At 41.4% G+C, this 142,267-nt stretch overlaps 10 protein-coding genes and 8 long non-coding RNA genes across 22 annotated transcripts; 14 read left to right on the top strand and 4 right to left on the bottom strand.

Moving 5' to 3' along the window:
* Positions 1-2,251: 2,251 nt before the first annotated feature.
* LOC124015414 (interferon kappa-like) lies at positions 2,252-3,460 on the top strand. The gene is made up of 5 exons (XM_046330582.1): positions 2,252-2,395; positions 2,615-2,686; positions 2,775-2,924; positions 3,051-3,140; positions 3,289-3,460. The coding sequence occupies exons 1-5, from the start codon at positions 2,252-2,254 to the stop codon at positions 3,385-3,387; spliced, it is 555 nt and encodes a 184-aa protein (XP_046186538.1). The 3' UTR covers positions 3,388-3,460.
* A 30,363-nt stretch (positions 3,461-33,823) lies between these two features.
* Positions 33,824-45,834, top strand: LOC124015040 (globoside alpha-1,3-N-acetylgalactosaminyltransferase 1-like). Its single transcript, XM_046329906.1, has 8 exons — positions 33,824-33,921; positions 34,012-34,084; positions 37,346-37,384; positions 37,534-37,569; positions 42,989-43,042; positions 43,404-43,436; positions 43,664-43,798; positions 44,199-45,834. The coding sequence occupies exons 2-8, from the start codon at positions 34,017-34,019 to the stop codon at positions 44,887-44,889; spliced, it is 1,056 nt and encodes a 351-aa protein (XP_046185862.1). The 5' UTR covers positions 33,824-33,921; positions 34,012-34,016; the 3' UTR covers positions 44,890-45,834.
* Positions 45,835-64,973: 19,139 nt separating this feature from the next.
* On the bottom strand, positions 64,974-72,777 carry LOC124016359 (interferon a3-like). Of its 2 annotated transcripts, XM_046331921.1 has the most exons (6): positions 72,374-72,777; positions 72,112-72,199; positions 71,741-71,815; positions 71,447-71,602; positions 67,202-67,279; positions 64,974-65,307 (listed from the first exon to the last, which is right to left on the bottom strand). In XM_046331921.1, exons 2-6 carry the CDS (start codon positions 72,196-72,198, stop codon positions 65,218-65,220), a joined length of 486 nt encoding a protein of 161 aa, XP_046187877.1. In that variant the 5' UTR covers position 72,199; positions 72,374-72,777; the 3' UTR covers positions 64,974-65,217. The 2 variants fall into 2 exon arrangements, with proteins under 2 accessions (XP_046187877.1, XP_046187876.1); XM_046331920.1 differs by lacking the exon at positions 72,374-72,777 and having other exon boundaries at positions 72,112-72,246.
* A 1,811-nt stretch (positions 72,778-74,588) lies between these two features.
* LOC124015338 (interferon a3-like) lies at positions 74,589-76,294 on the top strand. The gene is made up of 6 exons (XM_046330522.1): positions 74,589-74,663; positions 74,834-74,995; positions 75,153-75,224; positions 75,690-75,842; positions 75,995-76,090; positions 76,208-76,294. The coding sequence occupies exons 1-6, from the start codon at positions 74,589-74,591 to the stop codon at positions 76,292-76,294; spliced, it is 645 nt and encodes a 214-aa protein (XP_046186478.1).
* Positions 76,295-92,218: 15,924 nt separating this feature from the next.
* LOC124016231 (interferon beta-like) lies at positions 92,219-93,498 on the top strand. The gene is made up of 5 exons (XM_046331788.1): positions 92,219-92,354; positions 92,451-92,537; positions 92,669-92,818; positions 93,070-93,159; positions 93,264-93,498. Exons 1-5 carry the CDS (start codon positions 92,229-92,231, stop codon positions 93,369-93,371), a joined length of 561 nt encoding a protein of 186 aa, XP_046187744.1. The 5' UTR covers positions 92,219-92,228; the 3' UTR covers positions 93,372-93,498.
* Positions 93,499-94,625: 1,127 nt separating this feature from the next.
* On the top strand, positions 94,626-97,973 carry LOC124016239. The gene is made up of 4 exons (XR_006835323.1): positions 94,626-94,649; positions 97,200-97,277; positions 97,428-97,574; positions 97,721-97,973. It is a non-coding gene; the product is annotated as an uncharacterized LOC124016239 (long non-coding RNA).
* Positions 97,974-99,733: 1,760 nt separating this feature from the next.
* LOC124016237 (interferon alpha-1-like) lies at positions 99,734-100,874 on the top strand. Its single transcript, XM_046331793.1, has 6 exons — positions 99,734-99,859; positions 99,955-100,041; positions 100,173-100,322; positions 100,408-100,476; positions 100,639-100,662; positions 100,767-100,874. Exons 1-6 carry the CDS (start codon positions 99,734-99,736, stop codon positions 100,872-100,874), a joined length of 564 nt encoding a protein of 187 aa, XP_046187749.1.
* A 1,244-nt stretch (positions 100,875-102,118) lies between these two features.
* Positions 102,119-105,254, top strand: LOC124016241. 2 transcript variants are annotated; one of them, XR_006835326.1, is made up of 4 exons: positions 102,119-102,142; positions 104,675-104,752; positions 104,903-105,049; positions 105,197-105,254. It is a non-coding gene; the product is annotated as an uncharacterized LOC124016241 (long non-coding RNA). The 2 variants fall into 2 exon arrangements; XR_006835327.1 differs by lacking the exon at positions 102,119-102,142 and adding an exon at positions 103,706-103,813.
* A 1,958-nt stretch (positions 105,255-107,212) lies between these two features.
* Positions 107,213-108,502, top strand: LOC124016233 (interferon beta-like). The gene is made up of 5 exons (XM_046331790.1): positions 107,213-107,338; positions 107,435-107,521; positions 107,653-107,802; positions 108,054-108,143; positions 108,248-108,502. The coding sequence occupies exons 1-5, from the start codon at positions 107,213-107,215 to the stop codon at positions 108,353-108,355; spliced, it is 561 nt and encodes a 186-aa protein (XP_046187746.1). The 3' UTR covers positions 108,356-108,502.
* Positions 108,503-112,700: 4,198 nt separating this feature from the next.
* Positions 112,701-115,895, top strand: LOC124016240. 2 transcript variants are annotated; one of them, XR_006835324.1, is made up of 4 exons: positions 112,701-112,724; positions 115,277-115,354; positions 115,505-115,651; positions 115,799-115,895. It is a non-coding gene; the product is annotated as an uncharacterized LOC124016240 (long non-coding RNA). The 2 variants fall into 2 exon arrangements; XR_006835325.1 differs by lacking the exon at positions 112,701-112,724 and adding an exon at positions 114,308-114,415.
* On the bottom strand, positions 114,012-116,068 carry LOC124016246. Its single transcript, XR_006835331.1, has 3 exons — positions 115,970-116,068; positions 115,777-115,861; positions 114,012-114,417 (listed from the first exon to the last, which is right to left on the bottom strand). It is a non-coding gene; the product is annotated as an uncharacterized LOC124016246 (long non-coding RNA).
* A 1,735-nt stretch (positions 116,069-117,803) lies between these two features.
* On the top strand, positions 117,804-119,077 carry LOC124016232 (interferon beta-like). The gene is made up of 5 exons (XM_046331789.1): positions 117,804-117,939; positions 118,036-118,122; positions 118,254-118,403; positions 118,655-118,744; positions 118,849-119,077. Exons 1-5 carry the CDS (start codon positions 117,814-117,816, stop codon positions 118,954-118,956), a joined length of 561 nt encoding a protein of 186 aa, XP_046187745.1. The 5' UTR covers positions 117,804-117,813; the 3' UTR covers positions 118,957-119,077.
* Positions 119,078-120,202: 1,125 nt separating this feature from the next.
* Positions 120,203-123,872, top strand: LOC124016238. Of its 2 annotated transcripts, none has more exons than XR_006835321.1 (4): positions 120,203-120,226; positions 122,779-122,856; positions 123,007-123,153; positions 123,300-123,872. It is a non-coding gene; the product is annotated as an uncharacterized LOC124016238 (long non-coding RNA). The 2 variants fall into 2 exon arrangements; XR_006835322.1 differs by lacking the exon at positions 120,203-120,226 and adding an exon at positions 121,810-121,917.
* On the bottom strand, positions 121,514-123,668 carry LOC124016245. Its single transcript, XR_006835330.1, has 3 exons — positions 123,471-123,668; positions 123,278-123,362; positions 121,514-121,919 (listed from the first exon to the last, which is right to left on the bottom strand). It is a non-coding gene; the product is annotated as an uncharacterized LOC124016245 (long non-coding RNA).
* A 1,443-nt stretch (positions 123,873-125,315) lies between the features above and the next one.
* On the top strand, positions 125,316-126,584 carry LOC124016235 (interferon beta-like). Its single transcript, XM_046331791.1, has 5 exons — positions 125,316-125,441; positions 125,537-125,623; positions 125,755-125,904; positions 126,156-126,245; positions 126,350-126,584. The coding sequence occupies exons 1-5, from the start codon at positions 125,316-125,318 to the stop codon at positions 126,455-126,457; spliced, it is 561 nt and encodes a 186-aa protein (XP_046187747.1). The 3' UTR covers positions 126,458-126,584.
* Positions 126,585-129,005: 2,421 nt separating this feature from the next.
* On the bottom strand, positions 129,006-131,159 carry LOC124016244. The gene is made up of 3 exons (XR_006835329.1): positions 130,962-131,159; positions 130,769-130,853; positions 129,006-129,411 (listed from the first exon to the last, which is right to left on the bottom strand). It is a non-coding gene; the product is annotated as an uncharacterized LOC124016244 (long non-coding RNA).
* Positions 130,330-131,363, top strand: LOC124016243. The gene is made up of 3 exons (XR_006835328.1): positions 130,330-130,347; positions 130,498-130,644; positions 130,791-131,363. It is a non-coding gene; the product is annotated as an uncharacterized LOC124016243 (long non-coding RNA).
* Positions 131,364-132,798: 1,435 nt separating this feature from the next.
* LOC124016236 (interferon beta-like) lies at positions 132,799-134,067 on the top strand. The gene is made up of 5 exons (XM_046331792.1): positions 132,799-132,924; positions 133,020-133,106; positions 133,238-133,387; positions 133,639-133,728; positions 133,833-134,067. Exons 1-5 carry the CDS (start codon positions 132,799-132,801, stop codon positions 133,938-133,940), a joined length of 561 nt encoding a protein of 186 aa, XP_046187748.1. The 3' UTR covers positions 133,941-134,067.
* The last annotated feature ends 8,200 nt before the right edge of the window (positions 134,068-142,267 follow it).

Raw genomic sequence — 142,267 nt, 5'->3', positions numbered from 1 at the left:
TAAGGTCAGGACGTGACACCCTGATTCAGATGACCATCCTACCCATGCTAGATTACGGAGACATAATTTATAGATCGGCAGATAAGGGTCCTCTCGAGCGGCCAGATGTCCTTTACCATTCGGCCATCAGATTTGCTGCAGCTAGCAACTGGAACGAGCTGCAACAAACACTCAAACTAGACAGTACATTTTTTTGATGACCAATTTTTCCCACGAAGGACCTCCTTCCTGTTCAAGTGAGCACAGCACAACAAGTTGAGTCCAAAAATGTCTGGTATGCTGCTGCATAAATGATGTAATTTCACAGTAGAACAAAATAACTCCCACCAAATTCTACTACATTCCAGAATTTGAGAACTGAACCATATCCATGATTCATATGCCATAGACGTAGGACATTGCCGACATGAGTCAGTTTCCTTTTAAAAGGCAATAATGGAGAATGCACTTAATTTTGTAAAAACATCCTGCCAATGTCAGGGAAAAAGAGTAAATCCTTCATTACAATGAGTCCACAGAAATGTGGATAGGGGGGAAGGGGTTTCAGAATGGCCTGCACAATGACATTGTAATGGGTTACAGTACCTGTACTGCCCTGAAAGCAAACATAACTAAAACCAGTATCTGCCATATCTGACCAAAATAAGACAGTATTGTACTTTCAACCAGGTGAATGAGAAGAGATGACGTAGCCAACAGATGAGTTCATGATTACATATTGCTTATACAGGCAATAAGCATGTAATAATGTGGTAGAGTGAGCTAGCTTGTAAGCGTTTCACTGCACTTTCTATACATTCTGTAAACTGTGTATGTGAAAATTACAATTTAATCTCCCAATGTATTCAACTTGTATTTTATAACACACAGTTGAGAATGACATTCAAGCGATTAATACAGCAATTTAAGTATTCTAAGCATCCATATCTTTTCTTTTCTAGCACTAACTACTATAGTATATGTCCTCATACATCCTCTCTAAAACGCAAGAGCACCAAAGGGGGGAAGAGTTCCCCCTGCTGGCCTGTTGACATCACTTCAAGCAGATCAGAAAATGTCTTTATTTATGGGGTTGTCTCAATCAGTTACACTCTTACACTCTTATGACAGACAGAGTTCTTAGAAAATAGCGAGTATTGTAGATTATAAAATGCCGTTTTAGACAGTTAAATTTTTTGTGGACTAAAGCCATTAAAAGATCCTGTTGGTATGAATCGTATTTATAGTAAGGTTTCGTTTATTGTCATGCTGTAGAACATTGGCAGCTAAGCGCTGAATTGCAAATAAACGAATAACTACATAAATAAATCAATCATGTGAAATCTTGTGATATATTCCTAAAAACTGTAACGTTCTACCTGCTGGGATAGATGACGAAATGCAATGGTTTGTAAAAACCTGCTTGTTTTCGAAAACGAAAGCGATTTGTGGTTTGTATTCATCGATGGCATCATCTCCCGAGACAGAGGCTGTCCCACGTTCATGGCTAGAAGGGTTCCTAATTGTCAAAGTATTATTTATTTATTTGCATTTTTGCTTAACCCTAAACCGTTTTCCTAAACTTAACCTAATTTTCCCAACATGCTTCGTTAATCATTACATTTGATCTAGCTGTAAATAAGAAATTAGGTCCAAAATAAATCGTTTTAATTACCTTTTTTATATTCCAATGTTAATTTGTTTTAAAGCGAAATAATGAAATGACATGGAGTACATTAAGATACGTGTCGAGTCCAACTATTGTGTTCTTTTAACAGAGTAGCTATACGATTAGTTACACTTTCCATCCCTTGGGAGAGAGGATATAAAAAGTATGCCTTTAAATGCTTATACTGTAGGCTATCATGCCTACTGAATAAAGGTCAAATGTAACAAAACATACATAGGCTACTGTATTTAAAAAATAAATTGCAGTGAAGAGCAATGTGTGCCTGCCATTACATTCTTCTCTGTTTTGATGATGTACTGGTTCAAAGAAGTATTTACATAGCCAATGATTTGAGCAGCATTCTTGCGCACACCTGCACACAGAAGACCAGAGCGCAGCATTTCGTCAACAGCTCTGCAAGGTGAATAAATGGAATGTACAATTCTCTTTCAGTTTCCTCGCTTGAAATGTCCTCTTTTTTTCCCCCGTAGGGAATTACATATTACCTCATCCATTGTTTTTCAATGAGGGAGACTATAAAGCTAAGGCACGTAGCCCAATGTTGAGAAGTAGTGTTCAGGGATTTATCAACTGACTGAACACATGGCTACTCTTAACGTGTCCTTTGTGGTACATCTTCTGTGTATATTTGTTCTTAACCCGGTTGTGTATGCCAAATGCAGTGACCGAAACAGGCAAATATATTATCTTTCTCGAACTCGCCAGACCCTCAATGATCTTGCCATGGTATGTAAATGTCTTTAACCTATTACACATTGAGCATATAGGCAGGAGACGTATATGGCAGAGACGTATGTGGAAATATGCCTCTGAATATAGGCTGTAGCATATATAGTGTGCGATCACAAGTTATTTATTCTAGCTGCAAAGTAGATTATTGGAGCTTCATTCATTCATATATTCATTTGTTTTATTGAGATATGGTGTCTTTTGTGTGCGGTATAGGAGAGGAGACAAATGGGCTGTATCAAAGAGGCGGAAAGGATAATGGCCCAACGTCCAACGCTTTCAATAGAGGTGATGCTCAGGAGATCATGAGTGGCTACAATTTTAGTGTTTGTCTAGTTCAATTGTATGTTTACACGGAGTATTATTGTGATTACAGGAGGGGGAAAAGCATTGGACACTGAAACTTGCGTTTCAACTAGCCAGCGAGCTCTTCCAACAAAACCTAACACTTGTGAAATGGAATACCTTCAAAATCAGGGAGCTCCAAGACCTTCTTGCTCGACAAAATATGACCTATTCAGAATGTGTACGTTCCGAATGTTTAAGTTGTATACTCTAGCTTTTAAACAATTATTATTATTGTTATTATTATTATTATTCATGTAATCTCATTGATATTTATATTAATGTTGTTTGTTGTTTACTAATTCAGGTCAGAGACATGAGTGTGCGTCTAAACCTTCCAATTGAAAATATGGTTAAGAACTACTTCAAACAGCTGGACGACTTTCTTTTACATGAGGTAAAACATCTCATACGTTGCATTTTTTTTGTCAATTGTGTTTCAAACGTAAACTATTAAGAGGGGTGGAGTGGGCCTAGCCTATACCTATGATGTATGACGTATTATTTTCACCTAAAACATATTTGTTTCACGTTTTTTCTTTCAGCGTTTCAGCTCCTGCTCATGGGAGGTCGTGAGAGCTGAAATGGGGAGCATCCTAAGGGATTTTTACAAGAAATCAAAAATGTCAAGAAAACACGCGTGAGAGTAGCATTACTTGTAGTTCAATTCTGCGTCAAAAAAATATTCTGTTTAATTTATTAATTATTCCACTGTAAAAGCGTTATATATTTATGTTATTTATCCGCGTTGCAAATAATTGCCATGTACGCTATAATATTTAAATAAAAAAGACAAACACGCTTTATTTTGGGTTAAGTTGTGGTAGCAATTTTTTTACAATTGTGTGGTCGGATGCAACCAATGAGTTTTTCCTTGAAATGTTATCCTATATATATTTTTTTTAAATCCTCCTGACAATTGCATACTGTATCAACATCATCTTCGATGGAAAACAAACTCCTTTACAATACTCTGAATTCCTGAACTCCAGCCATATTTCCCTGCACTTTAAGACATTATCATATCACTGTAAAACATGGTTGAGTTGTATAGTTATTCATAATATTAAGTACATATACATATACATATATATACTGGATATCATGCAACATAATTGACGGAATGTTGCGTTATTGTCTTCTGTGTGCAGGTGAGCGCAATGCTGCACAAATGGTAGGCTATGTAAATACTTGTTTGAACCAATCCATGATCGAAACAGATAATAATATAATGGCAGGGACACAGTGTTCTTCACGCAATGTATTTTTAATACAGTAGCCTATGTATTTTTTTTTAAAGTTAAATTTGACCTTTATTAAGTAGCATTTCAAGGTGTAACGGATGTGAAATGGCTAGCTAGTTAGCGGTGTTCGCGCTAAATAGCGTTGCTCTGAGACCTTGAAGTAGTGGTTCCCCTTGCTCTGCAAGGGTCGCGGCTTTTGTGGAGCGATTGGGTAACGATGCTTTGTGTGTGTCAGTTGTTAATGTGTGCAGAGGGTCCCTGGTTAGCGCCCGGGTATGGGCGAGGGGACGGTCTAAAGTTATACTGTTACAAAGGTATAGTTTTTATATCCTCTCTCCCAAGGGATGGAAAGTGTAACTAATTGTATGGCTCCTCTGTTACAGAAAGAAAAATATGATGATAATAGTTTGACTCGACACAGGATCGAGATGTATGACTTGCAGCCTAAATGGCATTATTTCGTTGTAAAACAAATTGACATTGGCATATGAAAAGGTAATTCAAACGATTTCTTGGGGACCTGATTTCTTATTAATAGCTAGATACAATGTTATTATTAACGTAGCAAGTTAGGAGAATTAGGTTCAGTTTAGGAAAAGAAAAATGCAAAACATTTTATAATAGTATGACAATTAGGAAACATTCTAGCCATGAAAGTGGGACAGCCTCTGTCACGGGGGATGATGACATCGTTGAATAAACCACAAATCGCTTTCACTTCCGAAAACAACCGTTGTTTTTTTTATACATACGACAGCATTTTGTGATCTATAGGTAGACAATAACACGTTCTCATATGGTTTTGAACATAATTTGTATATATATTTTTCACATTTCACATTATTAATTTGTTTATGTAATTATTTGTTTATTAATTTAAATGAACAGAACTCAGCGCTTAGCTGGCAATGTTGTACACCATGACAATAAACGAAACCTTACTATAAACACGATTCATACCAACTGGATTTTTTTATTTTACCTTTATTTTACTAGGCAAGTCAGTTAAGAACAAATTCTTATTTTCAATGGGTTAACTGCCTGTTCAGGGGCAGAGCGACATATTTTGTACCTTGTCAGCTCAGGGATTTGAACTTGCAACCTTTCGGTTACTAGTCCAATGCTCTAAACACTAGGCTACCCTGGCGCCTTTGATTGGCTATAGGCCCCAAAAACCGTATCTGTCTAATGCTGCATTATATTCTACAATACTCGCCATTCTCTAAGAATTTCGCCTGTCATATTTCAGTAAGAGTGTTATCTGATTGAGACATCCCCATAAACAAAGAAATGCTCTGATCTGCTTGAAGTGATGTCAACAGGCCAGCAGGGGGCATTATTACCCCTTTAGGTGCTCTTGTGAGGACCACAGTTTAGAGAGGATGGATGCTTAAAATTAACGTATGAGGACATATACATAGTAGTTAGTGCTAGCCAAGAGAAAATATGGATGCTTAGAATTGATCATTTACAGTATTAAACGCTTAAATACCATTCTCAACCAGGTGCTTTAAAATATATTTTCAATACATTGGGAGATTAAATCAAATCAAATTGTACTTGTCACACACAGTGAACATCATGTATAACAAGTGCAGTGAAATACTTGTATGCTAGGCTAGCTCAGTCAACATTATTATTACATGCTTATTGCCTGTGTAAGCAATATGTAATAATGAACTTGTCTGTTGCCTAAGTCATCCATCCTCATTATCCAGGCCATCCAGACTGATAAATAGCCATCACTAGCACAGAGAGGCTGCTGCCTACATACAGACTTGAAATCATTGGCCACTTTAATAAATATTACGTTAGCCACCTCCTCCTCCAGTCCGGTGTTGCTCCTTAGCTGCCCCCCACCCCCCCCCCCCCCCCCTTCTGCTGGTACCATGCTGTGGTTACCAGATGATTAGTTCACTAAAGTTGTTGTTTTTAGTTAGGCTATGGAATACATTTCATTTCGCAGTATTTCATACACCGTAACTGTCCACCAGAGGGTAGGGTAGCAGAATTTCTCATTTTAGTGTGAATCCCGCTAAAATCTAATGCTCTAAATCAAAACATCACCTTGGACCTTGGTTAAATAAGTAGTGACACATCACAAACATTATGGAAAATATTTATTTCAAGAAAATAACATAAAAGTAATTATAAAACAATTATAATATACTAATACTATTGTGGTATACTCTTTGACATATTTATTCATTCTCCCCCCAGTAATCAACTTGCTAAATTGGTAGGCTACAGAATACAGAATGAAATATAAGATAGGACATTTTTAACATGTTCTTATAACTTAAAAACTATCCATGGTGACCCTGGCCATGACCCCACTCCCTGCAGGTGTTTCAGGAGGAGTTGGTATATGCAAGAAACACATTTCCATTACACATTTGTACAAGAAACACCCACAGGTGACAAATATAAGCACACCCCCGAATTATTGTTATTATTATTATTATGCCTTTACCTAATCTTAATCCAATCAACCTCAGTAAAACTATACCTATACCTAAAGTTAACCTTAACCTAACCCTCATTCCTAAACCTAACCATAACCATAACTTTAATATATTTATTTTACCGCTTTGACTAAATTAAGTTTTTCTTCTTCCGGTTGAATATCCACTTCCTGGTTTTATACATTGGGACAAACTTCAGCATAGTTTTTAATGACCCCTGTGAAGCGAATGACTTGGCCTTGAAGTCCTGGATATTGCATATTTCCCATCACCTAAAGAATAACCACCTTACCAGTCTGGTGTTAAGCGTAGGCTACCTCTTGTATAGATGTTCTATCTGGACACTGTGGCCAATAACAAAGCAGCAACTGCTTTTGGATACTTTATGGGTGGAGTCGGCAGAAATGCATGGCCTTCTAGGTAAATATTGATATAGTAGAATGAAAAAAAATAATGACTTGTAATTATGCATATTCATCCTAACCACTAATGTATTGTAACGTCTTGTGAGGAGATACTTTCTGTATAAAAACCCTTGACATCTTCCTCATCAAACCTCCTCAAATTTGCTCTCTGGGCTGTATTGACGTGTCCTGAAAAGGACATTTTAGTTTGAAGGGTCATAACTCAGTTATTGTTTTCATATCTACAAAAAATAAGCTATTTTCTTTACTTTCAGAGAGCGAGCTGATCAAGGGGTCGAAAACGTAGATATGGCCAGATGTTCACTGTCCGAGGAACAGGCAGTGGAAGCTATTTTGCTTGCAAAAGTGTCCATAACCAGATGTAATTAAACTGTTCTGTGTTCTTTTTCTCTCTTCCTCTCTGTCTGTCTCGTTGTACATGGAACCTGTCTCACATGCATTAATTAAAAAACATTCAAAGATGTCAGCTGCTAATTTGAAGATTTACGCCACATAAACACTCAGCCATTTTCGCTGGATTATCAACCCCTGTAGCTGCAAAGTCATGATTTCCCTGGGGGTTAGCCTTGCAATAACCAAGTGGTGAGAAACATAGCCCTCTATATTTAAATGTTTCAGGTACACTCCGATAGGTGTCTGCGTCACATACAGTCAGTAACCACTCACAGGGGCACACACAACTTGCATTTCTATAACCTCGAACCCACCTCAGTGTTCACTAATCACGGAGGAAGACCACAGGACCACAACATTTTGTTTCTCTCTGTTAGAGCGGAACGCTTATGGAGAGATGTTTGGAGTGCTGTGACATGTCAGTACTACAACTTGCTGCACAGTTTGGAGGAAGAAGGTTACCTTGACCTGCCAGATTCCATCCACCTCTTCTGTGTGGGATAAGTGTTCCTATCTCGTCTGCGGGCAGATCTGCAGCATTCCACAGAGAGTGGGAATATTCATCCTTTAAGTACAAAAGGTGAACCTGACACCTGTGGCATATCGGAATGCTCCAAACAACTGTGTCTGAGCCAGACTATTGACACAGAATTCCACACTATGCAGAGGTACAGTATGTGCTAATATGATAAAAGTCAAGACACTGGGCTGCTTGTACAAAAGCCTGGGAGAACAAAATGTAATGAATGACTTAATTGTCATGAAGAGAAGGGCTGATGTTGTTAGTTTTAGATAGACTGACCTGTAATAGTTGCACTACTACATAAAATATATTAACATTAATAGAACTACTGCCCCAACCACCTTGCTATAAGCTAAACACATACAGTATTCCATCAACAATTTATGCAGTGAATCAAACATGACATTGATGCACATTTCTATGACATAAAAGGACCACTAATCTGACTGATTGTCAGTCCTTTTTGGGAAGATTTTTTGGTAGGATTGATTTGATGGTTTTCATCAGTACAGCATGACACCATACTGCTATGGTTAATGATGGTAGAGTAAAATACAGATACCCACTTTTCTGGAGAGACCATGTTCCATACTCTGCTCCTGACCATGGGCTTACTCGGGCTGTATGAGTAGAAAAACATATTAAGAAGACTTGCTTCAGCTGTACAGAACAATTTTGTTGTGTTAGTCAAAGGAATTTACGAGTTTAAATTGTTTGAGTCTAGTGTTGACATTTTGAGGCTAGTGTAGTAGTGAGTGTATTATAAATAGTAGTGGGAGAGTAGCTATTACTGACTGTATCCCAGTAGTAGTAAATCAAATCAAATTTTATTTGTCACATATACATGGTTAGCAGATGTTAATTAATGCGAGTGTAGCGAAATGCTTGTGCTTCTAGTTCCGACAATGCAGTAATAACCAATGAGTAATCTAACCTAACAATTCCACAACTACACCATATACACACAAGTGTAAAGGAATAAATAATATGTACATAAAGGTATATGAATGAGTGATGGTACAGAACGGCATAGGCAAGATGCAGTAGATGGTATAGAGTACAGTATATACATATGAGATGAGTAATGTAGGGTATATAAACATAAAGTGGCATAGTTTAAAGTGGCTAGTGATACATGTATTACATAAAGATGGCAAGATGCAGTAGATGCAGCAGTTTAAATGAGTACAGTATATACATATACATATGAGATGAGTAATGTAGGGTATGTAAACATTATATTAAGTGGCATTGTTTAAAGTGGCTAGTGATACATTTTTACATCAATTCCCTTATCAAAGTGGCTGGAGCTGAGTCAGTATGCTCAATGTTAGTGGTGGCTGTTTAACAGTCTGATGGCCTTGCGATAGAAGCTGTTTTTCAGTCTCTCGGTCCCTGCTTTGATGCACCTGTACTGACCTCGCCTTCTGGATGACAGCGGGGTGAACAGGCAGTGGCTCGGGTGGTTGTTGTCCTTGATGATCTTTATGGCCTTCCTGTGACATCGGGTGGTGTAGGTGTCCTGGAGGGCAGGTAGTTTGCCCCCGGTGATAAATTGTGCAGACCTCACTACCCTCTGGAGAGCCTTAAGGTTGTGGGTGGAGCAGTTGCAATACCAGGCGGTGCTACAGCCCGATATGATGCTCTCGATTGTGCATCTGTAGACGTTTGTGAATGCTTTTGGTGACAAGCCAAATTTCTTCAGCCTCCTGAGGTTGAAGAGGCGCTGCTGCGCCTTCTTCACAACGCTGTCTGTGTGGGTGGACCTATTCCGTTTGTCCGTGATGTGTACGCTGAGTAACTTAAAACTTACTACCCTCTCCACTACTGTCCCATCAATGTGGATAGGGGGGTGCTCCCTCTGCTGTTTCCTGAAGTCCACAATAATCTCCTTTGTTTTGTTGACGTTGAGTGTGAGTGTGAGGGTATTTTCCTGACACCACACTCCGAGGGCCCTCACCTCCTCCCTGTAGGCCGTCTTGTCGTTGTTGGTAATCAAGCATACCACTTTAGCGTCGTCCGCAAACTTGATTGAGTCGGAGGCGTGCATGTCCACACAGTCGTGGGTGAACAGGGAGTACAGGAGAGGGCTCAGAACGCACCCTTGTGTGGCCCCAGTGTTGAGGATCAGCTGGGTGGAGATGTTGTTACCTACCCTCACCACTTGTTACCTACCCTCATTAGCTGTGTTTGAAGTAGGCATAATAGTTACTATAGCCAGTTAGGCTACTCTTGGTGCGTTCTACAATCCTGCTGAGTTTCATCAAATTTGACCAATAGCGGAGAGGAAGAAGCAAAGCGAGCTGAGAAAACAGAGGCTCGAGTCCGCCCCAAAAATGTGTAGCATGAAAATACAGCAACAAGCAGACAAAGTGGAGATTGTTTTGTCAAGAGGTCAATAAGAGTGTCAAATTTGGTCAAAGTGAAATTGAATTGCTAATTTGGAGAGCTCTGAGGTACCACAAAGCATGAGACAAAAAAAAAAAAAAAAATCACCTTTATAATAAAGCATTGCATAACATATCTTCACATTTGAGTAGTGGCATAGAGCAGTAGAGTTGAGGCACTTACACAAGTTGCACACATGGGAAGTTGTTTTGTAGCCTAGGGTCCTGGGAAAAAAATTGGCCTTGTATAAAAGCATCTCATGCAATTCTGCATCATTTTACATGACTGCAGACTTTGGCAGAATTGTTTTTAATACAGCACAAGTGATCGAAATGACAAACTACTTTGACGCTGAAACTGAGAATAATCTGAGATCAATACAAACATCCTTGTCTTGAATCCATCAATAGGCTAAACCCAGGTGTGGGAGGACACATATTGTTGGCTGCAGCTGCGCATTATTAGGTGAGTCAGTGAAACTGGAAATAATTTTTATGACTATAAAAACTCGCCGGTGCTGGCCGATGCGTTGACGTCACATTTATCTCTTGTTTTCTGTGAAACAATATTTGGAAGTTGAGTACAATGTGTTTCTGCAAGAGAAAACAACTTGCAAAGTAAATAAGTTTCAGTGGCAAGGTCAACAAAAGGGAAATTATCACTTTTCAACCTCATTTGTCCTCTAGCAGCTCTCCAATGTCAACATAATGTCACATCATGTCTTATAAAAAAAGATATGTGGTATAAATTAAACTGGAATCTGATGTTACAATAATGTTCATCGTGTGATTTTAAACAAATATCAGCATATAGGCCTATATTATTCACTTTGTAATGAGCATTGAACACTTTTCTGCTGCCCAAAACATTTGAAAGATTCAAGTAGTGCTGATCAAATGGTTGAGGGCAGGTGATGACGAGTATTTGTGTTAACAGTTAGTGATTGTACCAGTTTAACTGGTTTTATAGTTATGATGATCAAGGTTGAGGTTGGCCACCAGAAATGTCACAAAGAATGCACAAGTCACACAGATCATATCTGATATCACACTCACAGTAAGAAAAAACTTGGCTAGGGAGTGTGCGGTGGGAGATTAAATAAATAAACTAAGTAGCTTGGCACAGAGTTAATTTGTTTAATCTCCCACACTTGTGACACTTAGACTTATACGCCACGTTAAATCAGATCAGCGTTTATCTATCATATACACTGGATACAGCATAAACTGTTTTAAAAAATGATGTGCTTTTTCTACGATTAAAACAATTGAAGGAACTGTTTGCAACAGTTTTTTGAGTATTTCAAACATGAGGTATTTTTCTGTATGATAAACTTATGCTTTTCGTGTTTCACAAACAATATTATATTAGGTGCAAACTACTTACAGCATCTCAGAAATGGGCTAGATCTAACAATTTCATAATTTACAGAACTTTTGTTTAAAATTGGATCTCAATTTCTTTTGGATGATTTATTCAAAAGTATTTGTTTGATGCAACACCTACATGGGAATGTTTAAAAGTAACACACATCAGAAGAACTTTGAAACTTCACTTTTATTGCTTACTTTTTTTATTTGAAGTACAATGTGTTTCTGCAAGAGAAAACAACTTGCAAAGTAAATAAGTTTCAGTGGGAAAGTCAACAAAAGGGAAATGATCACCTTTCAACCTCATTTGTCCTCTAGCAGCTCTCCAATGTCAACATAATGTCACGTCATGTCTTGTCTTGTAAAAAATATATGTGGTTATAGGCCTATATTATTCACTTTGTAATGAGCATTGAACACTTTTCTGCTGCCCAAAACATTTGAAAGATTCAAGTAGTGCTGATTCAAAAACAATGCACACTGACTTAACAGAAGAAAATCAGTAAACACTGAACATCACATCTGACTAAAGTCTTAGGTCGCCTTGGCAAATGCACCTTCACAATTTTACACTTGCCATTTAGGCCAGGGTTTCCCCCCAAAAAAACACCCTATCCATTTTTAAAGTATATTTCAGTTATTTGGGATTGCTTAGCTTGTGTTGTGGAAAGAACAGCTGCTTTCCCCAGTAAAATGGACTCTTTACAACATTATTAAATGTTGTTGTTCCTTGTTTTAGCAAGGTGCTGCAGCAAAAAAGTATCATGAAATATATGCAACCGGTCAATGGCTTACCAAAACAAAAATAGAACACACTGACTTGACTACAGAAATATCAGTAAAAGTTAACACAGAACAACATACTGATACAGTCCATGATTTGAGTCCTCGGTTGGCTTGGTAAAAGCTGCACGTTCAATGTTTTATCCTTGCCATTTAGGCCAGCATTTTCCAAACACCAGAGTGTACTACTGGGCCTTGGCTTAACTTCACTAGGGTAGGGGGCAGCATTCAGAATTTTGGATGAAAAGCATGCCCAAATTAAACTGGCTGCTACTCAGTCCCAGAATATAGGATATGCATATATATAGAAACCACTGTAATCTTTCCAAAACTGTTAAAATAATGTCTGTGAGTATAACACAACTCATATGGCAGGCGAACACCTGAGGAAAATCCAACCAGGAAGTACGATTATTTTGAAAGGCTGTTTTTCCATTGAAAGCCTATCCACCATACACAGACTTTAGGACCCATTTCACAAGCTCTGCGCCTTCCTCTACATGTGACCAGTCTTTAGGCATTGTTTCAGGCTTTTACTCTGAAAAATTAGGGAGATACAGCACTTTCAATCAGTAGCCAGTGGAAATTTCCATTCATCAGCCATGCGTCTGATCGTGAACGCGCCTTTCTTGTTTCTCCTTTCCTATTGACAAAGCTTTTGTCCGGTTGAAATATTATTGATTATTTATGACAAAAACAACCGGTGGGTTGATTTTAAACATCGTTTGGCATGTTTCTACTAACTTTTATTGTACTTTTTAAAAACTTTTCGTCCTGTAGTTAGTGCACGCGCCTTCTGCATTCGGATTACTGGACATAATGCGCAAACAAAATGAGGTTTTTGCTCATAAAGAGAGACATTATCGAACAAAACAAACATTTATTGTCGAACATGGAGACCTGGGAGTGCCACCAGATGAAGATCATCAAAGGTATGTAATTAATTGTAATGCTATTTCTGACTTTTGTGAAACTCCTTGGCTGGAAAATGGCTGTATCTGTGGCTAGCTAACATAATCGCAAAGTGTGCTTTCACCGTAAAGCGTTTTTAAAATCTGAGACAGCTGTTGCATTAAGGAGAAGTTTATCTATATTTCCATGAAAACACTTGTATAGTTTATCAATGTTTATGATGAGTATTTCTGTCATTTTATGTGGCTCTCTGCATTTTCACTGGATGTTTGTTTGAGACAATGCATTTCTGACCACAACGCGCCTGTAATGGTTTTCTTCATCTGAACGAGAGGCGGACCAAAGCGCAGCGTGGTTGTTTTGATTCATGCTTTAATAAATCACTTCACATGAACAAACTAACAAAAACAAGAAATGTGAAAACTCAAAACAGTCCTATCTGGTGCAAACACAGAGACACGAACAATCACCCACAAACACACAGTGACACCCAGGCTACCTAAGTATGATTCTCAATCAGAGACAACTAATGACACCTGCCTCTGATTGAGAACCATACTAGGCCGAAACATAGAAATACCCAAATCATAGAAAACAAACATAGACTGCCCACCCAACTCACGCCCTGACCATACTAACTAAATACAAAACACAGGAAATAAAGGTCAGTACGTGACAGTACCCCCCCCCCAAAGGTGCGGACTCCAGCCGCAAAACCTTGACCTATAGGCGAGGGTCTGGGTGGGCGTCTGTCCGCGGTGGCGGCTCTGGCGCGGGAAGCGGACCCCACTTCACAATTGTCTTAGTCCGCCTTATTGTCCGCCTCCGTGGCTTTCTCACCATGGCCACCCTTATCAATGACCCCACTGGACAGAGGGGCAGCTCTGAACAGAGGGGCAGAAGCTCTGGACAGAGGGGCAGAAGCTCTTGACAGAGGGGCAGAAGCTATGGACAGAGGGGCTCTGGCGCCGGACAGGCGGGAGACTCCGGCAGCAGCGCCGGACAGGCGGGAGACTCCGGCAGCAGCGCCGGACAGGGGGAAGTCTCCGGCAGCAGCGCCGGACAGGCGGGAGACTCCGGCAGCAGCGCCGGACAGGCGGGAGACTCCGGCAGCAGCGCAGGACAGGCGGGACCACCTGCAGGGAGGAGACAGAGAGACAGCCTGGTGCGTGAGGCTGCCACAGGAACCACCAGGCTGGGGAGACCTTCAGGAGGCTTGGTGTTAGGAGGAGCCTGAAGGACCGGGCTGTGGGGGAGCACTGGAGCTCTGGTGCGCAACCTTGGCACCACTTCCCCAGGCTGGACAACTACTCTAGCCCGGACCCTCCAGAGTGCAGGCACAGGTTGAACCGGGCTGTGGGTAAGCACGGGAGATCTAGTGCTTACTACACGCACCTCTCCCTTAGGCTCCACTCCCACATTTGCCCGGCACGAGCGGAGCGCAGGCAGAGGACGCACTGCACCCTCCCAGCGCCCCGGAGACACAGCACGCAGAGCCGGCGCAGGATAACCTGGACCAAAACTGTGTGCCGGCGACCAGACCCGCTGAGCAGGCACCATACGCCCTGGCTCAATGCCCACACTCGCATGGCACTTTCGGGGGGCTGCCCTATAGCGCACCGGGCTATGGGCACGCACTGGCGACACCGGGCGCTTAACCGCATAACACGGTGCCTGACCAGTAATGCGCTGCTTATAATAAGCACGAGGCGTGAGCTCAGGTCTGCTACCTGGCTTAGTACCACACCTCGTCTGCCCCCCCAAAAAATGTTTTGGGGGGGCTGCCTCTCGTACCTGTCGCACTGCCGTGCTGCCTCCTCATATCGCCGGCTCCTCTCTCCGGCTGCCTCTGCTCTACTAGCTGCCTCCACCTGTTCCCATGGAAGGCGATCCTTTCCCGCCAGTATCTCCTCCCAGGTGTAGCAACCCTTGCCGTCCAATACATCCTCCCATGTCCATTCCTCCTGTGATGCTGGCCGCTGTTGTTGCTGCTGCTGCTGCTGTCGTCGCTGCTGTTTCCCACGCCGCTTGGTCCGAGTTGGGTGGGTGATTCTGTAATGGTTTTCTTCATCTGAACGAGAGGCGGACCAAAGCGCAGCATGGTTGTTTTGATTCATGCTTTAATAAATCACTTCACATGAACAAACTAACAAAAACAAGAAATGTGAAAACTCAAAACAGTCCTATCTGGTGCAAACACAGAGACACGAACAATCACCCACAAACACACAGTGACACCCAGGCTACCTAAGTATGATTCTCAATCAGAGACAACTAATGACACCTGCCTCTGATTGAGAACCATACTAGGCCGAAACATAGAAATACCCAAATCATAGAAAAACAAACATAGACTGCCCACCCAACTCACGCCCTGACCATACTAACTAAATACAAAACACAGGAAATAAAGGTCAGAACGTGACAGCGCCAATGTAAACTCAGATTTTTGGATATAAATATGAACTTTACCGAACAAAACATACATGCATTGTGTAACATGAAGTCCTACGAGTGTCATCTGATGAAGATCATCAAAGGTTAGTGATTCATTTTATGTATATTTCTGCTTTTTGTGAATCCTCTCTTTGGCTGGAAAAATGGCTGTGTTATTCAGTGAATAGGCACTCACCTAACATAATCGTTTGATTTTCTTTCGTAGTAAAGCCTTTTTGAAATCGGACACCGTGGCTGGATTTACAACAAGTGTATCTTTCAAATGGTGTAAAATACATGTATGTTTGAGGAATGTTATGAGGAATGTGATTTCTGTTGTTTTGAATTTGGCGCCCTGCAGTTTCACTGGCTGTTGACGAGGTGGGATGCTACACGTACCCTACAGAGGTTAACAAAAATCCCCATGTCACGACTTCCGCCGAAGTCGACTCCTCTTCTTGTTCGGGCGGTGTTCGGCGATCGACGTCACCGACTTTCTAGCCATCGTCGCTCCATTTCTCATATATCCATTTGTTTTGCCTTGTTCCATACACAGCTGGTTTCCATTCCATAATCACTGCATGTATTTTAGTCCTCTGTTCCCCTCCATGTCTTTGTGTGGAATTGTTTTTTTGTTATGTGGATATTGTCAGGCGCCATACTTTTGTTATGTTCCGTGTTTTTGGCACGTTTATGTCTTCATGTGTTTTTATGTGCCGGAATGAAAGTGCGCCTGTTATCTACACTCTGTTCTCCTGCACCTGACTTCGGCTCTCGTACACACCCGTAACAGAATTACACACCCAACCATGGAGTCAGCAGGAGCAGGTACCCCGGTTAGAGGAGTCGAGGAGCGCGTCCAGGAACATTCTGCTATATACATCATCTTGGTGCCATGATGGATCGCGTTGTCCAGTCTATGGACCGCTGGGAGAGACAGGGAATCTCCCCAGTGCCTCGACCAGCGCAACCGGGGTTACCTCTACCCGTCCCGTCCGGAGCCAGTCCCAGTGGGATATGTCTCTCCCTTCCCAGGGAGTATGATGGGACGGCAGCGCAGTGCCAGGGATTGCTGTTACAACTGGATCTCTACCTGGCCACTGTGCACCCAGCTCCCTAGGGAAGGGAGAAAGTGTCTGCCCTCGTCACATGCCTGTCGGGGAGAGCTCTGGAGTGGGCAAACGGCAAAGGGAGACGTTGCGTTGGACCACTTCGAGGAGTTCACCCGTCGCTTCCAGGCCATCTTTGACCATCCGCACGAAGGTAGCGTGGCGGGGGAACGGCTCTTCCATTTGAGGAAGGGGACGAGGAGCCGCCGGAGCAGGCTGGAACGACTGGTCCCTCAACGACCACTATCGGTTTCTATCCATCCGGTTGGATAACCTGCTGGTCATCCACGGACGTCCAGAGGGGGCTCTGTCAGGGCCATCTTCCAGCACCCCCACTCCGGTGCCCATGGAGTTTGGAGGGGCTTCGCGTAGGGAGACTGGAGGAGGAGCCAACATGTGCACTATCTGTTGCCGCAGAGGGCACAATGCCGGTCGGTGCCGTGTCGGTTCCTCTGGGAGTCGAGGCAACAGGCAGGGCACTCTGGCGTCACCCCAGGTGAGTCTGCACCACACTCATCCAAAGTCCTCTGTTGACCACCTGTTTGTACTAGTCGATTCAGGCGGAGATGAGATTTTTATTGACAGAGCATTAGCCCTTAGTTTAGGGATCCCCATTATTCCTGTAGTTAGACCTTTTCCGGTTCACGCTCTGGATAGTCAACCTTTAGGTTCTGGGCAAATCAGGGAAGCCACGGAGACGCAGAGGGGGTCACAAGGAGAAAATCAGTTTCTTCCTCATTGACTGTCCTGCGTTTCCCGTGATACTAGGTCTTCCCTCATCATAACCACACTATTTCCTGGCAACAGAGGGCTCTCACGGGGTGGTCTCGAGAGTGCTCGGGGAGGTGTGTAGGGGTTTTCATTGGTGCTACCACTGTGGAAAGTCCAGACCAGGTCTCCACCGTGCGTATCCCCCCCAGAATATGCCAATTTGGCTCTCGCCTACTGTAAAAAGAAGGCGAATCAATTACCACCTCATCGACGTGTGTCAGGATTTGGCCAGGGTTGTTCCGGTTTTTGGTCACTAGATGCCCCCATTGTGCTTTTTGACCTTTTGTTTTCCCTTGATCCCCATTGTTATTTGCACCTGTTCCTCGTTTCCCCTGATTGTATTTAAACCCTTAGTTTTCCTCAGTTCTTTGCTCTGTGTTTGTATGTTAGCACCCAGCTCTAGTATTCTGTGAACTCTTGTTGATCCCGGTGGATTCTCTTGTGGAATTCTGTTTTTTGTTCTTGTTTATTTAATTTTGAGTATCTTTTGAGGCTTTTTATGCTATACCTACCACCTTGTGGATTTACCTTTTTGTCTTGGAGGATTACCTTTGTTCTTGTGGAATTCCTTTTGAGGTTGTGGAGTTACATGTTTTCCTGAAGGACTTCACTTTTTTACTTCATTAAATACACCGTCTCAATTACTGCTGTGTCTGCCTCATCTTCTGGGTTCTGCCGACTATTCGTGGCTCAGTTGGTTAAGTGACTGTTTCTCACTCTGGAGACCCGGGTTCGTAACCGGGTCCTGACAACGTGGGAATTGTGCGATAAATCTCCTGGCAGACGCTGTGCTTCCCAGGAGTCACGTATATCCCCTGTCGCAAGCGGAGATGGTGGTTATGGAGACATATGTCTCTGAATCTCTGCGTCATTCGGTCCTCCACTTCATCCGCCTCCTCAAGTTTATTTTTTGTGAAGAAGGATGGAGGTCTACACCCGTGCAATGACTACTGAGGTCTCAATCAAATCACGGTGAGGTACAAATACCCGCTACCTCTTATCGCCAATGAGATTGAGTCAATGCATCTTCATGAAACTGGATCTTCGGAGTGCGTATAACCTGGTACGTATCCGGGAGGGAGACGAGTGGAAGACAGCGTTTAGTACCACCTCAGGGCATTATGAATACTTAGTCATGCCATACAAGTTGATGAATGCTCCATCAGTTTTCCAATCCTTGTAGACAAGATTGTCAGGGACCTGCATGGGCAGGGTGTAGTGTATATCGATGACATTCTGATATACTCCGCTACATGCGCCGAGCATGTGTCCTTGGTACGCAAGGTACTAGGATGACTGTTGGAGCATGACCTGTACGTCAAGGCCGAGAAATGCCTGTTCTTTCAGCAGGTCGTCTCCTTCCTAGGGTATCGCATTTCCACATCAGGGGTGGAGATGGAGAGTGACCGCATTGCAGACGTGCGTAATTGGCCGACTCCCATCACGGTAAAGGAGGTGCAGCGATTTTTAGGGTTTAGCCCAGACATGGGCAAACTACGGCCCGCGGGCCACATACGGCCCGTTAGGCTTTTTAATCCGGCCCGCTGAACTTGTCCAAATTATAGTAAAAACCTCATTTTTTCCCCTTTCCCTGCAATGCCCACGTTTCCCCAATAGATGGCGCACTCAAAACACATTGACCGTTGTTGGAGTGGCGCGTATTTCTCTTTATTTCACTTTAATTTTCACTTCGTTTCACATCACCATTAAGCCCTTCTGTGAAAATGAGCGGACCAAAGAGAAGGAAAGTGGACAGCGAATGCCGAGTGTTTAATAAGGAGTGGACAACAAAATACTTCTTCACTGAAGTCCGATCAACGGCTGTATGTCTGCTATGCCAAGAAGCTGTTGCGGTTTTCAAAGAGTACAATATCAGCCGTCACTTTGCCACGAAGCATGCAAACTATGCTAGCAAGCAGTCAACACAAGAACGGGCGGCTACTGCTCAGAGGTTGGCAGCTAATTTACAGAGTCAACAGAACTTTTTTCACCGACAAACTGCAATTCAAGAGTCAAGTACCAAGGCAAGTTATTTGCTGGCATTCAAATTAGCAAAGGCTAGCAAGCCTTTCTCCGAAGGCGAGTTTTTGAAAGAGTGCATGGTAGAGACAGCAGGTCTCTTGTGTCCGGAGAGCAAAGCCAAGTTTGAAAAAATCAGTTTAGCACGCAGGACAGTGACTAGCCGCGTGGAACTGATTGACGAAGATATAGTCAGCGAGTTAAACAAAAAGGCGGAGTCCTTTAAGTTATATTCACTAGCACTGGATGAAAGTAACGACATAAAAGACACTGCTCAGCTCCTAATTTTTAAGATAACGGAGGAGCTTTTGAGCATGGAATCACTGAAAGGGAAAACGCGAGGAGAGGACTTATATGAACAGGTGTCTGCTGTCATCGAGAGAATGAAGCTACCTTGGAGTAAACTTGCCAATGTCACCACGGATGGATCGCCAAATTTAACTGGAAAAAACATCGGGCTGCTGAAAAGAATCCAGGATAAAGTGAAAGAAGAAAACCCTGACCAGGATGTTATTTTACTTCACTGCATCATTCATCAGGAGTCTCTGTGTAAGTCTATATTGCAGCTTAATCACGTCGTGGATCCAGTTGTAAAACTTGTTAACTTCATACGAGCAAGGGGACTTAATCATCGTCAGTTCATTACGTTCCTGGAAGAAACTAATGCGGATCACCAGGACCTACTTTACCACTCTCGCATCCGCTGGTTAAGTTTGGGGAAAGTGTTTCAACGAGTCTGGGAGCTCAAAGACGAGATTCGCTCATTTTTTAATTTAATGGGGAAATCCGAAGAATTCCCCGAGCTGAGCGACACAAACTGGCTTTGTGACTTTGCGTTTGCTGTGGACATATTTTCACACATGAATGAGCTGAACGTGAAGCTACAGGGGAAAGATCAGTTTGCGCACGACATGTACACAAATGTGAGAGCCTTCAAATCCAAGCTGGTTTTATTCTCCAGGCAAATGTCAAACAAATCTTTCGCACATTTCCCCACACTAGCCGTGCAGAAAGAGGCCGCCCGAAATTTTACTAAATTTTACTAAGTTTTACTACTAGTTTTACTAAAACCATTTATCTGGGGTTTTGGCCAGGTGGCTGCTCCCATTACCTCACTACTGAAGAGGGGTCCCGTACGGTTGCAGTGGTCGGCTGGGGTGGACAGGGCTTTTGGGCAGCTAAGAGCTCTTTTTACTTCGGGTCCCATGCTGGCCCATCCGAATCCCTCTTTTTATTGTACCGGCTGTATGGCACAGAGGAGCGGCCCATGGATCAGACTCCCATACTCTCGGCCTCTTGCCTGGTAGCACCGGTCATGTGGGAGCTGGACGCGGACATTGAGCAGGGTGTTGTGTACAGAGTCCGCTCCCCTCCGGTGTCCTGTCGGGCGTATGTATGTTCCGTCTGCTGTCCGTGACCAGTTGATCTATTGGGCCCATACATCACCCTCCTCTGGTCATCCGACTGGGAAGTCCTGGTGGCCCACCTTGGCTAAGGACGTGAGGGTTTATGTTTCCTCCTGCTCAGTGTGTGCCCAGTGTAAGGCTCCGAGACACCTGCCCAGAGGTAAGCTACACCTCTTACCCACTCCACAATGACCTTGGTCACACCTGTCTTTGGATTTTTTAACCGATCTACCTCTTTCACAGGGAAACACTACGATCCTGGTTGTTGTGGATTGTTTCTCTAAGTCCTGTCTACTCCTCCCTCTGCCAGGTCTTCCTACGGTGCTACAGACTGCGGAAGCCCTGATTACTCATATCTTTCGGCACTACGGAGTGCCTGAGGATATATTGTCTGATCGGGGTCCCCAGTTCACGTCGAGAGTGTCTGGGGTTCTTGGTCAGCCTTACCCCGGGTTTTCACCCCGAGAATAACGGGCAGGTAGAGAGAGTCAACCAGGATGTGGGCAGGTTTCTGCGGTCCTATTGCCAGGACCGGCCGGGGGAGTGGGCGGCGTTCGTCCCCGAGGCCAGGTGTCTGTGTGCCGCTGGAGCCGCGCGTCAAGGGGGGGGATACTGTCACGACTTCCGCCAAAGTCGGCTCCTCTCCTTGTTCGGGCGGCGTTCAGCGATCGACGTCACCGGCTTTCTAGCCATCGCCGCTCCATTTCTCATATATCCATTTGTTTTGTCTTGTTCCATACACACCTGGTTCCAATTCCGTTATCACTGCATGTATTTAGTCCTCTGTTCCCCTCCAAGTCTTTGTGTGTAATTCTTTTTTGTTATGTGGATATTGTCATACTTTTGTTATGTTCCGTGTTTTTGGCACTTTTATGTTTTTATGTGCTGTCATTTTTGGACCGGAATTAAAGTGTGCCTGTTTACTACACTCTGCTCTCCTGCACCTGAGGCATTAGTTAATGATGTTCTTGCTGAACATTTTTGTTTTTGTCAGTCCTGGGGAATTCTCCTCCGTTACTTTCTCGGTTGGAGATGGGCTAAGCTTCACCTCCCATACACACCCCTAACACCCCAAGCACATGGGGTTGGGTAGATGATTTTGGGAACCCCCAATTTAGGCGAGTAACTTGGTCCTCAGAGTACGAAACTTAATGGGAGGCTTCAATGTATTGATTTCCAAAGTAGACTTTCTGGAACATCTCAAAGGTTTTTTTCATTTTATCTTAGGTTTAAATCAATAGATGAGGCCCATAAGCAAGATACATGCCTGTGCAACAATGGGAATACCAGCCAGGACCTCGGCTCCTTCAATGCAGATTCTATGCTCTGGATCCTGATGCAGATCACTCACTGTTGAAGGATTTTTATCAATAATGACTAAATAAGGTATACATTTGGCATAGAGTTATAACTAACAGAGTTATATGCCGTCTGTTGAAGAATATGTTTGTTCATAGGCCAAGAGGAAGGGTTAACAGACAACTTGTGATCACAGTGAAACTAACAACAGGAAATATGTCTGGTCCCCAACCAGGGAGGGGAGAAACTGCGCAGTAGATTGTGTAACATGTGGTAGCATAAGACAAGCAATATGTATGTTTTGGTATAGAATTGATAAGCAGCTTCATCATTGTCCAAGAGGAGCGACGCTATGTGTGATATATAAACTAATGTACATGTGTGTGCTGCCATCCTGTTAGAAGGTAACAGATTATTTTATTACAATGGTTAAATTGGATTTTCATTGTGTTCAATGGTGTTATTTGCCCCTAGTGGATGTTTCTGGTACTTAGAAAGACTACGCAAAAAGGAAGTAGAGAATTTGTTCTGCACGCATAGAAGCAGCTACAAACAACGCTACGGTACAGGTCTTTCAATGTAGTTATTTCTTGTCACGCTTCAGCCTTGGTAAATATTTGTTTGTAAGTTCGATTCAAGCATTTAGCTAATGATGATAATCTTGCTATTGATAGAGTTGCTTACATATCAATGTTGGTTGCATTTACTCACAAATTGCAATACCTTTAATGTATGTCGTTAGCTGTATTACTTTCCTCGTGCGTCATGCAAAGAATTGTAAAATATACAATACTGTAGTTGTGTTACTGTTTCTAGTGTAATATGCTTTGTTATTCTACATAGATGATTGCACATTATTAGAGTAATGAAAGGAGCCAATTACCATATGAGTAACAATTAGCTATATGGTTTGGCATCATGCCAGATGCATGGTACCTTAGCACGTGCTTTGTATTTATGCAACTTCAAATGTATAATGTACAGCTACAGTATGTCGGTGTGAATTGAATACTAAAGTATATTATTTTCTGTATTTTGCAGTCTCACAAACAAACGTTTTCAATATATTCATTCAAGAAAAGTCACGCCTTGTGAGTTTTATTGAAGACTTAGTTGTTAGCTATCTGTCTAGTTTTGCATGGGAACGCAACTCAAGGGCAGAATAATGTGATTATGTTCAGAGCTCTCGAGAATAAACGCTATTGGCTAATTTTGATGGCTGGTCTCTGTCCATTTTATGCAAATATGAACCTTACAAATTCTTAGAAATGGACAGAGTGTTTTGAGCAGTTAGTGGAAAGAGCAGTTAGAACCATTGTGGGAAAGGATTGGTTTGCTGTGAGCAGGGCCTGGGAACCAACGGGGAATGATGGGAACGTTATACAATGGAGCGCGGGACCTGGGGAGCCCTTCAAAGCAAAAGTAACAGAATTATGTGCTAACCTAGCGGAACATTACCACCGACACGCCAACTTCTCTAAAGTAACTGAATGTAGACAGGGAGAAAGTGAGACAGACAGTCAGTTCCTAGATCGTTTAAAAGATGTATTCAATGCCAACAGTGGTACGCCAGAACCAGCCCCCGGGGGAGATCAAAATACCCCTTATCATCAACAACTAAAAATAGCCTTTTTAACCGGAATGCTCGTCGAAGTCAGTAAGGAGGTGAAAAAGAACTTGGGGATTGGCAACCCTAGCGGAGGTAAAAAAAGATATGATGTCCACCATGAACAACACAGACAGAAAGATGAGTTCCTAATGGCAATGCTATAAGTCAGAGCCACGGGAGGTAAAGACAGAGAGAACAGGACTAGGTCAGACAGAAAGGGAATGTCAGAGGAAGGGAGAAAGGGGGTGCTAAAATGTTACAATTGTAATAAAAACTGACATTTCGCCAGGGAATGCGAGGCTCCATGTGGACATTGTAAAAGGGCATCAGTGCCGCGATTGTAAACAGAAACCAGAGGGAAAGGGGGCTAAAAAAGGAAAAGGGAGAGAGGCGCCCAAAGCCTGACTCAGGCAGTGACGATGATGAATCCTGACTAGAAACTGATAATGCTAAAATAGTCAGGAAGGAGATAATCGACTGGTACGGCGAACATGACAGTGACTGTATTGATGACAATTTAGACCTTGATATGTTGGATGAGATGGACTCTGAGACTGAGGTCTTTGAATTAGCAACAGTAGACCTTGCTCTCGCTCAGGAAGAGAAACCCTTTTTGACACTTTACAATCATGGGAAAAATAATCACATTTCTGAATGATCCAGAAATGTATGTAGGACAGCTACAGTGGGGAGAACAAGTATTTGATACACTGTCGATTTTGCAGGTTTTCCCACTTACAAAGCATGTAGAGGTCTGTAATTTTTATCATAGGTACACTTCAACTGTGCGAGATGGAATCTAAAACAAAAATCCATAAAATCACAATGTATGATTTTTAAGTAATTCATTTGAAGCCTTCCTGTTCTCCACAGGCTTGAGCGGTCACGACAACGCAGACGAAAATTCCAAATAGTATCCGTAATGTCCACAGAAACATGTCAAACGTTTTTTATCATCAATCCTCAGGTTGTACATAAAATATATAAACGATAATATATCAACCGGCACTGTCATTTTCAGTAGGAGAGGGAGAGACAATGGCTGCCCAAGCTGTTGAGCAAGCAAAACTCATGCAAACACCAGACGCTATGTTATCTTTCTCGCTCATTTTTCAAAATAAAAGCCTGAAACTATGTCTAAAGACTGTTGACACCTTGTGGAAGCGATAGGAAATGGAATCTGGTTGATATCCCTTTAAATGGAGCGAAAGCAGGCTATGGAACATGGAGCTTTCAAAATAGAAGCCACTTCATGGTTTGATTTTCCTCAGGTTTTCGCCTGCGATATCAGTTCTGTTATACTCACAGACAATATTTTGACAGTTTTATAAACTTTAGAGTGTTTTCCAAAAGTTCCATAACAGTCAGTAGAAACATGTCAAATGATGTACTGAATCAATCTTTAGAATGTTATATCTTACAGTTTTGGAAACTTTAGAGTGTTTTCTATCCTAATCTGTCAATTATATGCATATTCTAGCACATGGGCCTGAGAAATAGGCCATTTACATTGGGAACGTTATTTTTCCAAACAGAAAAATTTGTGCCCCCTAGCTGAAAGAGGTTAACCCTCGCAAGGCTGCCAGACCAGAAAGCATCACTAGCCACGTCCTCAGGTTTACGGACATATTAAATCTCTCCCTATCCCAGTCTGCTGTCCCCACCTCAAGATGTATTCCCTGGCCACGCACACCTCTAATTCAATCATCAAGTTTGCAGATGACACAAAAGATGTATGCCTGATTACCAACAATGACTAGACAGCCTACAGGAAGGAGGTGAGGGCCATGAATGAGTGGTTCCAGGAAATTAACCTCTCCCTCAACGTCAACAAAATGAAGGAGCCAATTGTGGACCTCAGGAGAGGGAGCACATCCAAATCGACAGGGCCTCAGCGGAGAAGGTGAAAAGAGGTTAACCCTCGCAAGGCTGCCAAACCAGAAAGCATCACTAGACACGTCCTCAGAGCATGTGCAGAACAGCTTGCAGGAGGGTTTACGGACATATTACATCTCTCCCTATCCCAGTCTGCTGTCCCCACCTCAAGATGTCCACCATTGTTCCTGTATCCAAGAAAGCAAAAGTAACCAAACTATGACTATCGCCCCATGACACTCACTTCTGTCATCATGAAGTGCTTTGAGAGGCTAATTAAGGATCATGTCACCCGCACCTTACCTGACACCCTAGACCCACTTCAATTTGCATATTGCCCCAATAGATCCACAGACGATGCAATTGAAATCGCACTGCACACTTCCCTATCCCATCTGGAGAAGAGGAATACCTATGTAAGGATGGTGTTTATTGACTTACAGCTCAGCATTTAACACCATATTACCCTCCAAGCTCATCATTAAGTTTGAGCTATAGGTCTGAACCCTGCCCTGTTCAACTGGGACCTGGACTTCCTGACGTGCCGCACCCAGGTGGTGAAGGTAGGAATCAACACCTTCACTATGCTGATCCTCAACACAAGGGCCCTACAAGGGTGCACACTGAGCTTGCTCCTGTATTCCCTGGCCACGCACACCTCTAATTCAATCATCGAGTTTGCAGATGACACAACAGATGTATGCCTGATTACCAACAATGACTAGGCAGCCTACAGGAAGGAGGTGAGGGCCATGAATGAGTGGTTCCAGGAAAATAACCTCTCCCTCAACGTCAACAAAACGAAGGAGCCAATTGTGGACCTCAGGAAACAGCAGAGGAAGCACATCCAAATCGACAGGGCCTCAGTGGAGAAGGTGAATAGCTTCAAGTTCCTTGGGCATACACATCAGTGATAATCTGAAATGGTCCACCCACACAGACAGTGTGATGAAGAAGGTGCAACAGCACCTTTTCAACCTCAGGAGACTGAATACATTTGGCTTGGCCCCTAAGACCCTCAAACTTTTACAGATCCACCATTGAAAGCATCCTGTCGGGTTTTATCACCGCCTGGTACAAATGGCTGATTCCACACAGCACTACTGAGGGAATGATGTTGTTACCTTACTGGAAAGCCATGCTTTTCTACAGACTGCAGGAAGGAACCAAGGGCAGTTGATGCTTTGTTGTTGGTTACTGCACCAAGGTAAATGATCTATAGGATATCATTATGAAACTGATCGTGTACTACAAAAAAATAACACGTATACAAAAATAGCTGTGCTGTTTGTATCATTCAAACCTATTTTGAATAGAATGCATTGGATTATCCACATTGAGTCAGACAAATATGACCAACTTCAAATACCATGGGAGATCAATCGGTTGCCTTTCTTGAGAAGCAGTCTATGCCACCAAATATCTGTTGAAAGACCGTTTTGGATAGTTTTGTATACAGTACTTGCGAAATCAGCCATTTTCTTTTTTTTTTTCTTTTTTTTTCTGTTTCAAATATTTTTATTAAACACACACAAGAATGGTGTATAGGTATACATGACAGATATACAATTCTTATCTAAACATAAAAGAGCATACAGGAACAACAAGACCCAGAGTTCTGGGTGCAGAACAAATAATACAAAACACGACATACAAAACAAGGACACGTAGAAAGAAAGAGGGAAGATGTCCCCCCTATCCCCCCCCATCCCCTATTCCCCCCATCCCCTATTTCCCCCCCCTCCCAACTGCTCGGGTGGTAGGGCCAGCACACGCTGCCCAAAGGTAGATTAAAACTTTACAATTGAGAGTGCGTTAATAAGTACAAATTCACAGCGCCGACTCGTCCAAGTAGGAGAGGAAAGGCTGCCAGATTTTATCAAATGTTGATAATTTATTGTTCAGAATATATCTAATTCTTTCTAAGTGTACAGTGTTTGCCAATTCACTGAGCCATAATTTGGTAGAGGGCGCTTCCCTCCTTTTCCAAAACAACAAGATTAGTTTTTTTGCCGAGATGAGACCATACGAGATTAGTTGTTTTTGGGGGTTGGTTAATCCGTTTAGGGACTCAGATACTCCCAGGATTATCAGAAGCGGGTATGGATCTATTGAAGTCTCCAAAACTTCAGAGAGGATCCTAAAAATTCCACACCAATAACCATGCAAGCTAGAGCATATGGCAAAGCAGTGGAGTAGTGTACCCTGCGTAGCCTGCCATTTATCACATGTAGGGGATGTGTCAGGAAATATCCTATGCAGTTTAGTTTTGGAATAGTGTAATCTGTGTAATACCTTGAATTGTATGAGACGATGTCTGGAATTAATGGAGCATGTGTGGATATACTCCAAGCTCTCTTCCCAGTCTGCCACTGAGATGTCAGTCCCTAGTTCTTCCTCCCATTTTGCCTTGATGGCATCAGTAGAAGGTGTGCTAACAGATTGAAAAGCATCATGTAGACGCGATATCAGTTTATCTGAGGTGGGGCATATTTTTATGCATCCGTCAAACATGGAAGGTTTAGCATTCCCAAATGTTGGGAGGTGTTTTCTAACGTAGTCTCTAATTTGTAGGTATCTGAAAAAATTACTTCTGGGAAGATTATAAGTTTCCCTCAGCAGCTCAAAGGAAGCAAAGGTCCCTTCTATGTATAAATCCCCTATGGTGCTTATCCCCAACTCTCCCCATCGCTCAAAGGTGTTATCAAGGTTAGAAGGGGAAAAGGAGGGATTCCTGGCGACAGGGAGCATGAATGATATTGGTCTGAGCTCAAAGTGGACTTTAATTTGCTTCCAGATTCGGACTGTGCTATGTATTATAGGATTGTTACAATAAAGTGACATCTCCAGATTGACAGGCGACAAAATCACAGCGCCAATAGAGAAGGGGTGACACTCCTCACGCTCCATACTAAGCCAGCTGGGTGCCGGGAGTACGTCATCCAACAGAAACGTAACAATGCGGAGGTTAGCGGCCCAGTAATAAAATATAACATTTGGGAGAGACAATCCTCCTCCCATCTTGGATTTACAGAGGTGTTTTTTACCTATCCTGTGTGTTTTATAATCCCAGATGAAAGGATTGATAATTGAGTCCAGTTGTTTATGAAAGGATTTAGGTATGAATACTGGGATGTTCTGATATAGGTAGAGCAGTTGTGGGAGGAAGACCATTTTAATGGCATTGATTCTTCCGAGCAGAGAAATTGGGAGAGTTCTCCAAAATAGTATGTTTGCTTTGAGTTTTTGTATCAGAGAGGGGAAATTCTCTTTAAATAGTAAGGAGTATTGTTTGGTAACTACAATTCCTAGATAGGTAAATTTTTCTGGAGATAACTTAAATGGGAGGTGTTCCAGCCAGGAGGTATTTTGCGACCGTATGGGCATTAATTCACTCTTGTTCCAATTTATTCTATATCCCGAGAAGGTACCAAACAAATTGATCACATCAAGAATAGCTGGGATACTAGCCTGGGGTTCTGTTACATATAGGAGGATGTCATCTGCGTATAGGAAGATCTTATTTAGAGTATCTTTAGTATTATAGCCGTGTATTGCTGCATGAGATCTAATCGTCTGAGCGAGCGGTTCGATAATTAGGGCGAAGGGCATAGGTGACAGCGCACAACCCTGCCTTGTCCCCCTGTTGAGGTTAAATCGGGGTGACAATGATTGGTTAGTGAGTATTCTGGCACAGGGGTTCCTATATAAAAGCTGGATCCAATTTATGAACCTATCTCCAATATTACATTTCTGTAGGACCTTGAATAGATAGGGCCACTCAACTTGGTCAAAGGCCTTTTCGGCGTCAAGAGATATGACGGCAAGGTCCACGTTGGGTAACCTCTGAGAATACATAATATTGAAGAGGCGCCTGAGATTGAAGAATGAGTTTCTGTTAGGGATAAATCCGGTCTGATCCGAATGGACCAATTTGCCAATTAAAGTGCTAAGCCTGTTAGCCAGAGTTTTTGCTAAAATATTTTGGTCTGTATTAAGGAGAGATATTGGTCTGTATGACCCTACCTCTTCTGGATCTTTACCCTTCTTATGTATAACTGTAATGAACGCTTCGTCCAAAGTAGAAGGGAGAGCTCCATCCTCATTGGCCTGAATCAACATTTTGTGCAGATAGGGGGAGAGCATGTTGCTGAATGTTTTATAGAATTCACCAGGGTATCCATCTGGGCCCGGGGTCTTGCCACTCTTTAGAGATTTAATTGTTTCTCGGATTTCATCAAGAGATATTTCCTTATTCAGGAAGTTAGAATCTTCCTGGTTCAGGGCAGGATTAGGATCCGGGTTAGGATCCGCTTTAGATGTATATAGAGTCTCATAAAACTGCCGGAATCTGTCATTGATGTCTTTGGGGGAAGAGAGTAATTCCACAGATGCAGATTTAACCCTGTGAATCATTCGGTCACTCACATTTTTTCGAAGTTGTCTGGCGAGTAATTTGTGTGGTTTGTCACCAAACTCAAAATATTTTTGCTTGGCATAGAGAAAAGATTTAGCAATTTTAGCTGAGAGAATCTGATTATATTCAAATTTTAAAGAGGTAATTTTTTTATGTTTCTCCATAGATGGGTGGTTAGCATTCTCCCTATCCAGTAAGTGAATTTGTCCCTCTAGTTCTTCCAGTTTTCCTCTGTTTTGCCTATTCCTGGCAGCCTGAAAGGAGATGATACAGCCTCTCAGATAAGCCTTCAGTGTTTCCCACAATAATGCTGGGGAGGTCTCTGTGTTGTCGTTGGTATCAAAGAAAAATTTAATTTGGTCTTTAAGATATTCACAGAATGTTGGTTCTGTGAGGAGCTGAGGATTCAACCTCCAGACCCTCTCATTTGGTACAATGTCACCCAATCTCAGGGGGAAGGTGAGTGGACTGTGGTCCGAGATTATAATATCATGATACCTCACATTACAGGTATAGGGGAGTAGTCTAGCATCCAACAAAAAGTAGTCAATTCGAGTGTAAACCTTGTGAACATGAGAGTAAAAGGAGTATTCCCTACCCGTAGGGTTAGCGATCCTTCATATATCAAATAAGTTTGAATTTTTTATGTAGGTATTCAAGAATTCGCTTGAATAGGAGGTAGGGGTTTGCCGGGTAGAGGATCTATCCAAATATTGGTCTAGTACACAGTTAAGGTCCCCTCCAATGACCAGGTTAGTATGGGAGATATCTGGAATCAGGACAAGGACTCTTTTGAAAAAAGAGGGGTTGTCAATGTTTGACCCATAGATATTTAGTAGAGTTACTGAGGTAGAGTGGATTTCTCCTATTGCGATCACATACCGACCCTCTTTATCCGCAATAGTGGTTTTATGTAGAAAGGGAATTCCTTTCCGTACCAGAATCGCTGTGCCTCTCGTTTTGGCAGAGAAGTTAGAGTGATACACTTGCCCCACCCACCTACACTTAAGTCTGCTATGAGAGTTATTCTTCAAATGGGTTTCTTGTAAAAATATAATATCAGACGAGAGTGCTTTCAAGTGGGCTAGGACCTTGCCCCTCTTAATTGGTTCGTTTAAACCCTTGACATTCCATGAAGTGAATGTAAGCCCCACCCTCCTCTCGTTTGTAGTTCCTATGGTGGCCTGCATACCATGTAACTTGATAAAAAGGTAAGAAAGCGCACCAAACCATCACGATCAGCATATGTAGCACCTACACCCGAGCAGTATCCAACCCACCCCTCCCCCCCCCTGCAAGCACCTTTACTTCCCACCCTGTTCCCCTAATTTCCACAACACTTACCCCCCCCCCATCAACCCACATTTAACAGGCATGTACAAACAGGAGAGAAAAAAAAGGAAAAATAAAAATAATAAACACATTGTCTGGCCGATGCCAAAAAAGCACGGCGTGACCTCGAACAAGAGGTAAAACAAAAATAAAATACCAACTATACGTTCACCTCTCACTATCCTAGAACTTCTACTAACATATGAACTGAGGAGGCTCCCATGAGGTAAGTGTTCAGTTAGCATCTAATAAACCTAAACCAAGGGTAGTGGGTTCGATTCCCCGGGACCACCCATACGTAGAATGTATGCACACATGACTGTAAGTCGCTTTGGATAAAAGCGTCTGCTAAATGGCATATATAAGGCAGAACGGTACAAAACATCAACTTGCTAACCAGGCATCTGCCCCCTCCCAACCATCACCCCCAGTCCCCTGCAAGCAATAAATAAATGGTATGGTAGTAAGAGTGATGTAAGGATTGTAAAATAAATAACAAAACAAAAGTGGGGGAATATAAGTATATCCGTCCGAAGGTGTCAGTGATCAAACCTGGAAGTAAAAAATATGCATCGCTGAGCACAGCCGGGATGAAAGTGAATTTAACGTTAAATGAGAGCTCTGACCGCCATCCATTGGTCTGCTCAGCGTCTTACATGCTCGGTAGCCCTTGTTGAGCCCGTTTAATACGTTTTCACCCAATATGGTATAGTATGGATTCGAGTCCATGAGCAGACCCTAACACGCACTAACAAGGCACTCTAACCTGTACGGGGGATTGGTGTATATCCCCGGATAAACATCTCTGCGTCCAAAACCGAGGAGAGCCAAATCTTCTCACCGGAAGGCGGGGTAATTCTTAGTCTTGCAGGGAAGAGTAAGGATGGGCGAAGATGGAGTTTGTAGAGTTTGGTCATGACATCTCTGTAGTCGGCGCGATGCTTTGCCACATCGGGCGCATAATCCTCATAGACACGGAATGGATGCCCTTTATGTGACAGGTTGCCCCTCATTCGAGCTTCACGCAGGATAAGATCCTTGGTCTTGAAACTGTGACAACAGATTATTACTGGGCGAGGACGTTGGCCCGGTCCAGGCACTGGGACAAGGGAGCGATGTGCGCGGTCCAGCTGGGGATCCGAATCCAAAACATCCGATCCCATTGCATCCTTCAATAGCTTGGCGAAGAAGTCGGTAGGGTGAGAGCCCGCCTCTATCCCCTCTGCCAGACCAACAACGTGAAGGTTATTACGTCTGGATCGGCCCTCCAGGTCCACCACTTTCACAGAAAGCCTCTACACAGTATCCTGCAATGACGAGCATAGTTTCTCTAACTCGTCGATCCTACCAGCGTTGAATTCAGAAGCTTTCTCAAGGTCCACAATACTCTGGCCATGCATCCTCAGCTATAGCAACATGTAGCTCCCCCAAAGCACGGGTAATTTCTATAAGTGTCACGTTGTTGCATGTGCCTCCCGCCATGTCTGTCTCGTTGTTTAGTGGGGAGTAGGCCTCCGCTGTGGATTTATTGTCCTTTGGTCGCTTATTACTCGGCATTTTCATATAAAAAGTTACAATCTTGTATTAGAAAGAAACGTTTGTTGTAAAAAGTGCCATAAAGTAGGTTAAATTAGATTATTTTGCAAAAAAGTTGCAGGAGCCTCTCACGCACAGCCGTTCACTCCAACATGCTAGCTCCGCCCTCCAAATCAGCCATTTTCCAGTGAAATATACAGAGCCAGCATTGTATGGGCTACGAGTTATATGACTCAATGTGTAGAGTCTCCTCCAGGAATTTACGACCTGGGACAACAGAACCTGGGTGTAGGAGGGAGAGAGAGGGGGATGCCACGCTCTATACCCAGAAAGGGCCACGTCGTGACACTGTATTCCTGCCTTCTGCGTTGGACAGTTTGTGTTGAGATGCCGAGCAGTTGGGCAATGCAAGGTACAGGCAGATCCATTTAAATCAGCTGTCGAAGGTGCTGTTCTGAAAGAAAAAAACATATATTTTTAAATTTTACCTTTATTTAACCAGGCAAGTCAGTTAAGAACACATTCTTATTTTCAATGACGGCCTGGGAACAGTGGGTTAACTGCCTGTTCAGGGGCAGAACGACAGATTTGTACCTTGTCAGCTCGGGGGTTTGAACTCGCAACCTTCCGGTTACTAGTCCAACGCTCTAACCACTAGGCTATTACATTGAATGCGCCAATGGAGGGGTGAGAGGAACATGGTGATTTGGGAATCAGACAAAGAGAAAGAAAATAGGAAGTAACCCAAGGAGTAAGCTCCTCCCTTATAATAGGCTACACGAAATACACACACACACACATTTTGCGTGTCACACCAGTTTAAACTGATATCAAACATCTTTAACTTGGTCCCAAATCCTGACAAGGTTTGATTTACTGATGAAAGATTTATCCACTATCATACTTTTGGCCAGTATTAATAGGATCAACTAAATATTTTCGTTACTCTATTTCAGGAACAATGCGTTTTAGTACACACTTTAAGCCGTATGTTCTGCTTCTCGTTGTTGGAATCTTCTTGCTTATTGGGTATGTAAACCGATTTGACTTCTAGTTTATTTATTTTTCTGGGATTAAATTAAATTGTGATATTTTCATATTATTTTCTATGAGTGATGTAATTTTTCTTTCTTGTATATGAGTATTTTCTCATTTGTTAATTAACATTTTTTTGGGATTGCTACATGTTTCCATAAGTGTTATTTCATAGTGTTGATGTCTTCACTATTATTCTACAATGTAGAAAATAAAGAAAAATCCTTGAATGAGTAGGTTTCCCACGTCCGAAGCTACATCCAAAATCGCTAGACGGTTCCAATTGGATCCTTGTGGGAAAAACCTAATTAATTTCACATGTGATCAAGTTAATGTGGTAACATGTGACAACATGTTAAAGCAACATGAAACGATACATACATGTGACATGAGGATGCAACATTTCAATATGTGATTCCAGGAAACTACAAGTGACAACATTTGAAAGTTTTTCAGATGTGAAAATGCAATTCCACATTTGAGAGTTAGATTAAATCAGTAATTCACGCAGACACGGTGGCATAGAAAGAATATCGGAAGGCCGTGAAATAAGAGGTCGTGAGTTAAAATTCCAGATGGGGACATGTTGAATAATAATTCATGTATAAACATACATCATGTAATCCTGTATGTCAAATATGTAAGTGGAAAACACTGCGGCTATTTTGTGATCTTCAGGGTATATTCTATTCTAAACGTTTGTTTGCAGGGCATCATGTGAACATTTGAATCAACATGTGAAAGGTTATGTGATCACTTGAAATATCATATTTCGTGTTCCAAACCCACATAGTTTAACATGATATCACGTGAAGTAATTTGGTTGTTTTTTTGTAAGGTGAGAATCGCTGTTTGCATCACCGAACAAGAAACTATTATATCCAGTTTTTAGATGCTACACCCAATACCCAAATCAAATACAGGCTGTGCTCTCACTTTGCGCACACGTCTGTCTTTGTTTCACACCAGTTCACACCTGTTTGTCTAGATAATCAGTTTTCACATTTACAACACAGCCACGAGGCAAACCTCCCTCTTACCCAGGGGTTATACATGGCCAACACACAGTTAGTCACGGTTCAATATGTTGCCACTCAGTGAGCAACAAACCCTGCCGACTCCTGTCAAATGTCTAACTGGCATACTACTCCAGCTTTTCTTGTTTAACAACAACAGGTACAAACAGGTTCTTATTTTGGGTTGAATGGAAACATGTAGAATTCACAGACATGTATGAACGTCACAATTGTTTCCCCTCCACAATAGTCAATGCAAGCTGAATGACTAAGGCTTTCTTTTGAGCCTGGTCAAAAAGGAAAACAAAGGCCACACAATGATTTAACATACAAAACGAACAAACGCATAGGTTCTGTTGCAGGGTTGAAGGAAGCACTAACTGAACAGTCATTGAACTTCTCAAGATGTAATCAAACTATTCAATACATGAACTATGTATCTTGGGACACTACTACATCACATATCCCTCTCCGAGTGGTATAGAATAAAGACAACGGCTCTCTGAAGCCACATGGAATTAATATCATCAGTACAGCATTTTTATTGCGTCAGCAAAAAAATTGTACGCTTTTGCCTGCGTGTTTATACCACTACATACTATGGTGTTCATGGTATATTAATAGCTGGACACACACATGCAGCATGAATGTGGCTTTGGCCATACCAAATCCAAGGTAATGTAAAGATAGGATTTATACTAATTTACACACTACACAATGCAATAAGATACGCAAAGGAGATTGAGATTATCAGGAAATTGGTTTGCCAAAACAAACTTGCTTTAAACACCAAGAAAACCAAAGTTATGATGGTCTGTTCAACTAGGAAAAGGCCAAAACAGCATGGGATACAATTAAGCATGGGAGGAGTACAAATTCAAGAAGTGGCAGAAACCAAACTACTGGGAGTGCAGCTAGATAACTGCTTATCATGGTCGTCTCAAATAACTAATCTATGTAAAAAATATATATATATATATTAAAACAGCATGCATAATCAGAAGGATAGCTAAATATTTACCAGGGAAAATCCTTCAGCAAATAACACAGGCATTGGTTGAGAGTCAAGTGAACTACTGTTCGGTGGTCTGGGGAAATGCATCATCTAGTGAAGTTAGGAGGCTGCAGAATGCACAGAATAAAGCAGCAAGGATTGTTTTAAGGCGGAGATATGGTTCTTCTGTTGCAGTCATGCGCAGTGTTCTTGGTTGGTCATCAATCGACAAGATAATTGAAAAAAACATGCTTATCTTATTTTATAATATACATCATTTAAAACGGCCAAGTTCTATTCACAATGGTATTCAGTTGGTAAGAGACAGACAGTCCGTAAATACTAGGAATAGATTGTCCACCATCTACGCGTTATCCAGACAGAAAAAAAGAAATGGGCAAAATAACATTTCGATTTAGAGCAATAAAGAAATGGAATAAATTAACTGAGCAAACTAGAAACCTTTCGATATATAAGGTTACACATTATTTAAAAACAATTTAAATATAGTATATAGAAATGTTGTGGGACTATAGTAGATGAAGAATCAATATTTTTTTAGATTGAGTATTTATTGGGTCACTATGCTAATGTATTATGTATATTTGTAATAGTGTGTTATATGTGAAAGTGTGTTTGTATTATAAATTGTATTTTAATGTTAAGGACTCTTGGAAGATTAGTCCAAATGGGGACTAAAAGAGATCCTAATAAAATAAAATCAGTACAGCATTTTTATTGCATTAGCAAAAAAATTGTACGCTTTAAAATTGTCCGCTCACATGTGAATCGTTGCGTTATTCAAGTGTGCAACATTATGTGCAATATGGTTTCATTAAAAAGCTCCTGTATACTTTCAATATCTTGCCTACGTGTTTATACCACTACATACTATGGTGTTCATGGTATATTAATAGCTGGACACACACATGCAGCATGAATGTGGCTTTGGCCACACCAAATCCAAGGTAATGTAAAGATAGTATAAATCCTAATTTACACACTACACAATGCAATAAGATACGCAAATGTATGCGGTCCGGTAATACTATGCAGTATTGTCATTTTGCAAAGCTAATTGCGGCTTTGGGTTGTGTACTTACGTAAGGGTATGAATTACGTTTAAAATACAAGTGGCAAATCTGATGTCGAAGAAAGCCAGCGGCGGAAACACATTTTGTTTGTGTAAAAATGTCATAAATGTTTTCATGACAGACTTACCAGATTCTCTTTTGCCTCCCAAAGGTATGTCTACTTCAGCTTATTCTCTGAAAGGCTCAACCGGTAAGATCAAGTTCTGTTAATCTATTACGGTTGAATGAGGCTATAATGTGATATGAAAGTTGCAATATTTTCTGATTCATATTAACAGAGTTTGGTTTGAGGTTTGATTTAAGAGGAACGTTATTTTACGGTTTCATTGTTTCCAACAGAGATATCCCAGTTGATGAGGACGTGAAGAGCAGCAGGTTAGTTGAGATAAACAAAGACATTCCCCCAACAAGTCATGGTACTTCGTACTTTTAAAGTTAGGATGTTTGGATTTGAATTATTTTGTTCTGTCACAAGATAAGCCATTCAGTTGCGTTAAACAACACAACATGGAATGTTCTATTCTCAGCCAGGCCCATCTTTCGAAAGAAAACGCAATTTAATCTCTATTTGAGCTAAATAAGTAGTTTGTTGTGAACACAAGAAAATCCTAACAATTCACATAAAGAGTGCCACAGACAGGGAAAACAATCTCAATGTTATATCATAAAGAGATAACAGTTAGTCACCCTGGTTGAAATGGCTGCTACTTAGAAACACTATTACAGTAAATGAATAGACGACTATCACTGCTATTAACATGCCTCCAATATAATCGCATAGTTTTCGTAGACCCACCGCGGACCTTTGTCAAATAAATATCTATGTGAAAAGGTGTCCCGTGGTCTGTTTTGTCAACAAACACGTATTCCCGAACACTGCTAGTAACCAATGTAGGTCGTCATCTTAAATACGATTTTGTTCTGAACTGACTTGCCTAGTTAAACAAAGGTAGTACATTTTTTTTAAACAGATGATCCCGATCATTTAGGTTGCCTAGTAAATGGTGTCTGTCTGGGACTCGTTTCCCTGTTTACTACTCAAATATATTTTAATTATTAAGTCAAATAATAAACTAATCTGCAATACACTGGTCTCAAATATATTAGCATAACTAGGCTACACAGAACAACGGTGGACCCATTGTGGAATTATAGGCTTTTAATTTATTACAACGTGTCCCAGTCCAAAGTGCCTTGCTCTGCTCACTGGGGCGTGGCTTAAGGAGTGCTCTTTGAAATAAGCGCTCGTATCGCCTTATCCAGGGGATCGACTTCTCTCACCACACTGTCAGTGTCAATTATGCTTATACTCTGAATTTTGTTGACTTTGTGTGAAGAACAGAAATAGGACAGCACTCCGGTAAATATACTTAAATGTACATATTTTTATGGTCACGCATACAATTCGGGTATGAGCCCTTCTTCAGCGTTTAAGGCAATGTTAGTCGATGTTACATCAACAATACCACACACAGGTGGGAATAATTATGAATTCTCTGTCACTTATGGCCCAATCAAGAGATCCCAGCAGAGGGAGCTGTGAGGGAAACATGAAACTCGAATAAAAATATATAAACACAGCAGACTATGCAATATGTCTCTCTTTGGAGATGTACTGTAATTGATCACTTTGTGAAGAGTAAAGATGATAGGCTATACAACACTTGTTTGGATAATGTGTTAATTTATGATCAAAAGTATGTGGACACCAACTCGAACATCTCATTCCAAAATCATGGGCATTAATATAGAGTTGGTCCCCCCACATTGCTGCTATAACAGACTGCACTCTTCTGGGAAGGATTTGGAGATCCTAATAAAATACCAAAATACCAAAAAAATACCACTAGAAACATTGGAACATTGCTGTGGGAACTTGCTTCCATTCAGTCACAAGAGCAGTGAGGTCGGACACTGATGGCAGTGAGGTTGGGCACTGATGTTGGGCGATTATGCCTGGCTCGCAGTCGGGGTTCCAATTCATCAAAAAGGTGTTCAGTGGGGTTCAGGTCAGGGCATTGTGCAGGCCAGTCAAGTTCTTCCACACTGATCTCAACAAAACATTTCTGTATGGACCTCGCTTAGTGCACAAGGGCATTGTCATGCTGAAACAGGAAAGGGCCTTCCACAAACTGTTGCCACAAAGTTGCCTCCAGAAAGTATTCAGACCCCTTGATTTTTTTCACAAAAAAATGGTTACAGCCTTATTCAAAAATCGATTCAATCTGTAATTTTTTTCTCATCAATCTACACACAATACCCAATATTGACAAAGCAAAAACAGGTTATTAGAAACTGAGATGGGTCAATCGTCCAGAATGACAACCATCTTCACTGAGGAACTCCAGAGCTCTGTTAGAGTGATCATCGGGTTCTTGGTCACCTCCCTGACCAAGGCCCTTATCCCCCGATTGCTGTTTGGCCAGGCGGCCAGCTCTAGGAAGAGTCTTGTTGGTTCCAAACTTCTTCCATTTAAGAATGATGGGGGCCACTGTGTTCTTGGGGGCCTTCAATGCTGCAGACATTTTTTGGTACCCTTCCCCAGATCTGAGCCTCAACACAATCCTGTCTCGGAGCTCTAAGGACAATTCCTTCGACCTCATGGCTTGGTTTTGCTGTGACATGCACTGTCAACTGTGGAGACCTTAATTAGATAGGTGTGTGCCTTTCCAAATCATGTCCAATCAATTGAATATTCCATAGGTGGACTCCAATCAAGCTGTAGAATCAGGATGCACCTGTGCTCAATTTGGAGTCTCATAGTAAAGGGTCTGACGACTTATGTAAAGGTATTTCTGTTATTGTTTTTTTCGTTTTCTTTGCAAATATGTCTAAACACCCGTTTTTGCTTTTTCATTATTGTGTATTGTTTGTAGATTGCTGAGGATTGTTTTTTATTTAATACATTTTATAATAAAACCGTAATATAGCAAATAGTCAAGGGATCTGATTACTTTTCGAAGGAATTGTATGCTATAGCGTTTAAGATTTCCCTTCACTGAAACTAAGGGGCCTAGCACAAACTGCCCCAGACCAATATTCTTCCTCCAACATACTTTGTAGTTGGCATTCGCCAAACCAAGATTATTTTGTCGGACTGCCAGATGGTGAAGCATGATTCATCACTCCAGAGTTATTTATATATTCCTATGTTATTTTACCAGGTAAGTTGACTGAGAACACATTCTCATTTGCAGCAAAAACCTAGGGAATAGTTACAGGGGAGAGGACGGGGATGAATGAGCCAATTGTAAACTGGGGATTATTAGGTGACCGTGATGGTTTGAGGGCCAGATTGGGAATTTAGCCAGGACACCAGGGTTAACACCCCTACTCTTACAATAAGTGCTATGGGATCTTTAATGACCTCAGAGAGTCAGGACACCCGTTTAACATCCCATCCAAAAGACAGCACCCAATCACTGCCCTGGGGTATTGGGATATTTTTTAAGCCAGAGGAAAGGGCACCTCCTACTGGGCTTCCAACACAACTTCCAGCAGCACCTGGTCTCCCATCCAGGGACTGACCAGGACCAACCCTACTTAGCTTCAGAAGCAAGCCTGCAGTGCTATGCAGGGTGGTATGCTGCTGGCTATAAGTCCAATGGCGGCAAGCTTTACATCACACCAGCCGATGCTTGGCATTGCGCATGTTGATCTTAGGCTTGTGTCCGGCTGCTCGGCCATGGAAACACATTTCATGAAGCTCCTGACAAAAAGTTATTGTGCTGACATTGCTTCTAGATGCAGTTTGGAACTCAGTAGTGAGTGTTGCAACCTAGGACAGACATTTTTTACACGCTTCAGCACTTGGCAGTCCCATTCTGTGAGCTTGTGTGGCCTACCACTTCGCAGCTGAGCCGTGGTTAATCCTAGACATTTTCACTTCACAATAACAGCACTTACAGTTGACCGGGGCAGTTCTAGCGAGGCAGAAATGTGATGAACTGACTTGCTGGAGAGGTGGCATCCTATGACAGTGCCACATTGAAAGTCACTGAGCTCTTCGGCAAGGCCATTCTACCAGAAGTGTTTGTCTATGGAGATTGCATGGCTGTGTGCTCGATTTTATACACCTGTCAGAAACTGGTGTGGCTGACATAGCCGAATCCACTAATTTGAAGGGGTGTCCACATAATTTTGTAGACTATATATATATTGTATATATATTATAATATCGTATCTCAGAATCATTGCAATGTGGTTAACATTAAAAATCTAAATTCAAATTATTCAAATCTTAAAGATCAAATTCAACCAGAGAGCGCCCTTAGATCATGATCAGACTTCTTCCATTTAAGAATGATGGAGGCCACTGTGTTTTTGGGGACCTTCAATGCTGCAGAAATGTTTTGGTAACCTTCCCCAGATCTGTGCCTCGACACAATCCTGTCTCGGAGGATGATTCATGGAAACAGGATGCACTTGAGCTCAATATCGAGTCTCATATCAAAGGGTCTGAATACTTACGTAAATAAGGTATTTAAATAAATAAGTTTTTTATGTTAAATACATTTGCAAAAATGTCTAAAAATCTAATTTCGCTTTGTCATTATTGGGTATTGTTTGTAGATTGCTGACAAATTTGATTTATTTGATCCATTTTAGAATAAGGCTGTAACGTAACAAAATGTGGGAAAAGTCAAGGGGTCTGAATACCTTCCGAAGGTGCTGTACATACCGGGGGATGCTAATCACGAGGACACATTATTCTGTCTCACGATTCCCAAGCTTGCAACAGCACAGGGGGCATTCAGTGTGCTGCGTGGCTGTATTGTCGAAAAACAGATTCCATGGGATCGAATGTTGGGTTGAAGACTTTTGCACGGATATCGCTCCAACTATGGTGGGACGGCGGGCAGGCCCCCTTCCCTCGGCTGTGCATGTTTCTAACAGAAAACAGCATGAGTAAGTGTCCCACACGAGTGATGACTCCTCACCTCCAATGCTTGGAAAATCACGTTGGGACCTACTTCCCTATCTGTTTGACTGTGATCTGTTAAATCAAACAGCTGATCGAGCTGTCATGTGAAGAAATGCTGCAGAAAACGCATTCACATGTCATTATGGAGGAGTTTTGGTACCTGACTCAAAGAGAATACCCTGCTGTCTTCCTCTGATCATTAAAACTCATGGTAGCCTTCACCAGCTCTTGTCTGTGTGAAGCTGGATTTAGTGCTCTCATCTGCATTGAAACCAAATAACGATGGTTTTAACAGCAGGGATGAGGTGACAGCAGGAATGAGGTGCGTACTGTCGACCACGCCTCCTGACTTTGAGAAGCTCCGACGTGACGTGCATCAAGCACACCCATCTCATCAGTGGTGGTGAGATAAGAGACAATATGTCAGACTAATTTGCAATTGAGTATCACAAAGCCACAGTAAAAGTGTGTGAAGGTGAGTTGAGAAGACAATCAGAAATACTGTTAGAATGTTTTTCAAATAAATAAGTAAACATTGGCTGTCAATTCCATACTTTTTTTCACATGGTTGGGGTTGTGAGAATTTTCCAATATCAAAATGGGGTCGTGGGCCAAAATGGTTTGGGAACCCCTGCACTAATAGCTACTATCCCGCTACTATATATAATACAGTCGCTACTACACTAGCCTCGAATTGTCAACACTAGCTTCTAACATTTGAAACTTCTAAACTCTTTCCACTAACATAAAAATACTTCTGGACAGCTGAAGCAAGTCACACAATTTTTCTTAATGAAAAAGTACACTTTCTAGTTTTTATCGTCTTCATTGTGTATGTTTTCTTCTTACTGTGTTTTTCTACTCATACAGCCTGAGTAAGCCCATGGTCAGGAGCAGAGTATGGAACATGGTCTCTCCAGAAAAGTGGGTATCTGTATTTTACTCTACCATCATTAACCATAGCAGTATGGTGTCATGCTGTACTGATGAAAACCATCAAATCAATCCTACCAAAAAATCTTCCCAAAAAGGACTGACAATCAGTCAGATTAGTGGTCCTTTTATGTCATAGAAATGTGCATCAATGTCATGTTTGATTCACTGCATAAATTGTTGATGGAATACTGTATGTGTTTAGCTTATAGCAAAGTGGTTTGGGCAGTAGTTCTATTAATGTATATGTTATGTAGTAGTGCAACTATTACAGGTCAGTCTATCTAAAACTACCAACATCAGCCCATCTCTACATTACAATTAAGTAATTCATTACATTTTGTTCTCCCAGGCTTTTGTACAAGCAGCCCAGTGTCTTGGTGGGGTAAGCAGCATTTTTACCTTATGTTAAAGTCATATTAGCTGATGTAATGTAAGTGTCTGACACATCAGTGTGGGGACCTTTTGATATATTAGGTAGGCCACACCTGACATTAGTGTCAGACACATCAAGGTCCTTTAATTGCCAGTACTATAGTGAAATATTGAGATCTTAACATGGCTCTGGTCAGTACAACACAGTCAGGCAGGACCTTTGTTCTGTTTCTCTAGACGTACTGATGTGGTGACAGTGACCCCATGGTTGGCATCCATCATCTGGGAAGGCACCTTTGACCCTGTGCTCGTTGACAACATCTACAAGCCCATGAACCTCACCATAGCAACCACAGTGTTTGCAGTTGGAAAGTGAGTAGCCTACAACTTTTGCCAGATATTCAAAAGGGAAGTTAAATTATAAATACTTTTTCAACACTGCAACTATAAGTAAATAAGTACCTGGTGGCAGGTAATTAAATATTGTGGTGTAATCATGATTCATGCCTTGGAACATTGTTAATTAATTAATACATTAATAATTGTACTTCTTGGTGTATTATCTGCTAGACTGTATACTGGTCAGAAAGTGGTAGAATGTCCTATGAGAATGATGATGCAGTTAAGGGGATACCTAGTCAGTTGACCAACTGAATGCATTCAACCGAAATGTGTCTTCCACATTTAACCCAACCCCTCTGATACAGAGAAGTGTTGTATCATTGAGCAAGGCCCAAATCCTTATGTTATGTATGTCTTTAAATACTGACAGATATGTCAGCTTTCTCCGAGATTTTCTGGAGACAGCGGAGATGCACTTCATGGTCGGCTTCAACGTGCGCTACTATGTTTTCACTGATCGTCCCCACGATGTTCCTTCGGTGAACCTAACTCAGGGGAGACATTTAAGTGTGATCCAGGTCCCAGGTTCAAACCGCTGGCAGGAGATATCAGCCCGGAGGATGGAGATCATCCAGACCACCATTGAAAGTCAGATCCGAAGGGAGGCCGACTACATCTTCTGTCTGGACGTGGACAGCAAGTTCCACGCTCGCTGGGGGGCCGAGTCTCTTGGAAGACTGGTTGCTGTGATACACCCAGGCTACTATGATCAGACCCGTGCCAACTTCCCATACGAACGGCGTCCAGCCTCGATGGCCTACATCCCCATGGATGAGGGAGACTACTACTATGGTGGGGCTATGATTGGAGGGTTCGTGGAGGATGTGTACACACTTACAACGGTATGTCGGAACCGGTTTGCGGTGGATGCTGGGAATTCCATCGAGGCTGCCTGGCAGGAGGAGAGCCACCTCAACAGGTACCTGCTCTATAACAAGCCCAGCAAGGTGTTGTCTCCTGAGTACCTGTGGCAGGACTTCAAGGCCAAACCCAAAGAGGTCAAAGTCATTCGCTTTTCAGGGGTCATTAAAAACTATGCTGAAGTTCGTCCCAATGTATAAAAAGAGGAAGTGGATATTTGACCAGCAGAAAAAAACTAAATTCAGTCTTAGCGGTATAAATTCATTGTGGTTATGGTTATGTTTAGGTTTAGGAACAAGGGTTAGGTTAGGGTTGCGTTCGGGTATAATTTTGTTGAGTTACGTTTGTGGGTTGCGGTTCGGGAAAGGCATAATAATACAAAAAAAATTGGGGGATACTGAAATTTGACCTGCTACAAACGTGGATGTTTTTTAGAATTAGGCTGTAATGTAACAAAATGGGGAAAAGGTGAAGGAGTCTGAACACTTTCCAAATGCACTGTATTGAAATGTTTGTTGAAGATGAAAGGAGGAGCTTTATTATATTTTCACCTTTATTTAACTAGGCAAGTCCATTAAGAACAAATTCATATTTTCAATGACAGCCTAGGAACAGTGGGTTAACTGCCTGTTCAGGTGAAGAATGACAGATTTGTACCTTGTCAGCTCTGGGATTTGAACTTGCAACCTTCTGGTTACTAGTCCAACACTTTAAACACTAGGCTACCCTGCCACCCCTATCACAGCCACAAATGAGAAGTTGTTTGAATGATTCATATTACAAACATGTAGGACATTGCAACAAATGAGTCACACTTATCAGAACAGTTTCTCATCTTTGAGCTCCCCTGTAACAACGATTATGACCAACAAACAAATGGTTTAGTTGTGGAGAGATGCAGAAATAGGGAATACATATCATCTAGGTACAAGCAATGTTCCCTCTAAGCTGAGCACAGCTCCCCTCGGACTGCCAGCAGAAGAAATATCAGCCTGCGGAGAGAACGCAAGACTAAGGCCCATACTCTACAGAGACTGGTGCGCCATAACCAATCAGAGCTGCAGTTGGCCTATATGCATATAGCCATTGCCATATATGGATCTGTGCCATGCAATTTAATAAACTGGACTGTGTTTATATCATGAGTGGTCTCGAGTAAATGCTCTTGTTTTGATATCAAAGTGACAGCTGCATGTAGTCACCTGTGTACATTTTTTCATATTCTTTGCTAGTTATTGAGTTATTAGCCCAGTTATATCTCATGTCTAGTCAACAATGGGGAAGTGGTTGCTTCCTACAAGAGCAGAAATATGTGTATTTCTTGCCATCTTTGAAAAGCCAGTGAGGTAAAGAGCTTTTTTTATGTCTCAAAGGGGCAGTGTTATATTTTGTGACAGTCTTGAATAAGATAAGTAGCAAATAGGCAGAGGGTAGCATAATTTGTCTGTTTCTCTCTAATAATTGTATGGAAATAATAAAGCATTTTATTTTGTAAAGCGGTTTCTTGCATCAAACAACAACATTTTCAGTCACCTTGTCTGAAGGACAACTTGATAAACATTAAAGTCAAGCCCTGTGTAACGGTTCTTGTGTCGAAGGAGAGGCGGACCAAAATGCAGCGCTTAACCAAAACAACAAAGTGAAAACCCGAAAACAGTCCTGTGTGGTACAAACACTAACACAGGGAACAATCACCCACAAAACCCAACACAAAACAGGCTACCTAAATATGGTTCCCAATCAGAGACAATGACTAACACACACCTGCCTCTGATTGAGAACCATATCAGGCCAAACACAGAAACAGACAAACTAGACACACAACATAGAATGCCCACTCAGATCACACCCTGACCAAACAAAACATAGAAACATACAAAGCAAACTATGGTCAGGGTGTGACACCCTGCATGTTTCTTTCAAAAGTCTCATGGAATGTATGCCTGCATTGAACACCACACTTTTGCTGCTACTGACAGAACATTCATTTCCATATTAAAATGTTGTGGGTTGCACTCTGGTAGGCCTACAATATGATCAAAAAGACACAGCAGCCTACTGTTAAAACTATAACTGAAAGCAGGGTACAGCCTCAGTGTTCACAGTAAACTCGTGCCAGAAGTTGCACCGAATTTCCACAATGTTCCAGTTTGCACTCAGCAGACCTGAAATTTGCTCAATGCCGAAAAACATTAGCGGGAACATTGGGTACAAGCAATGTGGCAAAATGACTCCAAAATGCCTATCAGAAGGCAAAGTGGAGCAAAGTCTAGATATAGCTTGCTAATACCTATCCACTTTATTTCAGATGTATATGAGGTGCCTTGGAATTAGGAGAGGCTTATGTCTGGATTGGACCATTGCCTTTATAAACAGTATTATCCACAACAGGAAGTCTTCAAGACTAGGTGAAGGAAGGTCTCAAGTTTTCGGGAATGGCAATAATTTGGGTTCACTCACAAGATCTTCCAATGAAAACAAAGAAAAACAAAAGACAAATCCCTTTTAGAAGGCAATATGGAGGATGGGCTTCATTGTGTAAAAACATCTTGACAATGTCAGGGCAAAAGGGTAAATCATTCATTTACAATGAGCCCATAGAAAATTGGATGGGGGAAGGGGATTCAGAATAGCATGCACTATCACATTGTACTGGGTGACATGTACTGCCCTGAAAGCAGACAGAACTGGAAACAGGCGTATTTCTTCCATTGTCGCACCCTGATGTATTTCACCTGTATTTATGCTTGTCTCCACCCCCACCAGGTGTTTCCCATATTTCCCCATTATCACCTTGGTAATTCCACCTGCGATTTCTGTTTGTCTGTTACCAGTTCGTCTTGTCTTGTCTTACCAGCGTGTTTTCCTGGTTTCCAGTAGTAGACCTGCACTTTGCCTGCTCTCCGTGTTATAATAAATGATTTGTGTCTGCATCTGGGTAACATCCTGAGTCGTGATAGCCATATTTGACCAAAATCAGACAGCATTGTACTTTTAAACAGGTGAATGAGGAGAGATTTGATGTAGCCAACTGTTAGAGGAAATTATAGTTGAGATGATTAATTATGTATACATTATTGATTAGAACCATTTATTCTAATACTATTATGTTATGGTATGAAAAGTAAAAGTTATTGGTTAAGCTGTTACTGAAAATGTAAGCAGAACAAATTAATTGTCTGGGCCTCTTGGGAAGTTAACGGGGCAGCGATGCTATGGCTTGTCAGACAGATAAGAAATGTCTGGGAGTTGTTCCAGACCTAATGAACAATGGGCTCTTGTGAGAATCGGAGAGAGGGGCGGAAACTGATGATGTCATGTTCAGTTTATAACCTGTGGAAAAATGTGTATGCGGGAGTACTCTCTTGTAATAAACACGGTTACTTTTGGCTTTTAAGACTGGTCTCATTCTACTTCATGCATAATTAATTAACTTACAATTCATTAATGAATTAGAAATGAGTGCGAATTGGTTTTGGCAATAAAACATAAAGGAATTTAGAATTCCTCTATCACCAACCGAAGAGTTCATCATTACATAATGCCTATACATGCAATAATCTAGTAATAATAATGTTGAGTGAGCTAGCCTAGCAACCAAGAATTGCACTGCACCTTTTACACATGCTGTAAACTGTGTACAACACATACAATTGGATTAGATTTAATCTCTCAATTGGATGTAAGAGAGGGTTATGTCTGGACCATTGCCTTTATATACAGTATTACCCACAACAACCCACAAGAGCAGGTGAAGGAAGGCCTCAAGTTTTGGGAATGGCATCGATATGGGTATCGATTTTGGTTCATTCACAAGGTCTCCCAATGAAAACAACAAAAAAAAGAACACAGGACAAATTCCTTTAAAATGCAATATGGAGGATGCACTTCAATGTGTACAAACATCCTGACATTGTCAGGGCAAAAATAAAAATCCTTCATTACAATGAGCCCATAGGAAAAGTGGCTGGGGGAAGGGGCTTCAGAATAGCCTGCACAATCACATGTATTGGGTTACATGTACTGCCTGAAAGCAAAAGTAACTGAAACCATGTGTGTACCTGCCACATCTGACCAAAAGCAAATAGTATCGTACTTTTAACCAGGTGATTGAAGAAAGATGACCTAGGCAACCCAACGAGTTCATTGTTACATAATGCTGATACATGCAATAAGCTAGTGATAATTATAATAATGTTGAGTGAGCCATTTCACTGCACCTTTTACGCATGCTGTAAACTGTGTACAACAAATGCAATTTGATTTAATTTAATCAACCTCATTTTAAAGCACATAGTTCAGAATGGCATTCAAGAAATTAATACAGAAATGTAGGATTTCTAAGCATCCATATCTTCTCTTGTCTAGCACTACTACAGAATGTCCCCATACATGAATTCTAAGCCTCCATCCTCGAACACTGTTGTCCCCAAAACAGCACCAACGGGGCAAGAGTTTCCCCTGCTGGCCTGTTGACATCACTTCAAGCAGATCAGAACATAGCCTAGCACGCAGACATTTCACTGCACCTTTTATACATGCTGTAAACCGTGTACTGTCACGCCTTGGTCATTGTATTTTGTGTTTTTGTTATATGTTTGGGTAGGCCAGGGTGTGACATGGGTTTATATGTTGTTTTTCGTATTGGGGTTTGTAGTATTTGGGATCGCGGCTGATTAGGGGTGTTGTATAGGCTTGGCTGCCTGAGGCGATTCTCAATCAGTCAGGTGATTCTCGTTGTCTCTGATTGGGAACCGTATTTAGGCAGCCTGAGTTTCGCTTTGTATTTCGTGGGTGATTGTTCCTGTCTTTGTGTAGTTTCACCAGATAGGCTGTAATAGGTTTCACGTTCCGTTTGTTGTTTTTGTATTTAGTTATTTCATGTATCGTTTCGTTTTCTTCATTAAAGATCATGAGTAACAAACACACTTCATTTCGGTCCGACTCTCTTCCTTCAACAGATGAACGCCGTTACAGAATCACCCACCACTCATGGACCGAGCAGTGTGTAAATTGGCAGCGACAGCTTCAGCAGCGAAAGGAGGACGTTATGGACGGTAGAGGCATGGAGTATACGACGTGGGAAGAAATGGACAGGTGGGCGGCCGACCCAGGGAGAGTGCAGGCGCCCGCCTGGGATTCGCTTCAGCAGTGCGAAGAGGGCTACAGGCGAATGGAGTCAAAAAGGAAAACACGGCGACGCAGAGCGAAAACCGAAAGTAACCCCCAAATATTTATTGGGGGAGAGCGCAGAGAGAGAGTGGCTGAGTCAGGAGTCAGACATGAGCCTACTCTCCCTGTTAATTGTGAGGAGCAGCAATATAAGGACTTCTGGTCTTGGGAGATGATATTAGACGGAAAAGGACCCTGGGCTCAGCCTGGAGAATATCGCCGTCCCAAGGAAGAAAAAGATGCGGATAAAGCGGAGAGGCGCTGGTATGAGGAGGCAGCACGGCGATGCGGTTGGAAGCCCGAAAAGCAGCCCAAAAAAAATTATTGGGGGGGGGCTAGAAGGGGTTATGGTTATGCCAGGTAGGAGACCTGTGCAAACTCCCTGTGCTCACCGTTGGGCTAGAGAGACCGGTCAGGCACCGTGTTATGCTATGGAACGCACGGTGTTTCCAGTGCGGGTGCATAGGCAGGTGCGGCACATACCAGCCCTTCCTATTGGCCGGGCTAGAGTGGGCATCGAGCCAGGTAAGCTTGGGCAGGCTCGGTGCTCAAGAGCTCCAGTGCGCCTGCACGGTCCGGTCTATCCAGAGCCACCTCCACACACCAGTCCTCCGGTAGCAGCTCCCCGCACCAGGCTTCCTGTGCGTGTCCTCGATCCAGTACCACCAGTTCCAGCACCACGCACCAGGCCTCCAGTGCGCCTCGCCTGTTCAGCGAAGCCAGCGCTTTTCTCCTCTCCTGCGCTGTCGGAGTCTCCCGCTTGTTTAGCGCAGCCAGAGCCTTTCTCCTCTCCTGCGCTGCCGGAGTCTCCCGTCTGCCCAGCGCCGCCAGTGCCGCCAGTCTGCCCAGCGCCGCCAGTGCTCCCAGTCTGCCCAGCGCCGCCAGTGCTCCCAGTCTGCCCAGCGCCGCCAGTGCCGCCAGTCAGCCCAGCGCCGCCAGACAACCAGTCTCTTCCAGATCTGCCAGACAACCAGTCTCTTCCAGATCTGCCAGACAACCAGTCTCTTCCAGATCTGCCAGACAACCAGTCTCTTCCAGATCTGCCAGACAACCAGTCTCATCCAGATCTGCCCAACAACCAGTCTCTTCCAGATCTGCCAGACAACCAGTCTCTTCCAGATCTGCCAGACAACCAGTCTCTTCCAGATCTGCCAGACAACCAGTCTCTTCCAGATGTGCCAGACAACCAGTCTCTTCCAGATCTGCCAGACAACCAGAATCTTCCAGATCTGCTTGTCAACCTGAATCTTCCAGTTCCGCCAGCCAGACAGGATTTACCGGAGCCTACTACCTGCCTGAGCTTCATCTCAGTACTGGGCTTCCTCTCAGTACTGGGCTTCCCCTCAGTACTGGGCTTCCTCTCAGTACTGGGCTTCCCCTCAGTCCCGGGCTTCCCCTCAGTCCCGGGCTTCCCCTCAGTCCCGGGCTGCCCCTCAGTCCCGGGCTGCTTCGGTCCCGAGCTGCCCCTCTGTCCTGAGCTGCCCCTCTGTCCCGAGCTGCCCCTCTGTCCCGAGCTTCCCCTCAGTCACGAGCTGCTCCTCAGTTATGTGGGGATCTGGGTGAGGACTATTAGGCCATGGTCGGCGGAGAGGGTGGATTATCCCAGGACGCGAAGGGGAGGAACAAGGACATTAATTGAGTGGGGTCCACGTCCCGAGCCGGAACCGCCACCATGGACAGACGCCCACCCGGACCCTCCCTATGCTTTTGAGGTGCGTCCGGGAGTCCGCACCTTAGGGGGGGGGGTTCTGTCACGCCTTGGTCATTGTATTTTGTGTTTTTGTTATATGTTTGGGTAGGCCAGGGTGTGACATGGGGTTATATGTTGTTTTTCATATTGGGGTTTGTAGTATTTGGGATCGGGGCTGATTAGGGGTGTTGTATAGGCTTGGCTGCCTGAGGCGATTCTCAATCAGTCAGGTGATTCTCGTTGTCTCTGATTGGGAACCGTATTTAGGCAGCCTGAGTTTCGCTTTGTATTTCGTGGGTGATTGTTCCTGTCTTTGTGTAGTTTCACCAGATAGGCTGTAATAGGTTTCACGTTCCGTTTGTTGTTTTTGTATTTAGTTATTTCATGTATCGTTTCGTTTTCTTCATTAAAGATCATGAGTAACAAACACGCTGCATTTCGGTCCGACTCTCTTCCTTCAACAGACGAACGCCGTTACATGAACAGCAACAACAAAAAATGGATTTGATTTAATCTCCCAGTGTATTCAACCTAATTTTAAAACGCATACAGTAAACGGTCAAAACTTTGGACACACCTACTCTTTCAAGGGTTTTTCATTGTTTTCATTATTTTCTACATTGTAGAATAATAGTGAATACATTTAAACTACAAAATAACACATGTGGGATCATGTAGTAACCCAAAACATGTTAGACAAATCAAAATATATTTGAGATTCTTCAAAGTAGCCACCCTATGCCTTGATGACAGCTTTGCACATTGTCTCAACCAGCTTTATAAGGTAGTCACGTAGAAATGTATTTCAATTAACAGATGTGCCTTCATAAAAGTTCATTTGTGGAATTTCTTTCCTTCTTAATGTGTTTGAGACAATTAGTTGTGTTGTGACAAGGTAGGGGTGGTATATAGAAGATAAGCCTACTTGGTAAAGTACCAAGTCCATATTATGGGAATGCTTGAATCAATGGAATATTAGGCACTTTCAATGTAACACACCAAAAAAAAATGAACTATGCAAAACTTAGTATGGAAAACATTGGAGTAGGATTCTATTGCATTGACAGGCAAGACTCAGGTCCACACTCTACACAGACTGGTGTGCCATAACCAGCTCAAATAAGCAACGAGAAACAACAGTCCATCATTACTTTAAGACATGGTCAGTCAATCTGGAACATTTCAAGAACTTTGAACGTTTCTTTAAGTGCAGTTGCAAAAATCATCAAGCGCTATGATGAAACTAGCTCTCATGAGGACCGCAACAGGGAAGGAAGACCCAGAGATTCCTCTGCTGCAGAGGATAAGTTCATAGAGTTACCAGCCTCAGAAATTGCAGCCCAAGTAAATGCTTCACAGAGTTCAAGTAACAGACACATCTCAAAATCAACTGTTCAGAGGAGACTGCGTGAATCAGGCCTTCATGGTCGAATTGCTGCGAAGAACCCACTACTAAAGGACACCAATAATAAGAAGAGACTTGCTTGGGCCAAGAAACACGAGCAATGGATATTAGACCGGTGGAAATCTGTGCTCTGGTCTGATCCCAAAATGTGAGATTTTTGGTTCTAACTGCCATGTCTTTGTGAGACGCAGAGTAGGTAAAAGTTTCCCACAGTGACGCATGGAGGAGGAGGTGTGAAGGTGTGGGGGTGCTTTGCTAGTGACACTGTCTGGATTTAATTAGAATTAAAGGCACAGATAACCAATATGGCTACCAAAGGATTCTGCAGCGATACACCATCCCATCTGGTTTGTGCTTAGTGGGACTATCATTTGTTTTTCAACAGGAGAATGACCCAACACACCTCCAGGCTGTGTAAGGGCATTTGACCAAGAAGGAGAGTGATGGAGTGCCACATCAGATGACCTGGCCTCCACAATAACCCAACCTCAACCCAATTGAGATGGTTTGGGATGAGTTGGACTGCAGAGTGAAGGAAAAGCAGCCAACAAGTGCCCAGCATATGTGGGAACTCCTTCAAGACTGTTGGAAAATCAGTCCCGAGTGGGCTCCCAAGTGGCGCAGTGGTCTAAGGCATTGTATCTTAGTGCTAGAGGTGGCACTACAGACACCCTGGTTTGATTCCAGGCTGTATCACAGCCGGCCGTGGTTGGGAGTCCCATTGGGCGACGCACAATCGGCCCAGCGTCGTCCGGGTTTTTCCGGTGCAGGCCGTCATTGTAAATAAGAATTTGTTCTTAACTGACTTGCCTAGTTAAATAAAGGGTGAAAAAGGGTGTCTACTTTGATTACTACATGATTTGTTATTTCATAGTTTTGATATCTTCACTATTATTCTACAATGTAGAAAATAGTACAAATGAAGAAAAACCCTTGAATGAGCAGGTTTGTCCAATCTTTTGACTGGTACTGCAGTTGGGAATGGCATTTAAGTGATTAATACAGCAATTTCGAATATCTAAGCACTCATATATTCTCTTGTCTAGCACTACAGTATGTCCCCTCACATGAATTCTAAGCATTCATCCTCTCTACCACTCTTGTGCCCACAACAGCATTTACGGGGGAAGAAAAGAACAACCCCTGCTGGCAAAGTTATTAGAGTATTGCGAGTATTGTAGATTGTAATACAGCTTTAGCTAGTTTCTCTTTTTTGGCCTATAGCCAATTATATATCCAGTTGGCATGAATCGCATTTATAGTAGGGGAGACCAGGAATGGTTGTAACACTTGCAATTCCTCCAATCAGGAGTAAGGTAGAATCCTGTGATTCACTGTGCATATGCTCAGTTTAGTCTTGAACCCGTATGTGAAAAAGTTAGTCCCTATGATAAACTCTGCACATTCTATTGACAGAAATCTGATTTTGAGTTAGGTAATTATTTTGACCCAAATTCTTTTTGTGATGGCATCAACTGCTTTGTAGTTCCATTCACCAAACTTATATCAGGGTTATACCCATACTGTGTATAGATATTTGATGTAAGTTAGCAATGCTAAAGTTTAAACTAAAATGTTTAGCTAAAGAGTTGAGCTAAAATGATAGCTAGCTAATGGCTGAAAGGGTCAGGGTTAGTTGTAACAACTTGTGAGAAAATGAAACAACCCAGAGTAAAACAAGATGTTTTTGCTACATTGTTTCTTTTACTTTCAGCATTCCTGGATCATGCAAAAGAAAATCTGACAGCGGAATACCTCTCCACAATTTGAAAAGACTGTCAATTTATGTAGCAGAGCAGGGGTCAATCAGATCAGATGCAACGTTGTATGGCATATGTCATGTGATGCTGTACAGATTCTGCAGAGATAAAGAAGCTACTGAAGAAGGGGTCGAGAGAGCTTCCTCATGTAGGCTACCGTAGTGGAAACAGGGTCTTCATGGATGAGCAGGAGCAGAAGTTGTCAGAGTGCCTCTTGAGGGCAGCTGTGCCCACTGTGCCCACCTCTCCAACTGCCTTCCAGGCCACCTCCCCGGCTACCTTCCAGGCCAACTCTGCAGCTGCCTTCCAGACCAACTCTGCAGCTGCCTTCCAGGCCACCTCTCTAGTCACTTCACAGGGCACCTCCCCACATGTATCAGGCTGTGGCTGTGAAACACCTGATTACTCTTCTGATTTCAAACCAGTTAATGTACTCCCTTCCCAAAAGCAGGGCCCAGGAAAATTACAACAAGGGGTAGGAAGAGGAGAGAAACTGTGATTTCGATGGATACACCCATCAAGCAGGCACTGGAAGAAGAGCATAAACAGTCAATCACTCAGAAAGCAAAGCGAATATGATTCTGCCTTAAAAAACAGCTGAAAAGATGCAAGCCAAAACAAACCACACTGAAACAACAACAAAAAACTGTCTTGCAACCTCTCACGGATAGGCATCCCCTTAGCGGGACAACTTCCGGTGAAACTGGAAGGCTCGCAATTCAAATAAATAATCATAAAAATGGATATGGATATGGATATTATGGATATTAAACATTTAGGGACATACAAGTGTCTTATATTGATTGAAGGCGTAAATTCTTGTTAATCTAACTGCACTGTCCGATTTATAGAAGGCTTTACAGCGAAAGCATGCCATGTGATTGTTTGAGGATGGCGCCCTTCATCAAAATATTTTTCCACCGGCACAGGTTTCATACATTCACAAATAGCGATTAAATATTCACTTACTTTTTGAAAATATTCATCTGATTTGTCATCCAAAGGGTCCCAGCTATAACATGTAGTGTCGTTTTGTTAGATAAAATTATTCTTTATATCCCAAAAAGTCTGTTTAGTTGGCGCCATCGATTTGAGTAATCCACTCGTTCAACAGGCAGAAATAGAAATCCAAAAATATACCCCTAACCTTTGTTTCAACAAGTCAAAATACATTTCTATTTAATCCTCAGATACCCTCAAATGTAATCAAACTATAATATTTCATATGGAAAGAAGTATGTTCAATAGGAAACTCGTAATGTCTTCATGGCACGCGCACACACAAATTTCCAAGCAGGTGTCCTTGTAGTAAAACTCCTATTTCTTACTTGTTTTGGAAGTTACAAGGCTGAAACCTTGAACAAAGACTACTGACACCCAGTGGAAGCCATATGAAATGTATCATGGGAGGTAGAATTCAATATGCCCCTATACTGTCCATTGTAATAGCATGGGCTCTCAAACAAAATCAGGTTGGTTTTTCTTTGGATTTTCTCCTATCATATCTATTGTGTTATAGTCTCCTACATTATTTTAACATTTCTATTAACTTCAAAGTGTTTTCTTTGCAATGGTACCAATTATATGCATATCCTGGCTTCAGGGCCTGAGTAACAGACAGTGTACCTTGGGCGCATCATTCAGGCAGGAAGTGAAGAAAAAGAAGCCTTATGAAGTTTTAAGAAAAAAGCCAAAACAAAGCACATTGAACCAGTAGATTCAGATTCCTCCAACGAGGAAAACTTCTGCATTGTGTCCATGGATCACTTTAACAATTCCAAGTCCAAGGAGGTCTGGGTGAAGTGCTGAGAATGAAAATGATGGGCCCACCAAGCCTGTACCCCAGGACAGCCATACCACTGTCACAACTGTGACTCTGATTAAGTGACCATTTCCAACATTCAGTCCCACACACACACACAGACATACCACAAATGTTCCGGTGTTTAGTTTAGCCGAGTTATTGTTTGGTTGAGAAAGACCATTTAGTGGAGGGTAAAATAAAAAACATTTTATTATTTATATTTATTATTATGTCTGCCAAACAAAATGTTAAACATGGCAATGTTGCTCTCATGCTCTCAATAAAGGTGTTCAATAATTAGTTGCATGTCAGGATTTATGCACTTTTTATCAATCTGTTACAATTCACCCCAAGCGCTGTTACAACTAAACCCAGACCATGGGGTAAATTGTAACACTTCACTCCATGTTTTTAAGACAACACCATGCATTTGCAGTTTCATTTACATATATAATAACCACACCCATTTGTAAAGGACAGATGAAGGTTGTTTGCATCAAGTTTTGAATATACTACCATAAACGATCTCTGATAAACTGACCTGAAGGTGAGTACAACATAGGCAGTTAATCGCTGGATTGCATTGTACAGTTATTTAAAGAAATAAACAAATAATTACATAAACAAATCAATAATGTGAAATCATGTGAAATAATCATAAAAATGTATAAAAGTTATGTTCAAACAACATGTGAACACTCGAAAGGTGAGAGCCCGTTGGCAGAGCAGGGGAGGGTGTTGCAGGCACATTCAACACACACAAGTTGCTGGCTCCAAGTGGTGGGTTGGTGGAGACAAGGCAGCGAAGAGTCGTCTCCAGGTATTGATTGGCTCGCTCTGACTGGCCGTTGGACTGAGGGTGGAACCCGGAGGACAAGCTGGCCGGCGACCCAATGAGTGTGCAGAACTCTTTACAGCACCGGGATGAGAACTGAGGATCCCAGTTGGAGACCATGTCCACCGGGAGTCCATGGATCCGGAAGACGTGCTGCACCATGAGCTGGGCTGTCTCTTTGACAGACGGTAGCTTGGGGAGAGGAATGAAATGGGTGGATTTGGAAAACCGGTCCACTACAGTCAGGATGGTGGTGTTGCCATCAGACGGGGGGAGACCCGTGACGAATCCATTGATATGTGAGATCAGGGACGGTGAGGGACAGGCAGTGGTTGAAAGAGACAGCCGGAACTTGCCGAGGAGTCTTGTTCTGTACACAGATTGTGCAGGCAGCGAAGAACGCAAAGGTGGCGTGACAGCGCGTCTGGCTTGATTTTCTTGGATCCCGGTCGGTAGGAAGTGGAGAAGTTAAACCGGCTGAAAAGCAGGGCCCACCATCCATCCACACAACAAACGGATGTTCCGCCCCCTCCAACCATTGTCTCCACTCCTCCAAAGCCATCTTCACCGCGAGAAGCTCACGATTCCCCACATCTTAATTCCTCTCCGTAGCGTTGAGGCGATGGGAGAAGAAGGCTCAGGGATGTAGCTCGAGGTCGAAGGCAGAACGCTGGAACAGGACAGCCCCCACTCCGACATCCGAAGCATCGGCCTCCACTACGAACTGACAGGATGAACCAATATGGGAGCAGTGGTGAAGCGGTGCTTGAGGTCCTGGAACACCCGGTCAGCAGCTGGGGACCACGTGAATGGAACCTTGGGAGAGGTGAGTGCAGACAGGGGGTGCTAGGGTGCTGTAACCCTTGATAAAGCTGCAATAACAGTTGACAAATCCCAAGAAATGTTGCAGCTGCACTCTGTATGCAGGCTGGGGCCAATCCACCACCGCTCTTACCTCGATCTGTACATTCCCTGCAGCAATGATGTAACCAAGGAAGGGGATGGTGGAGCGATGGAATTCGTATTTCTCCACTTTCATAAAAATCTGGTTCTCCGAGAGGCGCTGGAGGACCTGTCGGACGTGGAGCATGTGTTCTTGGGCTGAGTGGGAGAAAACGAGGATGTCGTTGAGCTAGACGAAGATGAACCGGTTCAAGATGTCAAGGAGAACGTCATTAACCAGGGCCTGAAACACAGCTGGGGCGTTGGTAAGAACAAATAGCATGACCATGTATTCATAGTGACCGCTGGCCGCGTTGGAGGCAGTCTTCCACTCGTCCCCTTCCCGTATCCGTACCAGGTGGTAGGCATTCCGCATGTCCAACTTGGAGAAAATGATGGCCCACTGGAGCGGCTCAAAGGCAGAGGAGATGCGGTTCTTCACTGTGATGACATTGAGGCCCCCGAAGTCGATGCACAGGCACTGGATTTTGTCCTTCAAAGAAGATCCCTGCGCCGGCGGGGGAGGCAGAAGGGTGGATACACCCTGCAACTTAATTATGGGAGTGGGAGTGGTAATTGTAGTTGACCCGGGCCTATAGAGCGCCCGTTCAGTATTCTAATGTCCATGGGAATGGACAGGGCCTGAGTGGGGATGCCCGGCTCGGACGCCAAGGATGTGTCCAAAATACTCTCATCAGGGCCAGTTCGTACTGTCAAGGTTCAGGAGAAGAACCAGATGCAGACAGTTTCGAAGTAACAAAAGTGTATTACAAAAACAGGGGGCAGGCAAACGACAGGTCAAGGACAGGCAGAGGTCAGTAATCCAGAGCAGAGCCCAAAAGGTACAGAACAGCAGGCAGGCTGAGGGTCAGGGCAGGCAGAATGTTCAAAACAGGGAAAACTAGAAAACAGGAACTAGAGAAAGACAGAAACACGGGGAAAACACTGGTAGGCTTGAAGAAACAAACAAAATGGCAAACAGACAAACAGAGGACACAGGTATGGAGACAAGCACAAAGACAGGTGAAACAGATCAGGGTGTGAGACATATCACATCAAACCAAGAGAAAACCAAATCAACCAAGAGAAAACTGCAAGATTCAATAGAAGACAAAACAAGGAACAAACTAAACAAGACAGGCTTTTGAAAAATTAACTATTTTTTTCATAAAATTGTACAGTTATCTTAGCTAGGTGAATTGCTAGCAGAATTGTTTACTTGTTGCTAAGCAGTTGCTAGGGACTCTCCTGGAAGAAGCTAGCTAGCTTACAAAGAATAACAACAAAAAATATCTAGTTAACAGAAGAAAGGAAGACAAAATAAGGACAAAAGAAGGACAGAAGAAAAAGGAAAAGAAAGAGGACAACAAAGTGAAACAGTCAGCACTTCTATTGCAACTTCGTATTTCGTCGTCCTAACGTAGTCTACACTGCTATCTGCCCAGCAGCTAGCCAGCTAGCAAACGTCCACCGTCTACCGAATAGCAGCACTGTAGAAACTATTACACTCAACTGAACGACTTGATTAGTGTAGTGTTAGCTAGCGACATAGTTGTCTTTGCTGTCTTCGTATCCAAGATAATTGTGTAGTTTAGAGCGTGTAGTCTTAGAGTGATTATCTTAATTTACCGAGGTTAGCTAGCCAGCTATTTGTCGTCCTTAACGTAGGAGACACTGCTAGCTAGCCAACAGCTAGCCAACGTCTACTGAATAGAACTTCCGCACTCAACAACCCGGTCGCATTCCGCTTCGCTCCACAGGTAGTATCACATTTTTCATTTCATTTCATTACAGCACAACGGTTTGATTTGTTTGATCGTAGCTAGCTACATAGCTAGCTACATAGCCGTCTGTGTATCAAAGATAATTGTGTAGTCTAGAGCGATTTTCTAGGTTAGCTAGCCAGCTATTGTCGTTCTTTTAACGCAACGTAACGTAATCAACACTGCTAGCTAGCCAGCTAGCCCCGAATAGCAGCACTGTAGAAACTACTACACTCAACGGAACGACTTGATTAGTGTAGTGTCAACAACGCAGCCACTGTCAGCTAGCCTACAAAGTCAACAACGCAGCCACTGCCAGCTAGCCTACTTCAGCAGTACTGTATCATTTTTAATAATTTTAGTCAATAAGATTCTTGCTACGTAAGCTTAACTTTCTGAACATTCGAGACGTGTAGTCCACTTGTCATTCCAATCTCCTTGCATTAGCGTAGCCTCTTCTGTAGCCTGTCAACTATGTGTCTGTCTATCCCTGTTCTCTCCTCTCTGCACAGACCATACAAACGCTCCACACCGCGTGGCCGCTGCCACCCTAATCTGGTGGTCCCAGCGCGCACGACCCACGTGGAGTTCCAGGTCTCCGGTAGCCTCTGGAACTGCCGATCTGCAGCCAACAAGGCAGAGTTCATCTCAGCCTATGCCTCCCTCCAGTCCCTCGACTTCTTGGCACTGACAGAAACATGGATCACCACAGATAACACTGCTACTCCTACTGCTCTCTCTTCGTCCGCCCACGTGTTCTCGCACACCCCGAGAGCTTCTGGTCAGCGGGGTGGTGGCATAGGGATCCTTATCTCTCCCATGTGGTCATTCTCTCTTTCTCCCCTTACCCATCTGTCTATCGCCTCCTTTGAATTTCATGCTGTCACAGTTACCAGCCCTTTCAAGCTTAACATCCTTATCATTTATCGCCCTCCAGGTCCCCTCGGAGAGTTCATCAATGAGCTTGATGCCTTGATAAGCTCCTTTCCTGAGGACGGCTCACCTCTCACAGTTCTGGGCGACTTTAACCTCCCCACGTCTACCTTTGACTCATTCCTCTCTGCCTCCTTCTTTCCACTCCTCTCCTCTTTTGACCTCACCCTCTCACCTTCCCCCTACTCACAAGGCAGGCAATACGCTCGACCTCATCTTTACTAGATGCTGTTCTTCCACTAACCTCATTGCAACTCCCCTCCAAGTCTCCGACCACTACCTTGTATCCTTTTCCCTCTCGCTCTCATCCAACACTTCCCACACTGCCCCTACTCGGATGGTATCGCGCCGTCCCAACCTTCGCTCTCTCTCCCCGCTACTCTCTCCTCTTCCATCCTATCATCTCTTCCCTCTGCTCAAACCTTCTCCAACCTATCTCCTGATTCTGCCTCCTCAACCCTCCTCTCCTCCCTTTCTGCATCCTTTGACTCTCTATGTCCCCTATCTTCCAGGCCGGCTCGGTCCTCCCCTCCCGCTCCGTGGCTTGACGACTCAATGCGAGCTCACAGAACAGGGCTCCGGAAGGCCGAGCGGAAATGGAGGAAAACTCGCCTCCCTGCGGACCTGGCATCCTTTCACTCCCTCCTCTCTACATTTTCCTCCTCTGTCTCTGCTGCTAAAGCCACTTTCTACCACTCTAAATTCCAAGCATCTGCCTCTAACCCTAGGAAGCTCTTTGCCACATTCTCCTCCCTCCTGAATCCTCCTCCCCCTCCCCCCCCTCCTCCCTCTCTGCAGATGACTTCGTCAACCATTTTGAAAAGAAGATCGACGACATCCGATCCTCGTTTGCTAAGTCAAACAACACCGCTGGTTCTGCTCACACTGCCCTACCCTGTGCTCTGACCTCTTTCTCCCCTCTCTCTCCAGATGAAATCTCGCGTCTTGTGACGGCCGGCCGCCCAACAACCTGCCCGCTCGACCCTATCCCCTCCTCTCTTCTCCAGACCATTTCCGGAGACCTTCTCCCTTACCTCACCTCGCTCATCAACTTATCCCTGACCGCTGGCTACGTCCCTTCCGTCTTCAAGAGAGCGAGAGTTGCACCCCTTCTGAAAAAACCTACACTCGATCCCTCCGATGTCAACAACTACAGACCAGTATCCCTTCTTTCTTTTCTCTCCAAAACTCTTGAACGTGCCGTCCTTGGTCAGCTCTCCCGCTATCTCTCTCAGAATGACCTTCTTGATCCAAATCAGTCAGGTTTCAAGACTAGTCATTCAACTGAGACTGCTCTTCTCTGTATCACGGAGGCGCTCCGCACCGCTAAAGCTAACTCTCTCTCCTCTGCTCTCATCCTTCTAGACCTATCGGCTGCCTTCGATACTGTGAACCATCAGATCCTCCTCTCCACCCTCTCCGAGTTGGGCATCTCCGGCGCGGCCCACGCTTGGATTGCGTCCTACCTGACAGGTCGCTCCTACCAGGTGGCGTGGCGAGAATCTGTCTCCTCACCACGCGCTCTCACCACGGGTGTCCCCCAGGGCTCTGTTCTAGGCCCTCTCCTATTCTCGCTATACACCAAGTCACTTGGCTCTGTCATAACCTCACATGGTCTCTCCTATCATTGCTATGCAGACGACACACAATTAATCTTCTCCTTTCCCCCTTCTGATGACCAGGTGGCGAATCGCATCTCTGCATGTCTGGCAGACATATCAGTGTGGATGACGGATCACCACCTCAAGCTGAACTTCGGCAAGACGGAGCTGCTCTTCCTCCCGGGGAAGGACTGCCCGTTCCATGATCTCGCCATCACGGTTGACAACTCCATTGTGTCCTCCTCCCAGAGCGCTAAGAACCTTGGCGTGATCCTGGACAACAAACTGTCGTTCTCAACTAATATCAAGGCGGTGGCCCGTTCCTGTAGGTTCATGCTCTACAACATCCGCAGAGTACGACCCTGCCTCACACAGGAAGCGGCGCAGGTCCTAATCCAGGCACTTGTCATCTCCCGTCTGGATTACTGCAACTCGCTGTTGGCTGGGCTCCCTGCCTGTGCCATTAAACCCCTACAACTCATCCAGAACGCCGCAGCCCGTCTAGTGTTCAACCTTCCCAAGTTCTCTCACGTCACCCCGCTCCTCCGCTCTCTCCACTGGCTTCCAGTTGAAGCTCGCATCCGCTACAAGACCATGGTGCTTGCCTACGGAGCTGTGAGGGGAACGGCACCTCAGTACCTCCAGGCTCTGATCAGGCCCTACACCCAAATAAGGGCACTGCGTTCATCCACCTCTGGCCTGCTTGCCTCCCTACCACTGAGGAAGTACAGTTCCCGCTCAGCTCAGTCAAAACTGTTCGCTGCTCTGGCTCCCCAATGGTGGAACAAACTCCCTCACGACGCCAGGACAGCGGAGTCAATCACCACCTTCCGGAGACACCTGAAACCCCACCTCTTTAAGGAATACCTAGGATAGGATAAAGTAATCCTTCTCACCCCCCTTAAAATATTTAGATGCACTATTGTAAAGTGGTTGTTCCACTGGATGTCATAAGGTGAATGCACCAATTTGTAAGTCGCTCTGGATAAGAGCGTCTGCTAAATGACTTAAATGTAATGTAAATGTACCATTATACAAATGAATATACAGCACATCTACAATAACTCTATTTTATCCAGGAATTCCAAGTCCTATGAAAGGACAGTGTGCTGCCACATTGGCCTACATAATACACACTTTTGTCTAATGTCATTGTCATGTTTTGTCATTGATTATCATGTCTTGTCCCTGTGCTTCCCTTCTATTCGTTTCCCTCTGCTGGTCTTATTAGGTTCTTTCCCTCTTTCTATCCCTCTCTCTCCCCCTCCCTCTCTCCCTCTCTCGCTCTCTCTCTCTATCGTTCCGTTCCTGCTCCCAGCTGTTCCTCATTCTCCTAACTACCTCATTTACTCTTTCACACCTGTCCCCTATTTTGCCCTCTGATTAGAGTCCCTATTTCTCCCTCTGTTTTCCGCTTCTGTCCTTGTCGGATCCTTGTTTGATGTTCGCTGTTCTGTGTCCTTGTTCCGCCCTGTCGTGTTTTTGCCTTCTTCAGATGCTGCGTGTGAGCAGGTGTCTATGTCAGCTACGGCCTGTGCCTTCCCGAAGCGACCTGCAGTCTGTGGTCGCGTCTCCAGTCGTTCCTCTCTACTGACGAGTGGATTTCAGTTTTCCTGTTTTGTATTTACCTAAGATAATATCCAGGATTATCGTTTTTGTTTAAGACTGGAATAAAGACTCTGTTTCTGTTAAGTCGCTTTTGGGTCCTCATTCACCAGCATAACAGTCATACAGGAATTGACCTCGTTTATCCATTGAGAACTATTGGGAGGATCCCCATGATGCCACTTAAAAAAAGATCTATATTTATGACTAAGCTAAATCAATTGTTTGTTTTTATTTTCTTGCCCACCACCCCCCTGCCTCGTTCTGGGGACTAAACTACTATCCATTAAAAGTATTTATTGTTTTTTTGTCTCTTATTCCATATTGTCTTTCCATGTCTTTTCCCCCCGTATTTCTTCTCCAATCATAGTAAAAACATAATACATATAATACATTGGACAGAATTTATAAATAAACATCCCACAATGGCAAGTGGGAGCTAAAAGTTCCTGGTCCCCCAGATTATACTCTACACCTCATCCAGATCTCCCCACTCCCCTTCAGCCCACTGCCCCAGTGTGATGACCACACAAGAACAAGAAAAACATGAAATAGTAACCCTCACAAAGTACAAAAACACAATAAAAATAAATGACACAGAGAAACAAAGCTGCAAGCACACAGTAAGTACATACACTTCAAGTAGAAACTGTCATGTGACAGATCAGCGACAAGTTTAATCTGCATCCCCTCTGATGATTGGATTAGGCTGCTCAATATTATCAATCCACTCTAGTTGGTTTCTGACAAGAACGAAATCTGGACAATTTAATACACAATAAGTTTTTATTCACAATATCAATATTGTTTTTTCATTGATTTTCAAAGTATACAGGCAATACGTTTCAGTTCAATACAGGTACAAAAGAGAAATACAAAATATAAATAATAATTTATGAAAATAAAAAACAATAATTTACGTATTTAAATATAATAAATAAACTAACAGGGTCCTACATGATTGTATTCATGCTTTATAAACTGGTAAGTGGGAAACGTCTGAGATGAGTACGGATGCTCAGTACATCTGTCCCACAAGGATATCCAATCTTTGCAGATGACGTTTTGTCTCTTTCCTGATGAGCTCCCACGCCTCTGCACTGTAGTTCTGAAAAACATAGAACATTTGAAATCTTAGTGGGGTGAACTTTCTTGTCAACATAATGACCATATCGTCTTGAACAACAAATAAAGGACTGGTGCCGCTGCTCAAAAAAAATAAAGGGAACCCTTAAACAACACAATGTAACTCCAAGTCAATCACACTTCTGTGAAATCAAACTGTCCACTTAGGAAGCAACACTGATTGACAATAAATTTCACATGCTGTTGTGAAAATGGAATAGACAACAGGTGGAAATTATAGGCAATTAGCAAGACACCCCCAATAAAGGAGTGGTTCTGCAGGTGGTGACCAGACCACTTCTTAGTTCCTATGCTTCCTGGCTGATGTTTTGGTCACTTTTGAATGCTGGCGGTGCTTTCACTCTAGTGGTAGCATGAGACGGAGTCTACAACCCACACAAGTGGCTCAGGTAGTGCAGCTCATCCAGGATGGCACATCAATGTGAGCTGTGGCAAGAAGGTTTGCTGTGTCTGTCAGCGTAGTGTCCAGAGCATGGAGACGCTACCAGGAGACAGGCCAGTACATCAGGAGACGTGGAGGGGGCCGTAGGAGGGCAACAACCCAGCAACCCGCCTTTATGCAAGGAGGAGCAGGAGGAGCACTGCTGCCAGAGCCCTGCAAAATGACCTCCAGCACGCCACAAGTGTGCATGTCTCTGCTCAAATGGTCAGAAACAGACTCCATGAGGATGGTAGGATGGTATGTCCACAGGTGTGGGTTGGGCTTACAGCCGAACACCGTGCAGGATGTTTGGCATTTGCCAGAGAACACCAAGATTGGCAAATTTTCCACTGGCACCCTGTGCTCTTCACAGATGAAAGCAGGTTCACACTGAGCACATGTGACAGACGTGACAGAGTCTGGAGACGCCGTGGAGAACGTTCTGCTGCCTGCAACATCCTCCAGCATGACCGGTTTGGCGGTGGGTCAGTCATGGTGTGGGGTGGCATTTCTTTGGCCGCACAGCCCTCCATGTGCTCTCCAGAGGTAGCCTGACTGCCATTAGGTACCGAGATGAGATCCTCAGACCCCTTGTGAGACCATATGCTGGTGCGGTTGGCCCTGGGTTCCTCCTAATGCAAGACGATGCTAGACCTCATGTGGCTGGAGTGTGTCAGCAGTTCCTGCAAGAGGAAGGCATTGATGCTATAGACTGGCCCGCCCGTTCCCCAGACCTGAATCCAATTGAGCACATCTGGGACATCATGTCTCGCTCCATCCACCAACGCCACTTTGCACCACGGACTGTCCAGGAGTTGGCGGATGCTTTAGTCCAGGTCTGGGAGGAGATCCCTCAGGAGGAGGCCACCTCATCAGGAGCATGCCCAAGCATTGTAGGGAGGTCATACAGGCACGTTGAGGCCACACACACTACTGAGCCTCATTTAGACTTCTTTTAAGGACATTACATCAAAGTTGGATCAGCATGTAGTTATGGTTTTCCACTTTAATTTTGAGTGTGACTCCAAATCCAGACCTCCATGGGTTGATAAATTTGATTTCCATTGATAATTTTTGTGTGATTTTGTTGTCAGCACATTCAACTATGTAAAGAAAAAAGTATTTAATAAGAATATTACATTCATTCAGATTTAGGATATGTTATTTTAGTGTTCCCTTTATTTTTTTAGCAGTGTATAAAGCTTCTCGGAGTAGGCTGATTTAGGATCATCTTTGCCTTTTAGATCACTATAAATAGGACAGAGGAGACCTGAGAGAAGACCTGATACTAGATCAGCCGTTCTTCTCTGAGACACTTGATACATATGGCCCCAGAACCCTTTTTTTAATGAACACGTCTCCTGTTAAGCCAAGCCTAGTTTATATTAATTTGATTTCAACTATTAAACATATTTCCATACGAAACCAAACTCACCATTTTTCTCAGAACTTTTCCATTCAAATTCCTGAAGTACCGTTTCAGTCTCTTCTCAGGTTTCACGGCAGGTGATACCTGTTGGACAAAATTAAACAAAACATTAGCGTCATACAGATGTAGCATCTTCATTTGATCTGGGGTATTTTCCTGAGAATTTCCTGCATGGCAAGAAATGGAAAAAAAATTGTGCGTTCAAGGTTTATAAAGGATTCTAAAGTTAGCAATTTCGACTTCAAAATATCACACTTGATTTGCCATAATGAAGATACGCACCAAAGCCTACAAAAAAAATGTCTGTTAATTATAAACCACAATATTTTGCATTTCTCATTGATGCAGTATTATTTTTGTGATGTTGCAAACTGGCTCAAAATCTGTAATAACCTATATACAGTGCATTCGGGAAGTATTTGGACCTCTTCCGCTTTTCCACATTTTGATAAATTACAGCCTTATTCTAAAATGGATTAAAGAAAAAAAATGATCATCAAAATACACACAATACCCAATAATGACAATGCAAAAACATATGTAAATACCTTCAAATACCTTCAACATATGCAAATACCTTCAACTATTCAGACCCTTTAACTTGAGACTCAAAATTGAGCTCTGGTGCATCCTGTTTCCATTGATCATCCTTGATTGGAGTCCACTTGAGGTAAATTAAACTGTTTGGACATTATTTGGAAGGCACACACCTGTCTATATAAGGTCCTAGAGTTGACAGTGCATGTCAGAGCAAAAACCAGGTCTTGAGGTTGTAGAAATTGTCTGTAAGGCTCCGAGACAAGATTGTGTCGAGGAACAGATCTGCGAAAGGGTACCAAAACATTTCTGTGGCATTGAAGGTCCCCAAGAAATCAAATCAAATCAAATCAAATTGTATTTGTCACATACACATGGTTAGCAGATGTTAATGCGAGTGTAGTGAAATGCTTGTGCTTCTAGTTCCGACAATGCAGTGATAACCGACAAGTAATCTAACTAACAATTCCAAAACTACTGTCTTATACACAGTGTAAGGGGATAAGGAACATGTACATAAGGATATATGAATGAGTGATGGTACAGAGCAGCATACAGTAGATGGTATCGAGTACAGTATATACATATGAGATGAGTGTGTAGACAAAGTAAACAAAGTGGCATAGTTAAAGTGGCTAGTGATACATGTGTTACATAAGGATGCAGTCGATGATGTAGAGTACAGTATATACATATGCATATGAGATGAATAATGTAGGGTAAGTAACATTATATAAGGTAGCATTGTTTAAAGTGGCTAGTGATATATTTACATCATTTCCCATTATTAAAATGGCTGGAGTTGGGTCAGTGTCAATGACAGTGTGTTGGCAGCAGCCACTCAGTGTTAGTGGTGGCTGTTTAACAGTCTGATGGCCTTGAGATAGAAGCTGTTTTTCAGTCTCTCGGTCCCAGCTTTGATGCACCTGTACTGACCTCGCCTTCTGGATGATAGCGGGGTGAACAGGCAGTGGTTCGGGTGGTTGATGTCCTTGATGATCTTTATGGCCTTCCTGTAACAACGGGTGGTGTAGGTGTCCTGGAGGGCAGGTAGTTTGCCCCCGGTGATGCGTTGTGCAGTCCTCACTACCCTCTGGAGAGCCTTACGGTTGAGGGCAGAGCAGTTGCCGTACCAGGCGGTGATACAGCCCGCCAGGATGCTCTCGATTGTGCATCTGTAGAAGTTTGTGAGTGCTTTTGGTGACAAGCCGAATTTCTTCAGCCTCCTGAGGTTGAATAGGCGCTGCTGCGCTTCTTCACGACGCTGTCAGTGTGAGTGGACCAATTCAGTTTGTCTGTGATGTGTATGCCGAGGAACTTAAAACTAGCTACCCTCTCCACTACTGTTCCATCGATGTGGATAGGGGGTGTTCCCTCTGCTGTTTCCTGAAGTCCACAATCATCTCCTTAGTTTTGTTGACGTTGAGTGTGAGGTTATTTTCCTGACACCACACTCCGAGGGCCCTCACCTCCTCCCTGTAGGCCGTCTCGTCGTTGTTGGTAATCAAGCCTACCACTGTTGTGTCGTCCGCAAACTTGATGATTGAGTTGGAGGCGTGCGTGGCCACGCAGTCGTGGGTGAACAGGGAGTACAGGAGAGGGCTCAGAACGCACCCTTGTGGGGCCCCCGTGTTGAGGATCAGCGGGGAGGAGATGTTGTTGCCTACCCTCACCACCTGGGGGCGGCCCGTCAGGAAGTCCAGTACCCAGTTGCACAGGGCGGGGTCGAGACCCAGGGTCTCGAGCTTGATGACGAGCTTGGAGGGTACTATGGTGTTGAATGCCGAAAAGAAACAGTGGCCTCCATCATTCTTAAATGAAAGAAGTTTGTAACCACCAAGACACATCCTAGAGTTGGCCACCAGGCCAAACTGAGCAATCGGGAGAGAAGCGCCTTTGTCAGGGGGGTGACCAAGAGCCCTATGGTCCCACTGACAGAGCTCCAGGTTTCCTCTGTGGAGATGAGAGCCTTCCAGAAGGACAACCATCTCTGCAGTACTCTACCAATCAGGCCTTTATGGTAGAGTGGCCAGACGGAAGCCACTCCGCAGTAAAAGGCACATGACAGCCCGATTGGAGTTTGCCAAAAGGCACCTAAAGGACTCTCATATCATGAGAAGCAAGATTCTCTGGTCTGATGAAACCAAGATTGAACTGAATGCCATGCAATACGTTTGGAGGAAACCTTGCAGGATCGAGGGAAAGATGAGCGGAGCAAAGTACAGAGAGATCTTGACGAAAACCTGCTGCAGAGCGCCCAGGACATCAGACTGGGGTGAAGGTTCACCTTCCAACAGGACAACGACCCTAAGCATACAGCCAAGACAACGCAGGAGTGGCTTTGGGACAAGTATCTGAATGTCCATGAATGGCCCAGACAGAGCCCAGACTTGACCTGAAAATAGCTGTGCCGTACACTCCCTATCCAACCTGACAGATCTTGAGAGGATCTGCAGAGAAGAATGGCATAAACTTTCCAAATACAGGTGTGCCAAGCTTGTAGGTATCACGTTTTAAGGTCTAACCAAGGTGCAGACAGTGTTGAAGAAACAAACGTTTATTCTTCAAACAGGGGCAGGCATACGACAGGTCAAGACAGGAGTCAATAATCCAGAGAGGGTATAAGACACCGGAACAGCATCTCTGGAGAGACCTGAAAATAGCTGTGCTGTACACTCCCTATCCAACCTGACAGATCTTGAGAGGATCTGCAGAGAAGAATGGCATAAACTTTCCAAATACAGGTGTGCCAAGCTTGTAGGTATCACGTTTTAAGGTCTAACCAAGGTGCAGACAGTGTTGAAGAAACAAACGTTTATTCTTTAAACAGTGGCAGGCAAACGACAGGTCAAGACAGGGGTCAATAATCCAGAGAGGGTATAAAACACCGGAACAGCAGGCGGACTCAGTATCGGGTCAGGCAGAGGTCGGTAATCCAGAGTCGAGGCAAGGTACAGGATGGCAGGGAGGCTCAGGGCATGCAGGAAAGGTCATAACCGGGAAACCAGCGAACAGGGACTATCGAAAACAGGAGCAAGGGTAGGGTGGTAGGTTTGAACGCTGGTAGGTTTGAAGGACAAAACAAACTGGTACAGACAGTCAGAAACCACAGGTATAAGTACCCATGGGGAGATGGGCAACACCTGGAGGGGGTTGGAGACGAGCACAAGGACAGGTGAAACAGATCAAGACGTGACAGTAGCTTCATAACTAAGAAGATTCAAGGCTGTAATCACTGCCAATGGTGCTTCAACAAAGTACTGAGTAAAGGGTCTGAATACTTACGTAAAAGTGAAATTTCATTTTTTTTTATTGTGAACACCTTTGCATACATTTCTAAAACAGGGTTTCTGCTTTGTCATTATGGAGAATTGTGTAGATTGATGAGGGGAAACGTGTATTTAATCAATTTTAGAATAAGGCAGACATAACAAAATGTGGAAAAAGTCAAGGGGTTGAATACTTTCCGAATGCATTTTATGTGTAGATTTTTTTCACTTGTAGAGTTAGTAGGCTACACCTAAACCAGGGCTTTCTGATCCTGTTCCTGGAGAACTACCTTCCACACCTGATTCATTAGGTGGTTGATAAATTGAGTCAGGTTAGTTTACAACTGGGGTTGGAGCAAAAACCTACAGGAGGGTACCTCTCCATGAACGGGGTTGGAGAGCCCTGGCCTAAACACTGATACTTTAAAATAGAGTTGTTACTTACACAGGAACTAAGGTTCTCAAATTGGCGTTCGAGAATGTTGAGGAAATCGTCCAGGTGTTTCTTGTCCCAGGTGACTGACTTCCTATTCCTATTCCCATCAAACAGTTTTATGATTTGATAGATGGTCTCGTTCAGGAATCTGACTTTGTCCTCAAACTACACAGGATGATACAAAAGAAGAAGAAAAAAGTTAGAAACAGTATAGGCTTCCTTTATGGCATCAATATTACATGGGGTCAAGACCACTATACCAAAGCATATCAGAACATGATAAGTCACAATTCGAGTCTTTACCTCGGCATCATATATGTGTCTGTAAAGTGATATTGGGAAAAGGACAGGGGCATTCTGCTTTGTGATATCTCCTCCCTGGAAAACAATCAATATAGTATGTCAAGTCACGTGTCAAATACTTAAAGAGCAATCAAGACTGACATAAAGTATAGCTTATACTGCAAGTACAGTAGGCCTAATGTAGACAGCCTCTCTGGACCGCTCTGTCATTATAGCCTTAGCCTATATTTGAAGATACATTGTAAAATGGCGCTAACAGTTTTCTAATACAGAGGCTAAACATGAAACATATGACTATTTTACTTGGTTGATTGTTTTGCTGTGCTTAATACATGCATTCAGTCTCCTCTTACAGTGTGCTGATAACTCACCATCTGCTCCAGCTGGGAAACGTATTCTGCGCTCAAGTGACCGAAGTGGTGTTGGATCCAGTCACAGCACTGACACACGCTCTGCATACTGCAAAGAATAAGAACAAGACACGTCCAACTCTGCATTGTACACATTGTAAAGAGCAGTTTCTTTTGCTTTTAGCTTTCCAGATTAGTTTGAACATCTTGGCGGTGTTAAGTAGTTTTACTGTGGAGTTAGGAAAGGGAAAACTGTATGGAGAATTTCCCCCGATCAACCTACCGGAGGCGGGGACTTTCATTTTCCAGACTACAACATGCAGCAATAAGAATTGCATGCCTCCTCCGTCTTCTGGACCAACAAATCCCAGTAAATCTATACACATTCTCCTTGAAATCAGCTTTGAATTATAGTTGAACCAAAATATAAGATTATTAAATGTACATATCGGCTAGGCTATTAGCGAGAATAGGCTATTCGCGAGCATTGCTTTCAACTGCTAATAACTTCGCGTGAACGATTTAAAAGAAAAAAGGCTGATAAACAAAATCGTCGAAGTCGAAATAAAACCCACAGTTCTTTAAGAACTCTACATTAATTTAGTGGGTTTCTTTCAAAGGTAGTCCGAAATACTGTTCCGCAGTCCTCTGATGTTGCGATACAACTGAAAAGTGAATTGGAGACGTCCGAGCCCTCCACCCACCACTCAACTTTCATTTTCACAATGACGCAACCAACTTTCACCCTACTGTTGTGTGCTGGTGATGCAATGTTGACAAGCAACGACAACATGATTTGTTGGAACGGTCTATTTTGTCGTTTTCTTTACAACTGTAAATATCATATACTGTAGGGAAGTGGTCACCAAAACTGACTTGCACGGTCCTGGAGACCAGAAGGAGGAGGTGCAGGCTTTTGTTCCAACTCAGTAGAACACACCTGTTCCATCAGGGTCTTGATAAGATGTCATAGATGGTTTCATCCTGAAATGTCATATTGTAGGCTAAAATATGAGATGTAGCCTAACTATTCTGCTGGGAATGTATTCATAAAGCGCCTCAGAGTAGGAGTGCTGATCGAGGATCAGGACCCCCTCTGTCCATTCATTGTAATCTAAAAGGCAAAAGCACCCCTGAGATGCTTTATAAATGCGGGTCTTGGTGTTATTCAATATAGCCTTATTGACAAGCCTTATGTTTAAAATACATTTTATCTATTTGGGACCAGCCATGAGGATGAATCATAGGAGTGACACTTGAAACGTGATACCAAAGAGTCAGAGAGCAATATTTCCCATCACGTACAGGTCCAGTCAAAAGTTTGGACACACCTACTCAGGTTTGTTCTTTATTTTTATGCCATTCTACATTGTAGAATAATAGTGCACACATCAAAACTTTGAAATAACACATATGGAATCATGTAGTAAGCAAAAAAAAGTGTTAAACAAATCAAAATATATTTTGTATTTTTGATTCTTCAAAGTAGCCACCTTTATGACAGCTTTGTACACTCTTAGCATTCTCTCATCCAGCTTCACGATGTAGTCTCCTGGAATGCATTTCAATTAACAGTTGTGCCTTGTTAAAAGTACATTTTTGGAATATATTTCCTTCTTAATGCGTTTGAGCCAATCGGTTGTGTTGTGACAAGTTAGGGGTGGTACACAGAAGACAGCCCTATTTGTTTAAAGACCAAGTCCATATTTTGAAAAGAACAGCTAAAATAATCAAAGAGAGACAACAGTCCATCATGAAAAATGTCAAGAACTTTGAAAGTTTCTTCAAGTGCAGTCGGGAAAAACGATCAAGCGCTAGAATGAAACTACCTCTCATGAGGACAGCCAAAGGAAAGGAAGACCTAGAGATACCTCTGCTGTAGAGAATAAGTTCATTAGAGTACCTGCCTCAGAAATTGCAGCCCAAATAATTCACGGAGTTCAAGGAACAGACACACCTCAACATCATCTGTTCAGAAGAGACTGTGTGAATCAGGCCTTCATGGTCGAATTGCAGCAAATAAACCACTACTAGAGGACACCACTAAGAAAATAGACTTGCTTAGGCCAAGAAACACAAGCAATGGTCATTAGACCGGTGAAAATCTGCCCTTTGGTCTGATGGGTCAAAATTTGAGATTTTTGGTTCCAAACGCTGTGTCTTTCTGAGACATGTTTTTGTGAGGTGAAGGGATGATCTCCGCATGTATCGTTCCCACCGTGAGGCATGTAGGAGGAGGTGTGATGGTGTGTGGGTGCTTTGCTGGTGACACTGTCTGTGATTTATTCAGTATTCAAGACACACTTAACCAGCATGACTATCACAGCATTCTGCAGCGATACACCATCAGATCTGGTTTGTGCTTAGTGGGACTATCATTTGTTTTTCAACAGGACAATTACCCAACACACCGTCCGGCTGTGTATGGGCTATTTGACCAAGGAGGAGAATGATGGAGTGCTGAATCAGATGACCTGGCCTCCACAACACTCTCAGGTATGAAAGTGTACGGGGACTTCCGCCTTTCACTTTTGGAACACCTTGCAGAGTTATTGTATAAAGGATCGACACAGGTTGGAGCATGGCAGAACTCAGAAATTAGAGAAATTGATTGATCAGGAAGAACAATTTCTCTCTTTATCCTTTTCGTAAAAAAAAAAATTTGTTGGAATTATACAAAATAGGCTATCTTTCAGGAGTGCACCACCACGTTGATTTGTGGACAGACCGAGAACTACAATAGCCCCAAGCTAAAATTAGTTCAATCAGCCTTTGGATGTGCTTGGTCCTGATGATTTGCACCTGGCATAAAACCATCGGATGCATTTGGATGAAGACACCTCCTCGGTCTCCGAGCATGTTCCAAGTGTTCAGCAACAACACCATAACTATGCTTCAGAAAATGGTAGGATACGGTGATGTTTTTCACTTGGTCCTGGTCATTGAGCTGTTGCCATCTTTTCAACATTTCATGTGCTGTTGTGTGTTCAATTTAATTCCCTGACTCCTTTATGTACAGTTATAATAATGCAATATTTGTTTGAAATATTTTGGCATCTCAGGGTCATAATGTCTCTGGGGAACCTCACATCACTTTCCCTGACAAGCAATACAGACAAGTCGATACTTTAAAGGTAGGAAATATGCATAGCCTCAACTCTTTAAGAAAAATGACTTTTTCATCCATCACCTTTTTTTCTAAGAGTGGACAGTTAATTCAGAAAGGATTCAGGGCCATTTACTTTTTCCACATTTTGTTAGGTTACAGCCTTATTCTAAAGTGGTTCATTTCCCCCCTCATCAATCTACACACAATACCCCATAATGATTTGTCCCAAAACACGGCCGATTGTGATACAGCCTGGAATCGAACCAGCTTATGTAGTGAAACCTCATGCACTGAGATGCAGGGCCTTAGACTGCTGTGCCACTCGGGAGCCCAAATGACAAAGCACTTTTTTTCATAAATTTGCAAAAATGTCTAAAAACATGTTTTGGCTTTGTCATTATGGAGTATTGTGTTCAGATTGATGGGAGAAAAATATATTTGAGCAATTTTAGAGTAAGGCATGCACTAATACAAATCACTCTTCTTCTAGGCTGACGAACAGATTGCCTTCATTTCGCAAACTCTGAATGCTATAAAGAAATTGTACAGCAGTGGTAAATACGAGTCCACCTCCTCTAACCAGAAAGCATTTGACAAGTTTATGAATGATCTCTATAGCCAGACCTCAGAGCTGGACCAATGCGTAAGTAATTTGTGCCTCTTAACATTATTATATTATTATTATTAAAGCAAAAAGGAAAACATTATCCTATCCTATTATATTATAATGACAAATTATGATATTAAATGAATTATTTGTATGTTGTTCCAACAGGTAAAGGTTATGAAAACTAGACTAGACTAGATCAGACTAGATCAAAATCTGTCAAAAGTGTGAACAAAAAGATGAGCCTTTACTTCAAATTCCTTTTGAATGATTTGAAACTCGCGGTAGGTTGATCAATTTGTCTTACAAAGAGAGTACATTCACCAAATCTAGATGCATTTATGTGATGATACAACATTTGTCTATTCTAAAATCTTAACAATTGTATTTTATTTATGCAGGAATACAGCGCAAGCGGCTGGGAAGACATAAGGTCAGTGGTGCTGGCACACCTACAAAGACTAGACATGACATTAAGTAGTCAATGAGCGTTAGGTTCGTGTGGTGTAGAGATTATTTATGTCTATTTATTCAACTATTTATTTACATGCGTATTTTTGTTTTTTAATCTATTCATTTATTGTGTTGCAATGTATTCACAACTCTGGAGTAAAAACATTTTTTTATACTGAATAATTATGTGATTGATTTAGGCTAAACACAATGTAACAATGTTTTCCTGCATTTATTTTTTTTGCATTTATGAAGGCCTTTGCATACTATATTTATTATTGCAACCTGATACGAAGTGGTTGTTATTGTAATGATGAAATGTATTTAATACTGAAATATTTTTTTTCATCAAATCAAATGTAATTGGTCGCATATGCACATATTTAGCAGATGTAATAACGGGTGTAGCGAAATGCTTGTATTCCTAGATCTGCCAGTGCACTAATATCTAACAATACACACAAATCTGAAAGAAAAAGAATGGACATAGGAAATATAGAAATATTAGGACGAGCAATGTCGGAGTCCGGAGTATATATATACAGTACCAGTCAAAAGTTTGGACACACCTACTCATTCAAGGGTTTTTCGTTATTTGTACGATTTTCTACAATGTAAAATAATTGTGAACAAATCAAAACTATGAAATAACACATATGGAATCATGTAGTAAGCAAAAAAAAGTGTTAAACAAATTCCTCAAAGTAGCCACCCTTAGCCCTTTGTGGTAGCTGGCTAGTGACAGTTACTAAGCTCAGGGCGGGGTACTGGGTGGAGACCAGCTAGTGATGGCTATTTAACAGTCTGATGGCCTTAATCTAACATATTTACATGTAGGCATAATAAAAATGGCCTTGGTTAGGCCTGACGATGTCACATATGGTAGACAGTGTTGTTGTGACTTAACTTGGTAGGACAAGTCTGCCCAATGTACCTAGTAAGCAACATGACTTCGAAAAGAAGTCTGAAAGAAGTTAGGTTTATTCTGGGTTCTGAATGATTTTTTAAAATTTTATTTAAAAAAACTATTTTCCGGGCGTTTAAAAAACATATTTTCAGAATGTTGAAAGTAGAGAAGGTGTATTTTCTGGACATTGAGAATATATATTTTCAGAATTTTGAAAATACATGTTTTCCGGAAGTTGAAATCTGGTTAATTTACTAACCTGAATGAACGTTGACAATATAATACTTAGACATTGCATTGACAAAATATGTATTTTTAAAATATGTATTTTTTTTGGTAATTCATTCAATGGCCAAATTTCAGCTGCACATACATTCTCAACAAAGAATAATACATTTTAAATCCATTTAATATAGGAAAGAGCCAACTGAAGATTGCAACATGTAATATTTATTATTGCTCCCATCTGTCACAATGTTAACTTTTTCAAATGCTTTAAAACAGCCATCGATGTTCAAAGTATCCAACCTACAAATAAAATAAAAACAGACCACGTCAACTACAATACAGTAAAGGTTACATAAATATTTTTTTCTTGCTCTGACTAACATATGTTGTTGTTTATCTACAGTGCATTCGGAAAGTATTCAGACTCCTTGACTTTTTCCAAATGGATTAATAACTTCTTATGGCTGGGGGGCAATATTGAGTAGCTTGGGTGAATAAGGTGCCCAGAGTAAACTGTCTGCTACTCAGGCCCAGTTGCTAATATATGCATGGTATCAGTATATATGGACAGAAAAACACTCTAAAGTTTCTAAAACTGTTTGAATGATGTCTGTGAGTATAACAGAACTCATATGTACGACCCTGCCTCACACAGGAAGCGGCGCAGGTCCTAATCCAGGCACTTGTCATCTCCCGTCTGGATTACTGCAACTCGCTGTTGGCTGGGCTCCCTGCCTGTGCCATTAAACCCCTTCAACTCATCCAGAACGCCACAGCCCGTCTGGTGTTCAACCTTCCCAAGTTCTCTCACGTCACCCCGCTCCTCCGTTCTCTCCACTGGCTTCCAGTTGAAGCTCGCATCCGCTACAAGACCATGGTGCTTGCCTACGGAGCTGTGAGGGGAACGGCACCTCAGTACCTCCAGGCTCTGATCAGGCCCTACACCCAAACAAGGGCACTGCGTTCATCCACCTCTGGCCTGCTCGCCTCCCTACCACTGAGGAAGTACAGCTCCCGCTCAGCCCAGTCAAAACTGTTCGCTGCCCTGGCCCCCCAATGGTGGAACAAACTCCCTCACGACGCCAGGACAGCGGAGTCAATCACCACCTTCCGGAGACACCTGAAACCCCACCTCTTTAAGGAATACCTAGGATAGGTTAAGTAATCCCTCTCACCCCACCCCCCCTAAGTTTTAGATGCACTATTGTTAAGTGACTGTCCCACTGGATGTCATAAGGTGAATGCACCAATTTGTAAGTCGCTCTGGATAAGAGCGTCTGCTAAATGACTTAAATGTAAAATGTAAATGTAATATGGGAGGCAAAAACCTGAGAAAAAATCCAACCAGGAAGGGGGAAATCTGAGGTTTGTAGTTTTTCAACTCATTGCCTATCGAATATACAGTGTCTATGGGGTCATATTGCACTTCCTAAGGCATCCACTAGATGTCAACAGTCTTTAGAACCTTGTTTGATGTTTCTACTGTGGAGGGGGGAATGGGATATGAATGAGTCAGAGTGGCATGAGTTGGTCACGATTGCACTTGCGAGAGGTAGCTTGCGTTCCATTGCAATTATACAGACAAAGGAATTTTCCGGTTGAAACATTGAAGATTTATGTTAAAAACATCCTAAAGATTGATTCTATACATCGTTTGACATGTTTCTACGGACTGTGACGGAACTTTTTTACTTTTCGCCTGGCCTGTGCGTCATGAATTTGGATTACTGGGCTAAACGCGAACAAAAAGGAGGTATTTGGACATAAATTGAATTTATCGAACAAATCAAACATTTGTCGAACTGGGATTCCTGGGATTGCATTCTGATGAAGATCATCAAAGGTAAGTGAATATTTATAATGCTATTTCCTTTAGCTGGAAAAATGGCTGTGTTTTTCTGTGATTAGGTGCAGACCTAACATAATCGTTTGGTGTGCTTTCGTCATAAAGCCTTTTTGAAATTGGACATTGTGGTGGGATTAACAACAAGTTTATCTTTAAAATGGTGTAAAATACTTCTATGTTTGAGGAATTTTCATTATGAGATTTGTCACAGGCCGGCTCATAGCCTGTGGCAAAAATGACAGGACACGAACAACAGGTATAGGCCAATTAAAAAATGCTCTTCATTGTAAACAAAACTATTAACTTTAAACTAAGAAAAATAAATGAGGTGTGGAAGTATCATAATGTAAGGTTTATGTAAAGTGCATGGATGCGTGAATCTGTGTGTGTGAATGACTGAGTGAAAACTATGCAAAACTACAAAAGAACAAACAAAACAGGTTCACAACTGGAGGAGCGGAGAGAGAGAGAGAGAGAGAGAGAGAGAGAGAGAGAGAGAGAGAGAGAGAGAGAGAGAGAGAGAGAGAGAGAGGTGATTAGTGACAGTTTAAATACCTTGAGCCCAGGTGACTCAATTACTAACGACCCTCCTCTGCCTGCAAGAGGAACCGCCCCTGCACTGCAGAGGAGGAGCCGTGACAGATTTCTGTTGTTTTGAATTTGGCGCCCTGCACTTTCACTGGCTGTTGTCATATCGATCCCGTTAGCGGGATTCAAGCTATAAGAAGTTGCCCCCCCCCCCTCGTCAATCTACACACTACCCCATAATGACAAAGCAAAAACAGGTTTTTCCATTTTTTTTCTGCAAATTAACAATTAAAGTTAAAACATAACATTTACATAAGCATCCAGTGGCGGCAGGTAGCCTAGGGGTTAGAGCATTGGGCCAGTAACTGAAAGATTGCTAGATCGTATCTCCGAGCTGAGAGTCTTCTTGCGTATGAAGCTACAAGCTTGGCACACCTGCATTTGGGGAATTTCTCCCATTCTTCTCTGCGGATTCTCTCAAGCTCTGTCAGGTTGGATGGGGAGTGTCGCTGCACAGCTATTTTTAGGTCTCTCCAGAAATGTTTGATCAGGTTCGAGTCCGGGCTCTGGCTGGACCACTCAAGGAAAGATTACATATTTTATAAATAATGCCTATTAATTAAGGCTCCATCGAGTAACACCAAGGTCCGTATTGACAAATAATCTCTGAGAGTAGGAGTGCTGATCTAGGACACATTTTGCCTTTTAGATTATAATGAATGGACAGAGGGGGTCCTGATCCTTGATCAGCAGTCCTACTCTGAGATGCTTCATGAATAAATGTGAGACCAGCAGAATAATTTGGCTTACATGTCATATTTTAGCCTACAAATTTGACATTTCAATATGAAACCACCTATGACATCTTATGAAGACCCTGATGGAACAGGTGTGATCGTACTGGGTTGGAACATGCTGGTCTCCAGGGCCTTGAAGATAGTTTTGGTGACCACTTCCTTACAGTATATGATCTTTACAGTTGTACAGGCTTTGTACATTATTAATTATTCCCAATATTCTACACAAAAAGGGAGAAATAAACCAATGCCAAGAGTTGACCTTGCATAGTCATTCAAAAACGTGCACAACGCCATGAAACACACACACAACAGTAGGTTATAGACCTGTCAACACTATTCAGGAAAAATATCCTGATATCGTAGCCTAAACCAAGGAACTATAGTCACGTATTATTTCTCATTTTCCCCTTGAAAAGAAAACGACCAATAGAAAGTTCCAACAAATCATGTTCTCGTTGCTTGTCAACATTGCATCACCAGCAGACAACTGTCGGGTGAACGTTGGTTACGTCACTGTGAAAATGAAAGTAGAAAGATCAGAGTAGTGACGCTGACTTCTCCCATTCCTTTTAATTTGAAGCGGTACAGCAGAGGACTTTCCGGAGCTGCGGAGCAATATTTCGGACGAACTTTGAAGGAAACCCACAAAATGAATGTCTTATATGGCTACATTTCTTAAGAAGTATGGATTTTATTTAGACTTTGACAATATTGTTATCCGACTTTTTTTATCGGTTTACGCAAAGTTATTAGCACTTGAAAGCATAGGTCGCGTATAGGCTGTTATAGCTAATAACCTAGCCAATATTTACAGTTGAAGTCGGATGTTTACATACACCTTAGCCAAATACATTTAAAATCAGTTTTTCACAATTCCTGACATTTAACCCAAGTAAAAATTCCCTGTTTTAGGTCTGTTAGTATCACCACCTTATTTTAAGAATGTGAAATGTCAGAATAATAGTAGCGATAATGATTTATTTCAGCTTTATTTCTTTCATCACATTTCCAGTGGGTTTACTCAATTCTTATTTGGTAGCCTTGCCTTTAAATTGTTTAACTTGGGTCAAATGTTTCTGGTAGCCTTCCACAACGAATTTGGTGAATTCTGGCCCATTCCTCCTGACAGAGCTGGTGTAACTGAGTCAGGTTTGTAAGGTCTCCTTGCTCGCACACGCTCTTTCAGGTCTGCCCACACATTTTCTATGGAATTGAGGTCAGGGCTTTGTGATGGCCACTCCAATACCTTGACTTTGTTGTCTTTAAGCCATTTTGCCACAACTTTGGAAGTATGCTTGGGGTCATTGTCCAATTGGAAGACCCATTTGCGAAAAATGTAACTTCCTGACTGATGTCTTGAGATGTTGCTTCAATATATCCACATCATTTTCCATCCTCATGATGCCATCTATTTTGTTAATTACACCAGTGCCTCCTGCAGCAAAGCACCCCCACAACATAATGCTGCCACCCACGTTCTTCACGGTCGGAATGGTGTTCTTCGGCTTTTTTATGGAGGTTTTGGAGCAGTGGCTTCTTCCTTGCTGAGCGGCCTTTCGTTTATGTTGATATAGGACTCGTTTTACTGTGGATATATATATACTTGTGTACCTGTTTCCTCCAGCATCTTCACAAGGTCCTTTGCTGTTCTTCTGGGTTTGATTTGCACTGATCACACCAAAGTAAGTTCATCTCAAGGAGACAGAACTCGTCTCCTTCCTGAGAGGTATGACCGCTACATGTTCCCATGGTGTTTACACTTGCGTACTATTGTTTGAACAGATTGCTCCCAAGGATGAACCAGACTTGTGGAGGTCGACAATTTTTTTCTGAGGTCTTGGCTGATTTATTTTGAATTTCCCAGGTAGGCCTTCAAATACATCCACAGGTACACCTCAAAGTGACTCAAATTATGTCAATTAGCCTATCAGAAGCTTCTAAAGCTATGACATTATTTTCTGGAATTTTTCAAGCTGTTTACAGGCTCAGTCAACTTAGTGTATGTAAACTTCTGACCCACTGGAATTGTGATACAATTAATTATAAGTGAAATAATCTGCCTGTTAACAATTGTTGGAAAAAATGACTTGTGTCATGCACAAAGTAGATGGCCTAACTGACTTTCCAAAACTATAGATTGCTAACAATAAATTTGTGGACTGGTTGAAAAACTAGTTTTAATGACTCCAATCTAAGTGTCTGTAAACTTCCGACTTCAACTGTATATTAAAAAATAATTAATTCAATGAAGTGTGTTTTATCACTGGACAGGGCGGCCTGTTTTGAACAGTGTACTTTGAGCACCTGTACAACTTTCATTCATTCCATGGAGATACTATTACATTATTAGAATTCCTAATTCTATGGTTCCAACCCATCTATGAAATTGTGTTCCTCAATCAATAACGTAATAGGAACAATATCCACAGAATAGACTGAAAAGGTGCACAGTGAATTCACTAACCAAAGCCCAGCTCATTTAATCCCTACCATTGTGTTGCTGAGTTATCATAATGCTTCAGCAAATGTATATTATCCCAGGGGTATTGGAAGACAACATGTAAGTATGTCGCTCTTACTGCCCTGAATGATCCTACAGCTATTGTATGCAGCAATCATATTCCTATGTACCAGAGTTCTACTGTTAGCACTGAGGTGGTCTACCCTAGCAGGAAGTCCGCCGTGTGCAGCTCACCCTCCACTAACATTAATTACCCAAATCAAATCAAGCATGTCTACCTCTGCCAAGCCTCCCAGTAAAGTGTTACAGATAGCCCTTGTCCATTACTGTCCTGGTTTGTGATTATTGTCTTATTTCACAGAAGAGCCTCTAGCCCTGCTCAATATGCCTTAACTTACTATTTAGTTCCACCTCCCACATATGTGGTGACATCACCTGGTTTAACCGTCTCTAGAGACAATATCTCTCTCATCATTACTTAATGCCTAGGTTTACCTCCAATGTACTCACATCCTACCATACCCGGCCATCCGGGGTGTTAAGCATCTAAGCATGATGCCCACAATCTAAGCTCGATGCCCTCAATCTCAGACAAATTATTAATGAACCCACCAGGTACAACCCCAAATCCGTAAACATGGGCACCCTCATAGATATCATCCTAACCAACTTGCCCTCCAAATACACCTCTGCTGTTTTCAACCAAGATCTCAGCGATCACTGCCTCATTGCCTGCATCCGTAATGGGTCTGCTAACGACCGACCACCCCTCATCACTGTCAAACGCTCACTAAAACACTTCAGCTAGCTTTCTAATCGACCTGGCCCTGGTATCTTGGAAGGATATTGACCTCATCCCGTCAGTAGAGGATGCCTGGTTATTCTTTAAATGTGCCTTCCTCACCATCTTAAATAAGCATGCCCAATTCAAAAAATTAAGAACCAGGAACAGATATAGCCTTTGGTTCTCTCCAGACCTGACTGCCCTTGTTATGCTGGTGAATGAGGACCCAAAAGCGACTTAACAGAAACAGAGTCTTTATTCCAGTCTTTAACAAAAACGATAATCCTGGAAATTATCTCAGGAAAATACAAACAGGAAAACTGAAATCCTCTCGTCAGTAGAGAGGAACGACTGGAGACGCGACCACAGACTGCAGGTCGCTTCGGGAAGGCACAGGCCGTAGCTGACATAGACACCTGCTCACACGCAGCATCAGAAGAAGGCAAAAACACGACGGAACAAGAACACAGCACAGCAAACATCAAACAATGATCCGACAAGGACAGAAGCGGAAAACAGAGGGAGAAATAGGGACTCTAATCAGAGGGCAAAATAGGGGACAGGTGTGAAAGAGTAAATGAGGTAGTTAGGAGAATGAGGAACAGCTGGGAGCAGGAACGGAACGATAGAGAGAGAGAGAGCGAGAGAGGGAGAGAGGGAGGGGGAGAGAGAGGGATAGAAAGAGGGAAAGAACCTAATAAGACCAGCAGGGGGAAACGAACAGAAGGGAAAGCACAAGGACAAGACATGACAATATATGACAAAACATGACAGTACCCCCCCACTCACCGAGCGCCTCCTGGCGCACTCGAGGAGGAACCCTGGCGGCAACGGAGGAAATCATAGATCAACAAACGGTCCAGCACGTCCCGAGAAAGAACCCAACTCCTCTCCTCAGGACCGTAACGGGAGACGATGAAGAGGGAATCTAGGGCTATTACTCTTATAAAAATGAGACACGGGTAGAGAACTGTAAGCGTTAGAGCAATCAGGACCAAACAGGCCAGGAGAGTAACAACTAGGGACAGACTGAGACACAGCAAGGCTAAGACCAGGAACAGGAGAGAGGCGGTGGCTGTGGACAGACTGAGACACAGCAAGTGCAGGAGCAGAACCAGGAGAGATGCGGTGGCAGGGGACAGACTGAGACACAGCAAGGGCAGGAGAGATGCGGTGGCTGGGGACAGACTGAGACCCAGCAAGACCAGGAGCAGAAGCAGAAAAAAAGTTACCGGACTTATTCTGCGCGCAGTCCGAACAAGCAGCCACAAAACAGCGCGTGTCACGCTCCTGAGTAGGCCACCAAAACCGCTGGCGAATAGAAGCAAGCGTACCCCGAACGCCAGGGTGGCCAGCTAACTTGGCAGAATGAGCCCAGAGTAACATGGTGGGTTATTAACCCTAGGTTCCGGAGACTCGGAAGACCAGGAAGTAGCTGGTGTCACGAGACGAAGACTCTGAAACTGTCCTGAGAGGTCGGAGACCTGAGCGGCCAGGGTCTCAACGCCATGCCGAGCAGCAGACAATTCCTGCTCGTGTCTGCCGAGCATCGCTCCCTGGAACTCGACAGTAGAGTAGAGAGAATCCGTAGTCGCTGGGTCCATTCTTGGTCGGATCTTTCTGTTATGCTGGTGAATGAGGATCCAAAAGCGACTTAACAGAAACAGAGTCTTTATTCCAGTCTTTAACAAAAACGATAATCCTGGAAATTATCTCAGGAAAATACAAACAGGAAAACTGAAATCCTCTCGTCAGTAGAGAGGAACGACTGGAGACGCGACCACAGACTGCAGGTCGCTTCGGGAAGGCACAGGCCGTAGCTGACATAGACACCTGCTCACACGCAGCATCAGAAGAAGGCAAAAACACGACGGAACAAGAACACAGCACAGCAAACATCAAACAATGATCCGACAAGGACAGAAGCGGAAAACAGAGGGAGAAATAGGGACTCTAATCAGAGGGCAAAATAGGGGACAGGTGTGAAAGAGTAAATGAGGTAGTTAGGAGAATGAGGAACAGCTGGGAGCAGGAACGGAACGATAGAGAGAGAGAGAGCGAGAGAGGGAGAGAGGGAGGGGGAGAGAGAGGGATAGAAAGAGGGAAAGAACCTAATAAGACCAGCAGGGGGAAACGAACAGAAGGGAAAGCACAAGGACAAGACATGACAATATATGACAAAACATGACAGCCCTTGACCAGCACAAAAACATCCTGTGGAGTTCTGCATTAGCATCGAACAGCCCCCGTGATATGCAATTTTTCAGGGAAGTTAATATATACACAGGCAGTTAGGAAAGCTAGGGGTAGCATTTTCAAGCAGAAATGTTCATCCTGTAGCACAAACTCAAAAAGTTCTGGTACACTGTAAAGTCCATGGAGAATAGAGCACCTCCTCCACTATAATTGAGAATTTCAATAGGCCTTTTTCTACGGCTGGCCATGCTTTCCACCTGGCTACCCCTATCCCGGTCAACAGCCCTGCGCTCCCCACAGCAACTCGCCCAAACCTCCCCCACTTCTCCTTCACCCAAATCCAAATAGCTGATGTTCTGAAAGAGCTGCAAAATCTGGACCCCTGCAAATCAGTTGGGCTAGACAGTCTGGAGCCTCTCTTTCTAAAATGATCTGCCAAAATTGTTGCAACTCCTATTACTAACCTGTTCAACCCCTATTTCGTATCGTCTGAGATTCCCATAGATTGGAAAGCTGCCGCGGTCATCCCCCTCTTCAAAGGGGGAGACAATCTAGACCCGAACTACTACAGACCTATCTATATCTATTCTACCCTGCCTTTCTAAGGTCTTCGAAAGCCAAGTTAACAAACAGATCACCAATCATTTATAATCCCACCGCACCTTCTCCCCTATGCAATCTGGTATCAGAGCTGGTCATGGATACACCTCAGACACGCTCAAGGTCATAAATGATATCATAACCGCAGTCGATAAGAGACATTACTGTGCATCCGTATTCATCGACCTGGCTAAGGCTTTCAACTCTGTCAATCACAACATTCTTATTGGCAGACTCGACAGCCTTGGTTTCCCAAATGATTGCCACGCCTGGTTCACCAACTACTTCTCTGATACTTCTCTGAGAGTTCAGTATGTCAAATCGGAGGGCCTGTTGTCCAGACATCTGGCAGTCTCTATGGGGGTGCCACAGTGTTCAATTCTTGGGCCGACTCCCTTCTCTGTATACATCAATGATGCCTCTCTTGCTGCGAGTGATTCTTTGATACACCTCTACGCGGACGACATAGTTCTGTATACCTCTGGCCCTTCTTTGGACACTGTGCTAACTAACCTCCGTGGCCTCCAACTGCTCTTAAATGCAAGTAAAACTAAAAGCATGCTCTTCAATCGATCGCTGCCCGCACCTGCCCGCCTGTCCAGCATCACTACTCTGGACGGTTCTGACTTAGAATATGTGGACAACTACATATACCTAGGTGTCTGGTTAGACTGTAAACTCTCCTTCCAGACTAACATTGAACATCTCCAATCCAAAATGAAATCTAGAATTGGCTTCCTATTCCGCAACAAAGCATCCTTCATTCATGTTGCAAACATACCCTCGTAAAACTTACCATCCTACCGATCCTCGACTTCGGTGATGACATTTACAAAATAGCCTCCAACGCTCTACTCAACAAATTGGATACAGTCTATCACAGTGCCATCCATTTTGTCACCAAATCCCCATATACTACCCACCACTGCGACCTGTATGCTCTCGTTGGCTGGCCCTCGCTTCATACTCATCGCCAAACCCACTGACTCCAGGTCATCTACAAGTCTCTGCTAGGTAAAGCCCCGCCTTGTCTCAGCTCACTTGTCACCACAGCAGCACCCACCCATATCACGCGCTCCAGCAGGTATATCTCACTGGTCACCCTCAAAGCCAATTCTTCCTTTGGCCGCCTCTCCTTCCAGTTCTCTGCAGCCAATGACTGGAACGAACTGCTAAAATCACTAAAGCTGGAGACTCTTACCTCCCTCACTAGCTTTAAGCACCAGCTGTCAGAGCAGCTCACAGATCACTGCACATGTACATAGCTCATCTGGAAATAGCCCATCTATCTCATCCCCATACTGTATTTATTTATCTTGCTCCTTTGCACCCCAGTATCTCTACTTGCACATTCATCTTCTGCACATTCTACCATTCCAGTGTTTAATTGCTATATTGTAATTACTTTGCCACCATGGCCTATTTATTGCCTTACCTTTCTTATCCTACCTCATTTGCACATGCTGTATATGATTTTTCTACTTTATTATTGACTGTATGTTTGTTTATTCCATGTGTAACTCTGTGTTGTTGTGTGTGTCGAACTGCTTTGCTTTATCTTGGCCAGGTCGCAGTTGCAAATGAGAACTGGTTCTCAACTAGCCAACCTGGTTAATTAAAATTAAAATTAAATTAATTAAAAAATATATACAAAAATACAAAAATAAACATGACCTACTAACAGCATACTAAACAATATACACATAGTATTACTTTATTAGCTACAGTATACATATCTCCATGGCATGTTACATTTTTTATGCAGAAGCATACAGTACATTTTTTAACACACCTTGTTGTGCTGTGCTCACTTGAACAGGAAGGTAGCGCAGCGGTCCTTAGAGGGCAAATTCAAAGTCATTCAAGTCTGGAATTGTTTGGATTTATGCTGCTTTCAAGAAAACTGGGAAAACAGTCTTAACATGACGTCAGTAATCTTCACATCGGAGCCCTCGTCAGAGGCCCGAGTTCCCAACTTGCAATCTTGAGTTAGATGACCGTTCAAAACGTATTTTCCCAGGCAGAGATCGTTTTTTTCAGAGTTTCGAGTTGTCTTGAACGCACTGAAGTCTGACATTTCACAGTTCAGAGTTTCCAGTTTTTCTGAAAACACTGCAGAAGTCGTGCTGGATTGAAAGCATGGCCAATGTTGAATGTTTATCCCTTTAAACGTGGAAAAGAGAACGTGAAACCCAGATTTACCACACACCCACTCCACCGAATAGCAGGCTAGTAACTGCTTTGAAATGCTTGCAGATAGCCACAGATTCCTTCCAAACCACTCATTGCTGAATTTGCAATTTCCAACTTCTTGTGTAGTGTTTGTTTGTGGCTGGCTGCCACAACACCACTGAAATGACCGAGCAAGGCTAAAATACCTGCATTTTGGAATGCATTTTGGAATGCCTTACTCAAGAAAGCAAAAAAAGAGAACATGTTTGTATGCAGCTTTATTAACTCAATTATTGTTGTTGTTGTTTTTTTACATTCTTTACATACTGATATGTGAAACGTATTAATACCTAAATAACAAGTAAAACAGGCAACTACAAAAAAGTTAATCAAATGTTAATTTTTGTTGTTGTTGTGGTTAAACAGGTGGGGCACGCTCGGAAAACCGGTCGCCACTGGTTGTTAGTAGTAATCATTGTCAAAATACTAAGGATGAAAGGAATGTCCATCTACGAGATTAAAGCTACGGGCTAGTTTGAACTACATTTGGAAGCTGTACCGTGTTTTTTTGTGTTTTTTTAAAACATTTACATGGTTTCAAACAATGTCATGAACATTTCTTATTTTGGCTTCTGATGAGGTAAGACGGTCGTTGAACTAAACTCATGAGGATTTCAAAAATGATTAACCTACGATAATGTTATCACAACACATTGGTAAATTGGTTTATTCTTGCAGGCCTGCTAGTCTCTCCGAGCGACGAAAAATTCAAATATTCATGCTAGCCTTGAAATGGTTGAGTATCTACCTGACTCTGTTCTGTTCTGCTTATACACCCCAGCATCTGAAATGTGCATGTGGACGCAATTCATGCACTAGCACACACATTTTTGCACCTGTCCACTATTTGATGTGTACAATTTGATGCTCAATATATCTCATGATTAGACCTCAATTTATTGTATTTAACAGCCTGACTCCTTTCACATGGAACAAAGAAACACTGAACCTGTTCAAAAACAGATGACTTAGTTAAGTTAAGAAATTGGAGGGATGCGTAAGTTGTAGCCTAAGTTATATTTGGGGGGCAGACAATAATTGGCATAGGTCTTTATTTTGTGATTTAATCTAAGCGATATATTTTTTTTCTGTACTTTTCTTAAGACGGAACTAATTCACTCACAACCATTTTATATTGTCTTCAGGTCGGGTGTGGTGTTGGGGCATCCTCTGGAGATGGAGGGTCAGTGACTTCAGGCAAAGGGTCTCTGGAAACGTATTTCAACAAGCTGAACACAATCTTGAAACAGAAGGTTTACAATATCAAATGCACTCGAAAATAGGCTAAATTAATCGGAGGAAAAGTTCTAGATCACCACAAATCGGAGGAATTTCGCTGAAACTTGGAACTTCCAAGCGCCGTTTTTGTGTGTCGTCGGATGCGTTGGCGCAGCACCTGTTGTGGTTGAGTTGACTGAAAAAAATGCATGTCTTGTATGCGCTCCAGGAACACAGCGTATGAGCAGGTGAGATCGTGGGAGAGGAGCTTCGCTACAAACTGGTGCAGTTTAAAAAAATTCCTTGACCCCATGGTCAAGCTGTGATGAAGTCAACTGCAGAGTCAAGCGGTGAGGAAGAAGCGATCTGATGGACAACCTCATAATCATCATTGGAGATTGGATGTCCTTGAGGCTGGCTAATAGATAGATGGATGATATTTTTACTGACTGACTGTTTTATTTATTTGTGAAGGATTTGTAATATTTTTTATAACACTATTAATTGACAAAATACATTCATCTATTATTATATTGTTTTTTTCCTCATTCATTTATATATCCAGTCATCCATTTATTCATCCATTCAGGCTTTAATGCATTTAGTTGTTTATAGGCAATCTACAGTTAAATTAAACACCATAGTGGTCACTCAACCACTATTCTGGTTCGAGAAAAGTAACCGCTGTCAGAGAGCTATTGATTCAAGTAATGACCATCCAAGAGATCAACATTATAGTTTCAAATACATTTTCAAGTTACACAGTGTTTGTTTAGATGTATATTGTTTCAAACAATGTCATAAAAAAAGTACATTTTGGGTTCTTTTGAGGTAAGAGAGGTAAACTGAGCACATTAGGCCTTTAAAAGTGATTTATTCTCCAAGAGTCAATAGGTAGCCTGTCTATCATTCATTTAAAAGTCCAAAATTGGATGTAGAAATCGCAGAAATTGCCCCTTTATCTCAACATATCCAAGACGATGAAACTAAGTGTTTTTAGGAATTAGGATTTAGGTATTTTTCTACTAATCTTACGATAATGTTACCACAACAGAGCACATTAGTTTATATAGTCTCTCGTCGGTAATAAATAGTCAAATGGTAATGTTAGCCTGATTCTTCAGATACAGACGTCATAAAATGCTGGTTGATTTGTATTTGATCATCAGTTATTATCAACAGTTTAATTGAAATGTATCGACATGAATGGGATTAGAGACAGAAGATGCAAACAGAACGAGATCAATATTAAATCAGCATCTCTCACTCCCTCTGTCACATACACTCGCACGCACGCACGCACGCACGCACGCAGACACACACACACACACACACACACACACACACACACACACACACACACACACACACACACACACACACACCGAGAGAAGCAAACAAACAATACAATAGCAGTTTTGTGATTAACAAACAAACATGGTAGAAGGCCTTCCCTTAGTCCATAAAAGTGCTATTAGTTTAATAATCGTGTTTATAAAAACATATAGAGGTCTACTGCATTCATTGTAAAGTTGAGGGGTCGATTCTCTCTCTCTCTCCCCCTCTCCCTCTCTCTCTCCTTCTCCATTCTCCTTTAAGCCTATGAGTTCATTTTTTTAACATACTTAGGACAATGTTCCTCCTATGAAGGAAAACTCGAAACATGATGAGAGGGAAGTGGAGCACACGAAAAGAGAAATCCGGTCTTGCGGTTCACGAGGCAAAACTTTCCCAAATTCATTCATATCAACTCTTAATTTAGAGAGACACCCTTTCACTTTTTGTACATCCATTCAAGCCTCACTATTTAAGATAATCCGCAGATATGGGATCAGAACACAAACCAAATTCTGACTGGAGGAAATTTGCAATATACTGGCAACAGGTAAGTCAACAACATGCTATCATTTGATCATTGCTTCAGGCTTCAATTAATTAATTATTTTCAGGATTATATTCAACTAATAATAATAATAATATATGCCATTTAGCAGACGCTTTTATCCAAAGCGACTTACAGTCATGTGTGCATACATTCTACGTATGGGTGGTCCCGGGAATCGAACCCACTACCCTGGCGTTACAAGCACCATGCTCTACCAACTGAGCTACAGAAGGACCACTCACTAACAATGACCATCTGTTGCAGATCATCTAACTACCATAAGAATGGCAATTCAGACTATCACTTGGATGAGCGCCTTCCTCTGCCTCGTGCAAGTGTTCTCGATGCCCATGCCTTGCCAGCTACAAGGACAGCTGGTGCGAACAACCCACAACCTACTGAGAGACATGGTACATTTTTTAAATTACTTTTGTTTTGAGATGTATTCTCCAACTATGTTTAACTGAAGAGCTCAACATGAGAAATGTGTTTTCTCTTTCTTTCAGGGGGGTCATTTTCCTCTGGAGTGCCTGCAAGAGAATGTCTTCATGGCATTCCCAGCCACCTCATTTGCAACCTCCGGGGCGCCACAGGTAAGGGCAAGCGAGCATATTCAAGAGTTCTTTACAGCATGAAAGAGTATTTGCAACCGTTAGGATTAGAAAGTAGAACACTTTACACGGCCATTTATGTTAATTGAAATTATTGTTGTTGTCCGTTTCAGTTGAGCAGCAGTGCTGCTAAGGCTATTTATGAGACATTGAAGAACATCGACACGTTGTTCGGAACTGACGAACTGCCGACAATGTGGGACCAACAGAAGTTGGAGTATTTTCAGAACATTATCTACCGTCAGATTGAAGAGAGCGAGTGTGTGAGTACCTACCTAGGCCAATAGAGATAGCTTAACTGTTTAAGTGTGGTATGGTGACATTTTAATTATTTTATTCTTGTGTCAGATGATGGGGAGTGTGGATAAACGTGATTATCTAGTCAGGGCAAAGGTGCTGAATACCTACTTTAGGAACATCGCGGTTGTCCTAAAAGTAGGGTACAAGCAAATACACTATAATGGATGCATTTGAATTATTATTCATCGCCTGCCTCTTTCTTCCTTTCTGGCAGATGAGCAGTGTGGATACAAGTGATTATCCCATCAGGGCAGAGGGCCTGAAGACATACTTTGGGAACATTGCAGCAGTTTTAAAAGAAAAGGTAGGATATAGGTTGAAAACAAATAGACACATTGTTTTGATAATATCTCTACATAGGATAATATTACTCTACATTGCCCTAACAATTTATTTTTATTTTCACAGAATTTCAGTTACTGCGCCTGGGAAGTGGTTCGAAAAGAACTCCTGTACACCCTTGAATTCATTCTGAAACACACCTCTGACAGCCTTCTGTGGTCCAACAGAACATGAATTTGAACTTCTAGATCTTTTTTTACTAATTTGTTTTACAATTGAGCTTGATTTTTTAAAGCCTTCTATTCTACAATCATGCAATGTGCAATGTCAAACAGCAATATTATAAATGTATTTATTTATTTATCAACGTTATTTATTGATGTAGGCCTACTTATATATTTATTTATTTATTTATCAACGTTATTTATTGATGTAGGCCTACTTATATATTTATTTATTTATTTATTTATTTATTTATCAAGGTTATTTATTGATGTAGGCCTATTTATGAATCTATTTTTCTATTTGAAAATCGTGCCTTTTGTTGCTCTTCATCAAATGTTAAGTTACTAAAATAAAAAATACTTTTAAATATTGGTAATTTGAGTGCTCATTCTGTATCCAAGTTCAAGGTGTGATTTTATGTAGTTATTTTCTATTTCACCTTTATTTAACCAGGTAGGCCAGTTGAGAACAAGTTATCATTTACAACTGCGACACTGCCAAGATAAAGCAAAGCAGTGCGACAAAAACAACAACACAGAGTTACACATAAACAAACATACAGTCAATAACACAATAGAAAAATATATGTGCAGTGTGTGCAAATGTAGAAGAGTATGGGAGATAAGGCAATAAACAGGCCATAGAGGCGAAATAATTACAAATTAGCATTAACAATGGAGTGATAGAGGTGCAGATGATGATGTGCAAGTAGAGATACTGGGGTGCAAAAGAGCAAGAGAGTAAGTAATAATATGGGGATGAGGTAGTTTGGTTTGCTATTTACAGATTGGCTGTGTACACAGCTACAGTGATCGGTAAGCTGCTCTGACAGCTGATGCTTAAAGTTAGAGAGGGAGACATGTGTCTCCAGCTTCAGTGATTTTTGCAATTAATTCCAGTCATTGGCAGCACAGAACTGGAAGGAATGGCGGCTAAAGCAAATGTTGGCTTTGGGGATGACCAGTGAAATATACCTGCATATACCTGCTGGAGGGCGTGCTAAGGGTGGGTGTTGCTATGGTGAACCGTGATCTGGGATAAGGCGGGACTTTACCTAGCAAAAACGTATAGATAACCTGGAGTCAGTGGGTTTGGCAACGAATATGAAGTGAGGGCCAGCCAACGAAAGCATACAGGTCGCAGTGGTGGGTAGTATATGGGGCTTTGGTGACAAAACGGATGGCGCTGTGATAGACTACATCCAGTTTGCTAAGTAGAGTGTAGGAGGATATTTAGTAAATGACATCGCCGAAGTCAAGGATTGGTAGGATAGTCAGTTTTACGAGGGTATGTTTGGTGGCATGGGTGATGGAGGCTTTGTTGTGAAGTAGGACGCCGATTCTAGATTTAATTTTGGGTTGGAGATGCTTAATGTGAGTCTGGAAGGAGAGTTTACAGGCTAACCAGACACATAGGTATTTGTAGTTGTTTCACATATTCAAAGTCAAAACCGTCCAGAGTCGTGTTTCTATTAATGCAAGAGGGTGCGGCAGCAATCGATGGAAGAGCATGCACTTAGTTTTACTAGCAATTAAAAGCAGTTGGAGGCCACGGAAGGAGTGTTGTATGGCGATGAAGCTCGTTTGGAGGTTTGTTAGCAAAGTGTCCAAAGAAGGGCTCGATGTCTACAGAATGGTGTCGTCTGCGTAGAGGTGGATCAGAGAATCATCAGCAGCAAGAGCTACATCATTGATATATTCATAGAAAAGAGTCAGCCCGAGAATTGAACCTTTTGGCACCCCCACAGCGGACATTAAGATTTGTATTAAACACGCTCAGGACATATGCACGGATGGCAGTACAATTAGTCCTATAGCCTACTAATCCATAAAGGAAAGCCATTAAAACAAGTCAAATGTATCTTCTCAAAATGTAGATATATTCAAATGCCTTTTTCAATTAAGTGTGTTTTATCACTGGACAGGGCTGGCCTGTTTTGGACAGGGCTGGCCTGTTTTGAACAGTGTACTTTGAGCACCTATACAACTTCCGTTCCAACCATGGAGATACTATTACATTATTAGAATTGCTAATTCTACGGTTCCAACCCATCTATGAAATTGTGTTCCACAATCAATAACGTATTAGAAGTAATATTCGCCTAATAGAATACAAAGGTGCACAGTGTATTCTGTTATCACGAAATGCATTGCTCCAATGTAATTCTTTGCATAGACATGTATAAAAACTGTTCACTTTCTTTACGTTTTTCATTATTCATTTCACAATAGCATAATTAAGAATCACCCGTTGAAAATTGGGGCTTATCAATGGAATCATTCAACCTTCTTCACAGTGTTTTCCCTGTACACCAAGGCAGAACCGAATGATTAAAAAACGGGGCATATAAGCAGACAATGAACGATCTAAAAATATTCGATGATAACTTGTCTTACTCAAGAAAGCAAAAAAGAGACCATGTTTGTATGCAGCTTTATTAACTCAATCATTATTGTTGTTTTTCTACATTCTTTACGAACTGATATGTGAAACTTATTGATGCCAAAATAACAAGTAAAACAGGCAACAACAACAAAAAAGTTAAACAAATGTACATTTTCTGCTGTTACGGCTAATCATTTTGTTGATGTAGTTAAACATATGGGGCTCAAAACAGGTGGGTTACGGTTGGAAAACCGGTCGCCACAGGGTGGGTCCAATATAAAATGCTCTCGAATAGAGGCTATATTAATCTGAGCAAATTCTAAACCACCACAAATAGGATGCATTTCGCTGCCTCAAATCACATATGAAACTGGGAACTTCCAAGCGCCTTTGTTGTGTCATAGGATGCCTTGGCAGCGCACCTGTTGTGGTTGAGTTGAGTGAAGACATAAAATACATATATATATATATATGATATGCTCTCCAGGAACACAGCACATGCGCATGGGAGATCACGCGAGTGGAGGTTCGCGACAACCTGGTGCAGTTCAAGAAATTCCTCGACATCAGTCAAGCCATGAGGAAGAAGAGGTCTGTTGGAAAACCACATAATCATCATTGGAGACATGTGACATGTTTCTGATCCCGGCTAATAGATTCACAGCTGATATATTTACTGACTGAATGATTTATTTATAAACATGGTTGACTGACATGTATATGTGAAGGCGATGAAGTTATTCCTTTATAATCAAATCAAATAATTATTCTCTCATCATTTTTATTAATTCGTTTATATATTCAGTCATTCATCCTTTCATTCTTTCATGCATTCATTTGTTTATAGACTGACCTTTTTAAAGGAGCAGTCTACTGTTCAAACAATACCAAAACGGTCAATGAACCACTATTTTTCTCAATAGCTGAGTATTGGGGTTGGAGAAAAGTAATCATTTTCAAAGAACTAAGGATGAAAGGAATGTCCATCTACGAGATTAAAGTTATGGGCTAGTTTGAACTACATTTGGAAGCTGTACCGTGTTTTACCGACGTGTTTTACCTACGATAATGTTATCACAACACATTGGTAAATTGGTTTATTCTTGCAGGCCTGCTCGTCTCTACGAACGACGAAAAATTCAAATATTCATGCTCGCCTTTAAATGGTTGACTATCTACCTGACTCTGTTCTGTTCTGCTTATACACAGCAGCATCCGATCTGTGCAGGTGGACGCAATTCATGCACTAGCACACACATTTTTGCACCTGTCCACTATTTGATGTGTACAATTTGATGCTCAATATATCTCATTAATAGACCTCAATTTATTGTATTTTATTATGGGACGTTTTATATAACCAATGAATTCACTCTCTGTACCACAATGTTTCATTCGTGGATACTATTCCAATACAGTTCACTTTTTGACATTGATATGACTTTATTTCAGGGTTGACCATTTCTAGTTCTGTTTCCGTAAAGAAAAGTCGAGAGCATGTTTCCAGAGCATGTTTACAAGAACACACAGGTAAGATACTGAAGTGTATCATGTAGCAAGATTTGGATAGAATAAACTACAGAGTTTGATTTTTTTCCATTTCAAAATGATCAATTGGAAGTTTAACCATGGAATTTATGAGACATCCTCATGTCTAAAACGATGTTTTCTATTATACAGAGCGAGGACGTCTCTGTGGTTGCATTAGAGTCTTTGGAATATATGACCCAATTATTTAACAGCCTGACTCCTTTCACATGGAACAAAGAAACACTGAACCTGTTCAAAAACAGATGACCTAGTTAAGTTAAGAAATTGGAGGGATGCGTAAGTTGTAGCCTAAGTTATATTTGGGGGCAGACAATAATTGGCATAGGTCTTTATTTTGTGATTTAATCTAAGCGATATATTTTTTTCTGTACTTTTCTTAAGACGGAACTAATTCACTCACAACCATTTTATATTGTCTTCAGGTCGGGTGTGGTGTTGGGGCATCCTCTGGAGATGGAGGGTCAGTGACTTCAGGCAAAGGGTCTCTGAAAACGTATTTCAACAAGCTGAACACAATCTTGAAACAGAAGGTTTACAATATCAAATGCACTCGAAAATAGGCTAAATTAATCGGAGGAAAAGTTCTAGATCACCACAAATCGGAGGAATTTCGCTGAAACTTGGAACTTCCAAGCGCCGTTTTTGTGTGTCGTCGGATGCGTTGGCGCAGCACCTGTTGTGGTTGAGTTGACTGAAAAAATGCATGTCTTGTATGCGCTCCAGGAACACAGCGTATGAGCAGGTGAGATCGTGGGAGAGGAGCTTCGCTACAAACTGGTGCAGTTTTAAAAAATTCCTTGACCCCATGGTCAAGCTGTGATGAAGTCAACTGCAGAGTCAAGCGGTGAGGAAGAAGCGATCTGATGGACAACCTCATAATCATCATTGGAGATTGGATGTCCTTGAGGCTGGCTAATAGATAGATGGATGATATTTTTACTGACTGACTGTTTTATTTATTTGTGAAGGATTTGTAATATTTTTTATAACACTATTAATTGACAAAATACATTCATCTATTATTATATTGTTTTTTTCCTCATTCATTTATATATCCAGTCATCCATTTATTCATCCATTCAGGCTTTAATGCATTTAGTTGTTTATAGGCAATCTACAGTTAAATTAAACACCATAGTGGTCACTCAACCACTATTCTGGTTCGAGAAAAGTAACCGCTGTCAGAGAGCTATTGATTCAAGTAATGACCATCCAAGAGATCAACATTATAGTTTCAAATACATTTTCAAGTTACACAGTGTTTGTTTAGATGTATATTGTTTCAAACAATGTCATAAAAAAGTACATTTTGGGTTCTTTTGAGGTAAGAGAGGTAAACTGAGCACATTAGGCCTTTAAAAGTGATTTATTCTCCAAGAGTCAATAGGTAGCCTGTATACCCTTCATTTAAAAGTCCAAAATTGGATGTAGAAATCGCAGAAATTGCCCCTTTATCTCAACATATCCAAGACGATGAAACTAAGTGTTTTTAGGAATTAGGATTTAGGTATTTTTCTACTAATTTTACGATAATGTTACCACAACAGAGCACATTAGTTTATATAGTCTCTCGTCGGTAATAAATAGTCAAATGGTAATGTTAGCCTGATTCTTCAGATACAGACGTCATAAAATGCTGGTTGATTTGTATTTGATCATCAGTTATTATCAACAGTTTAATTGAAATGTATCGACATGAATGGGATTAGAGACAGAAGATGCAAACAGAACGAGATCAATATTAAATCAGCATCTCTCACTCCCTCTGTCACATACACTCGCACGCACGCACGCACGCACGCACGCAGACACACACACACACACCGAGAGAAACAAACAAACAATACAATAGCAGTTTTGTGATTAACAAACAAACATGGTAGAAGGCCTTCCCTTAGTCCATAAAAGTGCTATTAGTTTAATAATCGTGTTTATAAAAACATATAGAGGTCTACTGCATTCATTGTAAAGTTAAGGGGTCGATTCTCTCTCCCCTCTCCTCTCTCTCTCCTTCTCCATTCTCCTTTAAGCCCATGAGTTCATTTTTTTAACATACTTAGGACAATGTTCCTCCTATGAAGGAAAACTCGAAACATGATGAGAGGGAAGTGGAGCACACGAAAAGAGAAATCCGGTCTTGCGGTTCACGAGGCAAAACTTTCCCAAATTCATTCATATCAACTCTTAATTTAGAGGGACACCCTTTCACTTTTTGTACATCCATTCAAGCCTCACTATTTAAGATAATCCGCAGATATGGGATCAGAACACAAACCAAATTCTGACTGGAGGAAATTTGCAATATACTGGCAACAGGTAAGTCAACAACATGCTATCTGTTGATCATTGCTTCAGGCTTCAATTAATTAATTATTTTCAGGATTATATTCAACTAACAATGACCATCTGTTGCAGATCATCTAACTACCATAAGAATGGCAATTCAGACTATCACTTGGATGAGCGCCTTCCTCTGCCTCGTGCAAGTGTTCTCGATGCCCATGCCTTGCCAGCTACAAGGACAGCTGGTGCGAACAACCCACAACCTACTGAGAGACATGGTACATTTTTTAAATTACTTTTGTTTTGAGATGTATTCTCCAACTATGTTTAACTGAAGAGCTCAACATGAGAAATGTGTTTTCTCTTTCTTTCAGGGGGTCATTTTCCTCTGGAGTGCCTGCAAGAGAATGTCTTCATGGCATTCCCAGCCACCTCATTTGCAACCTCCGGGGCGCCACAGGTAAGGGCAAGCGAGCATATTCAAGAGTTCTTTACAGCATGAAAGAGTATTTGCAACCGTTAGGATTAGAAAGTAGAACACTTTACACGGCCATTTATGTTAATTGAAATTATTGTTGTTGTCCGTTTCAGTTGAGCAGCAGTGCTGCTAAGGCTATTTATGAGACATTGAAGAACATCGACACGTTGTTCGGAACTGACGAACTGCCGACAATGTGGGACCAACAGAAGTTGGAGTATTTTCAGAACATTATCTACCGTCAGATTGAAGAGAGCGAGTGTGTGAGTACCTACCTAGGCCAATAGAGATAGCTTAACTGTTTAAGTGTGGTATGGTGACATTTTAATTATTTTATTCTTGTGTCAGATGATGGGGAGTGTGGATAAACGTGATTATCTAGTCAGGGCAAAGGTGCTGAATACCTACTTTAGGAACATCGCGGTTGTCCTAAAAGTAGGGTACAAGCAAATACACTATAATGGATGCATTTGAATTATTATTCATCGCCTGCCTCTTTCTTCCTTTCTGGCAGATGAGCAGTGTGGATACAAGTGATTATCCCATCAGGGCAGAGGGCCTGAAGACATACTTTGGAACATTGCAGCAGTTTTAAAAGAAAAGGTAGGATATAGGTTGAAAACAAATAGACACATTGTTTTGATAATATCTCTACATAGGATAATATTACTCTACATTGCCCTAACAATTTATTTTTATTTTCACAGAATTTCAGTTACTGCGCCTGGGAAGTGGTTCGAAAAGAACTCCTGTACACCCTTGAATTCATTCTGAAACACACCTCTGACAGCCTTCTGTGGTCCAACAGAACATGAATTTGAACTTCTAGATCTTTTTTACTAATTTGTTTTACAATTGAGCTTGATTTTTTAAAGCCTTCTATTCTACAATCATGCAATGTGCAATGTCAAACAGCAATATTATAAATGTATTTATTTATTTATCAACGTTATTTATTGATGTAGGCCTACTTATATATTTATTTATTTATTTATCAACGTTATTTATTGATGTAGGCCTACTTATATATTTATTTATTTATTTATTTATCAAGGTTATTTATTGATGTAGGCCTATTTATGAATCTATTTTTCTATTTGAAAATCGTGCCTTTTGTTGCTCTTCATCAAATGTTAAGTTACTAAAATAAAAATACTTTTAAATATTGGTAATTTGAGTGCTCATTCTGTATCCAAGTTCAAGGTGTGATTTTATGTAGTTATTTTCTATTTCACCTTTATTTAACCAGGTAGGCCAGTTGAGAACAAGTTATCATTTACAACTGCGACACTGCCAAGATAAAGCAAAGCAGTGCGACAAAAACAACAACACAGAGTTACACATAAACAAACATACAGTCAATAACACAATAGAAAAATATATGTGCAGTGTGTGCAAATGTAGAAGAGTATGGGAGATAAGGCAATAAACAGGCCATAGAGGCGAAATAATTACAAATTAGCATTAACAATGGAGTGATAGAGGTGCAGATGATGATGTGCAAGTAGAGATACTGGGGTGCAAAAGAGCAAGAGAGTAAGTAATAATATGGGGATGAGGTAGTTTGGTTTGCTATTTACAGATTGGCTGTGTACACAGCTACAGTGATCGGTAAGCTGCTCTGACAGCTGATGCTTAAAGTTAGAGAGGGAGACATGTGTCTCCAGCTTCAGTGATTTTTGCAATTAATTCCAGTCATTGGCAGCACAGAACTGGAAGGAATGGCGGCTAAAGCAAATGTTGGCTTTGGGGATGACCAGTGAAATATACCTGCATATACCTGCTGGAGGGCGTGCTAAGGGTGGGTGTTGCTATGGTGAACCGTGATCTGGGATAAGGCGGGACTTTACCTAGCAAAAACGTATAGATAACCTGGAGTCAGTGGGTTTGGCAACGAATATGAAGTGAGGGCCAGCCAACGAAAGCATACAGGTCGCAGTGGTGGGTAGTATATGGGGCTTTGGTGACAAAACGGATGGCGCTGTGATAGACTACATCCAGTTTGCTAAGTAGAGTGTAGGAGGATATTTAGTAAATGACATCGCCGAAGTCAAGGATTGGTAGGATAGTCAGTTTTACGAGGGTATGTTTGGTGGCATGGGTGATGGAGGCTTTGTTGTGAAGTAGGACGCCGATTCTAGATTTAATTTTGGGTTGGAGATGCTTAATGTGAGTCTGGAAGGAGAGTTTACAGGCTAACCAGACACATAGGTATTTGTAGTTGTTTCACATATTCAAAGTCAAAACCGTCCAGAGTCGTGTTTCTATTAATGCAAGAGGGTGCGGCAGCAATCGATGGAAGAGCATACACTTAGTTTTACTAGCAATTAAAAGCAGTTGGAGGCCACGGAAGGAGTGTTGTATGGCGATGAAGCTCGTTTGGAGGTTTGTTAGCAAAGTGTCCAAAGAAGGGCTCGATGTCTACAGAATGGTGTCGTCTGCGTAGAGGTGGATCAGAGAATCATCAGCAGCAAGAGCTACATCATTGATATATTCATAGAAAAGAGTCAGCCCGAGAATTGAACCTTTTGGCACCCCCACAGCGGACATTAAGATTTGTATTAAACACGCTCAGGACATATGCACGGATGGCAGTACAATTAGTCCTATAGCCTACTAATCCATAAAGGAAAGCCATTAAAACAAGTCAAATGTATCTTCTCAAAATGTAGATATATTCAAATGCCTTTTTCAATTAAGTGTGTTTTATCACTGGACAGGGCTGGCCTGTTTTGAACAGTGTACTTTGAGCACCTATACAACTTCCGTTCCAACCATGGAGATACTATTACATTATTAGAATTGCTAATTCTACGGTTCCAACCCATCTATGAAATTGTGTTCCACAATCAATAACGTATTAGAAGTAATATTCGCCTAATAGAATACAAAGGTGCACAGTGTATTCTGTTATCACGAAATGCATTGCTCCAATGTAATTCTTTGCATAGACATGTATAAAAACTGTTCACTTTCTTTACGTTTTTCATTATTCATTTCACAATAGCATAATTAAGAATCACCCGTTGAAAATTGGGGCTTATCAATGGAATCATTCAACCTTCTTCACAGTGTTTTCCCTGTACACCAAGGCAGAACCGAATGATTAAAAAACGGGGCATATAAGCAGACAATGAACGATCTAAAAATATTCGATGATAACTTGTCTTACTCAAGAAAGCAAAAAAGAGACCATGTTTGTATGCAGCTTTATTAACTCAATCATTATTGTTGTTTTTCTACATTCTTTACGAACTGATATGTGAAACTTATTGATGCCAAAATAACAAGTAAAACAGGCAACAACAACAAAAAAGTTAAACAAATGTACATTTTCTGCTGTTACGGCTAATCATTTTGTTGATGTAGTTAAACATATGGGGCTCAAAACAGGTGGGTTACGGTTGGAAAACCGGTCGCCACAGGGTGGGTCCAATATAAAATGCTCTCGAATAGAGGCTATATTAATCTGAGCAAATTCTAAACCACCACAAATAGGATGCATTTCGCTGCCTCAAATCACATATGAAACTGGGAACTTCCAAGCGCCTTTGTTGTGTCATAGGATGCCTTGGCAGCGCACCTGTTGTGGTTGAGTTGAGTGAAGACATAAAATACATATATATATATATATGATATGCTCTCCAGGAACACAGCACATGCGCATGGGAGATCACGCGAGTGGAGGTTCGCGACAACCTGGTGCAGTTCAAGAAATTCCTCGACATCAGAGTCAAGCCATGAGGAAGAAGAGGTCTGTTGGAAAACCACATAATCATCATTGGAGACATGTGACATGTTTCTGATCCCGGCTAATAGATTCACAGCTGATATATTTACTGACTGAATGATTTATTTATAAACATGGTTGACTGACATGTATATGTGAAGGCGATGAAGTTATTCCTTTATAATCAAATCAAATAATTATTCTCTCATCATTTTTATTAATTCGTTTATATATTCAGTCATTCATCCTTTCATTCTTTCATGCATTCATTTGTTTATAGAATGACCTTTTTAAAGGAGCAGTCTACTGTTCAAACAATACCAAAACGGTCAATGAACCACTATTTTTCTCAATAGCTGAGTATTGGGGTTGGAGAAAAGTAATCATTTTCAAAGAACTAAGGATGAAAGGAATGTCCATCTACGAGATTAAAGTTATGGGCTAGTTTGAACTACATTTGGAAGCTGTACCGTGTTTTACCGACGTGTTTTACCTACGATAATGTTATCACAACACATTGGTAAATTGGTTTATTCTTGCAGGCCTGCTCGTCTCTACGAACGACGAAAAATTCAAATATTCATGCTCGCCTTTAAATGGTTGACTATCTACCTGACTCTGTTCTGTTCTGCTTATACACAGCAGCATCCGATCTGTGCAGGTGGACGCAATTCATGCACTAGCACACACATTTTTGCACCTGTCCACTATTTGATGTGTACAATTTGATGCTCAATATATCTCATTAATAGACCTCAATTTATTGTATTTTATTATGGGACGTTTTATATAACCAATGAATTCACTCTCTGTACCACAATGTTTCATTCGTGGATACTATTCCAATACAGTTCACTTTTTGACATTGATATGACTTTATTTCAGGGTTGACCATTTCTAGTTCTGTTTCCGTAAAGAAAAGTCGAGAGCATGTTTCCAGAGCATGTTTACAAGAACACACAGGTAAGATACTGAAGTGTATCATGTAGCAAGATTTGGATAGAATAAACTACAGAGTTTGATTTTTTTCCATTTCAAAATGATCAATTGGAAGTTTAACCATGGAATTTATGAGACATCCTCATGTCTAAAACGATGTTTTCTATTATACAGAGCGAGGACGTCTCTGTGGTTGCATTAGAGTCTTTGGAATATATGACCCAATTATTTAACAGCCTGACTCCTTTCACATGGAACAAAGAAACACTGAACCTGTTCAAAAACAGATGACCTAGTTAAGTTAAGAAATTGGAGGGATGCGTAAGTTGTAGCCTAAGTTATATTTGGGGGGCAGACAATAATTGGCATAGGTCTTTATTTTGTGATTTAATCTAAGCGATATATTTTTTTCTGTACTTTTCTTAAGACGGAACTAATTCACTCACAACCATTTTATATTGTCTTCAGGTCGGGTGTGGTGTTGGGGCATCCTCTGGAGATGGAGGGTCAGTGACTTCAGGCAAAGGCTCTCTGAAAACGTATTTCAACAAGCTGAACACAATCTTGAAACAGAAGGTTTACAATATCAAATGCACTCGAAAATAGGCTAAATTAATCGGAGGAAAAGTTCTAGATCACCACAAATCGGAGGAATTTCGCTGAAACTTGGAACTTCCAAGCGCCGTTTTTGTGTGTCGTCGGATGCGTTGGCGCAGCACCTGTTGTGGTTGAGTTGACTGAAAAAAATGCATGTCTTGTATGCGCTCCAGGAACACAGCGTATGAGCAGGTGAGATCGTGGGAGAGGAGCTTCGCTACAAACTGGTGCAGTTTTTAAAAATTCCTTGACCCCATGGTCAAGCTGTGATGAAGTCAACTGCAGAGTCAAGCGGTGAGGAAGAAGCGATCTGATGGACAACCTCATAATCATCATTGGAGATTGGATGTCCTTGAGGCTGGCTAATAGATAGATGGATGATATTTTTACTGACTGACTGTTTTATTTATTTGTGAAGGATTTGTAATATTTTTTATAACACTATTAATTGACAAAATACATTCATCTATTATTATATTGTTTTTTTTCCTCATTCATTTATATATCCAGTCATCCATTTATTCATCCATTCAGGCTTTAATGCATTTAGTTGTTTATAGGCAATCTACAGTTAAATTAAACACCATAGTGGTCACTCAACCACTATTCTGGTTCGAGAAAAGTAACCGCTGTCAGAGCGCTATTGATTCAAGTAATGACCATCCAAGAGATCAACATTATAGTTTCAAATACATTTTCAAGTTACACAGTGTTTGTTTAGATGTATATTGTTTCAAACAATGTCATAAAAAAGTACATTTTGGGTTCTTTTGAGGTAAGAGAGGTAAACTGAGCACATTAGGCCTTTAAAAGTGATTTATTCTCCAAAAGTCAATAGGTAGCCTGTATACCCTTCATTTAAAAGTCCAAAATTGGATGTAGAAATCGCAGAAATTGCCCCTTTATCTCAACATATCCAAGACGATGAAACTAAGTGTTTTTAGGAATTAGGATTTAGGTATTTTTCTACTAATTTTACGATAATGTTACCACAACAGAGCACATTAGTTTATATAGTCTCTCGTCGGTAATAAATAGTCAAATGGTAATGTTAGCCTGATTCTTCAGATACAGACGTCATAAAATGCTGGTTGATTTGTATTTGATCATCAGTTATTATCAACAGTTTAATTGAAATGTATCGACATGAATGGGATTAGAGACAGAAGATGCAAACAGAACGAGATCAATATTAAATCAGCATCTCTCACTCCCTCTGTCACATACACTCGCACGCACGCACGCACGCACGCACGCAGACACACACACACACACCGAGAGAAACAAACAAACAATACAATAGCAGTTTTGTGATTAACAAACAAACATGGTAGAAGGCCTTCCCTTAGTCCATAAAAGTGCTATTAGTTTAATAATCGTGTTTATAAAAACATATAGAGGTCTACTGCATTCATTGTAAAGTTAAGGGGTCGATTCTCTCTCCCCTCTCCCTCTCTCTCTCCTTCTCCATTCTCCTTTAAGCCCATGAGTTCATTTTTTTAACATACTTAGGACAATGTTCCTCCTATGAAGGAAAACTCGAAACATGATGAGAGGGAAGTGGAGCACACGAAAAGAGAAATCCGGTCTTGCGGTTCACGAGGCAAAACTTTCCCAACTTCATTCATATCAACTCTTAATTTAGAGGGACACCCTTTCACTTTTTGTACATCCATTCAAGCCTCACTATTTAAGATAATCCGCAGATATGGGATCAGAACACAAACCAAATTCTGACTGGAGGAAATTTGCAATATACTGGCAACAGGTAAGTCAACAACATGCTATCATTTGATCATTGCTTCAGGCTTCAATTAATTAATTATTTTCAGGATTATATTCAACTAACAATGACCATCTGTTGCAGATCATCTAACTACCATAAGAATGGCAATTCAGACTATCACATGGATGAGCGCCTTCCTCTGCCTCGTGCAAGTGTTCTCGATGCCCATGCCTTGCCAGCTACAAGGACAGCTGGTGCGAACAACCCACAACCTACTGAGAGACATGGTACATTTTTTAAATTACTTTTGTTTTGAGATGTATTCTCCAACTATGTTTAACTGAAGAGCTCAACATGAGAAATGTGTTTTCTCTTTCTTTCAGGGGGGTCATTTTCCTCTGGAGTGCCTGCAAGAGAATGTCTTCATGGCATTCCCAGCCACCTCATTTGCAACCTCCGGGGCGCCACAGGTAAGGGCAAGCGAGCATATTCAAGAGTTCTTTACAGCATGAAAGAGTATTTGCAACCGTTAGGATTAGAAAGTAGAACACTTTACACGGCCATTTATGTTAATTGAAATTATTGTTGTTGTCCGTTTCAGTTGAGCAGCAGTGCTGCTAAGGCTATTTATGAGACATTGAAGAACATCGACACGTTGTTCGGAACTGACGAACTGCCGACAATGTGGGACCAACAGAAGTTGGAGTATTTTCAGAACATTATCTACCGTCAGATTGAAGAGAGCGAGTGTGTGAGTACCTACCTAGGCCAATAGAGATAGCTTAACTGTTTAAGTGTGGTATGGTGACATTTTAATTATTTTATTCTTGTGTCAGATGATGGGGAGTGTGGATAAACGTGATTATCTAGTCAGGGCAAAGGTGCTGAATACCTACTTTAGGAACATCGCGGTTGTCCTAAAAGTAGGGTACAAGCAAATACACTATAATGGATGCATTTGAATTATTATTCATCGCCTGCCTCTTTCTTCCTTTCTGGCAGATGAGCAGTGTGGATACAAGTGATTATCCCATCAGGGCAGAGGGCCTGAAGACATACTTTGGGAACATTGCAGCAGTTTTAAAAGAAAAGGTAGGATATAGGTTGAAAACAAATAGACACATTGTTTTGATAATATCTCTACATAGGATAATATTACTCTACATTGCCCTAACAATTTATTTTTATTTTCACAGAATTTCAGTTACTGCGCCTGGGAAGTGGTTCGAAAAGAACTCCTGTACACCCTTGAATTCATTCTGAAACACACCTCTGACAGCCTTCTGTGGTCCAACAGAACATGAATTTGAACTTCTAGATCTTTTTTTACTAATTTGTTTTACAATTGAGCTTGATTTTTTAAAGCCTTCTATTCTACAATCATGCAATGTGCAATGTCAAACAGCAATATTATAAATGTATTTATTTATTTATCAACGTTATTTATTGATGTAGGCCTACTTATATATTTATTTATTTATTTATCAACGTTATTTATTGATGTAGGCCTACTTATATATTTATTTATTTATCAAGGTTATTTATTGATGTAGGCCTATTTATGAATCTATTTTTCTATTTGAAAATCGTGCCTTTTGTTGCTCTTCATCAAATGTTAAGTTACTAAAATAAAAAATACTTTTAAATATTGGTAATTTGAGTGCTCATTCTGTATCCAAGTTCAAGGTGTGATTTTATGTAGTTATTTTCTATTTCACCTTTATTTAACCAGGTAGGCCAGTTGAGAACAAGTTATCATTTACAACTGCGACACTGCCAAGATAAAGCAAAGCAGTGCGACAAAAACAACAACACAGAGTTACACATAAACAAACATACAGTCAATAACACAATAGAAAAATATATGTGCAGTGTGTGCAAATGTAGAAGAGTATGGGAGATAAGGCAATAAACAGGCCATAGAGGCGAAATAATTACAAATTAGCATTAACAATGGAGTGATAGAGGTGCAGATGATGATGTGCAAGTAGAGATACTGGGGTGCAAAAGAGCAAGAGAGTAAGTAATAATATGGGGATGAGGTAGTTTGGTTTGCTATTTACAGATTGGCTGTGTACACAGCTACAGTGATCGGTAAGCTGCTCTGACAGCTGATGCTTAAAGTTAGAGAGGGAGACATGTGTCTCCAGCTTCAGTGATTTTTGCAATTAATTCCAGTCATTGGCAGCACAGAACTGGAAGGAATGGCGGCTAAAGCAAATGTTGGCTTTGGGTGTCATGTTTTGTCATATATTGTCTTGTCATTATGCTTTCCCTTCTGTTCGTTTCCCCCTGCTGGTCTTATTAGGTTCGTTCCCTCTTTCTATCCCTCTCTCTCCCCCTCCCTCTCTCACTCTCTCGCTCTCTCTTCTCTCTATCGTTCCGTTCCTGCTCCCAGCTGTTCCTATTCCCCTAATCAATCATTTAGTCTTCCCACACCTGTTCCCGATCCTTTCCCCTGATTAGAGTCCCTATTTCTTCCTTTGTTTTCCGTTCCTGTCCTGTCGGATCCTTGTATCTATTGTTCACCGTGCTGTGTTTGTGTATCGCCCTGTCGTGTCGTGTTTCCTTCAGATGCTGCGTGGTGAGCAGGTGTCTGAGTCTGCTAGGTTCAAGTGCCTTCCCGAGGCAACCTGCTGTTCAAGATCGAGTCTCCAGTCGGTTCTCGTCATTACGAGTGGAAGTAGTGTTTTTTGATTGTATTTTACTTTACTGGATTAAAGACTCTGTTTTCGCCAAGTCGCTTTTGGGTCCTCATTCACCCGCATAACAGAAGGATCCGACCAAGAATGGACCCAGCGACTATGGATTCTCTCTACTCTACTCTCGAGTTCCAGGGAGCGATGCTCGGCAGACACGAGCAGGAATTGTCTGCTGCTCGGCATGCCGTTGAGACCCTGGCCGCTCAGGTCTCCGACCTCTCAAGACAGTATCAGAGTCTTCGTCTCGTGTCACCAGCTACTTCCGGTTCTTCCGAGCCTCCGGAACCTAGGGTTAATAACCCACCTTGTTATTCTGGGCAGCCCACTGAGTGCCGCTCCTTTCTCACCCAGTGTGATATCGTGTTCTCTCTCCAACCCAACACATACTCAAGAGAGAGAGCTCGGATTGCCTACGTCATATCACTCCTTACTGGTCGGGCTCGGCAGTGGGGCACAGCTATCTGGGAGGCAAGCGCTGAGTGTACTAACAATTATCTGAACTTTAAAGAGGAGATGATAAGGGTTTTTGATCGCTCAGTTTTTGGGAAAGAAGCTTCCTGGTCCCTGTCTTCCCTATGTCAAGGTAATCGATCCATAACGGATTACTCAATAGAGTTTCGCACTCTTGCTGCCTCCAGTAACTGGAACGAGCAGGCGTTGCTCGCTCGTTTTCTGGAGGGACTCCACGCTAAGGTTAAGGATGAGATTCTCTCTCGGGAGGTTCCATCCAGCGTGGATTCTTTGATTGAACTCGCTATTCGCATTGAACGACGGGTAGATCTTCGTCACCGAGCTCATAGAAGAGAGCTCGCGTTAACTGTGTCTCCCCTCTCTCCGACACTACCGTCTTTCCCCACTGACTCAGGTGTTGAGCCCATGCAGCTGGGGGTATTCGCATCTCGACTAAGGAGAGGGAACGGAGAATCACCAACCGCCTCTGTCTCTATTGCGGTTCCGCTGGTCATTTTGTCATTTCATGTCCAGTTAAAGGCCAGAGCTCATCAGTAAGCGGAGGGCGACTGATAAGCGCTACTAGACGGTCCTCTCCGTCAAGTACATGTACTACCTTACCGGTCCATCTACGCTGGACCGGATCGGCAGCTTCCTGCAGTGCATTAATAGACTCTGGGGCAGAGGGCTGTTTTATGGACGAAACCTGGGCGCGGGAACATGACATTCCTCTCAGACAGTTAGGGAGCCCACGGTCATGTTTGCCTTGGATGGTAGTCCTCTCCCCAGTATATTATATGAAACACTACCTTTAACCCTCACTGTATCTGGTAACCATAGTGAGACCATTTCTTTTTTGATTTTTTGTTCACCTTTTACACCTGTTGTTTTGGGTCATCCCTGGCTAGTGTGTCATAATCCTTCTTTTGATTGGTCTAGTGGTTCTGTCCTTTCCTGGAGCGTTTCTTGTCATGTGAAGTGTTTAATGTCTGCTATTTCTCCTGTTTGTTCTGTCCCCTCTTCTCAGGAGGAACCTGGTGATTTGACAGGAGTGCCGGAGGAATATCATGGTCTGCGCACGGTCTTCAGTCGGTCCAGAACCAACTCCCTTCCTCCTCACCGGTCGTATGATTGTTGTTCTGATCTCTTTAAGAAGCGTTTTGCATCCGCTCCTATCCTTGTTGCACCTGACGTCACTAAACAGTTTTTTGTTGAGGTTGACGCGTCGGGGTGGGCGTGGGAGCCATTCTGTCCCAGCGCTCCGATACTGACGATGGGGTCCACCCTTGTGCGTATTTTTCTGCTTCTGCTCCTGGTCTTGCTGGGTCTCAGTCTGTTCCCTGCCATCGCATCTCTCCTGTTCTTGTTCCTGCCCTTGCTGTGTCTCAGTCTGTCCCTAGTTGTTACTCTCCTGGCCTGTTTGGTCCTGTTTGCTCTAAAGTTTTCAGTTCTCTACCCGTGTCTCATTTTTTTTTTTAGAGTAGTACCCTAGTTTCCCTTTTTTTTCGTTTTTTCGTTACGGTCCTGAGGAGAGGAGTTGGGTTCTTTCTCGGGACGTGCTGGACCGTTTGATCTATGATTTCCTCCGTTGCCGCCAGTGTTCCTCCTCGAGAGCGCCAGGAGGCGCTCGGTGAGTGGGGGGGTACTGTCATGTTTTGTCATATATTGTCTTGTCATTATGCTTTCCCTTCTGTTCGTTTCCCCCTGCTGGTCTTATTAGGTTCGTTCCCTCTTTCTATCCCTCTCTCTCCCCCTCCCTCTCTCACTCTCTCGCACTCTCTTCTCTCTATCGTTCCGTTCCTGCTCCCAGCTGTTCCTATTCCCCTAATCAATCATTTAGTCTTCCCACACCTGTTCCCGATCCTTTCCCCTGATTAGAGTCCCTATTTCTTCCTTTGTTTTCCGTTCCTGTCCTGTCGGATCCTTGTATCTATTGTTCACCGTGCTGTGTTTGTGTATCGCCCTGTCGTGTCGTGTTTCCCTCAGATGCTGCGTGGTGAGCAGGTGTCTGAGTCTGCTAGGTTCAAGTGCCTTCCCGAGGCAACCTGCTGTTCAAGATCGAGTCTCCAGTCGGTTCTCGTCATTACGAGTGGAAGTAGTGTTTTTTGATTGTATTTTACTTTACTGGATTAAAGACTCTGTTTTCGCCAAGTCGCTTTTGGGTCCTCATTCACCCGCATAACATTGGGGATGACCAGTGAAATATACCTGCATATACCTGCTGGAGGGCGTGCTAAGGGTGGGTGTTGCTATGGTGAACCGTGATCTGGGATAAGGCGGGACTTTACCTAGCAAAAACGTATAGATAACCTGGAGTCAGTGGGTTTGGCAACGAATATGAAGTGAGGGCCAGCCAACGAAAGCATACAGGTCGCAGTGGTGGGTAGTATATGGGGCTTTGGTGACAAAACGGATGGCGCTGTGATAGACTACATCCAGTTTGCTAAGTAGAGTGTAGGAGGATATTTAGTAAATGACATCGCCGAAGTCAAGGATTGGTAGGATAGTCAGTTTTACGAGGGTATGTTTGGTGGCATGGGTGATGGAGGCTTTGTTGTGAAGTAGGACGCCGATTCTAGATTTAATTTTGGGTTGGAGATGCTTAATGTGAGTCTGGAAGGAGAGTTTACAGGCTAACCAGACACATAGGTATTTGTAGTTGTTTCACATATTCAAAGTCAAAACCGTCCAGAGTCGTGTTTCTATTAATGCAAGAGGGTGCGGCAGCAATCGATGGAAGAGCATGCACTTAGTTTTACTAGCAATTAAAAGCAGTTGGAGGCCACGGAAGGAGTGTTGTATGGCGATGAAGCTCGTTTGGAGGTTTGTTAGCAAAGTGTCCAAAGAAGGGCTCGATGTCTACAGAATGGTGTCGTCTGCGTAGAGGTGGATCAGAGAATCATCAGCAGCAAGAGCTACATCATTGATATATTCATAGAAAAGAGTCAGCCCGAGAATTGAACCTTTTGGCACCCCCACAGCGGACATTAAGATTTGTATTAAACACGCTCAGGACATATGCACGGATGGCAGTACAATTAGTCCTATAGCCTACTAATCCATAAAGGAAAGCCATTAAAACAAGTCAAATGTATCTTCTCAAAATGTAGATATATTCAAATGCCTTTTTCAATTAAGTGTGTTTTATCACTGGACAGGGCTGGCCTGTTTTGGACAGGGCTGGCCTGTTTTGAACAGTGTACTTTGAGCACCTATACAACTTCCGTTCCAACCATGGAGATACTATTACATTATTAGAATTGCTAATTCTACGGTTCCAACCCATCTATGAAATTGTGTTCCACAATCAATAACGTATTAGAAGTAATATTCGCCTAATAGAATACAAAGGTGCACAGTGTATTCTGTTATCACGAAATGCATTGCTCCAATGTAATTCTTTGCATAGACATGTATAAAAACTGTTCACTTTCTTTACGTTTTTCATTATTCATTTCACAATAGCATAATTAAGAATCACCCGTTGAAAATTGGGGCTTATCAATGGAATCATTCAACCTTCTTCACAGTGTTTTCCCTGTACACCAAGGCAGAACCGAATGATTAAAAAACGGGGCATATAAGCAGACAATGAACGATCTAAAAATATTCGATGATAACTTGTCTTACTCAAGAAAGCAAAAAAGAGACCATGTTTGTATGCAGCTTTATTAACTCAATCATTATTGTTGTTTTTCTACATTCTTTACAAACTGATATGTGAAACTTATTGATGCCAAAATAACAAGTAAAACAGGCAACAACAACAAAAAAGTTAAACAAATGTACATTTTCTGCTGTTACGGCTAATCATTTTGTTGATGTAGTTAAACATATGGGGCTCAAAACAGGTGGGTTACGGTTGGAAAACCGGTCGCCACAGGGTGGGTCCAATATAAAATGCTCTCGAATAGAGGCTACATTAATCTGAGCAAATTCTAAACCACCACAAATAGGATGCATTTCGCTGCCTCAAATCACATATGAAACTGGGAACTTCCAAGCGCCTTTGTTGTGTCATAGGATGCCTTGGCAGCGCACCTGTTGTGGTTGAGTTGAGTGAAGACATAAAATACATATATATATATATATGATATGCTCTCCAGGAACACAGCACATGCGCATGGGAGATCACGCGAGTGGAGGTTCGCGACAACCTGGTGCAGTTCAAGAAATTCCTCGACATCAGAGTCAAGCCATGAGGAAGAAGAGGTCTGTTGGAAAACCACATAATCATCATTGGAGACATGTGACATGTTTCTGATCCCGGCTAATAGATTCACAGCTGATATATTTACTGACTGAATGATTTATTTATAAACATGGTTGACTGACATGTATATGTGAAGGCGATGAAGTTATTCCTTTATAATCAAATCAAATAATTATTCTCTCATCATTTTTATTAATTCGTTTATATATTCAGTCATTCATCCTTTCATTCTTTCATGCATTCATTTGTTTATAGACTGACCTTTTTAAAGGAGCAGTCTACTGTTCAAACAATACCAAAACGGTCAATGAACCACTATTTTTCTCAATAGCTGAGGATTGGGGTTGGAGAAAAGTAATCATTTTCAAAGAACTAAGGATGAAAGGAATGTCCATCTACGAGATTAAAGTTATGGGCTAGTTTGAACTACATTTGGAAGCTGTACCGTGTTTTACCGACGTGTTTTACGTACGATAATGTTATCACAACACATTGGTAAATTGGTTTATTCTTGCAGGCCTGCTCGTCTCTACGAACGACGAAAAATTCAAATATTCATGCTCGCCTTTAAATGGTTGACTATCTACCTGACTCTGTTCTGTTCTGCTTATACACAGCAGCATCCGATCTGTGCAGGTGGACGCAATTCATGCACTAGCACACACATTTTTGCACCTGTCCACTATTTGATGTGTACAATTTGATGCTCAATATATCTCATTAATAGACCTCAATTTATTGTATTTTATTATGGGACGTTTTATATAACCAATGAATTCACTCTCTGTACCACAATGTTTCATTCGTGGATACTATTCCAATACAGTTCACTTTTTGACATTGATATGACTTTATTTCAGGGTTGACCATTTCTAGTTCTGTTTCCGTAAAGAAAAGTCGAGAGCATGTTTCCAGAGCATGTTTACAAGAACACACAGGTAAGATACTGAAGTGTATCATGTAGCAAGATTTGGATAGAATAAACTACAGAGTTTGATTTTTTTCCATTTCAAAATGATCAATTGGAAGTTTAACCATGGAATTTATGAGACATCCTCATGTCTAAAACGATGTTTTCTATTATACAGAGCGAGGACGTCTCTGTGGTTGCATTAGAGTCTTTGGAATATATGACCCAATTATTTAACAGCCTGACTCCTTTCACATGGAACAAAGAAACACTGAACCTGTTCAAAAACAGATGACCTAGTTAAGTTAAGAAATTGGAGGGATGCGTAAGTTGTAGCCTAAGTTATATTTGGGGGGCAGACAATAATTGGCATAGGTCTTTATTTTGTGATTTAATCTAAGCGATATATTTTTTTCTGTACTTTTCTTAAGACGGAACTAATTCACTCACAACCATTTTATATTGTCTTCAGGTCGGGTGTGGTGTTGGGGCATCCTCTGGAGATGGAGGGTCAGTGACTTCAGGCAAAGGGTCTCTGAAAACGTATTTCAACAAGCTGAACACAATCTTCAAACAGAAGGTTTACAATATCAAATGCACTCGAAAATAGGCTAAATTAATCGGAGGAAAAGTTCTAGATCACCACAAATCGGAGGAATTTCGCTGAAACTTGGAACTTCCAAGCGCCGTTTTTGTGTGTCGTCGGATGCGTTGGCGCAGCACCTGTTGTGGTTGAGTTGACTGAAAAAATGCATGTCTTGTATGCGCTCCAGGAACACAGCGTATGAGCAGGTGAGATCGTGGGAGAGGAGCTTCGCTACAAACTGGTGCAGTTTAAAAAATTCCTTGACCCCATGGTCAAGCTGTGATGAAGTCAACTGCAGAGTCAAGCGGTGAGGAAGAAGCGATCTGATGGACAACCTCATAATCATCATTGGAGATTGGATGTCCTTGAGGCTGGCTAATAGATAGATGGATGATATTTTTACTGACTGACTGTTTTATTTATTTGTGAAGGATTTGTAATATTTTTTATAACACTATTAATTGACAAAATACATTCATCTATTATTATATTGTTTTTTTTCCTCATTCATTTATATATCCAGTCATCCATTTATTCATCCATTCAGGCTTTAATGCATTTAGTTGTTTATAGGCAATCTACAGTTAAATTAAACACCATAGTGGTCACTCAACCACTATTCTGGTTCGAGAAAAGTAACCGCTGTCAGAGAGCTATTGATTCAAGTAATGACCATCCAAGAGATCAACATTATAGTTTCAAATACATTTTCAAGTTACACAGTGTTTGTTTAGATGTATATTGTTTCAAACAATGTCATAAAAAAAGTACATTTTGGGTTCTTTTGAGGTAAGAGAGGTAAACTGAGCACATTAGGCCTTTAAAAGTGATTTATTCTCCAAGAGTCAATAGGTAGCCTGTATACCCTTCATTTAAAAGTCCAAAATTGGATGTAGAAATCGCAGAAATTGCCCCTTTATCTCAACATATCCAAGACGATGAAACTAAGTGTTTTTAGGAATTAGGATTTAGGTATTTTTCTACTAATTTTACGATAATGTTACCACAACAGAGCACATTAGTTTATATAGTCTCTCGTCGGTAATAAATAGTCAAATGGTAATGTTAGCCTGATTCTTCAGATACAGACGTCATAAAATGCTGGTTGATTTGTATTTGATCATCAGTTATTATCAACAGTTTAATTGAAATGTATCGACATGAATGGGATTAGAGACAGAAGATGCAAACAGAACGAGATCAATATTAAATCAGCATCTCTCACTCCCTCTGTCACATACACTCGCACGCACGCACGCACGCACGCACGCAGACACACACACACACACCGAGAGAAACAAACAAACAATACAATAGCAGTTTTGTGATTAACAAACAAACATGGTAGAAGGCCTTCCCTTAGTCCATAAAAGTGCTATTAGTTTAATAATCGTGTTTATAAAAACATATAGAGGTCTACTGCATTCATTGTAAAGTTAAGGGGTCGATTCTCTCTCCCCCTCTCCCTCTCTCTCTCCTTCTCCATTCTCCTTTAAGCCCATGAGTTCATTTTTTTAACATACTTAGGACAATGTTCCTCCTATGAAGGAAAACTCGAAACATGATGAGAGGGAAGTGGAGCACACGAAAAGAGAAATCCGGTCTTGCGGTTCACGAGGCAAAACTTTCCCAAATTCATTCATATCAACTCTTAATTTAGAGGACACCCTTTCACTTTTTGTACATCCATTCAAGCCTCACTATTTAAGATAATCCGCAGATATGGGATCAGAACACAAACCAAATTCTGACTGGAGGAAATTTGCAATATACTGGCAACAGGTAAGTCAACAACATGCTATCTGTTGATCATTGCTTCAGGCTTCAATTAATTAATTATTTTCAGGATTATATTCAACTAACAATGACCATCTGTTGCAGATCATCTAACTACCATAAGAATGGCAATTCAGACTATCACTTGGATGAGCGCCTTCCTCTGCCTCGTGCAAGTGTTCTCGATGCCCATGCCTTGCCAGCTACAAGGACAGCTGGTGCGAACAACCCACAACCTACTGAGAGACATGGTACATTTTTTAAATTACTTTTGTTTTGAGATGTATTCTCCAACTATGTTTAACTGAAGAGCTCAACATGAGAAATGTGTTTTCTCTTTCTTTCAGGGGGGTCATTTTCCTCTGGAGTGCCTGCAAGAGAATGTCTTCATGGCATTCCCAGCCACCTCATTTGCAACCTCCGGGGCGCCACAGGTAAGGGCAAGCGAGCATATTCAAGAGTTCTTTACAGCATGAAAGAGTATTTGCAACCGTTAGGATTAGAAAGTAGAACACTTTACACGGCCATTTATGTTAATTGAAATTATTGTTGTTGTCCGTTTCAGTTGAGCAGCAGTGCTGCTAAGGCTATTTATGAGACATTGAAGAACATCGACACGTTGTTCGGAACTGACGAACTGCCGACAATGTGGGACCAACAGAAGTTGGAGTATTTTCAGAACATTATCTACCGTCAGATTGAAGAGAGCGAGTGTGTGAGTACCTACCTAGGCCAATAGAGATAGCTTAACTGTTTAAGTGTGGTATGGTGACATTTTAATTATTTTATTCTTGTGTCAGATGATGGGGAGTGTGGATAAACGTGATTATCTAGTCAGGGCAAAGGTGCTGAATACCTACTTTAGGAACATCGCGGTTGTCCTAAAAGTAGGGTACAAGCAAATACACTATAATGGATGCATTTGAATTATTATTCATCGCCTGCCTCTTTCTTCCTTTCTGGCAGATGAGCAGTGTGGATACAAGTGATTATCCCATCAGGGCAGAGGGCCTGAAGACATACTTTGGGAACATTGCAGCAGTTTTAAAAGAAAAGGTAGGATATAGGTTGAAAACAAATAGACACATTGTTTTGATAATATCTCTACATAGGATAATATTACTCTACATTGCCCTAACAATTTATTTTTATTTTCACAGAATTTCAGTTACTGCGCCTGGGAAGTGGTTCGAAAAGAACTCCTGTACACCCTTGAATTCATTCTGAAACACACCTCTGACAGCCTTCTGTGGTCCAACAGAACATGAATTTGAACTTCTAGATCTTTTTTTACTCATTTGTTTTACAATTGAGCTTGATTTTTTAAAGCCTTCTATTCTACAATCATGCAATGTGCAATGTCAAACAGCAATATTATAAATGTATTTATTTATTTATCAACGTTATTTATTGATGTAGGCCTACTTATATATTTATTTATTTATTTATCAACGTTATTTATTGATGTAGGCCTACTTATATATTTATTTATTTATTTATTTATCAAGGTTATTTATTGATGTAGGCCTATTTATGAATCTATTTTTCTATTTGAAAATCGTGCCTTTTGTTGCTCTTCATCAAATGTTAAGTTACTAAAATAAAAAATACTTTTAAATATTGGTAATTTGAGTGCTCATTCTGTATCCAAGTTCAAGGTGTGATTTTATGTAGTTATTTTCTATTTCACCTTTATTTAACCAGGTAGGCCAGTTGAGAACAAGTTATCATTTACAACTGCGACACTGCCAAGATAAAGCAAAGCAGTGCGACAAAAACAACAACACAGAGTTACACATAAACAAACATACAGTCAATAACACAATAGAAAAATATATGTGCAGTGTGTGCAAATGTAGAAGAGTATGGGAGATAAGGCAATAAACAGGCCATAGAGGCGAAATAATTACAAATTAGCATTAACAATGGAGTGATAGAGGTGCAGATGATGATGTGCAAGTAGAGATACTGGGGTGCAAAAGAGCAAGAGAGTAAGTAATAATATGGGGATGAGGTAGTTTGGTTTGCTATTTACAGATTGGCTGTGTACACAGCTACAGTGATCGGTAAGCTGCTCTGACAGCTGATGCTTAAAGTTAGAGAGGGAGACATGTGTCTCCAGCTTCAGTGATTTTTGCAATTAATTCCAGTCATTGGCAGCACAGAACTGGAAGGAATGGCGGCTAAAGCAAATGTTGGCTTTGGGGATGACCAGTGAAATATACCTGCATATACCTGCTGGAGGGCGTGCTAAGGGTGGGTGTTGCTATGGTGAACCGTGATCTGGGATAAGGCGGGACTTTACCTAGCAAAAACGTATAGATAACCTGGAGTCAGTGGGATTGGCAATGAATATGAAGTGAGGGCCAGCCAACGAAAGCATACAGGTCGCAGTGGTGGGTAGTATATGGGGCTTTGGTGACAAAACGGATGGCGCTGTGATAGACTACATCCAGTTTGCTAAGTAGAGTGTAGGAGGATATTTAGTAAATGACATCGCCGAAGTCAAGGATTGGTAGGATAGTCAGTTTTACGAGGGTATGTTTGGTGGCATGGGTGATGGAGGCTTTGTTGTGAAGTAGGACGCCGATTCTAGATTTAATTTTGGGTTGGAGATGCTTAATGTGAGTCTGGAAGGAGAGTTTACAGGCTAACCAGACACATAGGTATTTGTAGTTGTTTCACATATTCAAAGTCAAAACCGTCCAGAGTCGTGTTTCTATTAATGCAAGAGGGTGCGGCAGCAATCGATGGAAGAGCATGCACTTAGTTTTACTAGCAATTAAAAGCAGTTGGAGGCCACGGAAGGAGTGTTGTATGGCGATGAAGCTCGTTTGGAGGTTTGTTAGCAAAGTGTCCAAAGAAGGGCTCGATGTCTACAGAATGGTGTCGTCTGCGTAGAGGTGGATCAGAGAATCATCAGCAGCAAGAGCTACATCATTGATATATTCATAGAAAAGAGTCAGCCCGAGAATTGAACCTTTTGGCACCCCCACAGCGGACATTAAGATTTGTATTAAACACGCTCAGGACATATGCACGGATGGCAGTACAATTAGTCCTATAGCCTACTAATCCATAAAGGAAAGCCATTAAAACAAGTCAAATGTATCTTCTCAAAATGTAGATATATTCAAATGCCTTTTTCAATTAAGTGTGTTTTATCACTGGACAGGGCTGGCCTGTTTTGGACAGGGCTGGCCTGTTTTGAACAGTGTACTTTGAGCACCTATACAACTTCCGTTCCAACCATGGAGATACTATTACATTATTAGAATTGCTAATTCTACGGTTCCAACCCATCTATGAAATTGTGTTCCACAATCAATAACGTATTAGAAGTAATATTCGCCTAATAGAATACAAAGGTGCACAGTGTATTCTGTTATCACGAAATGCATTGCTCCAATGTAATTCTTTGCATAGACATGTATAAAAACTGTTCACTTTCTTTACGTTTTTCATTATTCATTTCACAATAGCATAATTAAGAATCACCCGTTGAAAATTGGGGCTTATCAATGGAATCATTCAACCTTCTTCACAGTGTTTTCCCTGTACACCAAGGCAGAACCGAATGATTAAAAAACGGGGCATATAAGCAGACAATGAACGATCTAAAAATATTCGATGATAACTTGTCTTACTCAAGAAAGCAAAAAAGAGACCATGTTTGTATGCAGCTTTATTAACTCAATCATTATTGTTGTTTTTCTACATTCTTTACGAACTGATATGTGAAACTTATTGATGCCAAAATAACAAGTAAAACAGGCAACAACAACAAAAAAGTTAAACAAATGTACATTTTCTGCTGTTACGGCTAATCATTTTGTTGATGTAGTTAAACATATGGGGCTCAAAACAGGTGGGTTACGGTTGGAAAACCGGTCGCCACAGGGTGGGTCCAATATAAAATGCTCTCGAATAGAGGCTACATTAATCTGAGCAAATTCTAAACCACCACAAATAGGATGCATTTCGCTGCCTCAAATCACATATGAAACTGGGAACTTCCAAGCGCCTTTGTTGTGTCATAGGATGCCTTGGCAGCGCACCTGTTGTGGTTGAGTTGAGTGAAGACATAAAATACATATATATATATATATGATATGCTCTCCAGGAACACAGCACATGCGCATGGGAGATCACGCGAGTGGAGGTTCGCGACAACCTGGTGCAGTTCAAGAAATTCCTCGACATCAGAGTCAAGCCATGAGGAAGAAGAGGTCTGTTGGAAAACCACATAATCATCATTGGAGACATGTGACATGTTTCTGATCCCGGCTAATAGATTCACAGCTGATATATTTACTGACTGAATGATTTATTTATAAACATGGTTGACTGACATGTATATGTGAAGGCGATGAAGTTATTCCTTTATAATCAAATCAAATAATTATTCTCTCATCATTTTTATTAATTCGTTTATATATTCAGTCATTCATCCTTTCATTCTTTCATGCATTCATTTGTTTATAGACTGACCTTTTTAAAGGAGCAGTCTACTGTTCAAACAATACCAAAACGGTCAATGAACCACTATTTTTCTCAATAGCTGAGTATTGGGGTTGGAGAAAAGTAATCATTTTCAAAGAACTAAGGATGAAAGGAATGTCCATCTACGAGATTAAAGTTATGGGCTAGTTTGAACTACATTTGGAAGCTGTACCGTGTTTTACCGACGTGTTTTACCTACGATAATGTTATCACAACACATTGGTAAATTGGTTTATTCTTGCAGGCCTGCTCGTCTCTACGAACGACGAAAAATTCAAATATTCATGCTCGCCTTTAAATGGTTGACTATCTACCTGACTCTGTTCTGTTCTGCTTATACACAGCAGCATCCGATCTGTGCAGGTGGACGCAATTCATGCACTAGCACACACATTTTTGCACCTGTCCACTATTTGATGTGTACAATTTGATGCTCAATATATCTCATTAATAGACCTCAATTTATTGTATTTTATTATGGGACGTTTTATATAACCAATGAATTCACTCTCTGTACCACAATGTTTCATTCGTGGATACTATTCCAATACAGTTCACTTTTTGACATTGATATGACTTTATTTCAGGGTTGACCATTTCTAGTTCTGTTTCCGTAAAGAAAAGTCGAGAGCATGTTTCCAGAGCATGTTTACAAGAACACACAGGTAAGATACTGAAGTGTATCATGTAGCAAGATTTGGATAGAATAAACTACAGAGTTTGATTTTTTTCCATTTCAAAATGATCAATTGGAAGTTTAACCATGGAATTTATGAGACATCCTCATGTCTAAAACGATGTTTTCTATTATACAGAGCGAGGACGTCTCTGTGGTTGCATTAGAGTCTTTGGAATATATGACCCAATTATTTAACAGCCTGACTCCTTTCACATGGAACAAAGAAACACTGAACCTGTTCAAAAACAGATGACCTAGTTAAGTTAAGAAATTGGAGGGATGCGTAAGTTGTAGCCTAAGTTATATTTGGGGGCAGACAATAATTGGCATAGGTCTTTATTTTGTGATTTAATCTAAGCGATATATTTTTTTCTGTACTTTTCTTAAGACGGAACTAATTCACTCACAACCATTTTATATTGTCTTCAGGTCGGGTGTGGTGTTGGGGCATCCTCTGGAGATGGAGGGTCAGTGACTTCAGGCAAAGGGTCTCTGAAAACGTATTTCAACAAGCTGAACACAATCTTGAAACAGAAGGTTTACAATATCAAATGCACTCGAAAATAGGCTAAATTAATCGGAGGAAAAGTTCTAGATCACCACAAATCGGAGGAATTTCGCTGAAACTTGGAACTTCCAAGCGCCGTTTTTGTGTGTCGTCGGATGCGTTGGCGCAGCACCTGTTGTGGTTGAGTTGACTGAAAAAAATGCATGTCTTGTATGCGCTCCAGGAACACAGCGTATGAGCAGGTGAGATCGTGGGAGAGGAGCTTCGCTACAAACTGGTGCAGTTTTAAAAAATTCCTTGACCCCATGGTCAAGCTGTGATGAAGTCAACTGCAGAGTCAAGCGGTGAGGAAGAAGCGATCTGATGGACAACCTCATAATCATCATTGGAGATTGGATGTCCTTGAGGCTGGCTAATAGATAGATGGATGATATTTTTACTGACTGACTGTTTTATTTATTTGTGAAGGATTTGTAATATTTTTTATAACACTATTAATTGACAAAATACATTCATCTATTATTATATTGTTTTTTTCCTCATTCATTTATATATCCAGTCATCCATTTATTCATCCATTCAGGCTTTAATGCATTTAGTTGTTTATAGGCAATCTACAGTTAAATTAAACACCATAGTGGTCACTCAACCACTATTCTGGTTCGAGAAAAGTAACCGCTGTCAGAGAGCTATTGATTCAAGTAATGACCATCCAAGAGATCAACATTATAGTTTCAAATACATTTTCAAGTTACACAGTGTTTGTTTAGATGTATATTGTTTCAAACAATGTCATAAAAAAGTACATTTTGGGTTCTTTTGAGGTAAGAGAGGTAAACTGAGCACATTAGGCCTTTAAAAGTGATTTATTCTCCAAGAGTCAATAGGTAGCCTGTATACCCTTCATTTAAAAGTCCAAAATTGGATGTAGAAATCGCAGAAATTGCCCCTTTATCTCAACATATCCAAGACGATGAAACTAAGTGTTTTTAGGAATTAGGATTTAGGTATTTTTCTACTAATTTTACGATAATGTTACCACAACAGAGCACATTAGTTTATATAGTCTCTCGTCGGTAATAAATAGTCAAATGGTAATGTTAGCCTGATTCTTCAGATACAGACGTCATAAAATGCTGGTTGATTTGTATTTGATCATCAGTTATTATCAACAGTTTAATTGAAATGTATCGACATGAATGGGATTAGAGACAGAAGATGCAAACAGAACGAGATCAATATTAAATCAGCATCTCTCACTCCCTCTGTCACATACACTCGCACGCACGCACGCACGCACGCACGCAGACACACACACACACACCGAGAGAAACAAACAAACAATACAATAGCAGTTTTGTGATTAACAAACAAACATGGTAGAAGGCCTTCCCTTAGTCCATAAAAGTGCTATTAGTTTAATAATCGTGTTTATAAAAACATATAGAGGTCTACTGCATTCATTGTAAAGTTAAGGGGTCGATTCTCTCTCCCCCTCTCCCTCTCTCTCTCCTTCTCCATTCTCCTTTAAGCCCATGAGTTCATTTTTTTAACATACTTAGGACAATGTTCCTCCTATGAAGGAAAACTCGAAACATGATGAGAGGGAAGTGGAGCACACGAAAAGAGAAATCCGGTCTTGCGGTTCACGAGGCAAAACTTTCCCAAATTCATTCATATCAACTCTTAATTTAGAGGGACACCCTTTCACTTTTTGTACATCCATTCAAGCCTCACTATTTAAGATAATCCGCAGATATGGGATCAGAACACAAACCAAATTCTGACTGGAGGAAATTTGCAATATACTGGCAACAGGTAAGTCAACAACATGCTATCTGTTGATCATTGCTTCAGGCTTCAATTAATTAATTATTTTCAGGATTATATTCAACTAACAATGACCATCTGTTGCAGATCATCTAACTACCATAAGAATGGCAATTCAGACTATCACTTGGATGAGCGCCTTCCTCTGCCTCGTGCAAGTGTTCTCGATGCCCATGCCTTGCCAGCTACAAGGACAGCTGGTGCGAACAACCCACAACCTACTGAGAGACATGGTACATTTTTTAAATTACTTTTGTTTTGAGATGTATTCTCCAACTATGTTTAACTGAAGAGCTCAACATGAGAAATGTGTTTTCTCTTTCTTTCAGGGGGTCATTTTCCTCTGGAGTGCCTGCAAGAGAATGTCTTCATGGCATTCCCAGCCACCTCATTTGCAACCTCCGGGGCGCCACAGGTAAGGGCAAGCGAGCATATTCAAGAGTTCTTTACAGCATGAAAGAGTATTTGCAACCGTTAGGATTAGAAAGTAGAACACTTTACACGGCCATTTATGTTAATTGAAATTATTGTTGTTGTCCGTTTCAGTTGAGCAGCAGTGCTGCTAAGGCTATTTATGAGACATTGAAGAACATCGACACGTTGTTCGGAACTGACGAACTGCCGACAATGTGGGACCAACAGAAGTTGGAGTATTTTCAGAACATTATCTACCGTCAGATTGAAGAGAGCGAGTGTGTGAGTACCTACCTAGGCCAATAGAGATAGCTTAACTGTTTAAGTGTGGTATGGTGACATTTTAATTATTTTATTCTTGTGTCAGATGATGGGGAGTGTGGATAAACGTGATTATCTAGTCAGGGCAAAGGTGCTGAATACCTACTTTAGGAACATCGCGGTTGTCCTAAAAGTAGGGTACAAGCAAATACACTATAATGGATGCATTTGAATTATTATTCATCGCCTGCCTCTTTCTTCCTTTCTGGCAGATGAGCAGTGTGGATACAAGTGATTATCCCATCAGGGCAGAGGGCCTGAAGACATACTTTGGGAACATTGCAGCAGTTTTAAAAGAAAAGGTAGGATATAGGTTGAAAACAAATAGACACATTGTTTTGATAATATCTCTACATAGGATAATATTACTCTACATTGCCCTAACAATTTATTTTTATTTTCACAGAATTTCAGTTACTGCGCCTGGGAAGTGGTTCGAAAAGAACTCCTGTACACCCTTGAATTCATTCTGAAACACACCTCTGACAGCCTTCTGTGGTCCAACAGAACATGAATTTGAACTTCTAGATCTTTTTTTACTCATTTGTTTTACAATTGAGCTTGATTTTTTAAAGCCTTCTATTCTACAATCATGCAATGTGCAATGTCAAACAGCAATATTATAAATGTATTTATTTATTTATCAACGTTATTTATTGATGTAGGCCTACTTATATATTTATTTATTTATTTATCAACGTTATTTATTGATGTAGGCCTACTTATATATTTATTTATTTATCAAGGTTATTTATTGATGTAGGCCTATTTATGAATCTATTTTTCTATTTGAAAATCGTGCCTTTTGTTGCTCTTCATCAAATGTTAAGTTACTAAAATAAAAATACTTTTAAATATTGGTAATTTGAGTGCTCATTCTGTATCCAAGTTCAAGGTGTGATTTTATGTAGTTATTTTCTATTTCACCTTTATTTAACCAGGTAGGCCAGTTGAGAACAAGTTATCATTTACAACTGCGACACTGCCAAGATAAAGCAAAGCAGTGCGACAAAAACAACAACACAGAGTTACACATAAACAAACATACAGTCAATAACACAATAGAAAAATATATGTGCAGTGTGTGCAAATGTAGAAGAGTATGGGAGATAAGGCAATAAACAGGCCATAGAGGCGAAATAATTACAAATGAGCATTAACAATGGAGTGATAGAGGTGCAGATGATGATGTGCAAGAAGAGATACTGGGGTGCAAAAGAGCAAGAGAGTAAGTAATAATATGGGGATGAGGTAGTTTGGTTTGCTATTTACAGATTGGCTGTGTACACAGCTACAGTGATCGGTAAGCTGCTCTGACAGCTGATGCTTAAAGTTAGAGAGGGAGACATGTGTCTCCAGCTTCAGTGATTTTTGCAATTAATTCCAGTCATTGGCAGCACAGAACTGGAAGGAATGGCGGCTAAAGCAAATGTTGGCTTTGGGGATGACCAGTGAAATATACCTGCATATACCTGCTGGAGGGCGTGCTAAGGGTGGGTGTTGCTATGGTGAACCGTGATCTGGGATAAGGCGGGACTTTACCTAGCAAAAACGTATAGATAACCTGGAGTCAGTGGGTTTGGCAACGAATATGAAGTGAGGGCCAGCCAACGAAAGCATACAGGTCGCAGTGGTGGGTAGTATATGGGGCTTTGGTGACAAAACGGATGGCGCTGTGATAGACTACATCCAGTTTGCTAAGTAGAGTGTAGGAGGATATTTAGTAAATGACATCGCCGAAGTCAAGGATTGGTAGGATAGTCAGTTTTACGAGGGTATGTTTGGTGGCATGGGTGATGGAGGCTTTGTTGTGAAGTAGGACGCCGATTCTAGATTTAATTTTGGGTTGGAGATGCTTAATGTGAGTCTGGAAGGAGAGTTTACAGGCTAACCAGACACATAGGTATTTGTAGTTGTTTCACATATTCAAAGTCAAAACCGTCCAGAGTCGTGTTTCTATTAATGCAAGAGGGTGCGGCAGCAATCGATGGAAGAGCATGCACTTAGTTTTACTAGCAATTAAAAGCAGTTGGAGGCCACGGAAGGAGTGTTGTATGGCGATGAAGCTCGTTTGGAGGTTTGTTAGCAAAGTGTCCAAAGAAGGGCTCGATGTCTACAGAATGGTGTCGTCTGCGTAGAGGTGGATCAGAGAATCATCAGCAGCAAGAGCTACATCATTGATATATTCATAGAAAAGAGTCAGCCCGAGAATTGAACCTTTTGGCACCCCCACAGCGGACATTAAGATTTGTATTAAACACGCTCAGGACATATGCACGGATGGCAGTACAATTAGTCCTATAGCCTACTAATCCATAAAGGAAAGCCATTAAAACAAGTCAAATGTATCTTCTCAAAATGTAGATATATTCAAATGCCTTTTTCAATTAAGTGTGTTTTATCACTGGACAGGGCTGGCCTGTTTTGGACAGGGCTGGCCTGTTTTGAACAGTGTACTTTGAGCACCTATACAACTTCCGTTCCAACCATGGAGATACTATTACATTATTAGAATTGCTAATTCTACGGTTCCAACCCATCTATGAAATTGTGTTCCACAATCAATAACGTATTAGAAGTAATATTCGCCTAATAGAATACAAAGGTGCACAGTGTATTCTGTTATCACGAAATGCATTGCTCCAATGTAATTCTTTGCATAGACATGTATAAAAACTGTTCACTTTCTTTACGTTTTTCATTATTCATTTCACAATAGCATAATTAAGAATCACCCGTTGAAAATTGGGGCTTATCAATGGAATCATTCAACCTTCTTCACAGTGTTTTCCCTGTACACCAAGGCAGAACCGAATGATTAAAAAACGGGGCATATAAGCAGACAATGAACGATCTAAAAATATTCGATGATAACTTGTCTTACTCAAGAAAGCAAAAAAGAGACCATGTTTGTATGCAGCTTTATTAACTCAATCATTATTGTTGTTTTTCTACATTCTTTACGAACTGATATGTGAAACTTATTGATGCCAAAATAACAAGTAAAACAGGCAACAACAACAAAAAAGTTAAACAAATGTACATTTTCTGCTGTTACGGCTAATCATTTTGTTGATGTAGTTAAACATATGGGGCTCAAAACAGGTGGGTTACGGTTGGAAAACCGGTCGCCACAGGGTGGGTCCAATATAAAATGCTCTCGAATAGAGGCTACATTAATCTGAGCAAATTCTAAACCACCACAAATAGGATGCATTTCGCTGCCTCAAATCACATATGAAACTGGGAACTTCCAAGCGCCTTTGTTGTGTCATAGGATGCCTTGGCAGCGCACCTGTTGTGGTTGAGTTGAGTGAAGACATAAAATACATATATATATATATATGATATGCTCTCCAGGAACACAGCACATGCGCATGGGAGATCACGCGAGTGGAGGTTCGCGACAACCTGGTGCAGTTCAAGAAATTCCTCGACATCAGAGTCAAGCCATGAGGAAGAAGAGGTCTGTTGGAAAACCACATAATCATCATTGGAGACATGTGACATGTTTCTGATCCCGGCTAATAGATTCACAGCTGATATATTTACTGACTGAATGATTTATTTATAAACATGGTTGACTGACATGTATATGTGAAGGCGATGAAGTTATTCCTTTATAATCAAATCAAATAATTATTCTCTCATCATTTTTATTAATTCGTTTATATATTCAGTCATTCATCCTTTCATTCTTTCATGCATTCATTTGTTTATAGACTGACCTTTTTAAAGGAGCAGTCTACTGTTCAAACAATACCAAAACGGTCAATGAACCACTATTTTTCTCAATAGCTGAGTATTGGGGTTGGAGAAAAGTAATCATTTTCAAAGAACTAAGGATGAAAGGAATGTCCATCTACGAGATTAAAGTTATGGGCTAGTTTGAACTACATTTGGAAGCTGTACCGTGTTTTACCGACGTGTTTTACCTACGATAATGTTATCACAACACATTGGTAAATTGGTTTATTCTTGCAGGCCTGCTCGTCTCTACGAACGACGAAAAATTCAAATATTCATGCTCGCCTTTAAATGGTTGACTATCTACCTGACTCTGTTCTGTTCTGCTTATACACAGCAGCATCCGATCTGTGCAGGTGGACGCAATTCATGCACTAGCACACACATTTTTGCACCTGTCCACTATTTGATGTGTACAATTTGATGCTCAATATATCTCATTAATAGACCTCAATTTATTGTATTTTATTATGGGACGTTTTATATAACCAATGAATTCACTCTCTGTACCACAATGTTTCATTCGTGGATACTATTCCAATACAGTTCACTTTTTGACATTGATATGACTTTATTTCAGGGTTGACCATTTCTAGTTCTGTTTCCGTAAAGAAAAGTCGAGAGCATGTTTCAGAGCATGTTTACAAGAACACACAGGTAAGATACTGAAGTGTATCATGTAGCAAGATTTGGATAGAATAAACTACAGAGTTTGATTTTTTTCCATTTCAAAATGATCAATTGGAAGTTTAACCATGGAATTTATGAGACATCCTCATGTCTAAAACGATGTTTTCTATTATACAGAGCGAGGACGTCTCTGTGGTTGCATTAGAGTCTTTGGAATATATGACCCAATTATTTAACAGCCTGACTCCTTTCACATGGAACAAAGAAACACTGAACCTGTTCAAAAACAGATGACCTAGTTAAGTTAAGAAATTGGAGGGATGCGTAAGTTGTAGCCTAAGTTATATTTGGGGGCAGACAATAATTGGCATAGGTCTTTATTTTGTGATTTAATCTAAGCGATATATTTTTTTCTGTACTTTTCTTAAGACGGAACTAATTCACTCACAACCATTTTATATTGTCTTCAGGTCGGGTGTGGTGTTGGGGCATCCTCTGGAGATGGAGGGTCAGTGACTTCAGGCAAAGGGTCTCTGAAAACGTATTTCAACAAGCTGAACACAATCTTGAAACAGAAGGTTTACAATATCAAATGCACTCGAAAATAGGCTAAATTAATCGGAGGAAAAGTTCTAGATCACCACAAATCGGAGGAATTTCGCTGAAACTTGGAACTTCCAAGCGCCGTTTTTGTGTGTCGTCGGATGCGTTGGCGCAGCACCTGTTGTGGTTGAGTTGACTGAAAAAAATGCATGTCTTGTATGCGCTCCAGGAACACAGCGTATGAGCAGGTGAGATCGTGGGAGAGGAGCTTCGCTACAAACTGGTGCAGTTTTAAAAAATTCCTTGACCCCATGGTCAAGCTGTGATGAAGTCAACTGCAGAGTCAAGCGGTGAGGAAGAAGCGATCTGATGGACAACCTCATAATCATCATTGGAGATTGGATGTCCTTGAGGCTGGCTAATAGATAGATGGATGATATTTTTACTGACTGACTGTTTTATTTATTTGTGAAGGATTTGTAATATTTTTTATAACACTATTAATTGACAAAATACATTCATCTATTATTATATTGTTTTTTTCCTCATTCATTTATATATCCAGTCATCCATTTATTCATCCATTCAGGCTTTAATGCATTTAGTTGTTTATAGGCAATCTACAGTTAAATTAAACACCATAGTGGTCACTCAACCACTATTCTGGTTCGAGAAAAGTAACCGCTGTCAGAGCGCTATTGATTCAAGTAATGACCATCCAAGAGATCAACATTATAGTTTCAAATACATTTTCAAGTTACACAGTGTTTGTTTAGATGTATATTGTTTCAAACAATGTCATAAAAAAGTACATTTTGGGTTCTTTTGAGGTAAGAGAGGTAAACTGAGCACATTAGGCCTTTAAAAGTGATTTATTCTCCAAAAGTCAATAGGTAGCCTGTATACCCTTCATTTAAAAGTCCAAAATTGGATGTAGAAATCGCAGAAATTGCCCCTTTATCTCAACATATCCAAGACGATGAAACTAAGTGTTTTTAGGAATTAGGATTTAGGTATTTTTCTACTAATTTTACGATAATGTTACCACAACAGAGCACATTAGTTTATATAGTCTCTCGTCGGTAATAAATAGTCAAATGGTAATGTTAGCCTGATTCTTCAGATACAGACGTCATAAAATGCTGGTTGATTTGTATTTGATCATCAGTTATTATCAACAGTTTAATTGAAATGTATCGACATGAATGGGATTAGAGACAGAAGATGCAAACAGAACGAGATCAATATTAAATCAGCATCTCTCACTCCCTCTGTCACATACACTCGCACGCACGCACGCACGCAGACACACACACACACACCGAGAGAAACAAACAAACAATACAATAGCAGTTTTGTGATTAACAAACAAACATGGTAGAAGGCCTTCCCTTAGTCCATAAAAGTGCTATTAGTTTAATAATCGTGTTTATAAAAACATATAGAGGTCTACTGCATTCATTGTAAAGTTAAGGGGTCGATTCTCTCTCCCCCTCTCCCTCTCTCTCTCCTTCTCCATTCTCCTTTAAGCCCATGAGTTCATTTTTTTAACATACTTAGGACAATGTTCCTCCTATGAAGGAAAACTCGAAACATGATGAGAGGGAAGTGGAGCACACGAAAAGAGAAATCCGGTCTTGCGGTTCACGAGGCAAAACTTTCCCAAATTCATTCATATCAACTCTTAATTTAGAGGGACACCCTTTCACTTTTTGTACATCCATTCAAGCCTCACTATTTAAGATAATCCGCAGATATGGGATCAGAACACAAACCAAATTCTGACTGGAGGAAATTTGCAATATACTGGCAACAGGTAAGTCAACAACATGCTATCATTTGATCATTGCTTCAGGCTTCAATTAATTAATTATTTTCAGGATTATATTCAACTAACAATGACCATCTGTTGCAGATCATCGAACTACCATAAGAATGGCAATTCAGACTATCACTTGGATGAGCGCCTTCCTCTGCCTCGTGCAAGTGTTCTCGATGCCCATGCCTTGCCAGCTACAAGGACAGCTGGTGCGAACAACCCACAACCTACTGAGAGACATGGTACATTTTTTAAATTACTTTTGTTTTGAGATGTATTCTCCAACTATGTTTAACTGAAGAGCTCAACATGAGAAATGTGTTTTCTCTTTCTTTCAGGGGGTCATTTTCCTCTGGAGTGCCTGCAAGAGAATGTCTTCATGGCATTCCCAGCCACCTCATTTGCAACCTCCGGGGCGCCACAGGTAAGGGCAAGCGAGCATATTCAAGAGTTCTTTACAGCATGAAAGAGTATTTGCAACCGTTAGGATTAGAAAGTAGAACACTTTACACGGCCATTTATGTTAATTGAAATTATTGTTGTTGTCCGTTTCAGTTGAGCAGCAGTGCTGCTAAGGCTATTTATGAGACATTGAAGAACATCGACACGTTGTTCGGAACTGACGAACTGCCGACAATGTGGGACCAACAGAAGTTGGAGTATTTTCAGAACATTATCTACCGTCAGATTGAAGAGAGCGAGTGTGTGAGTACCTACCTAGGCCAATAGAGATAGCTTAACTGTTTAAGTGTGGTATGGTGACATTTTAATTATTTTATTCTTGTGTCAGATGATGGGGAGTGTGGATAAACGTGATTATCTAGTCAGGGCAAAGGTGCTGAATACCTACTTTAGGAACATCGCGGTTGTCCTAAAAGTAGGGTACAAGCAAATACACTATAATGGATGCATTTGAATTATTATTCATCGCCTGCCTCTTTCTTCCTTTCTGGCAGATGAGCAGTGTGGATACAAGTGATTATCCCATCAGGGCAGAGGGCCTGAAGACATACTTTGGGAACATTGCAGCAGTTTTAAAAGAAAAGGTAGGATATAGGTTGAAAACAAATAGACACATTGTTTTGATAATATCTCTACATAGGATAATATTACTCTACATTGCCCTAACAATTTATTTTTATTTTCACAGAATTTCAGTTACTGCGCCTGGGAAGTGGTTCGAAAAGAACTCCTGTACACCCTTGAATTCATTCTGAAACACACCTCTGACAGCCTTCTGTGGTCCAACAGAACATGAATTTGAACTTCTAGATCTTTTTTTACTAATTTGTTTTACAATTGAGCTTGATTTTTTAAAGCCTTCTATTCTACAATCATGCAATGTGCAATGTCAAACAGCAATATTATAAATGTATTTATTTATTTATCAACGTTATTTATTGATGTAGGCCTACTTATATATTTATTTATTTATTTATCAACGTTATTTATTGATGTAGGCCTACTTATATATTTATTTATTTATTTATTTATTTATCAAGGTTATTTATTGATGTAGGCCTATTTATGAATCTATTTTTCTATTTGAAAATCGTGCCTTTTGTTGCTCTTCATCAAATGTTAAGTTACTAAAATAAAAAATACTTTTAAATATTGGTAATTTGAGTGCTCATTCTGTATCCAAGTTCAAGGTGTGATTTTATGTAGTTATTTTCTATTTCACCTTTATTTAACCAGGTAGGCCAGTTGAGAACAAGTTATCATTTACAACTGCGACACTGCCAAGATAAAGCAAAGCAGTGCGACAAAAACAACAACACAGAGTTACACATAAACAAACATACAGTCAATAACACAATAGAAAAATATATGTGCAGTGTGTGCAAATGTAGAAGAGTATGGGAGATAAGGCAATAAACAGGCCATAGAGGCGAAATAATTACAAATTAGCATTAACAATGGAGTGATAGAGGTGCAGATGATGATGTGCAAGTAGAGATACTGGGGTGCAAAAGAGCAAGAGAGTAAGTAATAATATGGGGATGAGGTAGTTTGGTTTGCTATTTACAGATTGGCTGTGTACACAGCTACAGTGATCGGTAAGCTGCTCTGACAGCTGATGCTTAAAGTTAGAGAGGGAGACATGTGTCTCCAGCTTCAGTGATTTTTGCAATTAATTCCAGTCATTGGCAGCACAGAACTGGAAGGAATGGCGGCTAAAGCAAATGTTGGCTTTGGGGATGACCAGTGAAATATACCTGCATATACCTGCTGGAGGGCGTGCTAAGGGTGGGTGTTGCTATGGTGAACCGTGATCTGGGATAAGGCGGGACTTTACCTAGCAAAAACGTATAGATAACCTGGAGTCAGTGGGTTTGGCAACGAATATGAAGTGAGGGCCAGCCAACGAAAGCATACAGGTCGCAGTGGTGGGTAGTATATGGGGCTTTGGTGACAAAACGGATGGCGCTGTGATAGACTACATCCAGTTTGCTAAGTAGAGTGTAGGAGGATATTTAGTAAATGACATCGCCGAAGTCAAGGATTGGTAGGATAGTCAGTTTTACGAGGGTATGTTTGGTGGCATGGGTGATGGAGGCTTTGTTGTGAAGTAGGACGCCGATTCTAGATTTAATTTTGGGTTGGAGATGCTTAATGTGAGTCTGGAAGGAGAGTTTACAGGCTAAACAGACACATAGGTATTTGTAGTTGTTTCACATATTCAAAGTCAAAACCGTCCAGAGTCGTGTTTCTATTAATGCAAGAGGTGCGGCAGCAATCGATGGAAGAGCATACACTTAGTTTTACTAGCAATTAAAAGCAGTTGGAGGCCACGGAAGGAGTGTTGTATGGCGATGAAGCTCGTTTGGAGGTTTGTTAGCAAAGTGTCCAAAGAAGGGCTCGATGTCTACAGAATGGTGTCGTCTGCGTAGAGGTGGATCAGAGAATCATCAGCAGCAAGAGCTACACATTGATATATTCATAGAAAAGAGTCAGCCCGAGAATTGAACCTTTTGGCACCCCCACAGCGGACATTAAGATTTGTATTAAACACGCTCAGGACATATGCACGGATGGCAGTACAATTAGTCCTATAGCCTACTAATCCATAAAGGAAAGCCATTAAAACAAGTCAAATGTATCTTCTCAAAATGTAGATATATTCAAATGCCTTTTTCAATTAAGTGTGTTTTATCACTGGACAGGGCTGGCCTGTTTTGGACAGGGCTGGCCTGTTTTGAACAGTGTACTTTGAGCACCTATACAACTTCCGTTCCAACCATGGAGATACTATTACATTATTAGAATTGCTAATTCTACGGTTCCAACCCATCTATGAAATTGTGTTCCACAATCAATAACGTATTAGAAGTAATATTCGCCTAATAGAATACAAAGGTGCACAGTGTATTCTGTTATCACGAAATGCATTGCTCCAATGTAATTCTTTGCATAGACATGTATAAAAACTGTTCACTTTCTTTACGTTTTTCATTATTCATTTCACAATAGCATAATTAAGAATCACCCGTTGAAAATTGGGGCTTATCAATGGAATCATTCAACCTTCTTCACAGTGTTTTCCCTGTACACCAAGGCAGAACCGAATGATTAAAAAACGGGGCATATAAGCAGACAATGAACGATCTAAAAATATTCGATGATAACTTGTCTTACTCAAGAAAGCAAAAAAGAGACCATGTTTGTATGCAGCTTTATTAACTCAATCATTATTGTTGTTTTTCTACATTCTTTACAAACTGATATGTGAAACTTATTGATGCCAACATAACAAGTAAAACAAGCAACAACAACAAAAAAGTTAAACAAATGTACATTTTCTGCTGTTAGGGCTAATCATTTTGTTGATGTAGTTAAACATATGGGGCTCAAAACAGGTGGGTTACGGTTGGAAAACCGGTCGCCACAGGGTGGGTCCAATATAAAATGCTCTCGAATAGAGGCTACATTAATCTGAGCAAATTCTAAACCACCACAAATAGGATGCATTTCGCTGCCTCAAATCACATATGAAACTGGGAACTTCCAAGCGCCTTTGTTGTGTCATAGGATGCCTTGGCAGCGCACCTGTTGTGGTTGAGTTGAGTGAAGACATAAAATACATATATATATATATATGATATGCTCTCCAGGAACACAGCACATGCGCATGGGAGATCACGCGAGTGGAGGTTCGCGACAACCTGGTGCAGTTCAAGAAATTCCTCGACATCAGAGTCAAGCCATGAGGAAGAAGAGGTCTGTTGGAAAACCACATAATCATCATTGGAGACATGTGACATGTTTCTGATCCCGGCTAATAGATTCACAGCTGATATATTTACTGACTGAATGATTTATTTATAAACATGGTTGACTGACATGTATATGTGAAGGCGATGAAGTTATTCCTTTATAATCAAATCAAATAATTATTCTCTCATCATTTTTATTAATTCGTTTATATATTCAGTCATTCATCCTTTCATTCTTTCATGCATTCATTTGTTTATAGACTGACCTTTTTAAAGGAGCAGTCTACTGTTCAAACAATACCAAAACGGTCAATGAACCACTATTTTTCTCAATAGCTGAGGATTGGGGTTGGAGAAAAGTAATCATTTTCAAAGAACTAAGGATGAAAGGAATGTCCATCTACGAGATTAAAGTTATGGGCTAGTTTGAACTACATTTGGAAGCTGTACCGTGTTTTACCGACGTGTTTTACCTACGATAATGTTATCACAACACATTGGTAAATTGGTTTATTCTTGCAGGCCTGCTCGTCTCTTTTCGAACGACGAAAAATTCAAATATTCATGCTCGCCTTTAAATGGTTGACTATCTACCTGACTCTGTTCTGTTCTGCTTATACACAGCAGCATCCGATCTGTGCAGGTGGACGCAATTCATGCACTAGCACACACATTTTTGCACCTGTCCACTATTTGATGTGTACAATTTGATGCTCAATATATCTCATTAATAGACCTCAATTTATTGTATTTTATTATGGGACGTTTTATATAACCAATGAATTCACTCTCTGTACCACAATGTTTCATTCGTGGATACTATTCCAATACAGTTCACTTTTTGACATTGATATGACTTTATTTTCAGGGTTGACCATTTCTAGTTCTGTTTCCGTAAAAATTAGAAAAGTCGAGAAAAGTTTTCTACAATCATGAGAGCATGTCATTCATGGCATTCCCAACCATTTATTGCAACCTCCGGGCTCATATATTTATTTATTTATTTATTTATCAAGGTTAACTTATTGATGAAAGAGGCAACTTAGGATTTAAAGAATTTACACGGCCATTTATCTAATTGAAAATTATTGTTGTTGCTCTTCATCAGCATGTTAAGTTACTAAAATAAAAAATAGCTTTTATGAGACATTGAAGAACATCGACACGGTTCGAACTGAGTGCTCATTCTGGGATCCAACAGTGTTGATTTTATGGTTATTTTCTTTATCTACCGTCAGATTGATTTAACCAGGATGTACAAAACTCCGCGACACTGCCAAGATAAAGCAAAGCAGTGCGACAAAATTCTTGTGTCAATGACAGAGTTACACATGTGGATAAACATATTAGTCAATAACACAATATAAAATATATGTGCAGTTGTGCCTAATTAAAGAGTTGAAATGAATAATTACGATTCATCGCCTGCATTTGGGATGAAGTGTGGATAGATTTGGGCAAGTAGAGACATACTTTGGGAACATGCAAAAGAGCAAGAAAGGCCTTGAAATAGCAAGACAAAAAGTGAAAGGGTTCGAGTTGAAATGAATGAATTTGGGAAAAACTTGCTCTTTCCGTGTGCTCCACTTCCCTCTCATCATGTTACCAGTTTATAAAGTCTCTGTCAGGTAATAATACAGACGTCAAAAATGCTGGTTGAATTTGATCATCAGTTCTTATCAGGAGTAATATTACTCTATTGAAAATTTATTTTTATTTTCACAGAATGCCCTTTCTTCTGAAACACATCTGACAGCCTTCTGTGAATTTGAACTTCTAGATCAATTGAGCTTGATTTTTTAAAGCAACATTGTCCAAAGTAGGTTAAAAAAATTAAGTCATAGGCTCAACTGTTGCTAAGAGAGACAGAGAAGGGGGCCATAGAGAGAAATAATTACGAGAGAGTGAGTATCTTCCCCTTAATAGTGAGGCTTTAAAAAGTGAAAATGAAGAGTGCAATTTGGGATACCTCTATGTCTTTGTAAACAACCAATATTTAAGTCATAGGCTCAACTGTTGTTAAGAGAGACTAATAAGGGGAAGACTAAGGGAAGGCCTACTACAATGATTGTACTTCACAAAACTGCTATTTGCTTGTTTGTTTCTCTCTCTGTGCGTGCGTGTGTATGTGACAGAGGGAGTGAGAGATGATGATTTAATATTGATCTCGTACTGTTAGCATCTTCTGTCTTAATCCCAATCATGTGTATACAGTTGAATTCAACTATTGATAATAACTGATGATTAAATTGAAATCAACCAACATTTTATAACGTCTCTGAATAAAGCAGGCTAACATTAACATTTGACTATTTATTACTTACGAGAGACTAAATAAACAAATGTGCTAATGTGTTGTGATTACATTATAGTAGGCTTAGTAGAACAATACCTAAATCCTAATTCCTAAAAATACTACATTTCACCGTCTTGGATATGCTTAGTTAAAGGGGCAATTTCTGCGATTTCTACATCCAATTTTGGGCTTTTAAATGAATGATAGACAGGCTACCTATTGGCTCTTGAAGAATATATAACTTGGAAAGGCCTCATGAGCTCAATTCACCTGTCTTACCTCAACAGAACCCCCAAATGTACTTTTTTATGACATCGTTTGAAACAATATACATCTAAACAAACACTGTGTAACTTGAAAATGTAGTTGAAACTATAATGTTGATCTCTTGGATGGTCATTACTTGAATCAATAGCTCTCTGACAGCGGTTACTTTTCTCGAACCCCATCCCTCATCTATTTACCAGAATTGTGGTTGAGTGACCACTATGGTGTTTAATTTAACTGTCGGTTGCCTATAAACAAATGAATGCATGAAATACTGAATTGATGAACAAATGGATGACTGAATATATACATGAATGAATAAAAACAATATGATAATAGATGCATGTATTCTGTCATTTAATAGTGTTATAATAAATTATTACAAAGCCTTCACATAATCAGTCAGTCAGTAAAAATAGCATACATCTATCTATTAGCCAGCCTCAAGGACATGTCACATGTCTCCAATGATGGTTATGTGGTTGTCTATCATATCGCTTCTTCCTCACGGCTTGACTCTGCAGTCGACTTCGTCACAGCTTGACCACCGTGTCTCACATGCTCATGCGCTGTGTTCCTGGAGCGCATATAAGACATGCATTTTTTCAGTCAACTCAACCACAACAGGTGCTGCGCCAAAACATCCGACGACACACAGAAACCGCGCTTGGAAGTTCCAAGTTTCAGCGAAATTCTTCCAATTTGTGGTGATCTAGAACTTTTCCTCTGATTAATTTAGCCTATTTTCGAGTGCATTTTATATCCACCTTCTGTTTTAAGGTAGTGTTCAGCTTGTTGAAATACGTTTTCAGAGACCCTTTGCCTGAAGTCACTGACCCTCCATCTCCAGAGGATGTCCCAATACCACACCCGACCTGAAGACAATATTAAATGGTGGTGAGGGAATTTGTTCCGTCTTAAAGGAAGTACTGAAAATACTTTAAAAAAAATATTGCTTCGATTAAATCACAAATTAAAGACCACTCAACCACTATTCTGGTAAATAGATGAGGGATGGGGTTCGAGAAAAGTAACCACTGTCAGAGATTATTTTCTGCCCCCCAAATTTAATTTAGGCTACAACATGAGGGATCATACTTACGCATTCCTCCAATTTCTTTTAACTTAACTAGGTCATCTGTTTTTGAACAGGATCCGTGTTTCTTTATTCCATGTGACAGAAGTTAGGCTGTTAAATAAATTGGGCCATATATTCCAAAAGCCTCTCTTAATTTTTTTATAACCTTTATTTAACTAGGCAAGTCAGTTAAGAACAAATTCTTATGTTCAATGACGGCCTAGGAACAGTGGGTTAACTGCATGTTCAGGGGCAGAACGAGGGTACACCACCTTTGTTTACATAAAACGTCCTATCATAAAATAAAATAAATGGAGGTTTAATAATGAGAAATATTGAGCATCAAATTGTACACACCAAATAGCGGACAGGTGCAAAAAATAGCGCACTAGCGCATGAACTGCGTCCACCTGCTCAGATCGGATGCTGCTGTGTATAAGCAGAACAGAACAGAGTCAGGTAGATACTCAACCATTTCAAGGCTAGCTTGAATATTTCGTCGTTCGGAGAGACTAGCAGGCCTGCAAGAATAAACCAATGTGTTGTGATAACATTATCGTAGTTTAATCAATTTTAAAATCCTCATGAGTTTAGTTCAACTACTGTCTTAACTCATCAGAACCCAAAATAAGAAAAGTTTATGCCATTGTTTGAAACCATGTAAATGTAAACAAACAAAAAACACTGTATAGCTTCCAAATGTAGTTAAAACTTGCCCATATATTTAATCTAATTTCTTGAACTGCACCAGGTTGTCGCGAACCTCCACTCGCGTGATCCCCCACGCGCATGCGCTGTGTTCATGGTGAGCACACAATATATATATATATTTTTGTTCACTCAACTCAACCACAGCTGGTGCTGTGCCAACGCGTCCTATGACACCACAACGGCGCTTGGAAGTTCCCAGTTTCATATGTGATTTGTGGCAGCGAAATGCATCCTATTTGTGGTGATGTAGAATTTGCTCAGATTAATTTATCCTCTATTCGAGAGCTTTTGCTATTGGAACCACCCAGTGGAGACCGGTTTTCCGAGCGTACCCCACCTGTTTAACCACAACAACAAAAAAGTAAACATTTGATTCACTTTTCTTTGTTGATGCCTGTTTTACTTGTTATTTTGGCATCAATTCGTTTCACATATCAGTTTATTAACAATGTAAAAAATAAATAATAGTAATAATAATAGAGTTAAAGTAGTGTAACTGATGTGAAATGGCTAGCGGTGGTGCACGCTAAATAGTGTTTCAATCGGTAACGTCTGAGACCTTGAAGTAGTGGAGCGATGGGTAAAGATGCTTCGTGGGTGACTGTTGATGTGATTGAATATTATCTGATGTTGGCTTGTGTGGGGATGTATGTATGTGTTATGCAACATAGCGGACTTGAAACATTGTTAACAGTTTCAGGGCCATGGGCCTTTCTCATGATGGAAAAATACAGAATAACATGAAGACAGGGCACATTCAGAGGCAAATTCAGAAGGTAGTGTTGCGAGAACAAACGGTCTTTTGTTTGATAACAGGAGCCAGGTGCGAGATAACAGTATCGAGCATGAGCGCATAGATATTCTTCACAGCAACAGTTACATCTGAAGCTCCCGGGGGCCGGGACCAGCTCTACGCCAACAATCAACGATAGGCTGGGTGAGTCTAAACCACGCCCAGTCTCTACTCTGACAGGCCGGCTCGGAAGCAGGAACTATTTCTGTCAGAGTATATTTAT

This window comes from Oncorhynchus gorbuscha, linkage group LG26, assembly GCF_021184085.1.
Source record: "Oncorhynchus gorbuscha isolate QuinsamMale2020 ecotype Even-year linkage group LG26, OgorEven_v1.0, whole genome shotgun sequence".
NCBI lineage: Eukaryota > Metazoa > Chordata > Actinopteri > Salmoniformes > Salmonidae > Oncorhynchus > Oncorhynchus gorbuscha.
This window is presented reverse-complemented; position numbering and strand designations above follow the sequence as displayed.

Coding starts and splice junctions, on each gene's coding strand:
- LOC124016235 (XM_046331791.1), top strand. CDS start 125,316: ATGGCAATTCAGACTATCACTTGGATGAGCGCCTTCCTCTGCCTCGTG. Junction 125,442..125,536: donor ACAACCTACTGAGAGACATG/GTACATTTTTTA, acceptor CTCTTTCTTTCA/GGGGGTCATTTTCCTCTGGA. Junction 125,624..125,754: donor CAACCTCCGGGGCGCCACAG/GTAAGGGCAAGC, acceptor TGTCCGTTTCAG/TTGAGCAGCAGTGCTGCTAA.
- LOC124016236 (XM_046331792.1), top strand. CDS start 132,799: ATGGCAATTCAGACTATCACTTGGATGAGCGCCTTCCTCTGCCTCGTG. Junction 133,388..133,638: donor AGATTGAAGAGAGCGAGTGT/GTGAGTACCTAC, acceptor CCTTTCTGGCAG/ATGAGCAGTGTGGATACAAG. Junction 133,729..133,832: donor CAGCAGTTTTAAAAGAAAAG/GTAGGATATAGG, acceptor TTATTTTCACAG/AATTTCAGTTACTGCGCCTG.
- LOC124016233 (XM_046331790.1), top strand. CDS start 107,213: ATGGCAATTCAGACTATCACATGGATGAGCGCCTTCCTCTGCCTCGTG. Junction 107,339..107,434: donor ACAACCTACTGAGAGACATG/GTACATTTTTTA, acceptor TCTTTCTTTCAG/GGGGGTCATTTTCCTCTGGA. Junction 107,803..108,053: donor AGATTGAAGAGAGCGAGTGT/GTGAGTACCTAC, acceptor CCTTTCTGGCAG/ATGAGCAGTGTGGATACAAG.
- LOC124015414 (XM_046330582.1), top strand. CDS start 2,252: ATGGCTACTCTTAACGTGTCCTTTGTGGTACATCTTCTGTGTATATTT. Junction 2,396..2,614: donor CCCTCAATGATCTTGCCATG/GTATGTAAATGT, acceptor TGTGCGGTATAG/GAGAGGAGACAAATGGGCTG. Junction 3,141..3,288: donor ACGACTTTCTTTTACATGAG/GTAAAACATCTC, acceptor TTTTTCTTTCAG/CGTTTCAGCTCCTGCTCATG.
- LOC124016359 (XM_046331920.1), bottom strand. CDS start 72,246: ATGTGTACAATGCAGAGTTGGACGTGTCTTGTTCTTATTCTTTGCAGT. Junction 67,280..71,446: donor TTGAGAACCTTAGTTCCTGT/GTAAGTAACAAC, acceptor TTTGTCCAACAG/GTATCACCTGCCGTGAAACC. Junction 65,308..67,201: donor GAAAAGTTCTGAGAAAAATG/GTGAGTTTGGTT, acceptor TATGTTTTTCAG/AACTACAGTGCAGAGGCGTG.
- LOC124016237 (XM_046331793.1), top strand. CDS start 99,734: ATGGCAATTCAGACTATCACTTGGATGAGCGCCTTCCTCTGCCTCGTG. Junction 100,323..100,407: donor AGATTGAAGAGAGCGAGTGT/GTGAGTACCTAC, acceptor TTCTTGTGTCAG/ATGATGGGGAGTGTGGATAA. Junction 100,663..100,766: donor CAGCAGTTTTAAAAGAAAAG/GTAGGATATAGG, acceptor TTATTTTCACAG/AATTTCAGTTACTGCGCCTG.
- LOC124016232 (XM_046331789.1), top strand. CDS start 117,814: ATGGCAATTCAGACTATCACTTGGATGAGCGCCTTCCTCTGCCTCGTG. Junction 117,940..118,035: donor ACAACCTACTGAGAGACATG/GTACATTTTTTA, acceptor TCTTTCTTTCAG/GGGGGTCATTTTCCTCTGGA. Junction 118,745..118,848: donor CAGCAGTTTTAAAAGAAAAG/GTAGGATATAGG, acceptor TTATTTTCACAG/AATTTCAGTTACTGCGCCTG.
- LOC124015338 (XM_046330522.1), top strand. CDS start 74,589: ATGAAAGTGTACGGGGACTTCCGCCTTTCACTTTTGGAACACCTTGCA. Junction 74,664..74,833: donor TGTATAAAGGATCGACACAG/GTTGGAGCATGG, acceptor GAACTACAATAG/CCCCAAGCTAAAATTAGTTC. Junction 75,225..75,689: donor GACAAGTCGATACTTTAAAG/GTAGGAAATATG, acceptor CTCTTCTTCTAG/GCTGACGAACAGATTGCCTT.
- LOC124015040 (XM_046329906.1), top strand. CDS start 34,017: ATGCGTTTTAGTACACACTTTAAGCCGTATGTTCTGCTTCTCGTTGTT. Junction 34,085..37,345: donor GGAATCTTCTTGCTTATTGG/GTATGTAAACCG, acceptor TGCCTCCCAAAG/GTATGTCTACTTCAGCTTAT. Junction 37,570..42,988: donor GAGGACGTGAAGAGCAGCAG/GTTAGTTGAGAT, acceptor CTACTCATACAG/CCTGAGTAAGCCCATGGTCA.
- LOC124016231 (XM_046331788.1), top strand. CDS start 92,229: ATGGCAATTCAGACTATCACTTGGATGAGCGCCTTCCTCTGCCTCGTG. Junction 92,355..92,450: donor ACAACCTACTGAGAGACATG/GTACATTTTTTA, acceptor TCTTTCTTTCAG/GGGGGTCATTTTCCTCTGGA. Junction 93,160..93,263: donor CAGCAGTTTTAAAAGAAAAG/GTAGGATATAGG, acceptor TTATTTTCACAG/AATTTCAGTTACTGCGCCTG.